Below are 121,896 nucleotides of genomic sequence, written 5' to 3'. Positions count from 1 at the left end.
GGGTTGTTTTATGGCAGGTCTTTGATGTTTTACAAGCCAGAATAATACCAGTCTGTTCAGTTGAGTAAGGAATGGGTGCCAAGCTCTGTTACACATTAGGTGATTTTGGACCTTGCACAATATTCAATATAAGAGAAAGTTCGTGCCCAGGATGAGAGGGTGGAGAAAGACCCAAGAAGGTCAGAGAGCAGATAAATGAACCCCTAGCAAAACCAACATTTCTCATCCCATTTCCACATAATTTTGTTTAGATCTGGGATTGTGAGAACAATTCTATGAATTCAGTTTGGAAAGGGTGGAATAATGGGTGTCAGAAATAAAACTTCAGTTGGTCATTCATTCATTTATTCATTCAACAACCACTTGTGGATGCCACTTTGAGTCCTGGGATACTAAGAGAATAAACTTCAATTCCTGCCAACCTACCATCCTAGTCTAGTTGGAAGAGGACATGTAGAAAAAATTTTAGAGGATGTGTTCCAGGGCTGGGCCAGCCAGACCAGAGCTTTTGGGATCTGTATTGTCCTAGGAGATCTACTGGCATCTGTGTTATTCTGCTAGGAAAGTGTTCCATTTGGAGATTAAACCCAGTTTGGTAGCTACATGGGATCAAAAAAGGCTTCTTTCCTGAAGATGTCACATAGAAGGAGATCTGCAGGAGTTAGGACAGGGAGGAATGACATCTCTGAAGGCCCTATACCAGGGAAGACCTTGGGCTAGTTGGGGTCAGAGATGCCAGGAGGTCTGATGTGCTTTAGGGTTGGGGAGAGACGTGCAGACTTGGGGAGTAGCCAGGAGCTTACATGCTTGCTTGCTAAGTCTAGAGCAAGGGGAGAGGTGAGGTAATCAGAATTCTGTTTCAAAATTTGCTTCTTTACAAAGGTTGGTTTAAAACAAAACTACCACCCTGTCTGTAGTGGAAAGAATGGATGGAGGAGGTAGGGAGGGTGGATTTGGAGAGAATGCTTGGAAACTCTTCATAGGTGAGAAAGAGGGTAGACTTTCTCTTGGACTAAGTCAGTGGTAGTGGAGATAAGCAGAGTGGATACTTAATAAATAATTTTTAGGCAGAAGGAACCAACTTCTAGGTGGATGTGTGAGACCAGGGAGAGGGAAGGAGCACAGAAGACTCAGACTTTCTTTGTTTGAACAATGGGATAGATTACAAAAGATTTACCAGATTTCAAAAGATCAGAAAAGAAGGGGTCCCTGGACGGTTCCATCAGTAGAGCATGAGACTTTTGATCTCAGGGTCATGACTTCCAACCCCACACTGGACACAGAGTTTACTAAAACAAATGAACAAAGAGAAAACAAGCTGGTTTGAAGGAGGAAGATTAACAGTTGAGTTTTGGATGGAATGATATTTAAGTGGAGATGTTCCTTCCTCTAGCAACGATCTGGTGAGATGGGTTCTCATCTTCTCAGTGTCTCAGATCCTCCCTCTGCCCTTCCTTTAGTTTGTGTGGGACTTTGGTGTGATGGTCCATTATTAAAATCCCATCTTTGCTTCCTTCCTTCCTTTTCCCTTACTCCATTGTACTTACCAGGTGCGTTGGGCTGAATATTGTCCCCTCCCCCATTCATATGTTGAAGTCCTCACCCCTAGTACTTCAGAATGTGACCAGATTTGGAGACAGGGCCTTAAAAGAGGTAATTAAGTTCCAATGAAGTCATTAGGGTGGGCCTATTCTGATAAAGCTAGTGTCCTTATAAGAAGAAGAAATTGAAATGGAGAGGGGTACCTGGGTGGCTCAGTCTGTTAAGCATCTGACTCTTGATTTCATCTCAGATCATGATCTCAGGGCTCTGCGCTGGGCGTGGACCTATTTAAGATTCTTTCTGTATCCCTTTTTCTCCACCCCTCCCCCCCCACTAAAAAAAAAATAAAAAGCATTTAAAAAAAAAAAAGAAATTGGAATGGAGATATGTGGACACACAAAGGGAAGACCATGTGAGAACACAGAGAGAAGGTAGCCATCTACAAGCCAAGGAGAGAGGACTCAGAGGATATCAGCCTCTTGGATATCTTGATGTCAGCTTCCAGAACTGGGAGACAATAAATTTCTGTTGGCTGAGCCACAACAGAATGTATGGCTTTATTATGTCGGCCCTGGCAAATCCAGCAAACCCCAACCTCCTCAAATCCCACTATCTGCCTACTTTTGCCCTTTTTCCTAGGCAGTGGGGAGTAGCCAGACAAAAGAGCAACCCCTCATTGACTGGCCTTTGTTTAAATTCCTGACTACTTCATGATACCCTGAGAACCTCTCTGGTTTCCCTGCTTTGTCCACTCTGCTGGAATTCTACCAACCCTCATCCTCTCTCAGTAGATGGATGACCTCATTTCACTGACAAGCAGTCAAAAGAGGATGCCCATATGTCACTGTCTGCCAACCCACTAACATAACGCCTGAAATTATGGTCTCCACCTTCCTTCTTTGAGGTAGCAGAGCTTCCACACACACATCCCGGTGCCTCGGTTCCCTCTTACCTACACATGAGCTCTTCACAAGTTTTAAGTTTTTTTTCCAGCAATTTCCCCCTCTTCTGCATTATCAGCTATTGCCTTTCTCTTGGGCTTTCCAGTCATCCTACAGACATAATGCTATAGGTCTCTCCTAAGAGAGAGAGAGACTATAAGTTGTCCTCTTGCTATATCCTCATTTCTCTACTCTTTTGACTGAAAACTCTTCAAAACAAGTCATCTCTCTTAAGGACACCAGTCTCTTCATATACACTCTCATGAACCTACTTCATCAGGCTTTGTCCTCCATATTCCTCCAAAAACTGTTCTTGTCAAGAGCACCAATAACTCCCTGTCTGGTCTCAGTTTCTTGTCTCAGGGGTCACTCTGGCCAGGTCCCTTTGCTAGAGCTCTTCTCAACCCTCTGACCTCTGCTACAGGCTCAAACCCCTGGTTGAGTCTCTGAAACTGTTGTTTCTGCACACACTCTCTATGTGATCTTATTTATCCTCTTGGCTTTAAAAACTATCTGCATGATAAAGTCTCCCATATTTATGTTTCCAGCACTGACCCCTTGGATTCCAGATATTTATACCCAAGTAGCTACTTGATATCTCCTCCTGGGGGTGTAATAGGCATCCTAAACTTGCCTCCCAAACCAAATTTTTGTTTGGTGACTTTTCTACCAAACCAAATCTTCATTCCCCGGTCTTTCCATCACTCTAAATGGCAATGCTGTCTTTCCTTTGGTCAGTTACTCAGACCAAAATTCTTGGAGTCCTCTTCGACTCCTCTTTCCTGCAAACCCCACATCCAACTCATCAGCAAATCTTGTTGCTTCTATTTTCAAAATGTTTTCAGAATCCAACTGCTTGTTTTCTTTGCCACTTTTGTAACTACTTCCTTTTTAAAGTCACTATAAGTGGTCTCTGCCTTTCCATCCTTGCTTTCCTACAATTTATTCTCAATGCAGAAGCCAGATGGAGCTTATAAAATGTCATGCTTGATCACCTAGTGACCTTGAATAGGTTAAAAATAAAATTTCCTGTCCAAAAAGTCCTTATCCTGTCCTACAGGGCTGTTAGTGATCTGGCCCTCTGCTACCCTCAGAACTTTCCTGTTCTGCCTCCCTTAACCCTGAATTCCAGTTCCAATGGTCTCCTTGCTACTCCTGAAACTGGCCAAGGGCTTTTCTTTCTTTCTCTTTCCGTCTTTCTTTCTTTCCTTCCTTCCTTCCTTCCTTCTTCTTTTCTTTTCCCTTCCTTCCTTCCTTCCTCCTCTCCTCTCCTTTCCTTCTCTCTCTCCCTCCCTCCTCTCTCCCTCCCTCCTCTCTCCCTCCCTCCTCCCTTCCTCCCTCCTTCCCTTTTTTCCTTTCTTCCTCCTCTTTTCTTTCTTTCTTTCTTTCTTTCTTTCTTTCTTTCTCTCTCTCTCTCTCTCTTTCTTTCTTTCTTTCATCTTCTTTCCTTCTCCTTCCTTCCTTGCTCTCACTTTCCATTTCTTTCTCCCCAGAGTTTTTTGTTTTGTTTTGTTTTGCCTCAACCATGATTTCTGCTATTCCTTCCATCTGGAAAACTTTTGCCCCAGGAAGTCCTGTGGCTTGATTTTTCACTTTCTTTAGGTCTCTGTTGAATGTCACAGAGAGTCCTAGTGCTAAGGAAACTTGAAGAGAGTGCAGGGGATGTCTGAGACTAGCCACTGGATTATTTATTGAACCATCACTTAGAGTGCTTGCTGCATGCCAGACACTTTTCCAAGCATATCCCATAGATTCTAGAAATACATCTCTAGCCTCACAGAGCAGGTAGTAGTAGCTAATATTTGTTGAATACTTAGCATGTGCCAGGCGTTGTGCTAAACACATTGTAAATATGACCTCTCTTAATCTTTATCATACCCCATAAAATAAGTAGTGCTATGATCCCTGCTTTACAGCTAAAGCACAGAGACGTCAAGTAACTTGCCCCGTATCACTCCGGTAGTGGGTAGTGGAGCTGGGCTTGAACCCAGGCTTAACTACTGATGTCACTTGAGTTAAGGGGTGAGGGGTGAGGTTTGAGTGGAGCTTTTGAAGGGGGCTGAGCAGGAATTTGTCAAGGCTAAGAAGTAGCAGTAGAGATCTTTTCCCAGGCAGCAGACACTGCTTGTAGGCAGATGCCCAGGTAGCCAGCCTTGACACTTTCCAGGATCAGCGGTGGCTAAAGTGTAAAGTACAAGGCTGATAAAGGGAGCCGGCGGAGAAGTACAAAGAAATATCGTCGGTTTTCCCAACACCTGCAGAGAACCCTTAAGGCAGCGCCTTTTCCCTGGAAATGCAAAGTATGGTCTTTGTCTGATTAGGAAGCTGGAAGTGAGCGGCTGTAGTAGTAGAGGTCTTTCAAGTTTTTTAAGTCCTTATTGGTCCGGCCGGCCAGGGAACGTTGCAGGAGCGGGTGAGGGGTGGGAAAGGAAGCCGAGAAAAGGCAAGTGCAAGATAAAGGGGAAGTGCAGTTAACGAACCCGTCTAACTCTCTTCTCTCTGCCTGAGCGGCGTCTGGCGGGTCTCTCCTCCAGCTTCGCCGGGCCGACTTCCTCAGTGGACCCCAATGGCCAACCACAGATTCAGTTCAGTGTCTGAGGAGGAACCCTGCTGCAACATTTCCAAGAAAACCAAGATCTGTCTCTGCGTCTTCTTTGGTCTCCTGATCGCGGTGATCATCGCGGTGCCGGTCGGTATCCTGATGTGGCGCCATCCGCTCAAGGAGTGGAAGGGGAAGGGCACCACTGCCCATTTTTACGAGATCCTCCTGGGACGGTGCTACACCTATACTCAAATCGTGCGACCTGAGCTGGGGTGAGTCGGCGTCCGTGGCGCGCGGCTGGGCGCGGCTGGGCACAGCTGGGCACCGCTGGGCACCGCGCGCGAAACAAAGCATCTTCTATTCCGGGTCAGCAGAGAGCCCGCTGGCCAGCGCTGAGCAGGGAGTGCTGGCCTTGCGACTCCGTGCCACTCGCCAGAGCGCCTGGCGTTGGCCCCGAGCGAGCGAGCGAGCAAGCGGATGGGGAGCGCGGGGCTCGCTGGCCCAGTCGGCTCAGCGGCAGAACCCCAGCGGAGATGCCCGCCTCTGCGCAAGGTGCACGGAGTCGGGCGGGTCCCGAGCTACCCGCGCGAAGGTAACTGGTAGGGGTGTGTGTGTGCGCGCGCGCGTGTGTGTGTGTCTGTCTTGGGGGATCGCTAGCGTTTTCTACTTTGATTGGGTTTTCTGTTCGCTGTCTCTGGCCCCAAAGTGCCCGGACAGTTACGGCTGACACCTGGTTAAGTGGCTTGCGGAGGCTGCAGGGGGTGGGGGAGCTTCAGGGGGGCCAGACCATTAAAGTGCGTTTTTTTTCGTGAGTATATAACAGTACTTCTTGCGCGCCCAGAGATATAGCGGACCAGAGAACCCAGTAACAAAACCAAAACAATAACAACTTTTTAAAATTGAGATAAAATTCACACTGTAAGGTGCATCCGTTCGATGGATCTGTACAGACCCTGAAAAGTGTGGAAACTTGCCGGACGGTTCCTCGTTCCTCCTGCCGGCTAGTTCCTAATCTCCGCCAAAGGGGACCGCTCGCTTTCTTGACTCCAGTCGCAGGGTTTGGTTTCACCCAGAGAACTCACTTTTGAAGTTGTTCATAAAGGAGAACCAGCCAGAAGTAAGACCTATTCCCCAGACTGCCCAAGGCGAGCACTGGGAGCCACCGCTCGTGCTGTGAGTTTGAAATGCACAATTAATTCCGGTTGCGAACACGGGAAATTCAGGATAAAACCGCATTCGCCCGCCCTCCCCCTCCGTCCGGCGCGTTTTCAGCCCACCGATCCTAAGGAAGATAGCGGAGGTCTCGCGTGCACATTTTTCAAGGCCAAAGATTGCCAGGGTCGCTTAAGTGCTTTGTTTCCGAGTAATTAGATAGTTAATTGAGAAACCAGAAGTTGAGCCGTTCCTTCAGGTTGCACTTAAAAGTAGCAATAAAATCGAGCGCTGTCCGATCTGACATGTAATGATAAATGCCGTCTTTTAATTTTCATCTTAGTGTAACAGTTCTACAATTTTTGTTGTTGCTCATCTTTGGTAAATTTACACTGTTGGTGAGATTATCACCACGGACTAGCAAACCAGATGCACCACAGAAGCCACATGGCTTGCTAGTGTTTGTCAGGGCACTCGCTCAGTATTAAGCACACACGCACACACAAATATATATAGATAAAAATACAGATCTCAGCATACACACACAGGTATATCGACATGTACATAAATATGTATTTGTGTGTATGTTCAAAAATAACAGGATATCTGTTGTTAATATTTCTTGAGCATCCTTCCAGATATCTCACAATACATGCACATATGCGCATTGTATAAATGGGTTAGTAGTTAATACGTCCTGCATGCCAGGCGCTTAAGAAATACCCAGTCATTGAATCCTTCCACAACTCTTTGAGGCACTTAACTAGGGCCATCCCAACTACGGCCATCCCTATTTTACATATGAACAAACTGAAGGGGAGAGTGTGAGTAAATTGCCCAGATTTGGGCTCCAGAGACTGAACTCAGCCTCTACACTATGCCTGTGCTGCTTATAGATGGTCTGTAAGTGGAGTGACCATCAAATGTATTGACCATGCATGGGACTTTTTGAAAAGAAAGGGGATGCTGTTAATTATACAGACTCAGTAGACTTAAACTAGAATATGTGATCACTTTATCCTTGGGTGGTTTAAGAGCACAAACTAGGAGTCCTGCTTGGATTTAAAACTTGGCTCTGTCAGAGTGTAATTTGGGGCAGATTATTTACTTTCTCTGTGCTGCACTGCTCTCAGCTGTAAAATGGAATGAGGGTACCCACCACATGTGGGAATTCTGAAGATCAGGAGGGACAATCCTGATAATGTAGTGAGTCATAATGCTATTGTTTTCAAAACTGCAGTATCACAGACATCTTTCAACAGTGATAAATATAGATCAAGGCCAACATCAAAATGGATAGCTAGTATTAAATTTAATGAAATCACAATCCAGTAAATCAGTCCTCCAGTGATGGAATTTATGTTGTTTCTAATTTTCTTTTAACTGATCTTTTTTTCCCTTTTTTTAAAATAATTTTTTTATTAACATATAATGTATTATTAACCACAGGGGTACAGGTCTGTGAATCACCAGGTTTACACACTTCACAGCACTCACCATAGCACACACCTTCCCCAAAGTCCATAACCCCACCACCCTTTCCCTACCCCGCCCCCAGCAACCCTGTTTGTTTTGTGAGATTAAGTGCCTCTTAAGGTTTGTCTCCCTCCTGATCCCATCTTGTTTCATTTATTCTTTTCCTACCTTTCCTAACCTCCACATTGCCTCTCAACTTCCTCATATCAGGGAGATCATATGATAATTGTCTTTCTCTGATTGACTTATTTTCTCTAAGCATAATACCCTCTAGTTGAATCCATGTTGTCGCAAATGGCAAGATTTAATTTCTTTTGATGGCTGCATGGTATTCTATTGTATATATATACTACATCTTCTTTATCCATTCAACTGATCTTGTTTTTTAATTAAGCACATGGCCTTGGAGATCTTACAGTGTTAGTACATGTAGATTTACCACATTATTTTTAACAGCTCATGGTATCCCACCAGGTAGAGGTAACTATTTGGACAGAAAATTAGTTAACAATTTTCAGGACTGTTCATTCATTCAGCAGATACTTGCTGAGTGTCTACTAAGTGCCAGGCAGCGAGCTACTACCGACAACGCGGGAGTGGAAGACAAACTTCCCACTCAGGAAACTTTCATTCCCGTTGGGAGTCACGTGCTTCAGTGAACGTCTTTGTATATATATTTTTGTGCACTTACAGGAGTGTTTTTGTAGGATAGGTTTTTGGTGGTGGAATGGCTGGATCAAAGGACGGATCGTGCATATTTTAAATTTTGATAAGAATTTCTAAATCCCTCCAAAATAACAGTACCATTTTAGGCTTCCATTACCATCTATCACAGGACATCCTTTCCATTGCTCAAAAGTATCAACTTTTTTTTTTTTTTTTTTTTTTTTTTTTTTTTTTTACTTATGAGAAAAATAGCTCCTAATTGTTCTCTGATTATCAGAGGGTCTCAGCATGTTGTATATAGTAACTGGTCACTTATATTTTTATCTGTGAATTTTCTGTTCAGACCCCTGCTAATTTCCACTGAGTTGCTTATTTATTTCTTTTTAGGGCAGTTTGTTATATATTGAAGATCCTATATATGGTATTTTCTTCTTCTCTGGTCACTGTCCTTGGAACCCTTGTGATTTCTGTTGTGCAAACCGCACCCTGCCCCAGACTTGAACTTCAAGGTTATGACTCTTTGATCAATAATCTGTTTCCTTCCATATTGTTGCAAGTCTGGCATGCTAATGTTTTCTCTTCTAGTCATACCCTCTTAACATCAGAAATCTTTTCTCTGGGGCACCTGGGTGGCTCAGTTGGTTAAGCTTTCCACTCTTGATTTTGGCTCAGGTCATGATCTCAGGGTCCTGGGATGAGCCTCCTGAGTCGGGCTCCATGCTCAGCAGGGAGTCCGCTTGAGTTGCTCTCTCTCCTGCCCCTACCCTTCCCTTTGCACTTGTGCATGCGCACACACACTCTCTCTCTCAAATAAATAAAAATCTAAAAAAAAATAATAATAACAGTAACAATGTCCTCCATGCCTGTCCAGCCTTCATGAATAGTCTCCTTGAGGTATTTCTGAGCTCAGCCTGCCACTCACTTCCAATCCTGATGCCACATTGTGGTAGCCAGGGCTCTCCAGGGAGACACAGAGAGGTGGGGAGGGGCAGAGTTGGGGGAAGAGGACAGGTTTATTTTAAGGCATTGGCTCCCATGCTTGCGGTGGTCAACAGATCCGAAATCTGAAGGGTTGGGCAGACAGGCTAGAGACCTACGGAAGAGTTGATGTTGCAGCTTGCGTCTGAAAATTATTTGCAGACAGAAGTCTCTTTTCCTTTGGAGAGGTCAGTCTTTTCTTAAAGGCATACGGCTGATGAATGGGAACCATCGTTATGGAGGGTAACATGCCTTAACTCAGAGTCCATTCATTTAAATATGACATGCACACATGTGTGTGACCAAATATGTGGGTACCTTAGGTTCTGCCAAGTTGACATGGAGAATGAACCATCGTGCAGATGTTTTAGGTTCTCCAGACAAAACATGTCACTTCCAGATACCACTTTCTGTGTTGGTTCTTGATTGCTGATAAACTACCCTAAATTGTGGTGATGGAAAACGACAGCCATTTAATATCTTTTACAATCGTGTGTTGTCTAAGATCAGTTGGAAGGTCTTTTCACTGATCTCAGCTGTATTCATTCATCTGGGGGCTTGACTTGACTGGAACCCCCCAAATGTACTTATGTAATGGGGCCTGGGTTTTGCGGGGATGGCTGGGCTGCTTTTTTCTGTGTCCTCTCAGGGCCTCTCCTCAATTTCTTCAGAGTTCATAACTCTTTAAAGTGAAGTCTGGCAGGCCTTCTTTAAAAAAAAAAAAAAATCAATGCAATTAATTAACATATAATGTATTATTTGTTTTGGAGGTAGAGTTCAGTGATTCATCAGTCATATGTAACATCCAGTGCTCATCACATCCTGTGTCCTCCTGAATGCCCATCCCCCAGTTACCCCATCCCCCACTACTCTCCCTTCCAGCAACCCTCAGTTTGTTTCCTACGATTAAGAGTCTCTTATGGTTTGTCTCGCTCTCTCTGACTTCATCTTGTTTTATTTCGTCCAGTCTTCCCCTATGATTCTCTCTTTTGTTTCTTAAATGACACATATGAGTGGGATCATATGATAATTCTCTTTCTCTGATTCTGGAGGGGACTTCTCAAAGCTAGCTAGCACCCATAGCTAACACAGCATCCCTTCTCCCACATTCTAAAGGTTAGAACAGTCATCAGGCCTGTCCAGCTTCAAGACAGAAAACAATCCCTACCCCATGATGAGAAGAGTAACAAAAATTTTGTGGGTGGCTTTAACCGTGTGTCTTTACATTAGCTTTTAAACGTTTATTTCCTTCTTGTCTCTTTTGTTCTTCTGTTACATCTATTGTTCTTTACACATTATTATCTTTTATTAACTAGATTTAATAATGATAATGATAGAAATCTGATACATGCCTTCTTGAATATAAGCTCATTGAGTGTAGAAATTTTTTGTTGAGCGATAGACGTCGAGGACCTAAAATGGTGCCTGCAATATAATAAGCAAAAATAGTTCATTGAATTAAATGAATGGTATAGAAGCCAGTATATTACAAATAATAAGAAACAAACAAAGCTATAATAAATAAACTTCTCCAACAAACTTTTCCATACCATTACTCCTGAATCCATCAATCTCTATTTTGGCTTTTAAGGTGTTGATTTTTCTTTTACGTAAATAGCTTCTCAGTATTTCTTTGTAGATCTTAGGACTCTATTTTCATATATTCCTTTTCCTTCATTTTCCTTTTCCAAAGCCTCTGACCCCCACTAGAAGTCACTTTTTGCCAGTCTTTGAGTGTGAGTTGGCGAGCATTGAAACTTGTCCCTGCTTGTTGAGCTGGGACTTAATCTTAAGTTCAGCCAGGAGCATTAAATGCAGATGACACATGGTTCTGATGTCTCAAGATCACATTCAGGAGCTGCAGTCCATCCTGAGATGGCCCTCGGCTTGTGAGACCTGAGAGACATGCAGCCAAGACTCCCCAGAGTGTTAGCAGATGCCTAGTGCTCTTGATACTGGGGGAGAGTGTTACCTGTCTGGGCAATAGTTGGGAGCCAGGGGATGTGGGAAGGTGGGGCACAGTTTGCAGGAGGAAATGGAGAGCCACCACATCCAGAGATGGACTGGGCTTAGAGAGGCCCTCGAAGGTACATTACAGTTCCAGGAAGCTTCTTGCCTTGGGGAATGCCAGCCCTCCCTGTAAATTTTGGCCATCAGTGACAGCTGCTGGCTGTTGAGGGACAGGAGTGGGCATTCCTCAGACAGCTCTCTGCTATCCCTGCTCCATACAAGTGGGGTTCCCAAAGAGAGAGACACTTTTATTCACCCCTACACTCCTGTCATTGGGACATTGCTCATCACATTATAGTCCCTTAGTATATGCTTGTTAAGCTGGACTCAGTCAGGTCCCCGTCATGCTGGTGGAAGCATAAACATATACCGTGAGACACTTCATAGAGAACATTCTTCATCCATTTTATTCTGCTTGCTATTGATCACAGACAGCTGCATCATCTACACTGGGCCTGTAATGACTGTCGTTTCTGATTCTTTTTCTTCACTTCTCAATTTCCTTTTGCTTCTCCTTCCTCTTCAAAATTTCTAGCAAGATTTTTCAGGGGCCAGTTCTTCATTTTTACTACCCCAGGCCTCCCATCTCAATGACTTTAGCATTTTATTCATGTCTACTCAGTAAAATTTGTGAGTTCAAAATGTACAAGATAGCAAATTCCTGCAAACACATAGTAGAGACTCGCTGTGTGCCTGGTGCTAGGTCCACTGTGGGATGCGGGGTGGGGCGTTTCAGAGAGGATGAAAACACCAGTCCTGCTGCCCAGGGTCCTGCCGGGAGGTCTGGGATGACTGGCCTGGAGACAGCATTGTGCAGGGCAGGTGATCTGTAATGGCACATAGCTGTGTCCATGGGCAAGAGAGGGGCCCTGTGGAGGGCAGAGTGGTTTCTGTTCTCTAAGACCTTTGCTAGATTCTGTAGGGGGGTATAAGAGGTACTCAGATACCCATCAAACAAGAAAATACATGAATTGCTGTGAGCGAAGTTCCTGCACCACACCACAGAGATTCAGAAATGAGCACTACCTGCCTGATGGAGCAGAGTCAGGAAGGACCCCACAAGAGAAGTAGCATATGAGGTCTTCCTTTGATGACGGAATTTCAGCAAAGGGTTTTCTGAACAGTGTGTGTTAACCTACTGAATGAATCTGGGAGGCAGATAAGCTGCTACTCCTGGGGAAAGACTGGCCAATGCTTGGATCAAAACTCTTTAAAGAGTATAGGACTTTGACAAGACCCTGCTGGTGAGAGGGTAAGGACCTCATGTTAGCCCACCCACAACGTGGACCTTCTCAGTGTGTGAGAGAGTATAAGCATGACCATATTTGAACAGGACAGGATTGTGTAGCATGTTTTCCCTGTGGGTGGTGGAATGACTTCCTGCTCAATATCTGTATTTCCAGTGAGACCCTGAACCTCATTAGGGCAGAGTCAAGTTGACGGCCTCATATTCACCTGTGTGTCCTAAGTGCTTAGGACTATGGTTGTCAGGCTTCCTTTAACCCCATCTTTCATGCTGGTGTTCTAAGGCACATCAGTGGCCAGAGTCTTAGATGCAACTAACTGAATGGGGAGGGTCAAATAGGGAAAGCGAAACTGGTTTTCCAAGGGTGGGACATGGGTGCAGCTGTGATTGTATATGGGGAAGTCGTACTGCAGGGCTGAGTTATCTTTGGAAGGAAGGGTGGAGTACACAGGCAAGTAAATGGCATTTGGGAACTTCAAGGCTTGAGATGCTATCAGGACACCTGAGAGAATGTAGCTGTGGGGTAGAATCTTCTAGAAGGAAAGGCTACTTCAAAGACCTGGGAGCACCCCAGATGGCTGAGTGGGGGAAAGCAGAGATGAGAAGAGACGGAAAAGGAAAGATGCTACTTCTGTGTTTCACTTCAGAAGTTCCTAGAAAGGTCAAGAGTGCTCACTGCTAATGTCACGCCCATGCTTCTGGTTCTGGTATCATTATTAATAGCTGAGGGAAGTGGTGGTGGTCTGCCTGGAGAAAACTTTTGTTCTTTATCACAACGAACACTCAGGACTTCTCTGCTTACGCCTTTCCTCTTTGGAGAGAAAGCCCTTGGAAAATTGTTGCCAAAAGTCCATTTAGAAATTTTGAAGAGAGAAAGGTTGAGAATCAATGTTTATGGGTTGTTGGCAATGTACTCGGAACCTTACAAAGTTGATTCTGTTATCAGAATCCTGTCAGAAAAGTCTCAGGACACATCCTGTGGTGGAGGAAATGAAGCTTGAGAGAGGTTAAATAATTTTGCTTCTCCTGCAGTTGGTCAGAGCAGGCTGGGTAATTTGTGGGGCCCAGTGAAAATGAAAATGTGGGACTCATTGTTCAAAAAGCAAGGAAAAAGCTTTTACTTTCCTCTGAGGTCTTGTCACCAGCTGGATGGTTTTCACTTGCTATTTAATGTTAAGTCCCCTTGGGCACCAGGAATCCTGCAGGGACACAGCTGACCCTCACAAGTGCCTGGAGCTGCTTTCCACAACTTGGGACATGGGGAAGGTGCCCCTGATCCCACCCAGCTGCACTCAGGCTCATGCTGTGGGTGGGGTGTGGCAGCCTGAGAACCCATCCCAGGGAGATGTGAGCCAAGGCCTCAAGCCCCCAGTGCAGGCTCCAGCATTCCATTGGCCTTGTCTCACAAGACATAAAACAAAGATAAAATTATTAAGAATTTCTGGACAGCAACTGCAGAACATTACACTCCTTGACCTGAGCCCAGGACCCCATGTGATTACATTGGTCAGAGACCTGTGAAGTTGGCTTTGTAGTTAGTAAGTAGCAGAAACCCATCTCTTTCCATTCTTGCCATCATCAGATCCATTAGATTGATGGGAAAACTGAGGCATGCAGTGATTTTTGTTGTTGTTTTTGTTGTTGTTCCTAAGGACCATAGCTGGTAAAGTGGTAGAGGTGGTTTTTGAACTGACTGATGACACTGCCTACAGCCCTCCCATCATAAGGCTCCAAAAGAGTGTATTCTCAGCACGTCTCATGGCCTGAGGCAACCCATTCCAAAGATAGGAGCATTTGTAAAGTCTCCAGATGGAGGTATCTGTTAACTTTCTCCGTCTCAAAGATGAGCCATAAGGCTGCATTGTGAGGTCCTTGGGCTCCTCCTTTTAGGGAAGCAAGGTCCTAGAGCCCAGAGCTTTGTCTCTGTACTCCAGAAGCTATTATGGACTGCTCAGGTAAAGCAGCAGAATGCCCAGTCCTGCCTGGTGGCCAAGCCATTTTCTTTGTGGCTTATCTCTCCGGTTGAACCATCGCCTTCCAGAGCTTGGTCAGGAAAGATGTAGGGCACACTCTGCACTCCTGATCCTGTGCCTGTAGAAGGCCTTGCTGATTGATCACACTTCACTGGGTGGGCCTGGCCCAGCCTCAACATTTTCTACACAGCAGGCTGGGTAGATGCTATCTGTTCCGTTGGTTGGAGCTGTTCTAAGAGATGACATCTGTTTGATATTCTGTGTCAGAATCATGTTGCTTGTCAGCCTAGATATGTAAGTGTAAGTACTTTTATTTTTTTTTTTTTTTAAGTAGGCTCCACATTGGGGCCTGAACTTATGATCTGAGATCAAGACCTGAGCAGACATCAAGAGTTGGGTGCTTAACTGATTGAGCCACCCGAGAGCCCCTGTAAAGTACTTTTTATCCCACCTGGGGATAGTCATCATCATCCTATCCATTTTCAGTCCTGGGTGCTTAAGTTCAAAGGTGGCTAACAAGTGAAGAGGTCGTAAGGAAGAGGCAGCAGGAGGAGAAGGTGGATCACAAAGTTCAAGGGGCTCCGGCGGCTTGGCTTGAAGGAATCTGATGGGACAGAGTATCAGTGACCAAGTGGTCTCTACTGGTCAAGGGATAGTCCTGATGCCTGGGTGTGTGTTGTGTTTCTCTCTCTGTAAGGCCAACTCAAAGCCTCAGATATCAAAAAGTCAAGAATAACGGCCAATAGTTGCACAGTTCATCACAATTTGAGTTCATTTGTTAGAGTAGAAGTTTCAAAAAGTTAAGAGCTTGACTTTCATTAACATACAAAATCAGCGCATGACAAAGATTTATTTACTCCTTTATGGAGGAATCAATGAAATGATAAAGTCAGTATAAAGAACACCTTGGGAGCACTAAGTATTTATACATATTCAAAATAGAATATTAGAATTAGGCTGATAGGTTAGATATAAAACTGGTTAATGTTGCACAAGTTAATTAAAAGCCATAACCTTTGGGGTATATCTTTTATATCAGACAAATTATTTGCATCTTTAACCAACCACATGTATATTGTTAGCATCTAACTTCATAAACTTTGATAGTAAATAGGAAAGGCAAAGACACATTCTGCTACATGATTAAATATTTCTAGGGGCAACCTGTCAATGTTTTTGTAAGATACTGAAAGGACATTCTGCCCACCTTTTTGCCTTATTTCCAGATGGTAAGTGTTTCTGTAACACATTTATTCAGTAAGTGTTTCTCAAGCTCCTTTTATGTCCCACAAACTCTTCTAGATCCTAGGCATATAACAGTGAACAAAACAGACTAGGTTCTTGTTTACATGGATCTTTTATTCTAGTGGGATTGGAGTATAGTGGATAAAACAGGAAAATACACAGTATGGCAGATGGTGGAAAGTGCTAAAAAGAGTGCTCAGCAGTAGTCTTAAGGTGTTAAGTACAATAATAAATAAGAAAGGCTTCCCTGAAAGCTGACATTTTAGCAAAGATCTGAATAAAGAGGGAGAGCAAACCCAGAAACATCTGGGAGAGCCTTCTGGGCAAAAGGAAGAACAAAGACAAAGGCAAAGAACACTATGATTGGATCTTCTGTTAGGGAAATACTTTAAAAAATGCAAAACTAGACAAAATAGTTAACCCCCTTTACCTAATCCCCATTGTCGATAATTAACATTCTGCTCTTAATTTCATCTATCTCCTCACTTTTTTCCCCTACAGAACTTCATTTATTTAAACCATTTTATTTTTAAGATTTATTTATTTATTAGAGAGAAAGAAACAATCTGGCAGGGAGGGGTAGAGAGAGAGGAAGAGAGAATCTTTTTTTTTTTAATTATTTTTATTAACATATAATGTTTGATCTGCCCCAGGGGTACAGGTCTGTGAATTATCAGGCTTACACATTTCATAGCACTTACCATAGCACATACCTCCCAATGTCTATAACCCAACCACCGTATCCCTACCCGCAACCCCCTGCCCTGCCCCCTGCAGCAGCCCTCAGTCTGTTTTGTGAGATTGAGTCTCTTATGGTTTGTCTCCCTCCCAATCCCATCTTGCTTCATTTGGAAAGAGAGGATGTTTAAGCAGATTCTGCATCCAGCTCCAGGCCAATCCCATGACCCTGAGGTCATGACTTGAGTTGAAACCAAGAGTTATATGCTTAACCAACTGTGCCACCCAGGCATCCCTATTTACTTATTTATTTTTAAAGCAGCCTCCACACACAGTATGGAGCCCAGTGTGGGTCTTGAACTCATGGCCCGAGATCAAGACCTGAGCTGAGATCAATAGTCAGGTGCTCAACCAGGTGCCCCTCCCCTAAAGTACTTTAAAGCAAATTCCTGACTTCATATCATTTTGTCTGTCAATTCTTCAGTTTGTATCTCTAACAAAAAATAACATAAAAAAACGTAGTTGACATACCATTGTCACACCTGACAAAACTGAGACTAATTCTTCAATATTACCTGTATCCACCCTGTTTATTTTTTCATGAGTTTCCTAAAAGTGCGGTTTTATGATGGATTTGTTCAAATAAAAATCCACATGTTGCATGAGGCTACTTTATTCTTTAAGTAATATCTTAAAGGATATCTTAAGCATCCTTTTTAAAAAAAAATCTTATTTTTATGTATTCTCTGCACTCAACATAGGGCTCATGTTGAACTCATGACCTCAAGAGCAGGAGTCATATGCTCCACTGACTGAGCCAGCCAGGTGCCCCTCTTAAGCATTCTTTAACTCCTAGCCATTTTTCCTTCTCCATTTTTTAATGCCTGTTACTTTTGAAGAGACTGAGGAGACGGATTGGATTTGAGGGTAAGCAGGAATGCATTAGAGAAGGAACCATGGATTTCTTTGGGCATCAGTCGCAGCAGGAGGGACATAATGTCACAGCACCCCACATTTAGGGGATTAACAGAATTGGGTATTATCTGCTTGATTCATCTATTATAAAGCTCTTCGACAACTTTTCATTTAATTAGTTTGGCACAATTCGGGGATTATTGCCAAGATCGATTATGTCCATAGGGGCTATATAATGGATATTTTATAATTTTAAGACACCTTCTGCATTTATCTACTCTGATTCATCTAAACAGAAGCCTTTCTCTCATCCACCACTTGGCTGCCTTGAAATACAGTCCGTAAAAGAAAGGCAGGATAGATGCTTGATTCTTTTTCCTTATTGATCAGTTTACAGAATAATGGGCTAATGCCCTCCCTATCAATGTCTAGAGATGACCAAGGAGTTTCTTTTTGGTTTCAGGTCTGTAACATTTTTTAAAAAAATTTTTTATTAACATATGGGCGCTTGGGTGGCTCAGTTGGTTAAGTGACTACCTTCAACGCTGGTCATGATCCTGGAGTTCCGGAATCGAGTCAGGCATAGGGCTCCCAGCTCCATGAGGAGTCTGCTTCTCCCTCTGACCTTCTCCTCGCTCATGCTCTCTCTCACTGTCTCTCTCTCAAATAAATAAATAAAATATTGGGGTGCCTGGGTGGCTCAGTGGGTTAAGCCTCTGCCTTCGGCTCAGGTCGTGATCCCAGGGTCCTGGAATCGAGCCCCGCATCGGGCTCTCTGGTCGTTGGGGAGCCTGCTTCTCCCTCTCTGCCTACTTGTGATCTCTCTCTGTCAAATAAATAAATAAAATCTTAAAAATAAATAAATAAAATATTAAAAAAATTTTTAATTAATATATAATGTATTATTAGCCCCAGGGGTACAGGTCTGTAAATCGCCAGGTTTGCACACTTCACAGCACTCACCATAGTCAGGTCTGTAACATTTAAAAAATAAATCACCTATGGTCATTTTTACCAAGCCATTCAACTTGGTATTCATAGTTTTTTTTTTTTTTTGAAAGGTTTTTCTTGTTGCACTTACCCATTTTAAGTACAATTTAATTAAATTATATAAGTAAAGCAACAGGTATAAGCATATTTACAAATAGATAAATAAACAACCAAGTTGGGTGTGGTAGACAGCAGCCTATTCATTATGCGGAGAGAATGGATACTGTTGGTGCCTACAGGGGGTCACGGAGATAAGGGTCAGGTAAGAGTTTTGCAATAAAAGTGAATTGAGATGTGGTCAAGTTTTTTTTTTCTTGCCATGAAGGAACAGAAAATTACCAAGACAAAGTTTTTTGTTTTTTGGTTTTTAAGTAGGCTCCACGCCCAAGGTGGGGCTCAAACCCACCACCCTGAGGTGAAGAGTTGGTTGCTCTACCGACTGAACCACCTGGCTGCCCCAAGACAAACAGAACAGGAAAGTGAATGAGATAAAATCAAGAGTTGATTTTGTGCACGTGCGTGTGTGTATGTGCGGCACGCGTGGGTATTTCAAAAATTCAGGGTTTGCTAGGGGAGGTAGAATTGTGTTTGTGGATTTTTGTAGTTGATGTGATTGGGGATCGTCTTTTTTCAACAAAATTTCCCCAGTAAGTGTCTACTGTGGAGCGTGGGGATGATGAGACTCTTGTTCTGGAGACAAAAACGTGAAAGCCGAGGTCAGAAATTTGACGAATAAATGGAGCGAGAGAATATCTTTTTATTTTCCCTTTGTAGGGACTCTCACTTTTTCTAATTACAAAACTAAAACAAGCCATTGGAGGACATTGAGAAAAACACAAAAATAGAAGAATACAAAATCACTTGACCCCCAAAGTGGAATTCTAAGTAGTGATGAATGCCACAATTGCCCTCCCCGCCCAAGATAGTAGATTCACAAAAGGAAGATACAGAGCTGTTTAAATGGTTTCAGTATATGTAATTAAAAAAAATATTATTTGACAGAGATTAGGTGCACATGCAGGGGGAGCAGGAGAGGGAAAAGCAGGATCCCTGGAGAGCAGGGAGCCCGATGTGGGGCTCGATCCCAGGACCCTCAGCATATACATTTTATAGATATTAATTCCAATGTCTTTTATAATAATGACATTTAGGAAAATCACTAAGCTCGGTTTTCTACTTCTTAGTAGAATGTATCAAACATGATGCGTCCACATGGTAGAAAGTTATCTAGGTCTTTGGTCCTTGGATGTTTTGAAGCAGTAAAGTCTAATTTGAAGGGACATGAGTAATTCCCCAAGACATATTTTTACTTGGCCTCCATCCGTACTTGCCTCAATACCATTCAAATGTTACTTTTATTATGACTGTCCAGCAAATATTATGGAGCCATTGCTGTGTTTGGCACCTCATAGTTTTATTGCAAAAATCATAATAAACGTACTTTCCTCATTATCTCAGTTCTTGGGCGTAAGAGTTTGTTGATGAATTAACTTAACCCAGAGCAGTGTCAAAGTTAGTAATTATACTTCCTTGGGAATTCTTCAAGAGCAAAGAAAGACTGAAAACAAACAAACTATGAGAGATTTAAAATTACAAAGGAACGTTTGAGACTTGGATCAAAGACGGTGGATCACATTTTGGGGAACTTCCTTCCTGTTTTAGCACTTCTCTCTAGATTGAATTTTTTCAAGGTGACTTTTGAACCTCTGGATGGGAACACATCAGTTTACCACTGAGAACTGTCCTCTTTGTATTTGCCATGTCTTTTTCCTTCTTCAATATTCCTTATTCTCATGTCAGTATCTCCTCTCAATTTGTCTTTTTTTTTTTAACTGAAGATGTTAAATTATGAACATTTTGAACACACTGAAATGTCTAGGGAATAATATTACAGATACCTATCTACTCATCATAAAGAGTTAACAGGTATAACATGTTTGCTTTAGATCTTTTTCCTAGGGTTTTTTTTTTTGCTTGTTTGCTTTTGAGTTTGAGTCTCGGTGAGTTTGAACTTGAAACCCTGAGATCCTGAGATCAAGACCTGAGCTGAGATCAAGGGTTGGATGCTCACCAGACTGAGCCACCTAGGTGCCCCTTTTGTAGCTTTTACAGAAATAACACATGACACTTAAAATCAAAGTCTCTATCTCCACAGTTCCCTTTTCTTCTTTCTTTGGAAAGGAGGCTTGTAAACTGAGTATTTGATATTTTGGATCAATGTGATAGGATTCATGCTTTGCCAAGAGGGAAGAAGAGCGAGGAAAGTCTATTTGGGTTGGGAACCAAGTGTCTGACACATTATGTTTGCCCAAACTGGTCTCCAAATTTGTGGTGTCTGCTTACTTTTCAGAAAAGGAATCTGAAGGTCCTTGTTTCTAGTCATCCTTACCATGGCTTGCAACAATTTTTGCCTATCTCTTTGTGGCTTTAATTTTTGTTTCCCTGATTACTAACACAATTAACCATCTTTTTATGTGTTTATTGGCCATTCTGGTTTCTTCTGTGAAGAGCCTATTTTTGGTTTTTGCTTGTTTTTTATGCTGAATTGTATGTCTTCTATATACATTCAAGATTTTAATTATTTTGGTCAGTTACACAGATGGCAAATATGTCCTCCCAGTGTGTGTCCTTTTTTTTTTTTTTTTAAGATTTTATTTATTTATTTGACAGACAGAGATTACAAGTAGGCAGAGAGGCAGGCAGAGAGAGAGCGGAAAAAAGGCTCCCTGCTCAGCAGAGAGCCCGTTGTGGGGCTCGATTCCAGGACCCTGAGATCATGATCTAAGCTGAAGGCAGAGGCTTAACCCACTGAGCCACCCAGGTGACCCCGTCTGTGTCTTGACTCTTGACTTTATTCGGATCCCTTGTATTGCTGATGATTTTAATGTGATTACATTAATGTGATTAATGTGTTTATCTTTTATGGCTGCGTGTTTTGTACCTTATTTAAGAACTTACTATTTTTTTAATCAGAGGTCACAATAAAGGTCACATATATTCCAAAATTTTTGAACTTTTGCCTTTTGCGATGAACTTTTTAAAATCCATTTGGAATTTGTCTCTGTGTGTGGTATAAGGTAGGGACCAAATTTCATTTTTTCCTCACAGATGGATAATCAGTTGAGTGAATACTATATATCAAATAATCCATCCTTTACCAGAGGCTTTATAATGCCACTTCTATTGCACTTCAAATTCATTAGTTGATTATGGGATTCCCTAATCTGCTTTATAATCTGTATATCCCTAAATAATTACCACATTGTTTAAATTACTAATGTCTTGATATCCAGCAGGGATGGTCCAATTTCTGTTGCTAGACATTAGTTTACATATTTTGGAAGTACTTAGAGAAACAGAATCATAGGGCGCCTGGCTCAGTTGGTTGAGGTCTGCCTTCGTGATCCCAGGCTCCCGCCTCTAGCTCCCTGCTGGGCGGGGAGCCGCTTCTCCCTCTTTCTCTACCCCGCACTTGTGCTTGCTTGCTCTCTCTCTCTCTCTCTCTCTAATATAAATAAATAAATAAAATCTTTCTTAGAAAAGAAACAGAATCATATGCCCTGTACTCTTTTGTGTCTGGCTTCTTTAATGGCTTTGCCTTGATGTTTTTGAAATTCATCCCTGTCGTGTGTGTCTGCTGTAAACTGTTCCCTTTTATTGCTGCATTGTAGTCCATTGTGTGGCTGTGTACCCCAGTTTGTTTCTCCATTCATCTTTTGATGGACATGTGGCTTGAATCCCCTTTTGGATATTACCAGTAAAGCTCCCATGGACAAGGTTATTGTGTGAATACTGTGTTTCATTTCTCTTCGTTGAATACCCAGAATTGAAGTAGCAGAGCCACAAGCTTAAAAAGCTAATGAAGAAACTATTAAATGGTTTTACAAGGTAATCGTGTGGTTTTACATGTTTATGGTCAGTGTACGAATATTCTAGTTGCTACACATTCTTACTGACACTTGATATCGTAAGACTTGTATACCTTAGCCATTTTAATGGGTTTGTAGTGGTATTTTTATAGTGTTTTTAATTTTTCATTTCCCTCATGACTAATGATGATGTTGAACATCATCTCACAGACTTATTGAATTAGGTTTTCACCCTACCAAGCAGGGAGACTGATGTAGGACTATCCCAGGACCCTGGGATCATGACCTGAGCTGAAGACAGATGCTTAACCGACTGAGCCCCCCAGGTGCCCTGGCTCTTTAATAAGACTTCAAGTCAGGTAATGTAAGTCTTCCAGCTTTTCTCCTTTTGATTACTTTGGTGAGGTTGTTTGTATTTTCACATAAATTTTAGAATCATTTTTTGAATCACCGTTTGCATCCACATGGATGGAACTGGAGGGGATTATTTTAAGTGAAGTAAGTCAAGCAAAGAAAGACAATTATCATATGGTTTCACTCATATGTGGAACATAAGCAATAGCACGGAGGACCACAGGGGGAGGGAGGGAAATCCAAAGGGGGAGAAATCAGAGAGGGAGCTGAACCATGAGAAACTCTGGACCCCGAGAAACAATCTGGGGGTTTTGGAGGAGAGAAAGGTGGGGGAGGGGTAACAGGGTGATGGGTATTGAGGACGGCACCTGTTGCGATGAGCACTGGGTTTTATACTTAACTAATGAATCATTGAACACTGCATTAAGGACGAATTATGTACTATACAGTGGCTGACTAAACATAATAAAAAATAAAAATGAATAAAAATAAAAAGTGGGTAAAATTATTTTAGAATTCTTTTGTCAATATTAACAAAGTGTGCTAAAATTTTGATTTGTGATCTGTGAAATCTACAGATACATTTTAGTGATAGTTAACATCTTGATAGGGAGCCTTCCAAGCCATGAATAGGGTACACTTTCGTTTCTTCAGGCATTTTAAAATTTCTCTCAGCAATATTTTGTTTTCAGACCACTAATCTTGCATATATTTTGTTAAATTTATGACTCAATAGTTTCTATTTTGGGACTGTTACAGCTTTATTGCTATTACATCAAAGTAGAATATATATGTGTGCTTATATAATAAGTATATATGTGTATATACTTGACATAAAGGCATATATAATTTGAAAAATTATATTTTGAAAAATCTTTTCTTTAAAATTTTTTTTTATTTTTAAGCCTTTGTTATACAGTTTTCACACATTCCCAAAGACAGAACAAATAATGCAACAACCTCCTTTGTGCACATCACCCAGATATGACAGGTATCACCTGATGTCCAGCTTCCCACATCCTGGGTTCTACTGACTACAACCCTGGGTGTCAGTTAACATTTTTGAAAAATGTTTTCCAGTGGTTCAAGTTTTGAATGTTGGTATTGTATCCACAATTTTTAGACAGCAGCAAGTTTGACATGTTTGAGAAATCGAACAGTTTTGGCACCTAGCAGATGCAGGGCAGAAGTGAACACTTTTAGGTCAGAGGTAGTCGGAGATGACACAGTTATGAAGGTACAGGCATTTCACCTTTTTTCTTAAATATAGTCCAGAAAGATCCAACCTTACACAAGAGCAAGTCCTAAAGTGATACATTTCCCTAGTGACCACACATTTCATTTATCGTTATCTCCTGTTTTATAACTAATTCCCTATGGACCAAAAGCTTTGGAGGTTAGGAGTGCTGTGTGTCTTGTTAGCTGCTATTTTCTAAGAGTATAACTAATACTCTGCATGGTGCTCTGTATTAACTGGTCAAAAGAATACAAAGTATAAATAATGTTTAATAGGAGTATTTTATAAGTTCATGTTTATAACATTTGGATATTACAGTAATGATAGTAGATCTTGATGAGTCCAAAAATTTAAGCTAAGGGATTACAAGAAGTGACTATCACAGAATGACTCAAACCTCAACATTAACTCTACTTTCTAATCTGTTTTGCTTTATAGTTTTAGGAAAATTGTCATTCCAACAGGTGATTGATTAGTAAGGAACTGGCTTGCTTAAAATTCTAGGAGAAGTAGCTCTTTCTGCCCACAGGTCCTACCCATGCTTTAATAAAACCACCTTTTTGCACTTAAAAAAAAAATTCTAGGAGAAGACATGCTCAGGCTTGAGATGGGCATGAAGGGTGAGCACATAGAACGATAGATTCAGGGATATTGCTTTCTTAACAATACATGTATAAAATATTTAGATATAGGCAGTATTTTCCAAGATCTTCCCCCAAGTAAAGTCACAAAATACATGATTTGACATAAAGGCAGAAAACAAAAATCAAAGCCCAAAACAAATCTAGGAAGCAAAAACAAAAAGATGAGCACTCCCAGGCCCCCATTGGTTTGGAAATTAAAACAGCCCTTCTTTGGTGATGATTCAGACAATCAGTTCTCAGTCTTCATATGCCTGGACCAGTAGAGAGCATCTGACAGAGTTTCTCACTTCCTCCAACTTAGTATACTTTCTTCTCTTGGCTTCCAGAATACCCCATTCTCCTGCTTTTTGTCCCACATTCCAGTCTGTTGGTTTTTTTTCTCCCAGCCTCTTCTGTTGGATTGCCTCAAGGATAAATCTTCTCTTCTTTGTCTCTTGGGTGCTGATCTCAGATCGGTTTATGGCTTCGATTCTCCTGAACTTTAGACTCATACATCCCTCTGATTATTCTGTAGCTCCACTGCATGTCTCTTAGAAATTTCAAATCCGGCGTATTCAGAACTGAGCTGGTCAGTGCCACCTCCACCTAAGCTTTCTCCATCCCAGTTCTGGGCAACCCCATCCCTCCAGGGGCTCAGGCTACAAACCTTGGAATTACGAATGACTCCTCCTTTTTTTTTTTAACACCACACATCTAATCCGTTAGGAAGTGTAAGGCGAATTGGAATTTATCACTATTCACCATCTTTGCTGGACCACCCTGGTGCAGATCACCGCTGGTACTTGCCCAGATTCCTGGTCTATGTGCCTCCACTCTTTCCCTCATTTGGGCTGTTCTCAATGAGGCAGGCAGAGAAATCCTTTGAAACTTAAAGTAATATCATGTGCTTCCTGTACTCCGGATCCTCAGTGGCTCCTTAGTTCTGCATGAGTGGAAGGTAAATTCTGGACAATGGTTTGGGAAACTCCCCAAGTCAGCCCTCACCTCTGTCTACTATCCACCTGGCTTTCTGCAGCCATGAGCCACACTGGCTTCTTTGCTGTGTCTTGAACATATCAGGCAATAGGGCCAGATTCATGGGATTAGTGACTTCTGAACTTTCTTGATCCTGACTCTGAGATCAAGCGTCCTATGCCCTACCCACTGAGCCAGCCAGGCACCCCAAGAATCTTCTGCCTTCAAGATCCTACTTGGAAAATCCTGACTTCCTCAGCGAATCTCGCCGGTTGCTCTCTTTGCCCACAAGGTGGCAGTGTCCACCTTCAATTACAGGTTCTCCCAGCCTTAAATTTGAGACTAAACCTACTTGTTTTCCTTGGGCCCAGACAACGTGCGCTGCAGGACTTGACAGCGGGAAAATTCATGGAATGAGTGTAATTACCACTTGTGATCCAAGTGCTTTTAGGGATGAGGATTTAGGGTGTGAGAGCTTTCCCTGGGGGAGGAACACATGAAGAAGCTGATGTTGCTTTTGCGGGGCAGGGGGACACTTTGAAATAAAACTTATTTGTGGGAAGGGTGGGAGTGCATCCTGGAAGGTGACAGCACAGACTTATGAAGCATAAAGTAGGCTGACAACATGCGGATTTCACCACCAGGTGTACCTGTTTTTCACCTTGGCATAGGACTTTAACTCTCTGCCCATCCCCTGGATCCCACTGCTGTATCCCATCACCTGGGAAACACATGCCCTGTTCTGGTCCTCAGCTTCTTGTGGGATCTAGGGAAAGGACAATCCCTCTGTGGTCTTAGGTCCTCATTTCTGTTAGAAGCAACTTTGTTTCCTGTGGGAGGCAGCATTGTTTCGGAGGAAGAGCCTCGTTTGGAACGTCAGGCAGCTCTGCTCCTCCCTCAGTGTTTGGTTTTAGTCCTTCCTACTGGAAGGAGCAGAGTGGTAGGAAGGGGGGAGGACATGCTGTTGATCTTGAATCCTGACTTTTGTGCCCAGCCTGGTTGGCACAGAGCCTCCAGATCACCAATTAAGGAGGCAAACAGAGAAATACTGTCATGGCTAAGATGCAACTCAACATGCAGACTTTATTAGCAAATTGGGTCTTCCAGAAACTGCTCCTAGAGCTGCTGCCAAGCATAAACCCTGCTTAAGGCACGCTGGTTTTCCCAGGCCTTTCAATTCTTTAATATCCCATTCAAGACTGCAGGTTCCTGTCAATGTCCCTCAGCCCAAGACCACCAGGAATACAGAGCAGTTGAACAAGATGGGTTTCATGGCTCTTTGCAAGGGTGAGCGCTCATTACAGGACCCATGGGGGCAAGGGAGCACTCAGTGTGAGGATGTTAGCAAGGATTTATAGAGCTGGAGCTTGTTTGATGACATTTAGGGTGTCAGAGAGTCTGGCTTTGCCTGGATGCTGCCCGGAATGAGGGTCATTCTTGGATGGGGTTTGTTAATCTTGTCAGCTGGAAGAATGAAGCAAAGCAGAAGCGGTCATTGTTAAAGAAGGAGCAGTCACTGGTATTTGTGACAATACAAGGATATTTGGTCTTTCTGTGTGTGTGACAGTGTATTAGCTGGAACTTCAGGTAGATGGGCTAAACGTTTGTGCTAGAATGAAGAGAACTATCTCTTAAATGCCCTTAACAGGATGTCCTTGGTTAAAGGATTACTTAGAGAAAATAACTTCATAATCTCTGAGGCATGAGTCCCTGGAAAATCATTTAAGCTGTGGAGCTCTCTGGGGAACAAGAAGGAGCTGTTTCATCATTTCAGTCCTTCCAGTTGTGTGACTGACCATACAGAACCCAAAAGGTCAGTCAGTGGCATGATCCATGATTCTGGGTGAACAAGTGTGTGTCCTATACAGGAGAGCAGGCAGGCAGGATCTGGGAGGCTATGCAGGAAGCACCATCCTCCCCTCTCTCTGTCTGAGCCTCCGGATTGCTTGTCTCCTCGGTAGTATTCATAAACTGTGACTCTTAGTATGATCTGTGATGAAGAGTGATTTGACAACCCAGTCTTGCTTAAGAAGGCAAGGAAGTCTTAAAAGTGGAAAGAAAGCTCCATTGGAGAAAGTCTGTGACCCTAACCTGTACCTCTCCTCGTATTTTCACCTCACTGGGCCTCGAGAAGTGGGGTTGGGGCACTGAGTCTTGCCTGATTATGTGCTTTTGTCTTCTATTTTATTTGAGGGCAGAGGGATAGGGTGGCTGGGTGATGGACATTGGAGAGGGTTTGTGCTATGGTGAGTGCTGTGAAGTGTGTAAGACTGATGATTCACAGACCTGTACCCCTGAAACAAATAATACATTATATGTTAATAAAATAAAATAAAATAAAGATTTATTTATTTATTTGAAAGAGAGAGAGAAAGAGTGGTGGAGAGGAGGGACAGAGGGAGAGAGAACATCTCCAGCAGACTCCTTGCTGAGTGCAGAGCCCTCCCTATTCAGGGCTCGATCGCATGACCCTGAGATCATGACCTGAGCCAAAGCCAAGAGCAGGACACCTAACTAACTAACTGAGCCACCCATGTGCCCCACATGCTATTGTCATTAACTGGAGGAGAGATGAGAAAAAAACATGGTAGCTGAGAGAAATGGGGGAGGGCACAAAAACGATGGGGGGTGACCAGGTGGCGATCCATGTTCATCTCTGCTGGACACCGGAATTCCTAAAGCTGTGTGTTTTCTTTCAACCCAGGTCCTAGGACTTTCCAAGATTCTCAAACGTTTGGTCTAATTGCTCAAGTGACTCTAAACAGAAAATGAAAGTTTTATTATGACCTCCATTGTAATACATGTTTATTCTAGGAAAATTCGAAGTATAAGGAAGGGAGGATGACAAAGCAAAGCAACACTTATACACTGAGCAACCAGACATAACTATTTTTATAGCATGGTTTAATTATTGCAAGCATTTTTCTCCCCTTCAGTTTCTAAAGATCAGTTGTGATTGTACTATATCTCTGCATAAAAAAATTGACTCCCCTCCCCTTTTTATGTCTGTCTGTCTATCTGTATGTATTTATATTTAAATTCAAGTTAGTTAACATATAGTGTGTTATCAGGTTCAGGGTAGAATTTAGTGATTGATCAGTTACATCACAAGTGCCCCATCCCCCAGTGACCCCATCCCTCCCCCACCTCCCCTCCAAGAACCCTCAGTTTGTTCCCTAGAGTTAAGAGTCTCTTATGGTTTGACTTTGTCTATTTTTACCTTGATTTTTTTTCCTTCCCTTCCCTTATGTTCATCTGTTTTGTTTCTTAAATTCAACATGAGTGAACTCGTATGGGGATTATCTTTCTCCGACAGACTTATTTTGCTTAGCATAAAGCCCTGTAGTTGCACCCAGTTTGTTGCAAATGGCAAGATTTCATCCTTTCTGATGGCTGAGGCATATTCCATTGTAGATATACACCATATCTTCTTTATCCATTTATCTGTCGATGGACATCTGGGCTCTTTCCATAGTTTGGCTGTTGTGGACATTGCTGCTGTAAACATTGGGGTGCACGTGCCTCTTCAAGTCACTGTGTTTGTATCCTTTGGATAAATACTCAGTAGTGCAATTGTTGGGTTGTAGAGTAGCTCTATTTCTAACTTTTTGAGGAAACGCTACACTGTTTTCCAGAGTGGCAGCACCATCTTGCATTCCCACCACCAGTGTAAGAGAGTTCTAACACCCTCCCATAGTTTAGGTAGCTTGGATAATACATGAATCCATTTTCACTGTAAGCCAGTAATACAGAAAATATGGGGTGAAGGTAGAAATCCGCCTTTATTTTTCTTCTGAGAGACAACCCCAGTTGCCAGTTTGACGCGCATCTTCTTTCTGTTTTCTAGAAGATGAGGTCTACTGTCATCACTTAATGTAAAATAAACATCCCCGAAGAGATTCCAAGCTCTTTATAAATACAATGTTCAAAGGCTACTTTATATTCCACGGAGCACAGACACCTTTTGAATCCATCCCCTTCCATCGGCTGCACCCCTCTAATCTCTCCAGAACCCATCAAAGGAAGCAAAGCCACAACACGGGCAGATAGAGACCCACAGTGGTTACGAATGCAGTTAGATTTCGCATGTCACAACACCTGGGAGAGCACACAAAGAAAAATCACTTTCAAAATGAGGATACTGATTCATACTTAATCAGTGAGTGAGTGGTTTTGTTTTTTTGTTCTGTTTCTGTCTTTTGTAGCAAAAAATTAGAGAACTTCATACAGTTGATTGGGTTTTTAAGTTTTAGTGCCTTTGACAAGTCACCAGCGCCCTGATTCTAATTTGTTCAGCTCTTTCTCAGCCTTGTACCATGATACGGCTCTCGGTAGGACCTAGGTAAGAATTTATGGACTGAAAGAGTGGATGGATGAACGGATAAACAGGATGAGGGTTAAACCTACAATGGAATGTTACTTGGTCTTAAAGGGGCAGGGGATTCTGACACCTGCTACAACACGGATGAGCTGTGAGGACAGCTGTGTTGGGTGAAATCAGCCAGTGAGGGAATGACAAACAGGGCGATTCTGCTAATGCAGTTTCTAATTCCCTGGTTTGGAAAGTGGGAGGGCAATTTCCAGGGACTGGGAGGGGTGGGGAATGGGAAGCTCTTGAAAAATTCTTGCTTCAGCCTTTTCCACTTTTCCCATTCTGACTTGGTCAGCCTGGAGTCAGGCACAGTAACCTTTTCCCAAACTCTGGAAGCTCTGGTTACTGCAACACTGGTCAAGGGTGGCGGGAGCTGAGAGCCATAGGGACAGATGACTTCCAACTGCCCATCTGGTTTAAGCACAGACCACCCTTGGGAACAGCCCCAGGGGTGACAATCACCACATCATATTCTCCAGCACAAGCATCAGGTCTACCTGGAAGTATCACCATTTTGGGACAGATGAGCCATTTTTAAAGAAAAAAATTTTTGAACTTCCAGAAACGACTCATATTCTTTCCATGCTGCTGCTTTGGTCAGAGCTCCACCTCTGTCTCTGCTGGACGCAGGAATTCCCAAGCCCTTCTGATTCTCTGTACCAGGTATCTGACTGAGAACAGCTTTCATTGGCTGCTGTTGGGGACAAAAGCAAAGCCTGGGGACTTTTGCAAAGAAGCTGCACTTGTGACTTTGAGGCTCTTTCCTGCAATGACCTGTACAAATGAGTTGGGCAGATGTCTCTGGACGGTGTCATCCTAATGCCTTTTTATTTCTTTGTATTTATGCCAGTAAAAATGCTGACCTGCACATTTAGGGTGAAATGTTTACTTTTGAATTCAAGGATCAAAAATAGCTTCATAAAGTCTGCCTCCAGACTTCTCTCTGCCCCTCCTCATTTTTCTCTAACTTCGGGGCACTTGGAGGCTGTGGTCACAGAGACAGAGAAAGAGAAGGCAGCTGAGTCATAAACTCTTCCAAGGTCTATTTCAACTCTAATGTTCTGTCACTCTGCCCTTTCTAAACAAGGATCTCTGTGAAATTTTTAGCCTGGAATTCTTGAGCCCAGAAAGTAGTGTTCTTGAATTGGATCTTTATGCCTAAGAAATGTAAAAATAATTTTGGAGGTTTGTGAGTTCTGTAGGAAACTCCACCGAGTCTTTGGTGATTACGTAAGAATACATTCATGAAAGCATCTGGCATATAGTGGGGACTCAGTACACATCCCTTTCACTTTCCTGCCAGATTTTTTGTAGTGGAAAATTCTCTTGCTTTTCATCTTAGGAAGACATCTCTCCTCCTTCAGCCTTTGTCTCAAGTCCCACAGATGCTGCTAGGGTCAAAAGTAGAAGAATTATATGAGAGAGTTGGAATCTGGAACAGCACATTTCTGAGAAGGCCACTGCATTAGATTAATGGAACTAAAGCATGATTCCCATGAACACCATCAGGTGCCCCATAAATTTTGATTGACATTGAAGTACATAATGCAATAAACTTTTTTCCTTTAAATGTATGATGCATGGAGAAAACCTGGTGGAAAATAGTTTCCTGGCACAGCTTTTGAAGGGCAGCTGAAATGCAGTTAAAATGTCCTGTGCAGATTGGGGAACGGAGGGACCTCGGCATGAGAGACCCTCGTCCCCAACTCCGGAAGCCAGACACATGTGGTGTGGTAGCTCATGGAATCCTCACAGACCTTTATGAGTGAGGTGTTACTACTTCCCTTTTACAGATGGGGAATCTGAGGCTGGAGCACTTTGCTGTGGTAGTGAGGTAGGAGCCTGACCTTCAGGACCCATCCTGCTTTCCCGTGACCTCTATGCTTTGCTTAAGTACACAGCCATCAAAAGTCCTCATCTGTAAAATGGGACAATGGTGGTATCTCCCTGTGACAGAGACTCTTTCTTCTCTAGAATTGAAACAATGATTTTAGATGGGCAAAGGCCATCGCGGTGAAAAGTTGCATTTCTCACCTTCACTTGCAGCCAGGTGTGGTCTGTGACATTTTAGCAAACGAAATGAGAGCAAATAGAAAGAACGTCTTCTAAGTACCTGTCCTTAGGAGGCAGCCCACATGCCCATCACTGTTGTTGTTTTCCTCTCTTCTTCCTTCTTCTTTTTCTTCCTCTTTCTTTCCCCTACTGTTTTGTGCTGGCTGGAATGTAGTTATGATGGCTGGAACTGAAGCAGCCATTTTGGACCGAGCAGATGAGTCTCTGGTATGTGGAATGTCATAGAAATCCCAGATACTGGCCTTGAGATTGAGATATGTAAGAGAAATAAAGCTTTCTCTTCAGTCCCTGCAATTTTAGATCTTATTAACCCAAGTCAAATCCTGATACATTTGCTAATTGAAATGTTTTGAGGTTAAATGAGGTACATTTGTAAAATATTTATTAAGCCCCCAGTAAGTGCTATGTTTTATTGTTATTGTTTTATTATTGTTATTATTACTGTTACTACTATTATTATTATCTCAGCCCACCTAGGGTGGGCTGGGTGACTGATCTGGAATTCCGTCCTTTGGTTGTTTTATATCAAAACTATTTTTTTTTTATAGGCTGATTCTTACTAAGGTGAGGGTGAATGCCATGCCCATCCAAAGCTGAGAGAGAAAGGAGACATCATATTGCCTGTGGCCAAGGGGATGGGCTGTGCTGTTACCCTCTGGGTTGTGTTTGTACCCTAGATCTGACTCCTAGTAGCTGGTGGTGTTCTCACCACCCCAGGTGTGGACATACTGACTCTCTGTGCCCCTCCACAACCTGTGAGCATGAGCTCCAGTCCTAAATTAGCTGGGGAAGTATGGGCCACACCTGCTTCTGTTAGCTGCAGATGACTGCTTATAGCCAGGAAGGTCTGAGCAAGGGGCAGGAAAAGAAAGATAAGAAATAGAATGCTGATGTTGAATGAGTTTTACTCTGTGCTGGGCACTGTTCTGAAAGGATTTACCATGTGCTTTATTTAAGCCCAGAACATCTGTATTAGGTAGATACTTTACAGATGAGGAAACAGAGGCAGAGGGAGGCTGAGTGACTTTCCCAAGGAACACAGCACAGGTAGGCAGCCCAACTTAAGGGCTTTCCTCCTTGTCCTAAACAAAGGGGTTTTCCGATGTTTCCTTTTCCAGAAAGAACTGGTGGGAAGGGTGGCTTCTGTGTCAAAAGGCCACTGCCTCACTAATGTTTTCTGATTCCTTGGCTTATTAGGGGAAAGCCAGTCTGAGCTGGGAAAGCAGAAGATCCTCTGGAGTGGAAAAGAAGCTCAGAAGGGAATGGGAAACTGGGGTTCTTTATTTTCCCCAGGGGCAAGTTGCCTGACTTGGTACTGTCCCTAAGATCCCCACTGCAAAGGCAAGAGTTTATCCAGATAATGATAACTGAGTGCTCCCAGGGGAGTGCTCCCACTTCTTTGTCCCAAGGAAATGATGGATTTCCATGTACCTATTACCAGAAACACAAGAAGAGTTCTAGTTTCTGTCTTTTCCAGCACCCTTAGGTCCCCTTATTCCTCCAGCCCCTCTTCCCTGCCAGCATTCTCCCTGCCAGGGATTGTCTGGGAGGAAAATGGACTTGGAAATCTGTTTCAGAGACTTTTCTCCTTCTTTGGGCGAGCTTAGAATTTTCCAGTGATGGCTCGAAAAGAAAAAAAATCCGATGAGACCACATTAAAAAAAAAATTTTATTTATCTATTTGAGAAAGAGAGAGAGAGCATGGGTGGGGAGCGGGGCGGGGAGAAGCAGGCTCCCAACTGAGTAGGGAGCTCAATGTGGGGCTCAATCCCAGGACCCAGGATCATGACCTGAGTGAAGGCAGATGCTTAACTGACTAAGCCACCCAGGCGCCCCAAGATGAGACAACTTTCATGCTTAAAACCATCCAATGGCTTTCCACTGGAATTAGAACAAAATCTGAAATCGTTCCTTTGGTCCAAAGGGACTAAATGTTTTACCGCTTGATTACTGTTTCTGACTTGATTTCTTAACCCTTCTCTTGTTTGTTCCTTTCTGCTGCAGCTGTGCTGTGTGCCACAGGCCCTTTGTATCTGCAGTACCCTCTGTCTGGAATGCTCTCTTCATCATTCAGTCTCAACTTAAATGACCTCTTAGCTCTCCTGGCCAGCCTCCCCAATTAGTCATTGCTTCAGTAAGCAATGCTGCCCGTCCCCATTGATTTTTCTGAATACTTAGAATAATTTGTACTTATTTTGTTAGCTGATTTGCTTGTTTGTGTACTGTCTCTCTAACTAGAGTGATCTCCAGGAGAGGCAGGGCCCTCGCAGTATAGGGAGGGTAATGCTCATCTCCTAAAAAATACTACACGATTGGATGAGACAATGCTTCTGAAACTACTTGGCATACAGCCAGGGGTTCCCAAGTGACAGTGGGAATTGTCAGTGACATTGGAAGTGACAGTGTTCCCAAGTGACACTGGGTAATTATGCTCCAGAAATATGTTTGAGATCTAACCTTCCGTGCTTTGTTTTATTTTCCGTGTTTTATCTCGCAGACATAAAGACTGCCAAAAGATAGGGAAGGCGTTCACAACTGCGTTTCTTTCTAAGGACCCTTGCAGCAGCACGGAGCAGGACTACCAGCCCCTCCTGGAGCTGACCGCTCAAACCGTCCCTTGCAACAAGGTAACAGGAGCAGACTCTTGGTTTTTAAAACAGAGGATAAAAGCCAAAGGAAGGGGCCATAGGACCACATTTTGACCAGAACGAGGGAAGAGGAACATCTGGAGATTCGAATGTATGAGAGGTTGGCCGAGATGGAGTTTGTGGGGTTTTTGGGGGGCCAGGATCTCATCAGGATTTAGGATGTCTGGGGAAGGATGGTCAGAGAGAGAAATGGGAATGGGGAAAGAGGAGGGAGATGTGGCCAAAAATCAGGCAAAAACGAGCCTTCCTGAAACCCAACCCAACCAAACCCAAGCAAAAATGACCCAACCTTACATAATTGCCAACTCTCCCCTGACTCTGTTTCTGACTTGATTTCTTAACCCTTAACTCTGATGATGATGATGTTAATGACAACTCACAGTCACCCTGCAAAACAAACAGGTCAAGAATCAAGACCCCCATTTTACCAGTGAGAAAACCTAGGCTTGGTGAGGTCAGGGGTCAGTGAGGTCTCAAGTCTGAAGACCTCTAGAGTGACCAGCTGAAATGTTAATAGTGTAGGATTAGGAGCTGGAGTGGCCTGGGTTTTATACATTGATTGTTCCAGAGATTGTTCAAAGATGGGTACATCTTTCCTGAAGTCTGCATTTAAGATGAGAATTCAGTGTACACCCATCATCTTTGTGAAGCCCCCGAGCCAGCCCAATGTTACAGCTGCTCATCCCAGCGTGGAGAGCCGGGGACAGGAAAGAGCTCCTGCCTGAGCAGGGAGGGTCTGCTTGGTAAATGAGCCCCCGGTGTCAAGCATTGAGGCCACAGATGTGAGACTAAGCACTTTATTTGCAATTGTCTCATTGTATCTCCTCATGCCCCTGAGTTCCTTATGTTTATTACCCATACCATTTTATAGTCAGGGAAAGTGAGGCGTAGCAAGGTTTTGGGGGCCTGGGGTCAGACAGCTGTAAGGGCTGGGTAGGAGGGACTTCCTGGGGCGGCAGGCCTCTGGGCCCCACACTTCCAGCCATACCCTCCACTGCCTCCTGTCAAGAAGGAGTAGACCCATGGGCTCAAGATTGTTCTGAAATTTGACCTTTTGCACTTTTACAAGGGACTCCCCCCCACAACCAAAATTCACAGTATTTGTCTTTTTATTTTCCTTTCTTTTCTCTTTGTGGGGGTAGGAAAGAGTTTGGGAAAGCAGCAGAGATTATGGAGCACGTGAAGAATCAAAGAGCACTTTTCCCAGAAAATAGCATGGAGACAAAATGGTTTTGCAGATGACTTTAGGAATTTCCTAATGCCTGCTCCAGATGTGTTCTGGTTCTGTGTTCGTTGTTAAGATTGTGATCAGTGGTTTTCAGACTTTTGTTTACTGTCACCAAAAATAACAAGGCATTTGTTAATGCAATAACAATACAAATAACATTTTGTATTATGACCTAGAACACACACACACACACACACACACACATATATATACACACTCACACACACACACTCTCCCAATGCTCTCAGGATCACACACAGAAAGCAGTGATTACTCTATGTGATTTTCTCTGATACTCTGTTTTTCTTTCATTTAAAAAGATGTGGAGGTTTTTTTTTTTTTTTTGGTTTTTTTTTTTGTGACTTACTGAATTGCTCTTGATGACAGGTTGTGTTTTCCTTTCCTAGACCCTCTTTTGGAGCAAATCCAGCGAGCTGGCCCATGACTACACGCGGGTCCAGGGAGACCTGTTCACCCTGGAGGACACGCTGCTGGGCTACATGGCAGATGGCCTCAAGTGGTGTGGAGACCCACGCTCTTCAGGTGAGGATCAGGGCCTTTTGGGATTGCCCAGGGAAGTGTTGGGTAAAGGAGCCCCCGGGCTCTGCAAGGGGTCTTAGCAGGTACCTGCCTTGATGCCATTCCAGCCTTAATGATGATCCAGGCTCATGTAAAAGACTGTTCTTTCTTTTCTTTTTCTTTCTTTCTTTCTTTCTTTCTTTCTCTTTCTTTCTTTCTTTCTTTCTTTCTTTCTTTCTTTCTTTCTTTCTTTCTTTATTCGACAGAGAGAGATCACAAGTAGGCAGAGAGGCAGGCAGAGAGTGAGGGGGAAGCAGGCCTTTTAGGGGCCCCCAGGTGCCCTGAAAAGACCGTTCTTTACATCAACTCAGTTTTCTGGAAAAACTGACTTCTGAGTTTGGGGTTGTCTGTGTTCCCTGATTCCTTCCTTTCTTTCTTTTTTTGAAAATATTTTATTTATTTATTTGACAGAGAGAGAGATCACAAGCAGGCAGAGAGGAAGGCAGAGAGAGAGGAGGAAGCAGGCTCCCTGCTGACCAGAGAGCCCAATTTGGGGCTCGATCCAGGACCCTGAGATCATGACCTGAGACAAGGGCAGAGGCTTTAACCCACTGAGCCACCCAGGTGCCCCCGATTCCCTCCTTTCTGAGAGCAAGTGTAGCTGCTTCTAGATTGGCGGTGTTTTGCTCTCTATCAGGTCAGTATTCAGGACTAAAGAGTGCTAGAGCTGGATGTAGCCTGAGAGGGAGCCAGGCCAAAGCCCTTCCTCCCCAGAGCCACCACAGCCACGGCCATAGCCATGGCAGCAGAAGGCTGGGCTCCTCTGTGTCTCAAGCCAGTGTAGGACTTTGCTGTTATTTTTCAGAGGCCGCCTTATCTTGCCCAGAAAGACCCAGAACACCGCACTGAGGGAAGATGATTTCTAATCAGAAAATCCTATTGAGCCTGTTTTCACTTCTTTTCTTTCTCTTTTTATTTATACTGAGCATATTTTTACTTTATGTTGTTTTATTATTTCTTTAAGAATAAAAATTAAAAATTAAAAAAATTTTTTAAAAAGATTTATTTATTTATTTGCAATAGAGAGAGGGAGAGCATGAGGTGAGGAGGAGCAGAGAGAGAGAGAGAGAGAGAGAACTCTCAGGCCGACTCCTTGCTAAGGGTTGGAGCCCAGCACGGGTTTTGATCCCAGGACCCCGAGATATGACCTGAGCTGAAATCAACAGTCAGACGCTTACCCAACTGAGCCATCTTGGTGCCCTGCTTTTGACTATTTTAAAAAGTAAGCACTTAAAGACTTACTATAAAACTTCTTCATTGCAGGTTTACATTGTTTCTTATTACAACAATGATGCATGCTTATTTGCAAAGTACTTGCATATTACAGAAATGTATAAAAGTAAAAAATGAGGGCTTCTGGGTGGCTCAGTGTGTTAAGCCTCTGCCCTCAGCTCGGGTCATGATCTCAGGGTCTTGGGATCAAGTCCCACATCAGGCTCTCTGCTTAGTGGGGAGACTGCTTCCCCCCGCCACCCCTCCCCCTGCCCTGCCTGCCTCTCAGCCTACTTGTGATCTCTCTGTCAAATAAACAAAATCTTTAAAAAAAAAAAAAGTAAAAATAATGAAGGTCACCCTGTACCTTCCCCACTCCTAGGTTTATATCATTTCTCAGAAGGGGATTGTTGTCAATAGTTTAGTACAAAGCCTTCCCACACATGGCCCCTCACTCACATAAACATATATATTAAAATGTACACACTGTTTTGCAACTTTGCTTTATTCATCTAGAATTAGTAGATAGAAATACAGCCATATTGGGGAGACTGGGTGTCCCAGTCGGTGGAGCACCGGACTCTTGGTTTTGGCGCAGGTCGTGATCTCAGAGTTGGGAGATGGAGGCCCTGGTCAGGCTCCGTGCTCAGTGCAGAGTCAGCTTGGGTTTCTCTCTGCCTCTCCCTCTGCCCCTCCCTTCTCTGCTCTCTCTCTCTCTCTCTCAAATACATAAATAAAAATCTTTCTAAAAAAGATTTTGTTTATGTATTTGACAGAGAGATACAGTGAGAGTAGGAACATGAGCAGGGGAACTGGCAAAGAGAGAGCAGGCCTCCCGCCAAGCAGGGAGCCTGATGTGGGGCTTGATTCCAGGACCCTCATGACCTGAGCTGAAGGCAGATGCCTCATGACAGAGCCACCCAGGCACCCCTGAATCAATAAAATCTTAAGAAAAAAAAGAGATACAGCCATATTTTTTTAAAAAGCCCTCATTTGTCTCCTTTATGGATGTTAGCATAACTTATCTAATGAATTTCTGGCTGATGGACATTTAGGTGGAGATAATTGCTATTGCCAGTGTTGCAAGGATCACTGTGTACAACACACACAGACACACGCACAGATACCATGGGCACATGCACATCTAGCTGTTTGGGGAAGTGCTTTGGAAAGATAAATTTCTACAAATGAAATTTCAGTGCTGAACAAATTGCAGTAGGAGCTGATACTGTCATTCAAAAGGTGGTAATCACTTAGACACTCATCAGAATCTGGGAGGTCACTTGTTTGCTCATTCCTCCCGCCAGTACTGGTTCATACTTAGAAAAATGTCTTGGCCAATTTGATAAGGAAATAATACCTTGACTTGTTTTGCTTTGCTCTGATTGTGAAGCTGATCTTATTTATGTCATTTAATGGTAGATATTTCTATTTCTTTTATAAACTGGCAGTTCATGTATCTCAGCTGTTTTTATTGGGATGCCTGTTATTTTCTTACTTACAGATGTTCTTTATAAATTCAGAATATTAGCTAATACTTACTGCTCAGTTATAAAAATCCCAGCCATTAGGGGCACCTGGGTAGCTGTCGATTAAGCGACCTACCCTCAATTTTGGCTCAGGTCATGATCTCAGGATTGAACCCTGGGATCAAGCCCTTTGACTGAGCTCTGCACCAGGCTCCATGCTCAACGCAGAGTCTGCTTGTCCCTCTCCGTCTGCTCTTCCCCCCATTCATGATCTCTCTCAAACATATAAAATCTTAAAAAAAAAAAAAAAAAAAAAAAGAGAGAGAGAAGTGCCTGGGTGGTTCTGTCAGTTAAGCATCTGCTTTTGGCTCAGGTCATGATCCCAAGGTTTGTGGGATGGAGCCCTGCTTCAGGTTCCCTGCTTGGTGCAAAGCCTACTTCTCCTTCTCCCTCTGCTCCCTCCTCTACCCCCACTTGTGTGCTCTCTCTCTCAAATAAATAAATAAAATCTTAAAAAAAAAAAAAAGTCACATGTTCTACCAACTGAGCCAGCCAGGAGGCCCTAAATTTTATAGTTTTTGCCATGTTTCTTGCTTTCTATTTTAAATTTCCCATTTTGCAGATCAGCTTTTCTTAGTCATTCATTTATTTCTTTTAGGTTTTAAATTTGTTTGCTGTAAAACCTTCTCCCTTTGGCTTTACTTTTCAATTCTGGATCATGTAGTTTCTGAAAACAGGGCTTCTGTCTGATTCATTTCTTTCTCCTCAGGACCTAACACTCAATTAATGTTTGTGTAGTCAAGTGGGTGAAAGAAGCAAAAGTAGGTACACATATACACATATGATAGACTGTTATTCATTCTTTTTTCAAAAAGAAAATCCTGCCATTTGCAATAATAGATAAATCTGAGGGCATTGTGCAAAGTGAAATAAGCCAGACAGAGAAAGACAAGTGGTGCATGAAATTGCTTACATGTGGAATCTTAAAAGAAGAAAAACTCCTCAAACTCCTAGAAACAGAGAGAAAAGTGGTTGCCAGGGGCTGGGAGGTAGGGGAATGAGGGAGAGGTTGGTAAAAGGGCATAAACTTTCAGTTATAAGATGAATAAGGTTTGAGGTTTTAATGTACAGCATGATGATTATATTTGCTAACATTATTATATAATTGAAATTTGCTAAGAGAGCAGAACTTAAATGTTCTCTCATACACATAAAAAGATCAATACGGGAGATGATAAATGTGTTAAATTAACTCCATATGTGGGGGAATCTTTGCACAATCTCTCTCTCTCTCATGTATATATATGTGTATGTATATATATCCTCACATTGTACACTTTAAATATCTTACAGTTTTGTCAATTATATCTCAAAAGATAATTTAAACCATTTTTGTGCACTAGATGGATATGCCTGGGAGAAGTACAGTAGAAATGATGTATTTGTGCTCTTTATCTGCTGAATCTCACTGACTCCTGAGCCTGTCTTCTTGGGGGAGAGTGAGCATAGAAGGACTCAGAGGCTCTCTGAACCCAGGGATGTGGGGACCGAGGCAGGTCAGGGAGAAAGACTGTCAGCAAGAGAGAATTGGCAGGAAGTAGAGGAGTAGTTGGCAAGAGTGGCCCCTGAGGGTCCAATTTTATCCCTGGTTTTTCCTGGAAGAGGGGATCTTGGAAGAAGGCTTGTTTCTGCCAGATGAACTTTTGCTGTAATTTCCCAGAATGATGACTCAGAGCTGGTCACTGTGTTCCTGTCTGGAATTTGGAGGATAAGGTAAGGACTTGGAAGGGACTCAGGGGCATTTAGTTAAATTGGGTCCAGATGAGTCCATTCTCCCTCCTCCATCTTGGCAGTGGTGGCCATTGGAATAGGGCCCACTGTGATCGAATAGCCCGGGAAAAACAGAGCTTCATTACACCCTTACTTTTCAACTTTAATTATTTTCTAAAACCTATGTCTTTAGAAATGAACTATCAATCTTGTCCAGACCGGAGGGAAGACTGCAGCAACAACTCTTTTTCTGTATTCTGGAATGCAGTGTCCAAAAGGGTAAGTACTAAAAAGAAATCTTAGAATTTTAGAGACCAGAGAACTTTAGAGATCATCCAGTCAGGGGTTGGTTTTAATCCTTTTTTACACCACAAATCCTTTAGGAAAAAAAGTTTAGGATTCTTTCTTGAGAATAACGTATCTAAGCACATAACAGTAGATTTTCACATACAATTTTAGGGCTTTCATGGATGGTCTGTGGGCTCTAGTTGGTGAATCCCTGCTCCTACCCAGGTTTTGGCTTTGGTTGCCAGGAACCTCCAGCTTGGTTTAATCCTCTGATCTAGGCATTGGCCTAACTTAGATCCCTGATCAGTCTGAATGATCAACGTTTGGAGACCATTTACTATGTGCCAGGTGAGGCCTCATGAGTATGTTGAGTCCCTACTAAACACTGTATAATCATACAGAGGCACTATATAACTTGTTTTTGTTTGCTTGCTTGCGGTTTCTGAGAAAGGTTCCTGCTTATTTTCTCACTCTCTGATACGTCTTGGGAACAGTGCTGTTGTGAACAACTCTTAAAGACAAGCCATATTTCATATGTGTCAAGCACGAGCTTGGAGCTAGGAGCACATTGAAAGTGATGTAAGGTGCTCTACCGTGGTGAGCTACCCTGGGGCTGCAGCTTTATTTTGGCTAAATGTTCATAGATGTACCAAGACAAGTTTGTTTTGATCAGATGAGATCCTTTCTTTTTCTGACAAGAGAGGCAGAGCTCTTTGGGGTTTGAATCCCCCTTGCACTTCCTTGCTTCCAAGTGATGTGACCTTGGGGCAAATTGACCCAGTGCTTATTTCCTGGGGGCTCTTGAGAATCATAGATGGCAGGCTCAGTACTTGGCCCCAGAAGCACTCTACTGACTTAGCCCTTGTGATGGGTAGAAATTGGGCCCCTGTCCTCTGTTTGTCACACCCAGCCAAAAGACAGAAGCTGCGCTGGACTCTTACAATTTGGTTTCAGATGGTTCAGTGGTGTTTTATCACCTGCAGAATAAAGGCCAGATGCCTTGGCCAAGCATTCACGGCCCTCTGTGAACTCACTTTTCTACCCAACTTCTGCATCTACTAAGGTTTTCACCAAAACCACCGTTTTCTCAAACCCCTAGGCCTTTCTGTTTGCACCTGCCTCAGCCCTTCCTGGGTGAGATCCTGCCTGTCCTGTAGGACCTAGCTTTCGTTGCACTCTGCCATGCCTTTTCTATTTCTTTCCTAATCACCATCACTGACTATTTAGACTTCTTCTCTTTCCTTCTCTTCCTCCTTCCCTCTTTTCCCTCCATAGATTTTCTCTGGGTGCCCACTCTGTGCTATAAACCAGCTCCAGGCTTCAGGGCTGTGGTGCATAGAATAGCCAGGCTCTCAAAGAACACTCAGTACTGGCAGCTAACCCCACAAGGATCTCATCTTTACAGTACGACATAGTAGTGAACCTGAGCTGAACCTGAGCTGGTCCCAGGGGTCTGGGGGCCTCTTGGAGGGAACATGTAGATTGCTTTGCTTTGTTCATTTTGTTTTTCCCAGTGCCTAGCAAAGATTCTAGCTGAGTATTCATTGCACGAAGAAATAAAACTCCTTGCTCAGTGATTCCTTCCTTCCTTTGTTCCTTCCTTCCCTATTTGTGCCCGTGCAAACCTGTGTCCCCTTCTCTCCTCAGTTTCCCCTTTCTTCCTGTCCCTTTTCCCTTGCCCTTGAATTGTCCACCCTGCTCCCACTAAATGAAACGTGCAGTGTCTACAGCACATGACACCAAAAAAGTGCTTTTATCTTCCTCCTCCAGCAATGTTTTTCTTAATCCCTGGACTTTCAGCTTCTGAACCATCAATTTAGCAACCTTGTGAACAGTGATGTTGACCTCCGTTGTTCAAACACAGATTGGAGCAACCACTTCCAGAATTCTTATTTGAGGCATAATCCTGCCAATGTCTTAGGATGCAAATTACATACACCTGGCAATACTGAGGAGCCCTATCCAGGCTCTTCCCTCTTTAACCTGCTAATGCTGAGTTATTTCAGAAGGAGCTGCTGGGGTGTGGCAATTAAGTTTGCATGCTGAGGAATGGTGGGCTTTTTTTTTTTTTTTTCTTTTAAGTTTGCAGAAGACGCCTGTGGTGTGGTCCATGTGGTGCTCAATGGGTCCATCAGTAACACCTTTGATGAAAGAAGGTACTGGTTTCTTTGCAACCTATTTGCAAGTGTTAGTGCAGCCTCCTGTTATGTATTTCATCCCTAGAAGAGTATGCTTTTTGTGGTTAGGTCAGAACTGAAGATTTGGGCTAAAGAGGTGGAATGTTTTCCCCGGAGAGATTTATCTAAGTCAGAGTATTTGTCTGGTGTCTCCTTTGTTTAAAAATACTTTAAATGTCCCATTGGCCCTTGCTCTGTGGCCAGCTCCTCCCCTTGGCTTTTCAGGGCCTGGTGTCATTTTCTGAGCTCTCCCAACTTCCTGCCTTTATTCATGCTGTTCCCCCTGCCCAGCCACCCTTCCCACACCCACCTGTTTAATCCTCACCATCCATGAAGATCTGGCCTGGCTCCTCTGTCCTCCATGAAGAGTGTACATCTCAGTCTAGATGTCAAACCACTACTGTGCTGGGCTCTTGGCCTTCACTATCTCATTCTAGGCATTACCCGTCATTAATTGTAGTAGTTGAAAGCAGGGGCTCCCGTCATTTCATATTACCTGTATGACCATCGGCTGGGCACCTAACCTCAGGGGACCCTGAAGTATGTACTAGGAGAGGTGGTGGTGGTGACTTGAAGGCTAACTGAGCTCTGTGCCCCACAACAGAGAAAGGGCTCAGTGGGTATCAGCTGTTGTTCCTCATTTAACCCACAGCGCTGAATCTGACCACACCAACGCCCTTCTTCTCTGACCTCCTTCTATACTTACTTTTTAGCACGTTGGATGCTTTCTCAGCCTTTGTTCTCTAGTCTTTCCCTGGAAAAGGCTGGATTGAGAAGAGAGGCAGATACTGGTGGGCTGCTCCAGGCTCTCTGGATGCCCCAAATGAATTTTCCTTCTCTCCTGTTTTAATATTTAATTCTGCAAAGAAGCATTTGACCCTAAGCTTGCAGGGTTTCGGGTGAAAGTGTTAACACTCCATAATTTTATAATCTGATACTCCGCGTCCAACCTCGTGCAACAGGAGTGGTGGCTGTCAGAGATCAACAGGGAAGAGTTGAGGGCTGGCGTCCGAGCAGGGCCCCGGGGGCTCTCAGAGCAGCGCCTCTCCAGCCTCACTGAGTGTGGGTCATCTGGAGGTGGTTCGGCTGCTGGTGGGCTGAGATTCTGCAGGTCCAACTATCTCTCAGGCAGTGCTCATTATGGCGGTGCAAGGCCCCCTCTTTGAATAGCAAATATTTAAAGAATCACCATCAAGTTACCAAGTAAGAATCTTATTTTGAGAATCGTATTCAATGAGGGTCACAATGCATGAGATTGGCTGTTTCTAGTGCAATTCACCGGTCAATCCCAAAGGGCAGGTTCTAACCAGTGGTTCCCTGCCTGCTTGCTCTTGACAAGGCCTGGGGATGGCTGAACAATTCAGTTTGGGCTTAACAGTATTCACTGCCTCTTCTATCGTAGCACTTTTGGACGTGTGGAAGTCTTTAATTTGCGCCCAGAGAAGGTTCATCAACTACAGGCCTGGGTGATGCATGACATTGGAAGTGTTCACAGGTATATGTTCCCACTTTGTGCATATGTATTCTCAGGGTAATTTTTGGAATTGGTCCCTGCAATCACAGGAACGCATCGAGAACAGAGTGACTGAGGAAATGACTGGGGCCTCCCTAGACATTCAGCCCATCCCCCAAACCTCTGAGTTTCATATCCACAATAAGTATCTATGCAGTTCACACCTTCAGTCCCCCTGCTGCCCTGCGAGCTCTTAAAAACAGCGTCTGCTCCATTTCATCCCAAGCTCTGGCCCAGAGCTTGCTACCTAGAAGAAACCAAGATCGGGAAGTGTTTGCAAGAAACTTATCACTTAACTCTTTTTTCTTTCTTTCTTTCTTTCCCAGTGACTCATGCTCGAGTTCCTCCGTAAATAATCTGAAACGGATTCTAAAGGAAAGGAGTATTGCATTTTCTTGCCAGAATAATTACGGGTAATTGACTTCTTAAAAAAGCAATGGCTGTCTTGCCGACTATAGGTATTTTCCTCTCCTTGGCCTCCTCTGAGCCAGGAGGGCTGTGGAAATCCCTCGGGCCTTGTTGGTGATCCGGGGTGGTGACCAGTGGTGTGCGTCCCTTCCCCCTGGCCCACCCTACGAGCTATTTCCAGCCAGGGTCCTTCTGTTGACCACCTTTCCCCCATCTTCCTCTTCTTTCTTCTCCACCTGTCCCTGATCATTGATTTGCCTCTGAAGTGGACCCAGCCTTTGAGAACGTATTTTCTGGTTTCCCACATGAGACGCCTGACCCAGGGCTTGCAAACCTGTTGGCTTTCAGGGGAGAGGAAGCATGTTTTGTCCAATGCAAAGGATTTGTAAAATCCTTGTGACACAGTGGTGTTTTGCATGTGAGGTTTCTTTAGTTGGATCTCGGTGTAGATCCCTAACACTTGATAAGTTGCTACATGGATGTCTACCAAACCTTATCTTTTATAAATTAGGCAATGTAAGTAAGATCTAATTTCTTTTTTTGCCAGTAGTACACGTTCATTGGGGAAAAGTTTAAATTTACAGGTGGTATATATTTTTAAAGTCATCTGCAACTCTGTTATCCAAGCTGGGACCCTCACTCACTTTTAAGTAGTTGTAGCAGGGACTCCTTGCTAGAAGCATCTTTGGAGATTTACCCGTAAATGATGGCTTAGAAGAAGGATATGGACAGAAAAAATTTTCTCAAAGAACACAGAGCCTGAAATTCAAGAATCCTTTTCCTGTCTCTTTCTGTCACCACCTTCTCCCACCAACCCTATCGGAAAGGCAGAAGGACAGAGTCCAGGAACATTCACTGAGGGCTTTTGTCTCAAAATGACCTGAATTCCCCCTCAGTCAGCTGGCTCCTCTCTGGAAACTGCCAGAGAAATAACACAAGCTTTCTACCGCAGTTAGATGGGAAAACAAGCCGAACAAAGGAGCAAGAATAACTAGAAAGGAAGCATTGCAGACTGCAGACATCTGACCAGTCTGAGTTATTCAAAGATACCTCGTGTTGGGAAAAGAGAACACTAAACACCTAGGAGAAGACTGGGGAATGTACATGGGTCTTATCCTCAAACCGCCCCCCCCCGCCCCGCTTTTTTTTTCTCATTTTCATCATTCTCCTTTCTTTCATTAATGGCAGTCAGTCAGCCTCATTCATGCTGACCACAGGTTCCAGATGAGCTCACTTCTTCTCTACCTGGGAAGACTGTGAAAGCATACCTTCCATCTGGACTTGAACAGTGGTCCATTATGAAGGAAGTGATTTGTAAGACAATAACACCTGTCATTCTGAGCCTCAGCTCATGTAACCTTAAATTTGGGGATCATACTTGAAATCACTAGGCCTTTTCCCCAACCATGAGGTTGTAATATATTCAACATGATTCTTTAAATTACCAGCTTTTCAGGGCCCCTTGTTGTATCTTTAAGAGTTCTGTGGCTTTGTAAGAAAGCTGCTTGTCCCCACAGGAGGCTAAAGTGAATGTCAGGGATATCGATGGAGAATAAAGGTGAAATCACTCCATGCCAAACACACTTTCCAATTTAGCAAACTTTTGTCCCGCCGTTTTGGTGTGATTGTTTAATAGGCAAACAGAAGTGTAAATACATTTATATAGGTTAGACTTCCTGCTGATTCTGAGGTTAACCCCTTAGAAATCCCCACCTGGAGACAAATGCTATTAACATTTGGCTGTATATCCTTCAAGTTTTCCTTTTTCCCATATACATGCTCATACTCCCGAAGAAATATATACAGAATCTCTTCACATGTGTTCTAACCAGTGGAATGAACAGAGAGTAACAGCCCTCTTTTCCATGACCTTAAAAATGTAGCATTTTTTTTCTCATTAGTGCCCCCTTGTGACATATTTATTAAAAACCTAAAGGGTGCACTTCCTCTATGTTACTTCGAAATACACTTCCTCTCTCTCTGTGTGTTATCCAACATACCCAAAGTGTGTCCATTTTATTGTAACATTGGATGTTAATATTTACATATCTGTGGAGAGAGATCATCTTAACAGCATAATTGATGTTAATAATTGCTTTCCCCTGGAAAGTGTTCATGTGGGGGATCCCAGGCTACCATATTGGTGTGGATGGAGTGAGTCCACATTTAGAACCATTGTGCGCAGCTGGTCATGATAGTTGGCTAGAAATGAGCCTGAGATAGCCCATTCCAGAAGCCCAGGGGTGCAGGTAGCTGCTTCTAAGTATTTCTCTCTTTCTTGACTCAACATAGCAAAACCAGATTCAGCTACAATTTAATGAACCACATTCCTTACTATCCATCCTTTTCTACAGACCAGCCACTCCCATTGGACCCTGTGGCTTTCTTATCTCATTTTTACTCAGTAGGGAGTCATTTACTGGCTAGATTCTTATCTAGGATTTGTTCTGTGCAAAGGACTTCTGGTCTTCCTGCTGATGGCCACCAGCCTTCCCCCAGAGAGTCTCCACCCTCTCTCAACCCTCTCTCGGGAAGCTTCTAAAGAGAAGAGAGCAAATCACCAGCAGAAAATACGGAGGTCCCTCCTCTCAGGTTGCTGCCTCTGCAGGTCTTGATCACCAGCTGACATTCTTAGCATGTATTTGTGACATGTTTGAGCCAGACATTTGTTTAATCTCCACACATTATCATCAAACATCCCTTCTCACTATTTATTTCAATGGCTTTTTTTTTTTTAAAGATTTTATTTATATATTTGAGAGAGAGCCCATGCTGGGTAAGGAGCAGAGGGAGAAGCAGACTTGAGTGGGGTGAGGGGCAGAGAGACAGAGAGGGAGAAGCAGACTCTCCACTGAGTAGGGAGCCCACTGATACTGGGACTCTGGGATCATGACCTGAGCTGAAGGCAGATGCTTAACCTACGGAGCAACCCAAGTGCCCATATTTCTGTGGCTGTACAAGTGAAATGAAACCAAACCAGCCATACTTTAAGTTGTTCATTCCTGGAGTTGACCTTCCTCTGTGTTGTCACTGCAGGAAAAGAAGCTGAGTGCCCCATGCATACTTTTGTTGCTAATGAAGGAGCTACTTGCATTGGGCAGTTGAACCATAGATGTATTGTACTGCCAACTGATCTCTCTCTTTCTCTTTTTTTCTTCCTTGTCATAGGCCTATCAGGCTTCTCCAGTGTGTGAAAAGTCCTGAGCCTTCATCTTGCAGATTTTATGTATGAGCCAATTAGCATGGTTGTTTTGGATCTCTGAGCCTTATATACCCATCGCACGTGTGACTCGGGAGACACGCTGTTGGGAAGCTGAGGACTTGGGGGGATCTTCTGTCATAATGCCAACACTTGAGTTGGAAGCCTTTCCCCCAAAGTTTTAAAATAACATGTTGTTGCCATAGTGTTTATTTTGATTTCCTATTAATCAAAAATTATGGTATAAAATTAGAATGAAAATTTTATATTAAGTTATTTCATTTTAATTTTCATAGGTGCTTTTATGTGGTTTATATGTTAGTAGTATCCTTTCTATTGAAAATGACTATACCAAACCTCTCTTACTGGTGCAGATAATTAAGGGATGGTAAATGCTCATGAATGACCTTGTCTCAGGATCTATTTTTGTACCCTTTCTACAAATAAAGTATAAATGCTATAGTTATGGGTCATGCTGGATAAAGAATTCTGTAGGATATAAGCTACCCACCCACTTTATCTCCCCCTCTTCCAACAGCCCTGTGAGGTTGGTACTGTTATCTCCCATTTGTTAGATGAGAAATGGAAGTTCGGAGAGGTTATATAATTTGCCTAAAGTCATACATTTAGTTCAAGGTAGAGGCTGGATTTCAACTCAGCTCTCTCTAACTCCAGAGTATATATGCTCTCTTTCTAGGCCTATAATACCAGCTGAAATGCTTTATGTTCCCTTCTAATAAATGCATGTTGGATTAAATTGAATGTAATAGAATATAATAGAATCCGAACTGGGTAGCTTTTCTGGATAGCTTCAAAAACAGATACACTTTTTTTCCCCTCTTCATTCTCTTCCTCTTCTTCATGCTCAGTGTCTTACATATATCATAGGCCGTTAAAATACATATTTGTTCCCGATACTAGCAATTTTTCTCCTTTTTTTCTTGATTAGTCTTGCTTGGGGATTTGTCACTTTTATTACTCTTTCAAAGAACTAACCTTTGTTTTCTCTTTCTATTTAATTGGTTTGCACTCTTCTCTTTATTTTTAGGGATATAAAAATTCCTTTTAATTTCCTTGAGTTTCCTTAATCAGCTTCTTAAGATCGAAGCTTAGATCATTGATTTTTGAGCACACTTTCTTTTTTTTAATATATCACTTAGTACTATCAATTTTCCTCTCAGTGCTGCTTTAGCTACAGATCTTAAGTTTGGTGTGTCTCTTTTTATAACCATTCAGTTAGAAATATTTTCTAATTGTTATTTAGAAATGTGTTGCCTAGAGCAACCCCCTCAGGTCCCCTCCCTCCTTGGGAGCTTCCTACTATCATTTTGCTATCACTCAATAAACCTTGCTTTGCTGTGGAAAGAAAGAAAGAAATGTGTTGCCTAATTTTCAAACATCTGGAGATTTTTTAGATTTTTTTTTCTAAATGTAGATTTGTTGAAGAATAAACTAATTTGAGGATCTTTTAGGGAACCCATTAGGTTTGTTGAAAACAGCATAAATTTGGGAGTCACCTGTTTCTGGGTTCATATTTTGGCACTGCTCTGTAATAGTGAATGAAATAGTTAATCTCTTTGAACTTTGATTTCCTTGCCACTCAAATAAGGATCATCATTTACTCCCCCGAAGGTGTGGTGGGACTAAAAGATGACAACAATGAACAGTATAGCTTTGTGCCTTGTAGGTAAGCAAGCATTCCACCAAGGCACCAAGGTTGGACCCTTTCTCCTGGCCCCTGGGTGGCAATCCAGTTTCCCTTTTTTTTGACAGAGAGAGCCAGAGGGCACAAGTAGAGGGAATGGCAGAGGAAGAAGGAGAAGCAGGCAGGCTCTGCCCTGAGCAGGGAGCCTGATGCGGGGCTTGATCCCTGGACCCTGGAATTGTGACCTGAGCTGAAGGAAGATGCTTAACCATCTAAGCCACCCGGGCATCCCAGCAATCCAGTTTCCTCCAGGAGCCATGGCAGCTGTAGCCAGTGTGGCCAGTCCACAGATTCTTCACTGGCCCCCATGTCCACCTAGGCACATCTTCACAGGCTTTTAGTTTGGGCTGGACAGGAAAATGGATGCTCAGTACTAGTTCTGATTCAAATTCGGGATTGCCCCAGGGTTCAGTGAAATCCACCTGCAGAACGTCTTCAGTGATAGGTCCTTGCTGACCCCCTGGATGACCTGGGTGTTTTCCTGTCAGGACACTTTCTGCCTTATGGTTGAGCTTGCTTGCTGATTTCTGGATTCTCTAATGTATCTTTCTTCTTGCCCAGGATACCCCTTGAAGTGTCAGAAAAATTTGGTTCTTTACATCCCCTTCCACAGATGAAACAGATAGAGTTAGCAGTCAGTTTGCAAGAGGCTTTCCCTAAGAAGACTCATTTGAGTGTTCAAGTTAAAGCTGGTGGAGACTAAAAGGAGGCTGGTCCCAAGGTTTTCACACTGTGCACAGAGCAATCCTGTGAGCTCTGGGGGTGTCAGGGGGCAGGGGCACTCTTTCCTTGGATGTCATCTCTGTATCTTCATTCCTATGATGTCCATCCCTGCCTGTCTCTCTGCAACTTTGGGTATCTGTGCATGACCATGACCATGCAGCCATCTTTAGTCCTAAGGACTTTTCTGCCCTACATACATGAATACATCCTTCATAGCCCTGTTCTTATAAGTGACATCCTCGCTGAATTACTGACTGCTCACAGCGTCATATTTTGCTCACCAACCTGCTGCTCCCTGTCTCCCCACTCCATTCATGCTTGCTCTAGAATATGCTCTTACCATCCCAACTTGTACCACCACCATCATACGTAACCCGAAGGCTGTGACCCAGGACCCAAGATCCCCCTTCTCACTTCCGAAGGCCCACTGTTTTCCTTCTACAGTGTTTCTTGACCTTTCAATATTTGAGACACTCTTTCAAATACAGTTCTGAAATTTTAGCTTGAATACTTGAAAGAAGACACACACACCTAAACACATGCATATATATAAAACTCTTGCTGGAAACAAGCTCAACCCGTGTCTGCACACTCCTTGATAACCAGCAGCAACAGTGTTTGATTTACTTCCTGGCATCTCATTTCTCCTTAAAACAATTCCCAAGACTGTCACTTGAGTTTCTCAGGTAGGATCCATACTACTCAGAAGGTTGATTTTTTTAAAGCCAAGGATAAATGTTACGCATGGCAAATGAAAATTGTATGACATTTATAGAATGTTAAAGTCAACCTAGAGTATGCTCTAACTTTGAAAGGCATTATGTGAATGCAGTGCTAACCCAGGCATTTTCCCACAGGTTTTTTTTTTTTTAAATAATAAAGCAGTTATTTTATTTATCCTAGTAAGAGTTGTCATTTTTAACATACATCTTTTGAAACAACTTATTCAGGAACTCAGTAGCTGGGTGTGCTGCCCCGAGAGGCAGCGGTTGGCTGGCTTTCAGCTCACATGCACAAAACATAGAAGACTTTGAACTGGTATCTGACAAGGCATTTATCCTTAAACTTGATTCGCATAGATGCACAGTGCCATTCATCTTCTGATCGAAGGGCAGACAGCCCAAGGTAGTGGAAATGATGGAATTAACACACAGTGACCCACTGGGCATATTCATGGCTTCTGTGAATCTCAGGTTCAAAATATACCTAAAATAGACATAAATTACACAAACAATAAAAGAATAATGAAAGACTTTGTGGAATCATTTTTTAAAAAAGTTACCTCTGCAAATACCAGATGATTGCATGTATGTATGAAATCTAAAATAAAGTCAGACTCACAATAACGGAGAACAGAGCGGTGGTTTCCCGGGGCTGGAGGTAGGAGAAAAAGGGAGACAAACTTGGTCAGGGGTCTCAACTTTTGGTTATAGAAGAAATATGTTTTGGAGACCTAATGTACAGCATGGTGACTACAGTTAATAATGCTGTATTGTGTACTTGAAATTTGCTAAGAGAGTAGATCTCCAGTGTTCATATCACACACATCCACATGACTATGTGAGGTGATATGTTAATTAGCTTAATTGTAATTGTTTCACAGTGCATATTTATATCAAAATATCAGTTGTATACCTTAAGTGCATATAATTTTTTTAAAGATAGTATTTATTCATTTAGGGGGAAGAGAGCACAAGGAGGGAGGAGGGGCAGAAGGAGAGGGAGAAGCAGCCTCCTGCTGAGCAAGGAACCTGATATGGGGCTTGATCCTAGGACCCTGAGATCATGACCTGAGCTGAAGGCAATTGCTTAACTGACTGAGCCACACAGGCACCCCTACATACAATTTTTTTTTCTTTTGCTAATCATACCTCAATAAAGCTGGACAAAACCTCACAGTCACTTCTGGGTTTGAAGAGAATCAAGTAAGTGATGCACCGCCAAAGGCATTAAGTGCTCTTATGCACCCCATCCCACGACCAGAGGAGCTGGGCAGCTGGAAACAGGATGTATCATCATCCTGAGTGTGTCTTTTTTTTTTTTAAAGGATTATATTTATTTATTTGACATACAGAGATCACAAGTAGACAGAGAGGCAGGCAGAGAGAGAGGAGGAAGCAGGCTCCCTGCTGAGCAGAGAGCCGGATGTGGGGCTCTATCCCAGGATCCTGGGATCATGACCTGAGCCGAAGGCAGAGGCTTTAACCCACTGAGGCACCCAGACACCCTTTTTTTTTTTTTTTTAAGATTTTGTTTACTGAGTGTGTCCTGTAGGAGAGGTAAGAGACCTGCCAGAGAGTCCTGTAAGAGACCTGCCAGGAGTTTAATGTGATAACATAGTGCACTGTGTGATTCTTAATGAGGTACACAGATATGAAACACCATTTAAAGGCTTGATGCACAATGCAGACCTGCAGAGAAGAGAAAATTAATGTGTTGTATCAGGCACTTCTTCAGCCAGTGATCTCAGCCACAAAAACAGAATGCAACTCTGGCTGGAAATAAATTTCTAGACAATATCAGCAGCTTATAGGTTCTTCATGAGGGCAAGAAAACTGGAAGCTGCTTAGCCAAGAACAACACCCAGAATTACTGCACAGACTGGTCAGATAGAGGAGGAGTTCTTGCCCTGAGGACACTTCACTGTTACTTTGTCAGTGCCAGTTCTGCTTTTGGGAATAGCAGTACAGTAGGCTCTCCACCCTTCTCTGTGAGGGATATGTTCCAAGACCCCCAGTGGATGCCTGATATTGTGGATAATACTGAGCCCTATGTCCATTAATGTTTTTCCTACATGTACCTATGGTACAGTTTATAAATTCAGGGCAGTAAGAGATTAACAACAATAACTATGAATAAAATAGAATAATTATAAATATACTGTAATGAAAGTTACGTGAATATGGTCTCTCTCTCAAAATACCTTATTATATTGTACTTGCACCTGTCGCGATGATGTGAGATGACAAAATGCCTGTGTAATGAGATGAAGTGAGGTCTATTATTGACCTTCTGACAATAGGTCAGGAAGAGGATCACTTGCTTCAGGACTGTGGTCAACTAGAGTGACTGAAACCATGGATAAGGGGGTTCTGCTGTAACCAGAGGGTGTGATGGATAGCATACGGTGGATGACATGGTGGGTGGCTCATGGTGGATGGCTCATGGTGGGTGGCATGTCAAGTGCAGCACCTGCCTCCTTGGCTCACTAGACTTAGGTTCATGGCTGTGCAGATCCCTCTGTGGTATGGTCTGATCCATGTAAAATGCTTAGAACAAAGCTCAGTTTCTCTACCTATAAAGTGAGGGGATAATAGTGCCTATCTCTTTGGGTTGTTTTGAGCATTGAACAAGATGATAGGTATACAACTCTCAGAATAGTGCTTAACATATAGTAAGAGCTCTCTATTAAGGTTAGGTTTTTTTTTTTAAAGATTTTATTTATTTATTTGACAGAGATCACAAGTAGGCAGAGAGAGAGGGGGAAGCAGGCTCGTTGCTGAGCAGAGAGCCCGACTCGGGGCTCAATCCCAGGACCCTGGGATTATGACCTGAGCTGAAGGCAGAGGATTTAACCCACTAACCACCCAGGCCTCTGTAGTTTTTTTTGTTTTTTTGTTTTTGTTTTTTTTTTAATTAAGAAAGAAAAGGCTGGAACTGCTTTTATTCCGGAGGAAATTCCTTGACAAGCCTACTTGGTTTAGAAGCTGAGATGCCAGGGGCAATGGAGAAGAGGGTAGGGATGGCCCTCTTTCCAACCAGCAGGGTTCTCCCATCCCAAGCTGGATGTTGACTAACAATATCAACAGGAACCCCCCAACCTCCACACAACCCCAAGTCTAAGAATTTGACATTCGTAACTTTCATTTTTCAAGCTGACCAGAAGTTCACCAGGCTCCTCTGGTGTTGCCAACCCAACCTTTGCTTTCTGGTGATAATAAAGGTGTGCAGCTCTTTTTGGTAAGTGAAACCAGAGGAAAAAGGTGCTGGAAGTAGATGCTGTCTCCTGTGTAACGAGCAAACAGAAAGAACACTGGAAAGGGTAAGACTGAGAAGAAACGGGATAGCCAACCCAAGACTTCACTTGGAATGAAATAAATCTCCCTTTGTGGATGACACAATAATCCGTCCAGTTTCCTCAGAGTTGCCTTCCAGGAATTTCCCTGAATGGGTAGAATAAGATCCACATTGGCTGTTGGAGGGAGAAAAGCCCCTTCGGGAGCCACTAAGTCTCAGATTACTCTGTGTTGCCCAGTGTCCTGACTTTGTCTGGCTCATGGCCATGGAAGTTGGAAACTTCTTCAGGCACTGTTTGGTTGGACTGGTGAGGGGGGAAGAAGGAAGCTCTGTGTGGTGGTGTGTTAGGTGTCCCTTCTGTTGTCAGCTTTCTGGAACACGGGGATGAGTCATTGAGTCTGTGCTGTCAGAATAGTAATTGTAAAGATGGGTTATTTTTTCAGTGTCACCCATGACCATTATTATGTCAAATGCTTCCACAATGAAAGTAACAAAGTAGACGTTTCTGTAATAACTTACTACAGAATCATGAAAGAATTATGGAACATTATTGCTGCAGAGCAGTGAGTCTGCGCCTTTGCTTAATAAGTGAGGAAACAGTCCTTCCCCTGGGAGTCATGGCGGGTGGGTGTTGAGTTGTAGGCAGTAGCCTAGGAGTCGAGGTGGTCCTCCCTTGTTGTCTCCTTTTCTTCTCACAAAGCCGAAGAACCCACAAAGGGGAATGGCGGAGATTGCTGACTGTCGTCTAGTGCCCATTATTTCCTCTTCTTTTAAATAGTATTCTCCCACCCCCATTCTTAACTGGGAACATGGTTTCTCGACCACAAAATACATTGCCAGCTGGGTCTGGGTCTGACCACTGGGATATAAATAGACATGATTAATATAATTGCCTGATCATCTTAGAGACAAAGCCATTTGCCCCAGATTTTCCATTTTACCTCCTTCCCTTTGCTGAAAGACATTGAAACTCCAGGAGTAGCCTCAGACCCAGAGATGGAAGTCACAGGCAAAGGACAACAAATCCCTTTCCCCATCCCCGACCATGTTCACCATGAATCTCATGCCAGGTTGCAAAACTTGGTCTGCTTTATCCTCAACCCTGGCTTGTCATAGAAGTTCAGAAAGTGTTGGCTCCCCTCTCCCTGTATTTGCACCTGTTTGATTCTTGCTTCTGTGTCTCAGTTTCCTCTTTCAGACTTGGCTTTGCTGGCTGCTTCACCTTCACTATTAAATAATCGATTTACTCTTTATTCATTCAGTCACCACTATTTTTAAAGTAACTATATTAGAAGAGTCTGTCTGCAGTGGGAGGCTGTGCATGTTTGGAGGTAAATATGTTTGGATAACAGATGTCTGTTATCATGCTTATTGTCCATCTAACTGCACTTTGCTCATCTGAGAACTCAGGAGAAAGACCATCAGCTCTGACATTCCTGGCACTCCGCTGTTCTGATCCCTGGTAGTCAGGAGCAATCTTGTTACTGAAAACCCAGATATATTCTTCAAGGTGTCCTCCAAAGCCTTCACCCATGTGTTTGAAATTATCAGACGAGATCAATAAAATTGTGTTATTTCTATAAACTGGGATGTATTGGGGTAGAGAGGTCTCTGGTCATTGTGGTTTAAAATAGAATCTAATCTTTGAATTGAATAGAAATGTCAATATGTAGTTTAAAAATAGTTTATAGGAATATATTTTATTTGAATTATGTATGGAAGAAAAAAAAGTTGGTAGAAGTAGATGGAACTCTTCATAAATGACAAAGTGTTTGAAAATGTAGATATCAACATGGGGTTTTCCTCTTGAGTTAATTTAAGCCAAGTGAGACATTAAATTCATGCAATGTTACCCAACTGGACATGCACACCTTTATTTTCAATCAGAAACTTAAAAATGAATAAGACACTGGGAGCCAGGTAAAGAGTTATCCATGTCTGTTCTACTTGGCAGAGTCAGGATGAGGCTGAAGTAAAAAGTCACTGAGGGCACAAAATTCAGGGAGGTGTCACTCTCTGGACCTTGCAATTCCCTGGGTATCACATTTGCCCCACCTAGTCCTGTCCCCTGCCATTCAATGTGTAGCTTATCAATGGACAGTGTAAAAAAAAAAAAAGTTTTGTTGTTGTTGTTGTTGTTGTTGATTTAAGAGGTGGTCTTTAAGGATTCTGCCCTGAAAATTTCAAAAATGTATAAAGGTTTTTGGAATATACTGATTAATATTTAAAGGAACCATAGAGAAGATTCACTGGAAATAGTCTCAACAAATGAGAAAATTCAGTTAATATCACTGAAATCCTCCTAACATAATTCCAGGAAACAGGATTCAGTTTGTGATAATACTGCTTAGACACTGTCAAATAAGAAAACTGACTACTTCTTACTCTTTGAAGTGGTGTAATAATTAACAGTGTTCAATTACGCCTGTTCTTTTCATGAATTCATGACTATAAAAATTAATAGAACATTTCATAAAGCAATATATCTTCTCTTTAAATGTTTTTTAAAGAAGTGTTTTGTTTTGTTGTTAAAGGCTTTTTGTTCATAAGTCAAACAACAATCCCCCCAAAGGGAACAGATAGCCTATCAGCTCAGACCAAAGAGTGAGTTCAGGATGGTGGCCACTGGTATTTCTAGTGATAAAATTGTTAGAAGGTATATGCAGAAAGCTCTACTATGCAGATGGCCACAGAACACGACCATCTGACAGTTTTACTGGTGAGGGGGCAATGGGACTCCAGATGTTACCAATCTCTACCACCCGACCTGAGCTCTATATTTAGGCTTATTATTTGGCTTTTCCAGTTTTGCTAATGACACAAACATGATTTAAATCCTTGATGTTTTAATTGTAGTCAAGGACACATTCTCCAACAAATCAGCCTGGAATTTCATACCCAACACAGTGCAGTCTATATCCAATAGTTTTGGGGAGCTTTTTCATCAGCAAACTGGCAATGCTGACCATCTTTGAATTATATGGCTTGACTCAGGAAAGCAAGATTTGCATTGTTTTGCCAATGCCAGTTGTGTCTATAGCAACCAAGACATTCCTTCCAGTTGAAGTTGCAAAATCGTCTCCATAAATTTATTTTATTGCCCCAACTGAATGGTCATTACCATAGCTCTTCCGTCTCATAAAATCTGCAGTCAGGGGATGGATATATTACTATTTCTGTTCAGTGCTTTGTCATAATCCAGCAAGTCAGTAGAGAATTTATAGCTCCCCTGGGGCATGCGGATACCCCATCTGGGCTGCCATGTGATAGCCTCCTATCTTCACAGATTTTCAAGTATAAGCCATTTTGTTCTGTCCATGATTAGTCCTTTAGGAATAAGCACCTTTTCTAAATCCCCAGTGTAATGATTAGATATACAAAATAAATCTAGGTCATAGCCTGGTTCAGTATCACCAGTTGTGATGCAGTGCTGTGGGCCACCATAATGGGACTAGCTGAGGAGGAGGGGCACACAAGATTGCTTTTTTTTTTTTTTTACTTTTTAATTTTTATTTTAATTTAATTTTATTATTATTATTATTATTTTTTTTTTACAAGATTGCTTTTTAACCAGCCATTTGAAATTCTCATATTGTTAACACAACTTGGAGGACCAGGCCACCTCATAGCAGTCCCTTTTAGCAGGAGGAGCACTGGACTTGTATACAGGCTGGCCAGTTTGCCTTAGTTTGCCCAGGACTGTTTCAACATTAGCACTGACAGCCCCTCATCTCGAGAACCCCTTCAGTCCCAGGCGAATGGGACAGGTGGTCATCCTAACTTGGCATCATGTCCTAGCTCTGTTATTAAAGTTGTATAACTTTGAGCACAAGGATACATTTCCTCATGGAATGTTTCCTCATCAGTATAATACAGAGAGAGCTGGTCTCTTTCAGGCTTGTTGTGAAGATGCTGGGTGAAAACAGTGCCTCATCCTTGAATTCTGGTATCAAAGCCCTGCTCGCTCCCAGGGACTCAGTGTGATGGTGAGATGGGGTTCTGTGAGATGGGGTCTTCCGTACCATCAAGCACTGGCTGACTTGTATATGTAAGGTGTTTGTAACTCAGCTACTTGTAACCTGAGGACTCTTTCCCCCTATTTACCAAAAGATAATTCTGAGCCTTGGTAGTTTGAGATATTACCCACCTAAAGCCTGACATCTGATTATGGTGATAAATGTATCTTGTGTTTGGTTATGGGGCTGTAGTATATCCTTGAGTAGTTAATGTATTCAATGTCACATCAGGGGGATTTGTAAGAAACACTATTGATGTTTAAATGGATTTGTAGAAAACCATTTTGAGTTCTTGAGTTATAACATGGCTATCATCTGATTTTCAAGAAAGTCAGGAGAAGCAAGGCTGAGTGTCAGAGATTTGGGCTCTTCCATTTTCTGAGTCATTAAAGGCACCTTGCTGGGAGCTGTTTACTGGATCTACTGCAAATATTGGGGTTGATTGGAAGGGCAGGTGGTCAGGTTTTCTGTGTGCTTTGTTTTTTTAAATGTCTTTTCTTTACTGAAGACTAATGGCTATTTTTCAGTAAGGGCCAGTGGATGAAAACCCAGAAAAGAGGAGGATGAGTATTGGCTGAGTTTGTGACCCAAGTGTATGGAAGTTGGATATAAGAATATTCTGGAAAGTTAAAATGCAAACAAAGATAAGCTCTTACCCATTTCTTCAAATCCAAGAAGCTCATTCATTTTTCATTTTTCACATTTCAGAAGTTCAGAGTATTTTAAATTTGGTGTCTTTTCTGAAAAGCTGTTATTTAATGATGATACATTTAACAATTAATGGCCACTTATAGCAGAGAAAATCTGTTATTCCAAAATCCAATATTTTACAGTTTCCCACTGTTATTCAAGTCCAGAAAGGCTCAGTGGTTGATTAAAATTCATCATCTCCACATAAAATGAAAAAGAAAACAAAAACAGAACAAAACTTAATGTAGCTTGGTAGAAAAAATAAATAAAAAATTAAAAAATATGTATATATGTGGGGCGCCCGGGTGGCTCAGTGGGTTGGGCCTCTGCCTTCGGCTCAGGTCATGATCCCAGGGTCCTGGGATTGAGTCCCGCATTGGGCTCTCTGCTCAGCAAGGAGCCTGCTTCCTCCTCTCTCTCTGCCTGTCTCTCTGCCTACTTGTGATCTCTGTCAAATAAATAAATAAAATCTTTAAAAAAATATGTATATATGTAACAGGTAGTATACAGATTTAAGGGAGATGAATATTGAAGCTGGAAATTGGTACCAGTCCTAGAGCTCAGAAGAACACTTTTTCCCTTGGTCTTGCTCTGTCTCCAGAATCTGTGTCTGTGTGACACAGATTAAATTCAGTCACCTATCTGCAGCATAGACTCCCCCATTCAAAGGTGACTCTCCCAGACCTGGTAGCTCTCTGAGCCAGACTCTTGCTGACAGCACAGTCCCCAAAAAACTTCTTTGGATGACTTAGAAATCTCTTTAATGGCCAATGGAAATGTTTACTTTCAAAACTTAGCAGTTAATCTAAGTTTTCTTATCCATATATTCTGATGAATAATGCAGTTGAGAGCACGTGGTAAAGGAATGACACAGAGTGCGTTCTTAGGAATCAGCTCCCTTCCCTTTCTTCCTCCCTGTCCAGCCACCTCTCCAGGGATTCTGTCTTTTCCTGTAGTCCAACACAGGACCTTGAAGAATATCCAAATCATGAGGATAATAGCCAAACAGCAAGGACCGCCCAGTGTTGACTCCTCAATAGTCTTATTATCTCCCTTCATCCTTGCCACAATCCTGCAGTGTCCGGTATTGTGATTCCTTCTAAAAAGGAAAAAGGGAGGAACAAAGCTTAGAAAGGTTAAATAAAGGGGTGCCTGGTTGGTTTAGCTGGGTAAGCGTCTGACTCTTGGCTTTGGCTCAGGTCATGATCTCAGGGTAGTGAGATCAAGCCCCCTGTGGGGCTCCACACTCAGTAGAGAGTTTGCTTGAGATTCTCCCTCTCCCTCTGCCCCTCCCCACTAAAATACACAAATAAATATTTAAAAAAAAAAGATTAAATAAAGTACCCAAGGACACCAACACCAACACAGGAGCTTGGACGTGAACCCAAAAAGTCAGACTCCAAAGCCCAATGCTTAATCATATTTGAGTCTGTAGGAAGGTATTAATAAATGGGCACAGAAGAGGTCTATCATGCAGCACTTTCTAGTTGCCAGTAGCTTTTACATGCATTTGGTCCTCGGAAGCACTCTGTGACTAGAATGAGTATTCCTGTTTTGTGATGAGAAACAGAAAGCCCAGAGAGGTAGAAAGACCTGTCCAAGGTCAGACAGATCATTAACAAAGTTTAGATCTTAAATGTGAGTCTTCTGATGCTTAGTTAAGAGAGATTTCCCAGAAATATCCCAGAAATTACGTGAGGTTCAGATCACTTACCTTGAGGACTGTACTTACCCACCTACCTGCTTGCCTGACAGCTATAACAAGTCTCAGAACACACTGTAGGCACCCAAACTAAATAGTCCCATGAGTGAACACAAGGTCATTGATTTGTTTGTTTATTAAGTAGGCTCTATGCCCACGTGGGGCTTGAGCTCACAACTCTGAGACCAAGATCTGAGCTGAGATCAAGAGTCAGGTGCTTAATGGACTGAGCCACCCAGGGGCTCCACGGTCACATTTAATTAACACTCAAAGTTCTCTGAGTTGAAGACCATACGGAGGGAGGAGGTGCAACACTTCCTGAGAGGGGGGAAAGAGAAGGAAATGCCCCGAGTCATGCTCTATATAGGACAAGGTGGTTGTAGTCTCAGATGTCCAGACAGGAGGAGAAAGCTGGGGTGGCGGTGACAGGGAGAAAATGGTAGAAACTCTGGAACTAGGTTCAAATCTCAGCTCTGACATTTAGTGAACAGCTCAGGCACCATGGGCAAGTCAATTCCTGTCTGCTCTTCAGAATGCATGTGTAAAACGGAGTTTGTAAAGACAGCTACTTCATAGGGATGTGGAGGGTATGAAATGGCCTAGTGTACCTCCTATGGTTAGTGCTGTGCCTGGTGTGGCTTTAGAAGGCAATAAATAGTCCCTATCATTAGGGAGATGAGGAAAACATTAAATAAGATCTTAAGAAGTGTTATGATGGTGTCTGTCTATGGTTTTCATGTTATCCAAGGTCTCCAGTCATATGGAGCACATTGTCCAGTGACAAGAAGATTGGATTCATGGCAAAACATTCCTTAGTCCTGAAGCAGAAAGTCCCACCTTTCCAAGCCTCACGTTTTTCTTGTAAAAAATGGGAATAACATCTTACCTACCGCACGGAGAGGATATGAGATCCAATGAGATAATGCAGGAGAAAATGCAGAGAAAATCACAGGACAGAAGTAGATGATGGGTGTGGTGGTGGTGGTGATGATGGCGTTGAAATTGACATCATGATTTTTCCAATTAACATCTTGCAATTTAAGGCAAAAATAGAATTTTTATAAACCTGAATCTATCTAAAATGCTCTTATAAAAACTGAATATGTAAAGGAAAGTTATGGCAAATATTCAAGGTAAGCATAGCATCAGAATACCCAGCAAATAACAGCCAGCAGGTAAGCTGAAATACAAGGAAGGCCAGCAGGGGGAGACAGACAATCACGTTAGTGCAATAACCCATTTTTCCTAGAGACCATATGTCATCCACAGGCTTGCTTTGGCTGTTGTTCCATATATTCTGGGAAGTCAAGGGATTAAGCATTAGAGCAATAACTGACTTGAGGAGGCTGATGTTTAAATGGAATGGTCATCTCAGACCCCACATTTCAGGGCTCTTCCTTACGAATTCCTGCCCCGGGGCCTTTCTCCGTGTCTGTTTTCTCTAGTCCTCTCCCAGAACTCCTTTGTGCTTTCATAGTACCTGGTACTTCTCCTTTATTACATTCCCTGACTCTTCTCTCAAACTTACACCCAAAACTACAGAACATCGACCTGCAAAATATATCTGGATCCTAACCACACCTCACCATCCTACTCGAGCCCCTTATTTCCTTGGGTTCTTGCAAAAGCCTCTTTGACTAGTGTCCTGATTCTGCCCCCTTGAAGTTAGTCTCTCCCCAGAGCAGCTACAGTGGTGCTTCTGAAACACAAAACAGATCCCATCCCTCCCCAGGTGAACGCTCTCCCAAGACTCCTTGGTGCACTAGCATAAAAGCCAAAATGGACTCCAAGCCCCATGGGGTTCTCCAGCTCCCCCATTCCATGCCTGTCTGCCTTCCTTTTCTCCTTGCTTTGCCTGGTTCATCTGCTCTCACCACACTGGTCTCCTCGCTGCTGGGGCCTTGTGCTGGCTCCTCCCTCCTCCTGCAACACTCGCTAGTTGTCTGCATGGTGCGTTCTCTTCCCTTCTTTGGTCTTGGTCTCTCTTACTGTGCAGTCTTCCTCAACCACCCTCTATACACTGTCTTCCTCCAGGCATCTCAGAGCCCTCTGCCCGTTCTTTGTACACTTACGTAAAATGTTGTAGTGCATCCTGTGTGCTGGAGACTGTCCAAAGCACTTCCGAAGTATCTTGCTTACTTCTCACAACATTCCCTGTGATGTGGGCCTTATTATGCTTTGCCTTTTGTAGATGAGGGAAGCGAGGTACAGAAAAGTTATGTAGCTTGACCACAGTTCTGGAGCTTGTGCAGGGGGCAGCGAGGCAGCGCGTGCCTCCTGCTGCACTCAGCACCATGTGACAGAGAATTTATGAATATACTTAACGTCTTTTCTGTCTCCCTTCACTAGAATGGAAGCTTCAAGAGGTCAGGGACTTCTGTCAGTTTTATTCATTGCTGTATTCCTTGGAAAGAGCCAGCACATTGTAGGTGCTCAGGAAGTGCTTGTTGAAAGGATTAATAAACTTACCATGAGTACAATACACAATCAAGAGTGCACAAGGTTCCTGAGGGCTGGGGATGTCTGTCTTGTTTGCTCCTAAACCCCAGTGCCTAGAGAGCGGTTGGCCTGGAGATGGCCCTCGATAGGTATTCTCAGATGAAACAGTGAATAGGTTCCAGCTTTCTTATCAGTAAAGAAGGTAGATGGCCTCTAAGTTCCCTCCAGCTGGCAAGCGGGCATCATCTTTCATTTGTGTTTTCTTTCATTTAATGTTCAGGAAGACGATCACGGATGATTTAATACAGCCAAGTTGGGTAATCTCCAGAGGCTGGTACGGTGCCTGGCGTGGCAGTTCTCTATAAATCATTCCTGATCAATCAATGATCAAGGGAATGTTTTCCATAGAGCATTTTGCAAGGTCATGTGTGTTGTGCTGTCAACTGGAAAGGACACCCGGAGGGCGGGAGGGGACCCACGAAGGTGCTGCCATGAGATCCAAGCAAGAGGCAGTGAAAGCAGAAAGGGTTACCAGCCAGTCATGGGCAGAGGGGTGGCAGAGTGAAGAGAGCTAGCCCTTGGAGGAGAGAAGGAAGAGACTGGTTTTGGATGTGATAGGTGCGGACAAGATGAAAAACATGCATTTGGAGAGGCCCACTCAGGACCAGAGCCCAGGGTCAGAGCTCTAATGAAGCAAGCACCCATGAGATCATCAGAGAACAGAGTGCAGCGAGAGCACAGCCAGAAACGGAGCCTGGCAGGACTGCCCAGTTCCAGAAGATGGGAGGAAGAAGGGCAGGAGAGGGACAGCCAGGGAGGGAGGAGCTGGGTGGCAGGATGTAGTGTTGTGCCAATTGATGTGGTGATATTTCCACAAGGAGAAGGAGGCAGCAGTGCCAAAACCTGCTGAGAGATCAGGAGGATGGGCTTCAAAGACCCAAGCCACTGATCCGCTCAGCAGGGGAGAGTGGCGCTGGGGGGCACCACGTTGCAGGGGTGGAGGTGGAGAGTAGAGGCAGCGGAAACACTTGTCCTTTGCTGTTTGCTGGCTGTGGGCTTGGGGCAGTTTCGTTCTCTGGGCTTCAGCTTTTTCACCTATGAAACACTTACAGCAAATTATGCCTCCACCAAAGGGTGAGAAAGGGAGACAGGATGAAACAAAGTCCTTACTGCCCACTAAGTTTTTCTTATACCTAAACTGCATTTAGTGAGTGGCAATTTGGCAATTTGTGAGAAGTAAATAAAAAGCAGTGAGGTAAGTTTAGAACTGAAGAGGAGAATGATTATCTCAGACCTTGAAGAGTAGGTGGGACAAGGAGAGTCTTTGGTGCAAGGTCATTGGGCTTTGCCCTCATTCACAGGTTACTCCATGCCTGAGGCAGAGATTCTGCAGAAGAAAGAGTCCAGGAGGCCAGAGAGTGTTAGTCCGACCTTGGCCTGAGGGAGGTTGGGAGGGTGGGTCCTGGGAGGAGGTAGGGACGCTACTTCCTCATAAGGGACACTGCTTCCTCATAGATGGGAGCAAAGGGCAGAACAGAGGGGCGTGGCAGAAAGTGGTGGGTTCAGAAAGAGTGGGAAAAGGACAAGTACTCCAGCAACTGAAAAATTTGGCACTCGGAATTAATTTGGGCCTAGTGCTGCATGCGAGACCCTTAGATAACTGCTTTCCACTCTAAAAACACAGATGGGGCCCAGCTCTGGCCAAACCTGGGTTAGAGAGATGAATTAGGTCGAGTCTTTACCTTGAAGAATTCAGAGTCTAAAGGGGACAAACAATCACAAATTCACTCATTCACTCATTCATTCATTCATTCGGCAAGACCTGCTTCAGCTCTCCGTGCACACATCCAAGACACTGCTTATAATAATGGTCTCTTTACATGCCTGGTCCTCTGCCCTGGCTAAGCTTTTAGAAGACATCTGTCCTTTTCATTGTTCTAATTCCAGTAACACAGTGCTGTACAGTAACATAGTTCAACGTATTAATTGAAACTCAAGTATAACATTTTAGAAAAACCAACAGGAAGCCATTAAGGATGAAATAAAACAGATCCTAAAATCAAAATGAACAGAAATTAACCCAATTGTGTATTACCTTGATAACTCAGCCACCCGGAAAATGGGAATTAATTCAAGACTTGTCTTTTTTGAACATAATGGCTTGACTGTGTATTATTAGTGAAGAATATTCTGAGGGCAAAAATAACCCCAAATAAATCTTGAACTTTAACCAATGGTTTGCATGGACCTACTTCATATTTGCAGGTTAGGCCAAGTGAGTCCATGAACATGTGTAAAAGGGGAGAAGCTGAGGAAAATACCAGGGTGTTGGATTTGAATTTCTTGGGGGGGGGGTCACTGTGAACTCATACATGCTTGCAGATGCAAAAATCACTTAGCTACATTGCTAATTTGGCCATATTTATTTTAATTCCTCGGAGGTCTTAATTCAACAACATTTGTAGAATACTTACTATATTCCAGACATCGTACTGGGCACTTAACATGAAATATTTCATTTAATCCTCACCACTGACACTGTGTGATAGGTATAACTTATTAGAAAAGTGAGAAACTTGCCCAAGGTAATGGCAAAGCCAAGTTTGGTCTGACCCCAGGATTGTGCTTTTAATTACAGGGATAAATAAGAGAATTTGTATTTTAGCCCCATCTTAAAACACTGCATTCATTTGTGACACTAAGCTTGATCTCACTGCTAAAATAAGTAAGTCTTACAGGGGAACAAAAGACCCTTAGGAATCTCTTCATTTGCCAATAAAAGCATTTGTGCTCCGTTGTAATACAGTGTATTTTAAGGGGCTGGAGAGGCAAGAATGTGGAGTTTTAAGACTTCGCTTTGCCAGTCTGGCACATGGCCTTGTGCAAGTTCATTAGACTTCCCTGAGTCTATGCTTCCTCGCTTCTGAATTGAAGGAGCTGGAGGACACAAGGAGTCACAGACTCAAATGTCTGTAGGGATTGACACAAATGAGTAAAATGACCCCATGACCTGTGACCTATCTATGGTGCCTGTGATCTTTCAGCTCCAGGTGTGCACACCTGAGGTCTTCAGATCTTCATACTTATCAAAGAAGCCAGGAATCCAGAATTTTATGTGACACCTCTCAAATATTAAATTAAAAAATTAAAATTAAAAAATAAAAAATTTTAAATTTTAAAAAATTTAAAAAAAATAAAAAATAAATAAAAAGCTTGCATGAATAAAAAAATAAGCAAAGAAAACAAAACAAAAAAACCCCAAAAAACAAAACCAACTATACCAGTATGTGGTCCTTAGGCCAATATCTTTTTCGAATCAGATGAACTCTGAAATCCTTTTAAGCATACTTAATTGAAAATGAAATGATCCCCTTAGGCATGGAGATGTTTTGTGTCTTAAATTGATGAAATCTGATTATCTAGTTCATCTTCACAAACTCTTCAAGGTTACATTGGGAGAGTGGACAAGTCTTGGTTCCTCTTTGGATAGTCATCTGCTTACCTAAGGAATGAAGAGGCTGGGAAAGGAAAATAAAACTATTATCAATTGAGAACATGTTGTATGTCAGGGACTTTTCATGAACCACACCATTTGTATTTCTGGATTCTTCAGAGAAAACAAAACCAACGTTATGTGTGTGTGTGTGTGTGTGTACATATGTATATATACACATATATGTACATATACACACACACATTTATATAGATAGAGTTTTTTTTTAACTTTTTTTTTTTTTTTTTAAGTAGTCTCTACACCCAACGTGGGGCTCAAACTCAGGAACCTGAGATCAAGAGTTGCATGCTGTACCAACTGAGCCAACAAGAGTGCCGCCAGAGAGATATTTATTTTAAGAAACTAGCTAATGCAATTGTGGAGGCTGGTAAGTTTAAAGCCTGCACAATGTGTTAGCAGGGTATAGAGACCCAGGAGTGGTAATGGTGCAGTTCAAGATTGAAAGTTGTCTGCTGGCAGAATTCCTTCTTGTTCAGGGGAGATCTTCTTTTGTTTTATTCAGGCCTTCAACTGATTGGATGAGGCCCACCCACATTAAGGACAATCTCCTTTACTTAAAGTCTGCAGATTTATTTATTTTTTAAAAATAATTTTTTATTTTTTTATAAACATATAATGTATTATTAGCCCCAGGGGTACAGGTCTGTGAATCACCAGGTTTACACACTTCATAGCACTCACCATAGCACATATCCTCCCCAATGTCCATAACCCAACCACCCTCTCCCTACCCTCCTCCCCCCCGGCAACCCTCAGTTTGTTTTGTGAGATTAAGAGTCTCTTATGGTTTGTCTCCCTCCCGAGTCCATCTTGTTTCATTTATTCTTTTCCTACCCCCCAAACCCTCCATGTTGCATCTCCACTTCCTCATATGATATAGTATGATATGATAGGGAGATCATATGATAGTTGTCTTTGTCTGATTGTAAAGTCTGCAGATTTAAACACTAATTTTGTCTACAAAAAACATACTTTCAGAAACACCAAGAGTAATATTTGACCAAATAACTGGGTACTGTGGCCCAACCAGGTTCACACATAAAATTAACTATTATACCTCTTAATCCTCACAATGATCCAACTAAGTAGACTACTGTTCCCATTTTACAGATGAGGAAACTGAAGGTATAAGAAATTAAATGACTTCTAGAAAACACAGGAGCAGACTGGCATTCAAACTCAAGTCTGTCTGACTCCAAAACTCATTTCTTTACCCAGTTCTATTGTGATTCTAGATATTAATGCTACTATTCGATACAATTAGATTTGGCAAGGTCCAAGTTTGTGATAGATACCAGGATCAAGGGAGCTAACTGCAGAACCCAGAGCTCCAATCTGGACATCCAGGGAGACTGCTACAAGTAGATATTGTCAGCCAAGTTGTGTTTACATGGACCATATCATGGATTCTTCCTTGGATCAGGCGAGACAGTAGCTTAATGAACCAGGGAATTGTTTTCCTACACCTGGGCCTTTTCCAAGCTCTGTTTATGTTCTATCCAACAAATATTTGCTGGATATGCAAATATGCAGATATTTCCTGCATGCCAGGCATGGTGCTTGGAGGCTGTGGATACAGAGGTGCCTGAGATACATTTTTGGCATCAAGTCACTGTGGATCTAGTTAGGCAGTAAGACAAACAAACACAGTGCTGTAAAGAGACCCTTGTAGGGAACCAGAGAAAGGAGAACTGGTCCCCTGTCTCTCTGACTCTGGGGTCCAGGACCTCTCAGAACCTCCCTGGATCCTTGGAGCCTAAATGCTCACTGAATGTCTCTATGGGTGAAAGAGTAAATGGAAATTACTTATTCCCATGTGTGCATGGCTCATAACTTCGATGATCTGACTCTAAAGCCCAGCTACCCCCCTTATTGGCTGTGGAATATTATCTTCCCATGGCTCAGTACCTTTGACTGTGAAATAGTCTGAATCATAGCACATGCCATGGAGCCACTGTGAGGATCACAGGAGTTAATGAATTGAAGGTACTCACTGGAGCACAGAGCACAGAGGATTACTTGTTTCATTGGCATGGTCACCATGGATTTTTGTCTTAGGATACAGCCTGACTCTGTAAGTAATGGTGGGTGATCAATGGGTGATGAACTAACTGATCTTGGGCTACTGGGGAAAGGTGGCAGGTAGACCCTTGCTTTCTTTTTCTCTCTGGTTGCTTCATCTCATCTTACTGCTGCATCTCCCTTGAAGCCTCACAAGTCTTTGAAACGTTGGAGACCAGGACAGTCTAGTCCTTAAATTATTTACGTCTCAAGCTGAATCACCCATCCTTGAGTGAATGAGGAAATTAGGGCCTTCTTCAAAGCTTGAAGGGAAGAAGAGCAGGGCAGATTTCTTCCCTGCTACTCAGGCAGTCATTGTGTCACTAGTTGTTCACTGGAAACACATTCCATTCGTCATCAGCCAAGTTGGCCCTTCTTGGAAAAGGCCAACTCCATTTAATTGGTTCCTAGCCCTGCCAGTGGAGCCTTCAGGACCCTTCTGTGTCTCTAGCTTCCCTCACTTTCCCACATACTATCTCTTCAGCAGTAGGAATATTTTCAATCCTTAAGGAGAATGTTTCTGATGGTTTGAGCATCTCTGCGTTGAGGCAGATAATGGGAGATTGCCTTGAGGATTGAGTTAGCATGGAAATAACTTGCTGTGTGGCCTTGGGCAAATTACTTCACTTCTCTGGGCTTCAATTTTCTCATGTATGTAAGTGAGAGAGCTGGACAAGGTTATTGCTAAGATCATTCTTGCTCTAAAATTCTATGTCGAATTATGGAGTCAATAAATGGCCACCAGCAAACGTGTAGAAAGGAATGCTGTTTTGGGGAGATCAGTCTAGCAATATTTTATAGAACAGACTGGGGACCTAGCAGACCCTGCAAAGGAAGGAATCATAGAGTTGTCCCATTAGATTCAAGGAAGGTGACCACTCCTTGTGTTCACAATTAGAGGGACCAAAGTTCTCAGTGCCTTCCCTTCCCCACCATATGCCATCTGATACCCAGCTAGCTTCCAGTGATTCATAGTAATGATTTCCATCCTTCCTAATGAGGGCAGTCTAACATAAGCCATTTTCTAATGAGTACTCTGTGATTTCCTTGAAAATAATGAACATGATTAATTCTCAGAAGTTCTTGCGATACTTTGTTTATTCCAGCCCAGAGAAGGTCTGGGACACTGCTTAGAGGGATCAACTCTCTTGGCTTCTCACTTAGTTGCACCATGTTCAATTAGATCCCGTGCCACCCTGGATGTGACTTGGTGTTGAGTCACCATAATGGCCAGACTTAAAATTTGGAAGATGACAACTTATCTTTATATCTCACCCTTTATCTTGGCTTGGTAGAAGTTCATTAACAATGGGAAAAGATTACATAAAAATGTTCACATTTCAATTAACCTTCAGGAACCCTTGTTTGAAAAGTTTAAGCCAGAGAGAGGTAACAAAATATATTTATTTGAGCCAAGGGGAAAAAAGGCAAAACAAATATATTTTGGAAGAAGGAAAAATATTCTAAAATATTCTGCTCATGTTTTGTCCTTTCAGCTTTAGAGTGGCAATATATTGAATTTTCTCTTTGAATTGAAGAACAATTGTAGTCAGGTAAGAATTTATTCTAAATAGACATGTAACAAATCAATGGAAATAATTTTTGGATGACAGATTCCAGATTAGACTGATAAAAAATATCAGAACACTTAGGTTTTGGTCCTAAACTCTCAAGTGCAGGCTCTGCCTTCCTTGATGTCTATGGTGTCTTTGTCAAAGATTCAATGCTAGGAAAACTTTATGGTGCTTTTGTTATATAATCTGTCTGAGGTTAATGGGATATACATAACAGTCCCCTTTTCCTTTCAGCTTCAAAATGAAAATGATTCAGAAACACTCAGGTTATTTATTTCTATACTAGAGAATGGCAACCTTCCATATCCCAAATCTTGATATTCAAACTTGCTCTTCAGCTTTTGTCGGGTTGATAAATCTTATTTTTGTAGGTCTTGGGCTTTTGGAGGGTGGAGAGGAGAATTTCGGTTACATGTAATATAAAGATTATAACAAATGTTTATTGAAATACTTGCTATCATAAAAATTTATTTGTATAAGTTTGAATTATAAAGTAATTTTTATAATGTTGTATGTAATTACAAAACAAATTTTGGGAAATATTCTAAAAGGAGGGAGAAGAAAATAAAAACCACTTCTAATTCCATCATACAGAGATAATCACCATTTTCACATTTTTGGTATAATGCCAAACTTAATGCTGGCAAAATGTAGGTACTCAAAAAGTATTAGTCTATTGTGACACAAAAATGTAAAGACAATCCATGCTCATGGAGTGGAAGAAAAAATATTGTTAAATGTCTATACCAACTAAAGCAATCTACGCTTTTAATGAAATCCTATCAAAATACCAACAGCATTTTTCACAGAACTAGAACAAAAAATCCTAAAATTTATATAGAACCATAAAAGACTTGGAATAGCCAAAGCATTTTGAAAAAGCAAAGCAAAGCTAGAGGTATTACAATTTTAGACTTCAAGTTATATTGCAAAGCTGTCATAATCAAAACAATATGGTACTAGTTAGAGAAAAGCAAATACCATATGATTTCATTCCTATGTGGGCTTTGAGAAGCAAAATAAATAGTCATTGTGGGATAAAAGAGGAAAACCAAGAAGCAGACTCTAACTATAGAGAACAAACTGATGGTTACCAGAGGGGAGGTGGGTTGGGGGATGAGTGAAATAGGTGATGGGGATTAAGAAGTGCACTCCTTGCAGTGAAGTGTGTAAACCTGGCGATTCACAGACCTGTACCCCTGGGGGAAAAAAATATATGTTTATAAAAAATAAAATTAAAAAAAAAAAAAAAAAAAAAGAAGTGCACTCCTCCGGACGCCTGGGTGGCTCAGTCAGTTAAGTGGCTGCCTTCGGCTCAGGTCATGATCCTAGAGTCTTGGGATCGTGTCCCACGTCGGGCTCCTTGCTCTGCAGGGAGCCTGCTTCTCCTCTGCCTCTGCCTGCCACTCTGCCTGCCTGTGGCCCGCCCCCCTCTCTGACAAATAAATAAATAAAATCTTTAAAAAAAAAAAAAGTGCCCTCCTCATGATGAGCACTGGGTGATGTATGAAGTGTTGAATCACTGTATCGTACACCTGAATCTAATATAACACTGTATGTTAACTGTACTGGAATTAAAATTAAAATAAAAAGAACATTAACTATTACCTCGAGTATTTGCTATTATGAAATGTATGTATTTATATATTGCAACCATATAATATATGCAAATATAATTTGCAATCATAGCATGTGAACTGTTTTGTAACTTGCTTATTAACATATTTTTCAAAACTGCAAGTCAAAATGAGTTTTCTATTTCAAAACAGTGTTCTTGGAAATACTTTCATGACTTGGAACAAGTTGGTAGATGATGTCCTTTGAGCCAGTCTAAGACATACGGTGTTGTAGGTCAGGTTCCCTAGGGTATAGACTCTGAGAAGGAAGAGATTTGAGAGTAGGGAGTTTATTGGGGTGCTCTTGGGATCAGTACTTTGGGAGTAAAAAAAAAGTCAGCTTTGGGCAAAGGAGAAATGAGGCTGCTCTGTAGTCACAGCAAAGGTTTCACTCAGTTGATCCTAAAAGGAGCTGGGATGTCCCTTCAGGTGGTCTCTCCCCGAGGCAAAGAGATTTCTCTATTTCTCCAGCAGAGTATTCTTTCTTAGGCCCTGAAGTCCACAAACACATCTATTAGAGGTAATTTAGAAACTTTGGAGAAGCACAAAAAAGAAATAACATCTACAATTTTACCACGCAAGGACAACAGTTTGGTGCACTTCCTTCTGCTCATTTTTCTTTTTAGAATAAAGGAATAAAAAGCAAAACTTTTTCTTCTGCTTTAGAAACTACTCACTTTAATTTTGAAAAATCCAGAAATAACAATCAAAACAAAACTCACTCTTAAACTTACCTTGTGAATCCTTAATAGTTTTTCTATGATTTTTTTTTTTTTTTTGGTTTTTAAATAATGAGGTCATGGGGCGCCTGGGTGTCTCAGTCGGTTAAGCCTCTGCCTTTGGCTCAGGTCATGATCTCAGGTCCTGGGATCGAGCCCTGCATCAGGCTCTTTGCTCAGTGGGGAGTCTGCTTCTCTCTCTCTCTCTCTGTCTGCCTCGCTGCCTACTTGTGATCTTTCTCTGTCAAATAAATAAATAAAATCTTTAAAAAAAATAAGTAATGAGGTCACAGTGTAGACATAATTTTCTTTTTTCTTTTTGACTGATTGATTTATTTTAAAGAAAGAGAGAGCACAGTGTGGAGAGGGATACAGGAAGAGAGAGAGAGAGAGAGAATACCAAGCAGACTCCCCACTGAGCATGGAGCCAGATGTGGGGTTTGATCCTACGACCCTAGATCATGACCTGAGCTGAAATCAAGAGTCTGATGCTTAATGGACTGAGCCACCCAGGCACCCTTGTAGACATAATTTTCTGGCTTGATTTTTCCCTTCAGTTTTTATTTTTATCAGATTTCATAGATACACATAGAGTCAAAATTTTTTGAAAGACATAAAAACTACCCTCTTGACTTTACCAACTTGCCTTTCCTCCTCTCCAGAAGTGAAGTCATTCACCTCTTTCACTGTATCTTATAATTGATGGTATCTTATTAGAGTTGATGAATTGATGTTTGCAGCAAGAAAGACTTAAAGGGTTAAGAGTCTTTTTGTTTTGTTTTTGTTTTTAAAGATATTTCATTTATTTATTTATTTGACAGACGGAGATCACAAGTAGGCAGAGAAGCAGGCAGAGAGAGAGGAAGCAGGCTCCCCCTGAACAGAGAGCCCAATGCAAGGTTTGATCCCAGGACCCTGGGATCATGACCTGAGCCGGAGGCAGAGGCTTTAACCCGCTGAGCCACCCAGGTGCCCCAAGAGTTAATAGTCTTGACCCAGATATTTATTGTAGTGTTAGTTCTATCAAAAACTTGGATACACAGCCATAGATCAAACAGATAAATAGAACATGATACCCTCCCTTCCAGTTGGAAGATTCAATATGTGGCCATAAAAATAAGCTTTGGGGAGACTTTACAATGATTTAGAAAATTCTTACGTTGCCATGTTAAGAGGTATAAAGTGGGCTAGAGACATCTGATGAGAGATGATGAATGAAACACAAACATTTCCTTTTTCTGACTTTCAAAACCACGTCAAATGGGAACAAGTGAGACATATAAAGAAAAGTAGAAATCTCTCAGGATAAAGATTTTGAGAGAAAGGTTAATGACAACTACATTTAGTAAGGTAGAAAGCAGCTGCAATTGAGTGGACTTAGCAAATCCAAAAAAGCTAAATTTAAGCTAGCACAGGGGGAGGCCAAAGCAATTCAGTTTTATCCAGCTTGTTATGAGTTGACTTATGTCCCCCCACAAGATCATATATTAAAGTCCTAATGTCCATACTTTGAAGCCCTAATGACCTCAGAATGAGACTGTATTTGGAGATAGGTCCTCTAAAGAGATGATTAAGTTAAAATAAGCTCCTTAGAGTGGTTCTTAATCCAATACGATTGGTGTCCTTATAGGAAGAGATTAGGGCTCACATTGCATGGAGAGGTGACCATGAGAAGACACAGGGAAAAGATGCCATCGATAAGCCAAGGAGAGAGGCTTCAGAAGGAACCAATCCTGCTGACACTTTGATCTTACCCTCTTAGCCTCCTGAATTGTGAGAACATACATTTCTGTCGTTTAAGCCTCCCTGTCTGTGGTGGTTGTTGTGGCAACCCAAGCAAATTACATACTGCCAATTCCTCAGGAGGAATTCATAAAACAGGATATCCCTGGAAGCTAAGGGAGAGTGGTGTGTCAGACCAGAGGATTCCTTCACAGTCTGTATAAGAAGTATTTAAAATCCCCATATTCCCTCCTTGAATTTACCTGTCTCCACCCTGGATGATGACTGGAGGTTTATTTTCTAAAGAAGATAAAACAGAGAGGATCTTAGACAGGTGGCAATTGTCACACATGAGAGCAGCGGTAAATACAGTAACAAATGAAGTGTCAGAATTCTGAATGCGGAGACATTGCTCCCATGTTTCTTTTTCCACTCAGTCTTTATAAATTGAAAGTGTGGCTTTGGCATTCAGAAGAGGTTTGACGAATCTCTTCTAGTAAATTTGACCAGCCCATGACATCAGAGGTTTCCTCAGTGAAATAGACTAGTCAGAACACCCTATACATAGAGACTAGTTAGAACACCCTATAATAGGGTCAGAATACCCTATTTTGATTGTGAAGCCCACACTCTAAAGGACCCCTGTTTCTCTCCTCTATGCTCAGAACTTCTAAGGACCGAAGTCATTATCTTCCCTGGGTACCCATGAGGTCCTTCCTGTGACTTCCCAATTCAGCTCTCTCAAAGGAAGTCCTCTTCACATACCCTCTCTTTAATTTCCAACTCCTGATCCTTGTAAGCCCTGTATAAATCACCTTGTTGGCAGAAAACAGATGGCACACTTAGAGGGCAATTAAAGAGAGTTGGAAGGGGGCTCATCTTCCAAAGGTCTGGGCAGGGTTAATGGAACCAACAAGAAATGGGAAGCATCCAGCAGACACCAACACAGAGGAGCTATTATTACTCCTAGGTATGAATGTTACAGAGAAGCTGGGGGAATCTATAATCATTGGAGAGGGACTGCCTGCCAAGAACAGTAGCCATAGGTGAGGAAAGCAGTTACTGCTAAAATCTCAGACTGGAAGAGAGGAGGAGTGACAGCTGATTCCGGCTGGTGTAGCTCCACAACGGAGCCCTCCCCTGACCCCACCATGGGGCACCATGATTATGCTTTGGGAAACTTGTTTAAGTGCCCTTTCTTTCTTCCTACTGCACCCCCATCTCCAACCAGTGTCTTCTACTGGCCGAACCCAACTAGAAGCCAGAAGGTATGGGAGTCTGGGGTATATACAAGACAGAGATCAATCCTCAGTGTCTGTCAGGGGTTTATGACACTTCTTAGTCTCCTGCTCTTTTATAAATTCTCAGGACTGTGGCATCTGACTCCCAACTTTCCTTTGGTAGCTGAAATCTACTTTATCTGTATATCTCTGTCGAAAGATCCAATTTACCCTTTTGTGACAATTGACAAATCAGTTGTATCATCAAGTTCTGATCAGAAAAAAAGAAAGCATTCTAGGTATTTATAACAAAGAAAACTTATTGCAAGGAATTTATTATATCAGTAAATGAAAAAGGCCAAGAAGCCAAACTAGAGCTAGAGATGAGTACTATCAAGAAGCCATCAGTGCCCCCAGCCTGGAAAATCAAAGGGAGGAGAATTTGTCACCAGAACCTAGTGACCAGATGATGTGGCTGGCGATGGGACCATGATGGGTCTGAAGGGCAGAAGTGACAAACTTGCTGACTTAGGCAGAAAGGGTGGGAGCGTAGCACCCACTTCTTTCCTCTTGCCCTCTAGGCTCCCACAAACTCCTCCACTGATTGAACTCAGCCCCTTCTTGATACAGAGTAGAACAGGGCAGAATGATAAACCTGAGGGTGTTAAGACTCAGTGTAGTCCATCCAGAGCAGGACGAAGAACTTTGATGGAGCAAATCTTCTCCCCATCAATCCTCCAAGAATCTCAGCAGTCTTCTCAGTGCAAGGGACTCAGTTCAGCTTTCAAATGTCTTAAGCACAGAGTCTGTTTTCCGGCCACACTGTGCCACTGCAGAACATAAGTGTGACCTCATTGGTAAAGATGCAGTAATTCTTCAAAGAGGGCTTACTTTTTGACCATCACACTTGGACAACTGGGTGCATGCTTATGCTTCCATGGTAGGAACCATTTGTTGAAATTCAAATGCTTAGCAAGACCCCAGATGCATGATCATCAAGCTGCATGGTAGGGATGTGTGGGGATTCCAGTCGTAGGTACATGCCAGACAGAATCAGCCTTTCTATCATGGGAACTTGGCTTGGAGCCTGACTTTCCATTTCCTCACATGGAATTCCCCACTGGAAGCTTAACCTCAGCCAAGATCATTCCAACTACCAAATATATTCTACTAGTGTTGAGCTGCAAAGGGAAGGTTTTCTCTCAAGAAGCTCTTTGGTCCCTAAGAAAATTTCCACCAGTAACCAACTGGATATCAAAGGAGGATTAGGAGAGTCAACTTTGTCAAGCCAGAGATGTTCTGCAACCAGTATCCCTGGTTAATAGATGTACATCGAGTGAGTTGAAGACCTTGTCAAAATACAAGTTGTTAGTTTCTGCTTTAGGATATCTGTGATGAGGCCTGGGAACTTTCATTGATAACAAATTCCCAAGTGATGCTGTTGCAGCTGGGCTGAGATTGCACTTTATGAAGCACTCTTTTAAAATGTGTATGGTTAATAATTAGAAACAATGTCAAGTTGGGTGAATTCTCTGTAAGACACCATGTCACAAGCATGTTATCCTCCAAAAATGCCAACCCAGAATGTGGAACTCTGCAAATACTCTCTCTCTAAACTTTGGAGCCTAAATTTGGGGACTGATGCACTGTGCTGATCTGAGCAGAGAATTTCATGTTTGGGTAGAAAAAGCTAATGAGTTTTAATGGTTGAAGACTGTTGCATATTTGTAGATTGGGACAATAAATTGTGTTGCTTTCTGTCACCATCTGGCATTCAATTATTTGTGTTACCAGTAAGGCTAGCATGGGCTGTTCAAAACCATCTGCTGTACCAGAGATAGGGAACTGTATATAACTGCTTTTTAAAATAAATTTATTTATTTATTTATTTATTTATTTATTTATTTATTTATTTATCTCAGAGAGAGAGAGGGAACGCACAAGCAGGCAGAGGTGGAGAGAGAAGTAGGCTCAGGCAGAGAGAGAAGTAGACTTCCTACTGAGGGAGGAACCTGATGTGGGACTTGATCCCAGGAGCCTGGGATCATGACCTGAGCTGAAGGCAGTGGCTTAACTGACTGAGCTACCCAGGCATCCCTGTATATAGCTCCTTATAGAAGAAGAAATCCATCCAGAACCCAGTCTTCAAACTTCCTAGTTACACCAGGCTTCTTTGCTTCCCCATACTTTATTGATCCCCAAGTGCTAACTTAATACCCATATTTGCAGTATTTTTCGTCACTCTCCTGGTTTTTCCATCCCTCTCTGTTTTTCTTCTCTTTATATATTACCTCTGGTCTGAACTATCATCATAGCATCTCCCATCAATTAGGAATGTGTCCAGTATAACAGAAAATCCAACATGTAAGGGCTTTAACAAATAGGAGTTTATTTTTCTCATGTAACTCAAGTCTAGAGATAAGTGTTGGTTAGAATTGGTTCTGTGGCTCTGCAGTGTCTATGGCTTTGCACAATGATTCTCTTGGTCTTTCTCTCTTGCCTGCTACCTATTTGTTGCAGGGTGACTGCTCTAACCCAAGATAGTAACTGGAATTGAAGGAGGGAGGACAAGAAAGACTAGCCCAGCTAAGCCTTGATCTTTTGTCAAACAAACAGTGGCTATTTCATTGACTGGAAATGTGTCACACGAGCAGTTCTAGCTGCATCAGAGCTTCAGAAAGTATTTAATTTTTTTTTTTTTTCCTACTGTCAGTGGCATGGGAGACAGGGGTTGGGAATATCTACCGATCTGACTAAAAAATAGTCCTCTGTTCTGTTTCCTCATATATCTTCCTCCCTCTAATATTTCCTTCTAAGTCAAAGAAAATGATGTACACGTTATTAGTTTCTTAGAGATGCCATAACACATTACTATTAAACAATTAAAAACAACAGAAATCTGTTCTCTTACAGTTCTGAAGGCTAGAAGTCCAAAACCAAGGTGTCAGCCCGACCATGCTTCCTCTGAGGCTCTGGGTGGAAACTTCCCTGGCGTCTTCCTAGCTTCTTGTGATGCCTCTTAATACTTGGTGTCCCCTGGCTGACAGCTTCATCTTTCCAATCGCTATCTCTGTCATAACATGGCGTTTTCCTCTTCTTCTAGGGCCAACAGTCATATTGGATTCGGGCTCACACTAATGATTTCATCTTCATTTGATTATATCTTCAAAGACCCTATTTCTAAATAAGGTCACATTCATAGATATTGAGAGTTAGGACTTTAACATTTTTGCGGGGACACGATTCAGCCACAACAGGAATGCAATTGTTAGCGTTTTTCCCCTCTCGCACTTACTTTGGGCCAAGGACTATTATGCTCTGTACGTTTCTCATCTTTTAAAGCTGTGCCCAGGTTTAAGAAAATCTAACATAAAAATCTCAGCTTCGGGGAGCCTGGGTGGCTCAGTGGGTTAAAGCCTCTGCCTTCGGCTCAGGTCATGATCTCAGGGTCCTGGGATGGAGCCCTGCATCGAGCTCTCTGCTCAGTGGGGAGCCTGCTTTCCTCTCACTCTTCCCGCCTCTCTGCCTACTTGTGATCTGTCTCTCTGTCAAATAAATAGATAAAATCTTAAAAAAAAAAAAAATCTCAGCTTCTAGGACAGAAAATGACCTTAAGTGATTCATCATCTTAAAAACGTTTTAAAAGCATTATTAAAATGTTCACTGATGATTTCGTTTAAATGGAAACTTCTATTTCATTAAAATATAGTTAAATTTACAGCAGCTTTATTTACAAAAAGCTTTTTAAAAAATTCTCATAATGCTTTCAAAAGATTGATTTTATTGTGGAAAGTGAGTCTTATCTATAATAAATCTAATGAATATTCTTCAAAATACTGTCAGGAAACACATTCCCTTTTGCTGACTTCTGAGCAATTACAAACCGAAGTATGTCTGATCAAGTAATTAGAGAGCAGGGTAAGTCAGTATATAATTGAGAGCTGAATTTTCAGGTACCAGCTAAACATGTTTGTCCTTTGAAGCCCACATTCTGTAATTAAAATTGTGTAATTCAAGGGGCACCTGGGTGGCTCAGTGGGTTAAAGCCTAAGCCTTCGGCTCAGGTCGTGATCCCAGGGTCCTGGGATCGAGCCCCATGTCGAGCTCTCTGCTCAGCAGAGAGGGAGGCTGCTTCCACCTCTCTCTCTGCCTGTCAAATAATTAAATAAAATCTTAAAAAAAATTGTGAAGTTCAAGTTCTTTATGCAGCTAGAATGGAACGTGAGGAGAAAGAATAAGAGTTTCATCATTAGTTTGGGGAAGCCTGGGCTTGTGTTCTAATCTCAGTTCTGCTATTTAGTCTTTTTGTGACTTTGGGTAAGGTAATTAACTCATCTGAGCTTCGGCGTTCTCAAAATTACTGGCTCAGAACAATAACCATTTTATTGTGCACAAATCTGTGGGCTGGGAATAGGTGTGCGTGTGTGTGTGTGTGTGTGTGTGTGTGTGTGTGTCCTTGTCCAGCTGGAATAGCTCAAGTCTGCCCCCATGTGGTCTTAGCTGGCATGGCTCTCAGGGTACTAGAGGATTCAAGATGGCCTGACTCACCTGTCTGTTGCCCTAGATGGACAGGTTTGAACGGCTGGGGACCCACTAGGATGACTGGGAATCACTCTTTTGGTGTTGGCTGGAATCACTCATATGTCCAGAACCTAGCTTGTCCTCTATGTGTTCTTGTCTATCCACATGGATAGTCTGGACTTCTCTCTATGGTTGGCTGGATTTCCCTCTAAATAAAAGAAGAATCTATTAGATTCTTAAAGAGTAGGCCTAGAAATCCCAAGGCCAGAATCCCATTAGCTACATTCTGTTGGTCAAAGCAAATCACAAGGCCAGCTCAGTTTTGGGGCTGGGGAAAGTGAGTCTCTCCTGATGTGAGGAGGGACATAGTGATCACCTTCGCAGACAATGCACCACAAAGACCAATAAGGAAAGTCAGCTTTTGCCACACTTCTTCACAAACTCAACTTCTCTCAGGGTTGGTCAAAGTTAAAAACTGAAGAACACTCAAAGCCTACCTATGGAGATGACATGGTCTTGAAGGGAGAGGAAGGGTATAGTGAATGAAACAGAACTGAAAAATCATTCTGAAAAACTTGCACCCATCGAAACCTGGGATTGCAAGCAGAGAGCCACAGCTACGTCTCACCACTCCTGTATCCACTGCAGACAGCAGTAATCAACAAGTCCATTTGTGTCCTTAACATTCGTCCCAGGTGAAGGCTCTATGCCATCATTACAAATCTACCAGTTTGAAAAAGAGAAGACACCTCTCTACCACATTGGTCACCTTCTGAGGCATAGGGGAGATGTGACTCTTTGATTATACACCACAGGTTGATCTTGGCAAACCCTGCCCTCTTCTGGTTGAGGCCACTGCTTTAGCCCCTTAGCTTGGAATAGCAGAGTACCCTTAATAAAGTGGCTTTTGAACAAGATTGTGTTTGGTTCTCACACTTCAGGTGAGAAAGGAGGAAACTGAGACTCAAAGAAGTTGAACAGTCAGTCTGTCCAGATTCTGCTGTGGGATAGCAGTGTCCCCAAACAATCTCTTCCTGCTGTCCATAAAGCCTCATGTCATCTCAAGCTCTCAGAATCACAGACTGTGGGAGCTGAAGTGATGGCATCAGACCAAGCCCTTTGTTTTTCAGGTTAAGAAACGGAGACCCAGAATGGTCAAGTCTAACAGGGCAAGTTAACCTCAGGGCTAGGGCTCAGAGTTTGTGACATCTAGTGAATTGCCCTTAACCTCAACTATAGCAGTTAATCAGTGCAACTTGGCTGACTGTGTTGTGAAATAAAGTAGGGAGGGAAGTGGTTTCTCACAGAGTCTGATCCCCAGCTCAAAGCAGCTCCAGTACCTTCATTTTCTTATAAAGGCTGTGGAACATTTAAATAAATCTTTGTGTTTAAAATTAATCTATGCAAACAGGTTGCCAAAGACATGAAATACGCTGCTTCGCCAGATTTTGTTTTTGCCTTTGATTTAATATTTTTTTTAAAGATTTTATTTATTTATTTAACAGAGAGAGATCACAAGCAGGCAGAGAGGCAGGCAGAGAGAGAGAGGGGGGAAGCAGGCTCCCCGCAGAGCAGAGAGCCCGATGCGGGGCTTGATCCCAGGACCCTGAGATCATGACCTGAGCTAAAGGCAGAGGCTTAACCCACTGAGCCACCCAGGAGCCCTGATTTAATATTTTAATAGGGAGGCATTTCATGCAGTAGTCTGAGGCATTTTATTAAGAGTGAAAAAGTTTTAAAAAATTTTGATGAGTTATTTATGGATAAACATAATCTCACTAGCTTCTTGTGTTTACTTAATAGATGTACAACTTCTCAATAGAGAGATTTCCAGACCTGAAAATTGTGATTTAAGGATAATGAGACAAATCACTGTGGTTGTCATATTTTGAGTGCTCCTGGGAACCAGGAACTCACCTATATTAAGTCATTTAGCCTTTATAAAATCTAGGTGAGATAAGCATTATAGGCCCCAGTTAAGGATAAGGAAACTGAGACCCAGAGAGGTTTTTCTATTGACCAGCATCTGTACTCACACAATGTACCACCAAAGATAATAGTTGTTTATGGATCTTATTCTCTTGACTATTCAAGAACCTCTCTCCCCATATTTCCCTGTTTTCTATAACATTGTTTGCTTTTTGCTAGCCTATTCTTATCAGCACACAAACATGCAGTTAATTTTCCCACGTAACAAAATACAGACACACAAACAGAAGGATGTTTTTCTGGACCCCTGGATTGGTGATGTTTCTTCTTACCTCCCTTTTGCAGCAAAGTTCTATGAAAGAGTTAACTAAACTCACTGATTCCTATTCTTTTATTCCCATTGTCTCCTGAACTCACCCTGTGTGCCTTTTGCCCCATTATACTATCAAGAGAGTTCTGACCAAGGTCATAAAGACTTCTTGTTGTTAAATCCACCGACCCTTCAACAGGGTTCACCTTCCTTAACACCTGACACAGTAGACCACTGCATCCTCAGAAACACACCTGCTTCCCTTGTCTTCCAGGATACCATACGCTCTTGGTTTTGTCCGATCTTATTGACCACTCCTCTTTTGTCTCCTTTGTTGCTTCCTATTTTTCCCTGCAGACCTCTTTATGTTGGAAGTCCAAGTTTCAGTCTTTGGACTCCAACTACTCCCTTGCTTGCCTCTCATCTCATGGCTTTAAATACCACCATAAATTATATTATGGGATATATTATATTATATATTATATTATGGGATAAATTATATCCCACAATTATATCTCCTTTCCAGATCTCTTTCCTGAACCCCAGAATCAAATATTCAACTATCTCTTGAAATCTGCACTTGCTTATTTAAAAGCTGTCTCAAATTTAACATATTCCGAACAGACTACTCCCATCCATGCCCCTTAAACTCCTACTCAGTTCTCAGGCTTCTCTTATCTCAGTGATGGACAACTATCTCCCCTCAGTTGGTCACGCCAAAACTTCCAGAGTTCCCTTTGGCTTTCATCCAATGAGTTGTGCTTTCAAAATATGTCTAGAATTTGAACATTTACTCACATTTTTCCTGTTATCCAAGATACGCTCACCCCTTATCTGGATTCTGGCAACAGCCTCTTACCTGGTCTCCACTTTTGCTTTTGCTGTTTCTAGTATATTTTCTACAAAGCAGCCAAAGATTTCTTCTAAAACTGTAAACTAGAGCAGTGTTGTTAGATCTTTGCTGTTTTTTAGAGAAGCAAATAGCAAAAGGCATTTTGATTTTTATATAAAAATTTCAGAATGTTAGTGACTATAGTTGACCCTTAAACATGATGGGGGCAAGAAGCATCAACCTCCTCACATAGCTGAAAATCCATATACAACTTCTGACTCCCCTACAATAGCCTCCTGTTGGCCAGAGCCTTACCAATAATATAAACAGTTGATTAACACACGTTCTGTATATAATAGATATTATATACTGTATTTTTACTATAAAATAACCTAGAGAAAAGGAAACGTTATTCAGGAAATCATAATGAAGAGAAAATACATTTACAGTATTGTACTATATTTATTTTAAAAAGTCTACATGTTAAGTGGACCCATACAGTTCAAACTCATGTTGTTCAAGGGTCAACTTAATTACAAGTGTTGGGAATACTGTGAAGGACACCAAAAATTGCATGTCAGTTGGCCACCTTTTGTTATTTTTGCACTAAGCTCAACTCCCTGCTGAAAAGACTTTTCTGGTCTCTCACTAACTCGAGTCCCAGAGCAATGTGTTGGTAGCTTTGGTATTCTATTTGTTTTCCTGTGTGTGTGTGTGTGTGTGTGTGTGTGTGTGTGTGTGTGTGTGTGTTTTGGGGGAAGGTAGCACCTTTTTATTGCAGTGTAACATGCATATAGAAAAAGCACAAATTGTAAAAACTTGGATGAGTTTTTCACAAGATGAACACACCCAGATAACAAGTCCTCAGGTCAAGAAACCACATTTTTACCACCCCAGAAGCTTCTTTCATGCCCATTCCAGTAACTACCCACCATGAGTAACCACATCTTGTCTTCCTACACCAGAGAGCATTTTTGTCTCTTTTTAACTTTATCTAAAGGGAATCACAGAATATATACTCTTTTGTGTTTGCTGTCTTCAACTGAGCATTGCGTTCGTGAAATTCATTCCTGTTGTATGTTATAATTTTCTCATTCTTATTACTGTACAGTATTTCATTGTGTAGATATATAATAATTCATGTCCCCATTCTATTCTTGGTGAGCATTTGGGAAATTTCCAGTTTGTGTTATTAGGAACAATGCTGCTACAATCTTGTACTCATGTACATGCAGACCTACGTACACATTTCTATTGGGTGTATGTTTACGGAGTGGATTGCTGAGTCATGGGTTATGCATTAGTGGTTGCTACCAATGAAGTTTTCCAAAGTGATTGTTATAATATACACTATCTCAGTGGATGAGGGTTCCCATCCTTGCCAATACTTGGCATTATTTATCATTTCCATTTTAGTCATTCTGGTAGGTGTGAGGAGATATTGCATCTGCTTTTTCTTTAAATTTGTGCAAGAGATGGCTCTTACTGCGAGCGGTACTACTACCAACTACTTAACCCATGTAATACTTGAAGAATTAACTTAATGTAAATTCCTTAAAATGGCTCTCCACTGCTTTCAGGATAGGGCTAAAACTCTATCAACTCCCCCCCCCCATTATTTTCCCCCAAGTGCCTTCACTCAAGTCACATGGGACATCTGCTTTTCTTGTTTTTTTTTTTTTCCTTATGTTTTTCCTCTTTCATGCCTAGGTTCTAAGATTAGTCTTCCTATGTGCTCTTTTCTCTACCTGGAACCCTATTCTCTGACAACACTGCCTGACTGACATGTATTCTGTCCTCAGGAACAAGCCAAAACCTTTGCTTCTTCCAGGAAGCCTGTCCTGACCCTCATGCGTTAGCTGCTTAATACTGTGCCCAAATGATCAGTTTGCTTTTTCACATCCATCAGATCTGCAAGGGCAAAGGCAGTTTGTGTTTGTCATAGTGAAAAAGCAGCAAATGTTTGTTGAGTGAATGAATGAGTGAACAAATGAATGCATTAATATAGGACATTTGAAAATGGGAGCATGCAGAGATTTGACTGTATTATTTATCTAAGAATTTTTAAAAAACAATACTACTACTACTACTACTATTACTGTCTGGTGCTTCCTTTGTTCAACTGGCTTAAGCAAACGGTTGGTCCTGGAAAGCGTAACACTTTCTTCCTTCAGTTCAATTCCAGTACTGAAAGGATATTGAGAGATGCTCTAGGCTTATGCAAAAATAAATACCTTTAATCACAACAGTTTCTCAGTAGACCATGGGGGAACTAATTAAAGCAGGAAACTAACATAACACTATGTTATATGTATTGAGTGTGAACTATACTGGAATTAAGATAAAAAAACTTAATAAAAGAGTGAAAGAATCCCCCAAATCAGAAACAAAAATTCCCAAAACCAAACCAAACCAAAACAATTCCCCACTTTGCGTGCCTGGGATGTGGCCTTCATCCTCATGCTACATGATGGCAAATAGTGTTACAGGATGTTCCAAGCAGCAGGATGAAGGAAGGAACCAGAGTATCTTCTTCTTTTTTTTTTTTTTAACCAGATTTCTCTCTACATTCCATTGGCAAGAGAGTAATCCCATAGCCACACATATAAGGGAAGACAGAGAGGGAAGGGGCATATAGTTGTTATATCCTCTTATATAAAGTAAATTTCAATAGCAAATCTTTTGTCCATAAGAGAGACATAGTATTAAGCAGTTGCAAGTCCCTCAATTTCAAACAAAAATGAGGCAGAGAATGGTTACCGAGTTACTGAATGGCCAAATAAAAATGAGAAATTCTAGTCTTTTTCACTATACTATGTTGTTTCTCAGTCTCTTATTTAACAAAGAAAATATATGATTTTTCTACCAATAGATTTAAAAATATGAATTTTAAATGTAACAGTGGAACTGGAAACATACTATTTTCCCAAGAGAGAAAGAAACTAGAAATGTTTCAAGAGGGAAAAAAAATTCCCCAAACAAAATCAAACCAAGCAGTTTCTCCACTCTGCATAGAATTTTTACATATAACTATATGAAAATGCTTTTGTTCTGTGGGAGACCACCCACTCCACCATGTCCCTCCTCCTAGCATGAGCACCATAAAAACAGGGGCCATGTTTTCTTTGTCTCTATATTCCGAAGGCTTGGGCCAGTGCCTGGGTCTAATACATGTCCAATAATCATTTGAATGAGATGGCATTTATCACCCACATGTTGGCTGTCTCTGTGGATTTTGGTTTTCTGTGCGGCAACTTTGGAAGCAGAGCTCAGCACTTTCTTACATCTGTAATGAATGAATCGCATTAGCATCCAATGTCGATTTTACTGAGAGATTTTGAGCGAAAACAGAGAAAAAGGCTTACCTTACAGAATATGAAGCATTTTGTCCCCCATCAAACATACACTTCAAGTCTCTTTCACTCTCTCTTGGCATTAGCACTGGATTCCTGCTCTTTAACAGCAGAGCATCTCCCTTAGGAATCTGTGTTTCCCAGGAGTAAGATACGTATCCATGAGAAATACTTTTTGTTGTACATGCAATGATTTTAGATCATTCCTAAAAATAATGTAATAACCAAATTTGTGGTTAAAAAAAAAACTATTCTTTAAATTTTTTTTCTTACTCCTTTAGAATATATCAAGATTGAGTTCAGTTTGCTATTATGTCTCCTTTCTTTTTTTATTTTTCTGTACCTTTTTGTTGTTTTTTTCTCTTCTTTTCTTTTCTCTTCTCTCCTCTCCTCTTGTCTTCTTTTCCCTTCCCTTCCCTTCTTTTCTTTTCTCTTTTACAAAGATTGAGCAGGACTCAGGCCAGAACCTAGATGAGGCAGTGGTTTCTAGCTAGACTTTATATCTTAAATTTCTTCACATTGTATTTATTTATTTAATTATTTTATTTATTTATTTTAAAAGTTTTTATTTATTTGAGAGAGAGAGCATAAGAGGGAGAAGGGTCAGAGGGAGAAACAGACTCCCTGTTGAGTGGGGAGACCATGGAGTGGGGAGGGCTTGATCTTGGGACTCTGGGATCATGACCTGAGCCAAAGACAGATGCTTAACTGACTGAGCCACCCAGGTGCTCCTGTATATATTTTTATAATTACTTTGTGCATATGTAAAATTGTACTAGCTTTTAGTTAATGTAGTAAAATAAACCTTTCTTTTAAAATAAATTTAAATTAAAAAAATCAGTCAATTCAAAGAAAAATCATAATTGATGATTGACAGCTTTAGGAAAGTAGAGATGGTAATATTGCGGTTTGGAGAAATGACATTAGATCGAGTTGGATTTTTTTGTTATTGTTGTTAAAAACAGAGAGTCTGGTAGGGTGTAATGGCTAATTTTATATGTCAACTTGACCAAGCTAGCTAGATAGCTTACCTAGCTAAATAGTTGGTCAAACATTATTCTAGATGTTTTTAAAGATATTGGTAGACTATCTTCCCTGCTGTGTGGGCCTCATCCAATCAGCTGAAGGCCTTGATAGAAAAAGATTGACTTCACCCATGTAAGAAGGAATTCTGTCAGCAGACTGGACTCAAACTGCCACTCCTCCCAGGGTCTCCCACTGGCTATCCTACCCTGAAGATTCTAAACCGGCCAAGCCTCCACAATCATGTGAGTCAACTCCTTAAAATAAATCTTTCTCACTCTGTCTCTGTGTCTCTCTTCCTCTTTCTCTCTCTCTTTACCCACATACACCCTCAAACAAACCCTGTTGGTTCTGGTTCTCTGGAGAACTTTGATTAATACATAGCACTACTTGCATTTTAAGTAAGGCTCAAAATCAAGTGACTTCCCTTAAACAATAGTATTTAGTAAGTGGCAGGGCAAGGACTCAACTATGGTTCCAATTCTGTCTATAATATCATATGGCCTTTGCAATTATGGAAACTGTTACAAAAGAAAAAGAAGACAAGAATGTCTTCAAACTTTAGTGATGACTGTAGAGATCCATGAGGATAACATGTCCTGAGAAAGCACTTAAAATAGATGTGAAACCCATGTAGCCAAAGAAAGACTCCACTTGGATATCATTCTTGAGAAAGTCCTTAGTGCATGTGTGGTGCACACACACCCTAAACTCATACTCACAGAGCTTAGGTCTAGGGTTAGTTACTTGAATTCTTTTTCTTTTTTAAAGATTTTATTTTTAAGTAACCTCTACACCCAACATAGGGCTCGAACTTAGAACCCCAGATCAAAAGTTGCATGCTCTACCAAATGAGGCAGCCAGGCACCCCATCATTCTTAAAAGCTTGTTCATGAGGATACTGCTGGAACAACTGCTGGTAGATCACCAGCCAATCTGAACTTATTGCCACCTTGACAGTGTAACAAAGTATCAGAATGGGAGGACAAAGTCAGGGTATCTTGATATTTTGAGGTTTTGGAGGCTGGTTTAAGACCGGTCTTTTGGGGGCCTGGGTGGCTCAGTCTTTTAAATGTCTGCCTTCAGCTTAGGTCATGATCCCAGGGTCCTGGATTTGAGCCCTGCTCCCCCTTCTCCCTCTCCTGCTCCCCCTGCTTGTGCTATCTCTCTCTTTCTTTCTCTCTGTCAAATAAATAAGATTAAAAAAAAAAAGACAGGTCTTCCAATGAAGGGGCCTGATTAGGATTGGTGGACACAGTGAAGCAAGGATTCCCAGGGGGAAGGTTTAGAAGCCTCCAGAGGTATTAACAATCTCTTGATAACTGTCTATTGAAATACTGAGCAGTCCGATGTCCACTTAAATTGGTTTGATTTCAGAAAACTCCTAACCGAACAATAAAGTCATTTGCGACTTTTTGTCTCCCTAGACAAGAGTTTCCTGGAGTATTTGAGTCATGTTGTTAAAGACAGTGATGGCACAATTAGTTTTTGGCACTCAACCACTTTGAAGTATGACTTAGCAGTTTTTACATTCACAAAAAACTCATATTGCTGTATAATGTTGATTTTACGGAGAGATATTTTTTTTTCCTTTCAGAGAGGGGGATAGAGGGAGGTAGGGGAAGAGGGAGAGAGAGAATCCCAAGGAGACTCCCTGCTGAGTGAAGAGCCTGATGTGGGGCTTGATCTCAAGACCCTGAGATCATGACCTGAGCCAAAATCAATAGTCAAATGCTTAACTGACTGAGCCACCCACGAACCGTTATTGAGAGTTTTTAGGGGACATCAGAAAAAAAGGCTTACCTTAGAGAATAAAGTCATGTTGATGAAGACAGAATACTAAAGTCATGTCAAGGTAGATAGCATGCGGGTGTACATGGGTTTGGTTCTTAGGACCAAGACTCTTGGTTACAAGTGGCAGAAGACAAAACCGAAACGGGATTTTCAGACAAAGATTCTGGTGGGTCATGATAAAGCAAAGAACCCAAGAGCAGGCATGCTTAGAACCAGGGCTCACACTATTAGACCTTCTGTATATGGTATATGATTATAGAAAGATATATCATTATTGTGTTTCAATTTCTCAACTCTGCTGTCTTCTATATCAGGTTCATTCTCAAGCCAACCCTCTCTACTCTTGGGAAACATGGGAAATGATGGAGGGATGCTATTTTAGGGAGGGAGACAGATATAGATCAAGAATGTCTCTAGGAAGAGGAGAGTTAAATCAGCCATGTGAATGCCTAGGGAAGGCCTCCTGGACAGAGGAAAAGGCAAGGGGCAAAGATTTCAAGTCAAAAGTAAGTTTGAGGTATGTAAAACTGGGAGCAGGCCAGTGTGATTGGACCAGGGTAAGCAAAGCAGAGAAATGAGATGAAGATGGCACTACAGGCCACAAAAAGGAGGTTGGACTTTATTCCATATATGGTAAGAAGACTTTGGAGGTCTGGGCAGGGAAGTGACAGGGCTGCCTTATGTTTTAAACCATTCTCTCAGGCTGCCAGGTGCAGAATTCCCTATAGGGGAATGGAAACAGGAAGCTTGCTTAATATACAAGATGAGAGATGAGGGTGGTTTGATGGTAGAACAGCGGGAGTTGCTAATGGACCAGATGTAGGGCATAAAGGAAATAAAGGAATCAAGGATGGGTTCTAGGTTTATAGCCTGGAAACAGGGATAACCATGTCATTTATAAAGGTGGGGGCACCTGGGGAGGGAACAAGTTGGGAGTCAGAGTTCTGAACATGCTTACTTTGAAATACCTGCTGGACATCCATGCAATATGTCATCCATGCAATATGACTTTGAAATACCTATTAGTCATCCAGATTCACTTGGACAAATGAGTCTGAACCCAGAGGACAGACTGATCCTGGGATACTTTGGGAGTCAGGAATGTAGATGACAAAAGCATGACTCCAAGAACCAATCCTTGGGGAACTCCAACATATAGAGGTTGGAAGGAGGAGATGAAGCTGCCAAAGGCAACTGAGAAATAGTGACCTGTAAGGTGAAGCAAACCAGAAGTATGGTATCTGGCAGCCAGGTCAAGAGAGCATTTCCAGAAAAACTGAGTGATCCAAATGTCAAGGGTGCTCAGAGTTTGAGTAAGGCAAGCTCTCAGAGTCCACAAGTGGAAATGAATACACTACATTTCAGATCTGTGAAACACACATTTTCTGTGGACCACGGGCATTGTGCTCTGAAGTCTTCATTCCTGCTAATAATGGCAGAAGTGGGGGTTAGTGAGGTGATCAAAGATTGCTTCTTTTTTTTTTTTTATTTTAGTTATTGTCTCAATCTCTTCAGGATCAGTATTAAGTTCAAAGATAGAAGTGATCATCAGGGTTATTTTTCCCTCCCAAGGGGTTGCTCCTTCACAACCTTACTCTCAGAAAAGCTTCTGGGGATGGGACGGAGTATATGGGGCAGGGGTGGGGTTCACTGTTTTTTGATCTTTGGTGGTGTGTGTGTCTCCTGCTGGGTGGTTCTTTAGTCTTGGTTCAGCTTCAAAACACTTGTTTGGCCCTTGTCAGCATCCCAGGCCTCTTCCGGTCCATCTTTGAGGTGTCTCTTCTCAGGATGGGGAGCACAGCAGCTCTGGATGTTTTTCACTACCCTCTCAAAACCCCTCAGCCATGGCCACCTTAATATGGGTGCCATGCTCAATGAAGGCATTCTCTCAGGATCTTGCCATTTGCCTTAGCAATGACGGGTGAGCAAGAATGAAGCTGTCCCCTTACATTAACTCCAAATCCATGTTGTTCATTTTCACTTATGTTTCCTTTGCCTTTGGAGATGTGTCTTGAAAGAAATTGCTGTGGCTGATGTTGAAGAGGTTACTGCGTATGTTCTTGTCTAGGATTTTTGATGGATTCCTATCTCACATTGAGGTCTTTCATCCATTTTGAGTTTATCTTTGTATATGGTGTAAGAGAATGGTTGAGTTTCATAGTACATATATACAATGGAATACTACTCAGCCATCAGAAAGGATGAATACCTAGCTTTTGCATCAACTTGGATGGGACTGGAGGAGATTATACTGAGTGAAGTAAGTCAAGCAGAGAAATTCAATTATCGTATGGTTTCACTTACTTGTGGAACATAAGAATAATATGGAGGACGTTAGGAGAAGGGAGGAAAAAAATGAAGGAAGGGAAATCGGAGGGTGAGACAAGCCACAAGAAGACTGCTTTGAGAAGCAAACTGAGGGTTTAGAAGTGAGGTGGTGAGGGGGTGAGGGGGTGAGGGGGTGGGTGAGCCTGGTGGTGGGTATTAAGGAGAGCACATATTGCATGGAGCTCTGGGTATTATATGTAAACAATGAATCTTGGAACACTGCATCAAAAACTAACGATGTATTGTATGGTGACTAACATTACACAATTGAAAAAAAAAAGGAAGTCTTTAGGAACTAGCAATATTTCTAGAATTGGAATATGCATTCTCCAAAATCTAGATAAACCAACCAAATGCAGGGCTCCTTGTTTGGTTGTGGCACGGGTAGGGGGAGGGTGAAGAGGAAGAGAGGCAGTAATAAATAACAGCAGTATTTTCCGTCACTTGTGAAAGGTCCTGGGTGGCTTCTATCCAGATTGTTCTTAAGAATGTCACTGGTCCTTCAACCTTTTTTTTAAAATTATTTTTTTAATGATTTTATTTATTTATTTGAGAGAGAGAGAGAGCATGAGAGGAAAGAGATCAGCGAAAGAAGCAGACTCCCTGCCAAACAGGGAGTCCGATGTGGGACTCGATCCCAGGACTCCAGGATCATGTCCTGAGCTGAAGGCAGTTGCTTAACCAACTGAGCCACCCAGGCCCCCCTGGTGCTTCAATCTTTATTGGATTTATTAACTTCCCTCGGTTGTTCACGTGAGCCACTATAGCATTCAAGTCAGTCCTATATTGCTCTTAGGTTTCCAATATTATCATAAGGTCATCAATATAGTATATTATTACACTTGGGACCTGCATCAAATCTAAACACTTTCTGACCAAATTACGACAGGAAACTAACTGGTCGACCACCCTGTGGCAGTGAAGCGGATGTAAATTCTGATCCTTTCCACATGAGGGCGAAGTTCCATGGGTTCTCTTTTGAGCCTGAAACAGGAGAAAGCGTTTGCAAGGTCATTCACAGAGTATTCTACGATATGGATCTGTTTTTACTCACAACACTTCTGACACCAGATGTGTGTTTTTTTCTTCCCTCCACATCAATAGATTCTCCTACTTTCTGGACACCAACTAGCTGTCCTACAGTTCAGTTCAGTTCTGATGCTAACTACTCAGAGTTAGTCTCAGACTCCATAGCTTTTAAAGGCTCAACCATCACTTCAGATGCTGGTCAAAAATATCCGGTCCCCAGGTCACCCACATTGTGTTCAACTTGGCTACAAAGTCAAGGATTCCCCAAACCCCACCCTCAGATTTGTTTATTAGAATAACTGACAGAAATCAGAAAAATGCAATGCCTACTAATAGACTTTATTACAAAGGACATGATGGGGTTCAGGACATACTAGTCCAAAATACGGCATGTTGGTATCCTGAATATCTTAAACCGAAGGAGTGTGGGAAAGCAGAAACAGGAAAGTCACTCTGCCCAGCCACACCACCTTGCTTTTCCTCTCTGAAAGCAGAAGAGATCACATGTGAAAGGAATTCTTCTTCTACAAGGAGGAAGGGAGACATCCTTATTATCAGAGACTAGGAATTTTGGGGAATTCAATACACTTTGTTGATTCTCAGTATTTACTACATCTGGTCCAAACTTCTCTGCCTTGCCAATTCTTCACAGCTGTATTATTTCTTAGTCTAAAAGGTGTAGAAGTTTCTGCTTGGGTCACTTCTTTGAGTCCTCATTCTCTTGTGAAGGTTCCCATACACATGTAAAAACTTAACATAACTTGCCTACTTTTCTTCCATTAATCTGTCTTTGTCAGTTTAATTTTCAGACCCAACCAGGGACTCTAAGTGGGGCAGGGGAAATTTTTCCTCCCCTACAGATGCAATGAACAGCCAGATGAAGAGGTACATGGGGTGAGGTCTGAAAGTGTCCCCAGCTCAGGAGCCCCTGTTCCATGAAATTGGGATGTGTTACCCTCCTAGCATATAGATGTGTTTGCAGACTTGGAGCCTCCCTAAATCCCATTGTTTAGGGGTTTTTATAGAGATTCATCATGTAGACATGACTGATTAAACCACCAGACATTAGTCATTAAACTCAGTATCCAGTCCCTCTCTCCTCCAGGGTTTTGGGAGTGGGGTTCCTCTGGTAATCAGCCCCTATCCTGAAACTCCCTAGGAACCCTCCAAGAATCACCTCATTAGCATAAACAGTTGTGGTAGAAAGGGGCTTGTTCTGAATAATAGAATACATGCCTGTCACCTCTATCACTCAGGAAATCCCAAGGACTTCAGGAGATCTGTGCCAGCAGTCAAGGGTAAAGACCAAATATATAATTATTGTTGTTGTTGTTGTTATCTATCATTATTATTATTATGTTGTTATCTATCATTATTATTATTATAACTATCATTTTATTATTATCATTCTACAGATTCTTTTCTACCACCTCCCACTCCAGCCACACTGTCTCTTGTTGAATACACCAAGAATATTTGCTACCAAGGGCTCAGCTCATGCTCTTTCCTCTTTCCTAGAAGGCATATGACCAAGTTCCCTCATTTCTCTGTGGTCTTTGCTCAAAGGTCAACTTTTCAGGAGACCATTCCAGCCATCCAGACTCCCTATCCCCTCACTGTGTTTGTCCTTGTCACACTTACCATTGCCTGACATTGTTATATTTATGTTTCGATTCGTTCTTTTTTTCTCATCCTCACTCTCGAAAAGAATACAAACTTCGTAAGGGTAGGAACTTTGTTTTCTCCACTGTGAATCCACAGCATCTTGATTAGCTCTTGATACATGGTAATGATTCAAGAAACGTTAGTTGAATGGAACAAAGAATGATTTTTGCCTAGCTCAGAGAGATGGATGGTCTTTGGGTCAAGTGCCCTGCTTGATGAGTACTGAGATTGAGGCAAAGTACAACTTTCCAAACTTGTACTTCACAGTTGTGGGGATGCAAGGAGAGAAGGTCCTTCCCATTCCTTTCCCTTCTCTTTTATCAGGGGAGGCAGAGCTGAAATGGGTCTTTCTCACTCTAGGTTAGCCAACTGCCCAGAACTCAGCAGAAAATCTCAACCTGAGCACTGCCTTCCCCAGGGACGCGTTCTCTCCCTGCGATGTCTGTGAATTAGAACCTAGAAAGAAGAGACATTGCGTATTTGATAAGTATGCAAATAGAAAAATGAATGAATGAATGGATGGATGGATGGATGGATGGATGGATGAGACATCGTTGGAAGACACCACAAAACCCAATACACAAGGATTAATCCATCTGTAGTATTTGCCAGAACAGGTGATTCAGGATCCATTCTTCTATCTTCAAATTTTCCACTGTTCAGGTTTCTCCATACCTTGCTTTATTATGAACATTTTCAAATAGATGAGCAATTTAAAGAATATACAATGAACTCATTGTACACAGAAAACCTCCCCCCAGATTGAACAGAAGTTAACATTCCATCATATTTACATTCTTTCTTTCGCTTTCCTTACTTTCTATTTTTTTCTCTCCCTTCCATTACTCCTTCCCTTCCTTCTACTTAAAAAATTAAAAAAAAAATTAATCTGTAGATACTATGATACTCTGCCCCTAAATATAAGTATTTTCTGGGAATAATAACATTTTCCTACTAGCCACAGTTCCATTATCACACCTCAGAATATTAACAATAATTCTATAAGCTGATCTAAAATATGGAGTATCTTAAAACTTCTCCATGTGTCTCAAGAACATCTTTTATAGTTTCTTTTTCTCTCTCTGTCTTTTTGAAGCAGAATCTCATCAGGTACCATACATTGCCTTTTAGTCATATCTCTTCTGCCTATTTTAATCCAAGCAGTCCTTCCCAGATTTCTTATTCTTAATCATTTTAAAAAATATAACCTAGGCCAGCTGTCTTTAATAATATGCTACATTCTTGGTTTGTCTGGTGTCATTTAAGCTGTTCCTTTAGTCCCTGTACTTCCTGCAGTCCTGATGAAGTACAGACACCAGATTAGATTCACATTAAAGACTTTTGCCCAGAATACTTATGTTTTCTATAGCTGCTATAACAAATAAATCTAGTGGCTTAAAACAATACAAATTCATTATCCTATAGTTCTGTAGGTTAGAAGTGCTACATAGGTCTCACTGGCTAAAATTAAGGTGTTGGAAGGGATGCGTTCCTTTCCAGAAGCTCTAGGAGATAATCTGATTCTTGGCCTTTTTCATCTCCTAGAGGTTGCCCCCCTTCCTAGATTATGGACCCCTTTGCCACCTTCAAAGTTAGCAACACTGCATCCCCCTCCTTGGTCATTCTTCTGTAGTCACACCTTCCTCAGAAAGTTCTCCTCTTTTAAGGAGCCACGTGATTAGATTAGGGTTACCTGGATATTCAGAGTAATAATTTAATCTGCAAAACTCCTTTTGCCATATGAGGTAACACATGCACAGATTCCAGGAATTAGAACATAGACATCTTTTGTGGGAAGCAGTATCATACCTACCACAACTCCATAGGTGATACTTTTTGTGTCATCATATCAACAGTCCCAGTATGAAACTGTCCTTCTACTAGTGAAACTAGGTTTCACGGGGCTCAAAAGTGAATTGAAGAGGGGAGCAGTTAGCAAAGATGTGTGCCTCAGAAGTATCTGGGTGGGCAGGGGAGGGGATAAAAAAATGTAGCTGCCAGAATCTCACCTCAAAGATTTTGATTCATTAGGTCAGGGCTGCTGACTGCCATATAGGTCTTATTTCCTCTTGCAGAAATGGGTGAATCACAGTTGCCCAAGCGTGGGGCCCAGCCTTGGAGGAAACAGGTGAGAGATAACAGGTGGAAACTCATTATCTTGATCTCCTTCTGCCGTCTGGCCTCTGAAGGACACGTAGTTAATGGAGTCATTTATTTCCCAATTCATCAATAGTCACCAGCAAGAATGAACATGCAAATATTTGACAGTCAAAATCAGTGATTTTCTCAGGGAAATGGTTACTGACAGTTTTCCTTCCTTGGGAGACAGCATAATTATTCATCCACGTTATCTAAAAAAAAAAGCTGGGGGGGGTGGGTCAAGGCCTTCTTGAAAAATTTTTTTGCAATATTTAGCATTTTGTAAATGATATGAATGTATTTTAACTAATTATATTAATTTTTTAAAAAGGGTTGTAGAAAAGTTGAAAAAAAATTAAATGTATATAAAGATAAGCCTCCTTCCCTAGTTCTCCTTGTCAGAAATAGTTGCTGTTATCAATTTGTTGTGTATCCATCCAGAAATACATGATGTTTACACAGGATATTTGTATAGACATGCTTCTATCTTTCTTATACAAATGAGACCATCTTGTACACACACCGGTCCATATTTTGCCTGGACCCAGCTTCGTTTCAGCACATAGAATCTACTGGATTCTTTTTTTATTTTATCTATCTATCTATCTATCTATCTATGTAGTATTATTTTTTTTAAGGGCCCCAATGTGGGGTCAGAACCCCTGACCCTGAGATCAAGACCTGAGCCAAGACCAGTCACACACGCAACCAACTGAGCTACCCAGGAGTTCCTACTACATTTCTTTTTAAACTGCTTACCTTGCATGGGTGACTAGGATTTATCGTGCCACCTCTCTACTAATGTTCTTTTAGGTTCTTTACAGATTTTGCTACCACAACCCTGATGTAATGACTAATCTTGCATAAATGGCACTTCCCACACATTTGAGCCTATTTTAAGACAAATATTTAGAAAAGAATTTCCTAAGGAAAGGGCTTGTTTATTTATAAAGTTTAATTATTTATTGCCAAAGAGGTTGCGGCAATTATACTACCACCAACAGAGGCTGAGAATATCTATTTCAAAACACCCTCTTCTGTACCCACTCTTAAGCAACCAGAGTCTCAGACTGGAGTCTATTTTAGGAGATGCCAGTTGCTTAAGGCCCAGGTTTATGGGGGTGGGGTAAGAGTACCAGTCTAATAATCAGAGCAAATAGGTCCTAGTCCTGGCTCTCTAATTCCCTAAAATACCTTAGACCAGTTACTTACCCTCTCCGGGACCCAGGTCTCTCATCTGACAACAAGATATTTGAACTACAGAAATGCTGACTCCATGATCCCAAATCTGGGGCTCCCATCTGATATGGTAACGGTCATTCACCACAATGTATGTATAAAGCAGCTCAGTTAGTACACCCTGATCAACTCCCGTTATGAGCCATTTTCATGGGTTAGGTGACCTGTGAGATACAAAAGATAAAGCGTCAGTCTTGACCTTTTAAGAATCATAACTAACAAACCTTATGGAAGTAGTGAACGACATATGAGAGCATACAACCCAGTGTCATATTGGGTGGCAGGGACTATAGGGCTGAGATTGTTCAGAGGAGGGAGGCACTTGGAATCAGCATGGGTTTCATAGAAAGGTGCCATTTCCCTAAGGTAAAAATTTACCAGGCAAGGATGGTAGAAAGGAACTGGGGACATACGGGGTTATGAAAGCCCAATTCACATAATTAAACAGCACACTGGAGCACAGGGAAAGCCCCCACACCAAATGCAGTTGTGCCTTATCACTTGTTTGCACAATCACTGAGAAACGAAAGTGAACTCTAACCCCCCACTACTGACATTCCTTCCATAATATTTCCTGTCTCAGGTGACAGCAACTCTATTCTTTCAGTTTGGTCAAATCTTCAAATCACCTTTGACTCCTCCTGTTTGTGACCCCTGTCCAGGCAATCACCACATGCTATTCAACAACTGTATTTTAAAAGAAGATCCCAAATCCAAGTCTTTGTCTCTACCTTCATCGCTCCCACCTTTTGTCTGGCACCACCAACATCCTGAGCTGGATTCCTGGGAATGCTTCTTACCTGGTTTTCTGCTTCCCCCCATGGCTCCCTACATGCTACTCTCAACATAGAGGTAGAATGATCTTGTTAAAATGAAAGTCAGATCATGTCACTCTGATGGCCTCCCATGGCACCCAGAGTGAAAGTTGGTGTTTATAATGACCTACAAGGTCCTAGAAGATGTGAGCTGCCCCTCCTGTCTCTTCCCAGACTTCGTATCTATGATTATTTCCCCTTCATTTACCCCTTCCCTTCTAGTGAGCCCTATTAACTTTCTAGATGCTGGGGGCACACTCTAGCCTCAGATCTATGGCACTGGCCCCCTCCTTCTGCCTGGAAAACTCTTCCCTAAGATAGCAGCAAGCTCATACTCTTACTACCTCCTCAAGCAGTCCTACTCTACACTCCTAACCCTCTTTATTATGTTCTGCTTTTTCTCACAGCACTTATTGTACTATATAATAAAATTACTATTTTCTTACATTTATTGTTTATTGCCTGGTTCCTTCCAGCCCCTGCCTCACTGAAATGTCAGTTCCACAAGAGCAGGGATTTATTTATGTCTGATTGCCGCACTGCCTTAATATGGTGCCTGGCTCATAGAAGGACTCAACATATATTTGTTGAAGGAATGAATAAATAAATCATGGGGTTTTCTGATGAATTCCCATGAAGACAAAATGGGCTGGTCAGTCACCATCAAAATGGGTATTTTTCTCTTGGCCTGTTTCTGTCCTCTGATAAGAAAATTAGTGTATCCTATTTTGATTCTGGAGGGGATGTCAACCTACCCATTATGGAGTTAGAGAGGGGGAAAGGAGGCGTGGTTACCCTAAAAGCTTCGCTTCCTGGCTCTGTCACTTACTACTTGTGTAAATCACTCTTCCTGGACCTCATTTTCCTGTCTGCAAATTGGGGGCAATGATACAAACCACCTAAGGGGAGATTAAATAAGATAATGTGAAAAGCATTTTAGTAGGATGCAGCCATTTTGTAAGTACTCAAGAGATCTTTAATCAATTAGTGATATATAACAGAGACATCATGTCCTGCTCTAGAATCATCTTCAAGAAGGGAGTCAAAGATGAAGCTTCTGGCTCCAGAGAAATTCACGGTTGAAGTGGGTGGAAATGACGGAGGCAGCCACGCCTCGGGGGCCCTAACCCATGACATCGTCTTCCCACTGTCAACTCATTGAACTCGTTAATTTCCTCTTCTGTGAAGTCGCCTCCCCGTGACAATTTTTGCCAGTGAAAAGGAAAACAAACAAACAAACCAGTTTGGGTTTTAGGGGGAAAAGAAAAAAGGCTATTTCACAGCCAACCTTGTGAGCAACGCCCTACCTGCGGGAGGTTCCCTGCCTTTCCCTCTCCCCCACCCCTCCCGCAGGAATTAACCCGCCTTTTAAGGAAAAGACGCCGTGAAAAGGCTTGGGATGGGCAAGAGGACTGCAGGGGTGGACACACTGAAGCTAAGGACGGCTTGCGAGCGAGTACGCGAGCGCAGGTAGTGGAGGCGCCGCCAGAAGAGCGCTAGCATCCCGCCCAGCCCGCCCCCGCAGGCGCAGGTGCGAGCCAGGGAGCAGGTGAGGGCGGCGCGCGCGCTGATAGGCCGAGGCGCGTGGGGCGACATCAGGCGGTGGGGCGGAAGCCCGGCGCGGGAGGGGTGGGTTGGGAGGGCCTGCGGAGCCTACTTGGCAGGTCTGGTCCCCCTGCCCGGTTTTCCTTATTGTCCAGGTGAGATGTGGCAGGCGTGTGAGCCATCAAGCCCCGCCGCTGCCAAGTGGGTGACTAAGTCCGCTTGGTGGGAAAGGAAAGTGAATTTAGAAAGAATGACAAAGACCTCCTGAGGGAACCCGCCCCACCTCCTTCCGCCCTCCCCCATCCTCCATAAAAAGGGCATTTTATTGGCCACCGTGTTATTTTACATGCTCGCCTATTGGATTCTCACAACAATCCTAAAAAGTAGGGATGATTTTAAATTCCCATTCTATAGATGAGGAAACCGAAGCCCGAAGAGGCTAAGAATTGCCCACCCGCTGGAGTCAGCAAGTGGTGGAGTCAGGCTTCCAACCCTCAGCTCTTTGCTTCCAAACGGACTGAATCGCTGTTCTTTTTTTTTTTTTTTTTTTAAAGGACTATAAGTTGCCATTAATAGAGCATCTTCTTTTAAAAATAGAAATATAGGGGCGCCTGGGTGGCTCAGTGGGTTAAAGCCTTTGCCTTCGGCTTGGGTCATGGGTCCTAGGATTGAGCCCCACATCCGGCTCTCTGCTGGGCAGGGAGCCTGCTTCCTCCTCTCTCTCTGCCTGCCTCTCTGCCTGCTTGTGATCTCTGTCTGTGAAATAAATAAATAAAATCTTAAAAAAAAGTTTTTAAAAATAGAAATACAATTGACATGTAGTACTATATTAGTTTCGTATGCACAAGGTAGCGATTCCATATATATTACAATGATATACTACAAATAATGATCACAAGTCTAGTTAACATCTATCATCATACATAGTTCAATTTTTTTTCTTGTGATGAGAACTTTTTTTTTTTTTAAGATTTTATTTGTTTATATGACAGAGAGAGAGCACAAGTAAGCAGAACAGCAGTCGGAGGGAGAGAGAGAGAAGCAGGCTCTCTGCTGAGCAGGGAGCCTGATGCGGGGCTCGATCCCAGGAGCCTGATGCGGGGCTCGATCCCAGGACCCTGGAATCGTGACCTGAGCCGAAGGCAGCCGCTTAACCCACTGAGCCACCCAGGCGCCCCCCTCCCTTTTTTTTTTTTTTTAAAGGAGAACTTTTAACATATATTCTGTAAAGCATCTTCTCATTTGTCCTAGATTTGCTTAGGGACTTGAAACTGATTTCCCATATTGTGGGTGGTGACAAGAAGCCCACACAGACCTCAGCTTCCACCCACAGAAAACCACACTCTGCATGCTTCTATCCAGATCCCCTTCTCTAGAGTTCCTTATGTCATTGACTTAGCAAGTCAGAAATTTAGAAGGGGGTCCTCATTGCTCACCTCCTTCAGATTCTTCTAGGGGCTGAGAGTGTGCTCTCTAAAATGGCCATGTCAGCCAGCTCACCCTTTCTTAATACCTTCGGGGGCTTTCTTAGCCTGGAAAGACCCTCCTGCCCTCCTTTCCCACTTGTCACCCACTTCCCTGAGCCTGGACTCCATTCCTGCTGAACAAATCAGGCCCGTCTAGTCCTTACCAGGTCCTTCAGGGCGGGATGTCACCCTACCCTCCGGACTGCCAGGCATAGTGGTCTCAAATATTCTGGCCTCAGGACCCCTTTATACCCTTAACAATGATTGAGAACCTCCAAAACGTTTGTTTCTGTGGTAATAGCTTTTAATAATTCTGTATTAGAAATTAAAACTGAGAAAACTTAAAACCATTATTTTAAAACAATAATAAGCTCATGACATAACAGAAGCATATTTGTAAAAAATAACTGTAGTTTTCAAAACAAAAAAAATTATTAGAAGAGTGGCATTGTTTTACATTTTTTCCGATCTTAATGGAAGCCAGCTGGTGCGTCCTATCTGTTGCTTCATTCCATATGTTCTGATATTACCATAGGCTCTGGAAACTTCCACTGTCCCTTTTTCAGGAAGTGAGTGAAAAAGACAAATAACGTCTTAATATATTGGGGCAATAGTTTTGACTTTGTGAACTCTTAGAAGGGTTTTAGGGACTTCCCAGACGCTCTAAGCTATAGTGAAACAGACATTTTTAGAACGTGTGATCTTGTTTTTTTTTTTTAAAGTTTTTATTTTAATTCCAGTTAGTTAACATACTCTATTAGTTTCAGGTATACAATACAGTGATTCAACACTTCCATACATCACCTGTTGCCTTCCTTAATCCCCATCACCTATTTCATCCATCCCTCCACCCACTTCCCTTCTGGTAACCATTAGTTTATTCTCTATAGTTAAGAGTCATTTTCTTGATTTCTTCCCTGTCTCTCTTTTCCCTCTTTGCTCATTTTTTTGTTTCTTAAATTCCACATATGGTTGAAATGGTATGATATTTGTTTTTCTCTGATTGACTTATTTCACTTAGCATGATACTCCATCCATGTCATTGTTGCAAATGGCAAGATTTCATTTTTTTTTTTTTTTTTTGCTGGCTGAATAAAATGCCAACAGAAAGATTCCAGCAGAATAGAAGATAGAAAATAAAAACAGAAGGCATTTTTTTTTCTCTTTCCTATGGTTTCCCCACAGGGAAACACTATGAACAGTTTCATGGGCTTCCTGCCCACCTGATTTATATGCCTAGATTAGCAAATCCACCTCTTCCCCCATTAAAATAGATATAGTTTTATATTTTATATGTATTAATGGACATGATTCATTTATATGGGCAGTTGTTTGACACTTGGGCTGCTTCCATATCTTGGCTATTGTAGATCATGTTGCCATAAATATCAGGGTGCACATATCCCTTTGAATTAGTGTTTTTGTATTCTTTGGGTAAATACCAGTAGTGCGATTGCTGGAACATAGGGTAGGTACAAGTGCCTCTGCCATCGGGCCACCTATCACCCCTCACCTGTCTTCTCTGAAACTTTAATGCTCTTTTCTTCCTCTCTCCTTTTCCCTCCTCTGCCTCTCCCTCCCTTCTTTCTCTTCTTCCCTCTGTCCTCCAACTTCCGTCCTCACTTTTCCCCAGTCTCTCTTCTCCCCTTTCTCACCTGCCTATCTCTTTTCCCCTTCCCCCTACCTTACCTCTCCTCTCTCCCTCCTCTTCTCCCCCCTTTTCTTTCTCCCTCTCTGACTCCCTCAAGGGGCACAGGGTCCAGCTGTAGAAACAGGCAGAGTTAGCTCATCACGATTGATCTGGTTTCTTGGCAACTTGTTCCATTCCAGAATCTTTTTCTTGAATCCCTTACCCATGTCCTCTGACCCAGGTGCTACTTTCAGGGCTAGAGAAACAGAGGTAAAAATCCACTATCCCAACCTAGACTCACAGGACTGTAAGGAGTCAGCTATTCAAAAAAAAAAAAAAAACTAATGGGCACCTACTATAGTCTAGGCACCAGGTGGTTATAGGGATGAAATGGGCTTTCCTCTGCCCTTAGGGAATTAGGTAGACAGCTGCCTTTGATGGCAGCATAACAAAGATGGAGGGGCACTGGGGGGACCTGCTGCTCAACTCACCTGGAGGGGTCAGGAGTCAACAGAGGAGTTACAAAGAGCTTGGAACTATGTGTTCAAGAGGAGTTCACGCCATTGAGTAGGTTCCACCATCCACTCCCAGTGGAAGCATAAATTGGAATGCTATTCAGAAGCAGAGAGTTGGCACAATCCACCAAAGGTCACTGCAAGTATCCTCTGACTGAGGTCTCTGCTGTATAGGATTTTAGTTTATGGATTTCTTCCTAAATGCCTACCCAGAGACTTGTGTAGCTGTATTCACCGTAGCTTTGTTTGTTGCAGAGAAAGCACAGGAAACAATCCACAGGGCTGGATTTGAGGAAAGAATGTGCTGGAATGATGGCAATGCATAAAGAAGCAGGTTTGTCTATGTTGCTATGGAAAAATAACCAAGATATATTCAGTGGAAACAAGAAGATGCAAAACTGTGTAAATCATCATCTTGTTTCTCTAAGTGATTTTAATGGGGGAGGAGATGGATTTGCTGGTCTGTGCATGTAAATCAGGTGGGGAGGGAAGCCCCAGAGACCGTTCATAGAGGTTCCCTGTGGGGAAAGCCATAGGAAAGAGAAAAAAAAGGTGCTTTTCATTTTATTTTGCATCTTCTATTCTGCTGGAATTGGTCTGACCATGTGTGATTGTGTCCCTCCCAATTTCATATGTTGAAGTCCTAGCCCCTCAGTACCTGAAAAAGTGACTGGGTTTAGGTGGGATCTTGAAAGAGGTGATTTAATGAAAATGAGGTCATATGGGTGGGCCATGATCCAATATGAATGTCCTCTTTATAAAAAGAGGAGACTAGGGGATGCCTGGCTGGCTTAGTCAGTGGAGCTGCTACTCTTGATCTTGGGGTTGTGGGTTCAAGCCCTGTGTTAGGTGTAGAGATTACTTGAAAATAAAATCTTTCAAAAGAAGAAGAAAAAGAGGAGAGTGGGACGCAGAAATGCATAGCAGACACAGAAAGAGGGTGGCCATCAAAAGCCAAGGAGAGAGGCCTTAGAAGAAAACAACCCTGCCGGTAGGGTTGATCAATCCTTGATCTTGGACTTCCAGCCTCTAGAATGTGAGACAATGAAATTCTGTTGTTTAAGTCCCTTAGTCTGTGGTACTTTGTATGGAAGCCTGAGCAGACTCGACTCATCTACCATGTGAATGTACTACTTTTGATATACATTTTTGGTATATATTTACTTTTGAGATATATATATGTGTGTGTGTAATTTTTTTTTTTTAGAAAGTCAGTGGAGTTTTTTTTTTTTTTTTTAACATTTCTGCATGACAAGAAATCCTAGTGTTACATTGGAAAATGAACTGTGCATAGCCTGGTTTGGGGATGGGGAGGAAGGAAGGGGAGCAGAGGGATGGTGATAAGCAAAAGCACATAAGTTCAAAATCCTGGGGTTCTGGTGTGGTGGGAGTGTGCAGGGGGTGGGGGAGTTATGTCTTAGTGAGTTCTGAGCCTATGGAAGTTGCTCAGGAACAGGACTGGTGGGACTTTGGGCTCTAGGGGAGTTTGGTCTTGATCCTGAAGGTGGTGGGGACTGCTGGAGGATATTGTGCAGGGAACAACGGTATAAGCTCACTATTGCATGGAAGGAGCATGGAAAGGCACGAGAGTGGTAGCAAAAACCAGACAGTAATCTGTTGCAGAAGTTCCAAGAGGTCATAGCAAGCCAGAACTTTCGCAGTTTAATGGGCAGGGACTCTGGAGCCAGACGGCTGGGTTTTAATCCAGCTCTGCCACTTAGTGGGTGTGTGATCTTAGACCAGTTGTTTAATTTCTCTGTGCCCCAAATCCTAGCTGCAGGGCAGGGATAATGAGAGTGGTGGGCTGTTGTGAGGATTGACTGGGTTTAATGTATGCCAACAGCTTGTAAGAGTGTCTGGGTGTGGTAAGCACTCTCCTGTGTCTGGGTTTGCTTTGTTGTTGTCACCTTACCCAGGGCTGAGCACATGATGCATGATATATGCCTGCTCCATTCTCGTAGGGTGATGGGGAAAGCATGTAGTCCCAGGTTGCTGGCTCATGTTAGATAAGTGAAGTGGCTGTCCCAAAGCCACACACAATTAGAAAGGTGATGGGCTGAAATGTGAATCCGTATCTGTCTTCAAAATCTGCACTTTTAACGTCTACATTATGTAACCCAGCCCAGGGCCTGGTACTTGGTAGGACCTCAATGAGATGTTTCTAGGTGAGTTGACTAAAATGAAGTGCATGAGGTAAATGACTTCCTCAGGGTCACACAGCTCATCAGTAGCAGCTGGGGATAGAACCTGATCTTCTAGTCCCACAACCAAATCTAAATATGCTAGAAAGTAGGGAGGTCAAGGTGCACCTGGGTGACTCAGCCAGTTAAGCATCCGCCTCTTGATTTCAACTCAGGTCATTATCTCAGGGTCCTGGGCTTGAGCCCCCTGTGGGCTCTGCGCTCAGTGGGAAGTTTGCTTGAGATTCTGTCTCTCTCCCTCTGCGCCCCAGTCTTGGTCTCTCTCTCCCTCTTAAATCAATCAATAAATCTAAAAAAAAAAAAAAAATAGCAGGGAGGTCTTACTAGTTGAGTGGATATAGAACAGAGTCCAAGATCAATCACTTGGAAAAAACTTTGTTGAAGGTACGAGTGCTGAGGCAAAAGCTTGCACAGCTTGGGGTCATCAAACTTCAAAACTGCAACAAGGGCAGGTCCTAGACTCTTAACTAAGACAAGCTCTTAGAAGGATACTGGTGAAAAACTGATGTTCATGACATTTGGGAAGATAAAACAAACTGACACATAATAGGGATAAACCCTGAGGTTCATGCTCAGAGCTGTCTGTGGAGTAAATACTCCCTAAATGGACAATGCATGATGTTGTACTGCATCCCAAGTGTGTTGTAGGATCTGCTGGCTGGAGCTTGATTCTCTGCTATCCTGCGAGTTTTGTGACATTTCATTTCATTCCAGCAGCATTACTGATGAGCTGCGCTCTCGATAAAACTTAGTGATATACTAGTCACCACAAGTCACTAAACTGACAATGTTAACCGTTCAGCCCAGACATGAGTGAGGTTAAGAAATCAGGTTTCAGGAGCCTGACAGATCTAGTTTCAGAGCCCAGCTCCATTATTTTCAAGCCATTGTTCTCAGGGCACTTAGCTTCTTTATACCTTGTTTGCCCCTTCTGTAAATGGGAATGGGAAAGAATTAGTAAAGACATCTGATTCTCAATTATACTAATAGAAATTAGGATTACTTTAACTTTCCAGAAAGCTAGAAAAAAATGAAACACCTGTCTCTTATGCCATTGAAATAGGTATTGTCTGGATGCTAGAACTTATATGTCCCACTGACAGGTGAGTACAAGAGCTTAAGTATTCTTTTTTTTTTTTTTTTTTGGTTGCCTGTTTTATAGCCAGCCAAACCTCCTTTGAATTAACTTAAGAAAGTAGAGATATATGTAATCTATTTTCAAGCACATTTATTCACAAGGATTCCAACTTCATAAGTTGGACCTCACGAGATGATAGAAAATACATAAGTTTTTCTGTCCCAGTTCCTGGCACAGAACTCTCAAGACCCTTATAATTTCCTAAGGGATTAGAGTACTAGGAGCATCTTCTATTCCTTTGTCTTTGACTCAGTTCCTGACACAGAGTTCCTAAACCTCTTGGGATTTCCTGGGTGATGGGAGTGTTTTTTGTTCTAATGAGTTGACTCTTGGTGGGCTCCTGGTTGGGGCTGGTCACCAGAAAGACCAAATCGTGATTAGAAGCCCCACCCCCATTCTCCAGTGAGGGGAGAGGGTAGAAGTGGGGGTGATGGTGAATTACGCCCTTGTGATGAAGCTTCCATAAAAATCCCCAAAATATGGGGCTCCCAGAGCTTTCAGGACAGTGACACACCACAGCTCCACTGGGACAGAAGCTCCTGCACTTGAGACCCTCCTAGACCTCACCCTATGTGAAGTTTCTTCATCTGGTGTTTCATCTGAGTCCTTTATCATATCCTTTAAGAAACTAGTAAACTATTTTTCCGAGTTCTATGAGCTACTCTAGCAAATAAATGGAACACAAGGGGAGGCTTATTTGCAGCCAAATGGGACAGAAGTTGTGAGTACCCTGTAAGCTACTCCTTGTGATTGGTGTGAAGGGGGAGGGGGCTGTCTTTTGGCATTGAGCCCTTGCTTGTGGGATCAGATGCTATCTCTTAGTAGTGTCAGAGTGGAGTGAAGCTGTAGGGCACACAGCTGGTGTGGCAGAATTGCTTGGTGGGGAGAATCCCCACATTGTTGTGAGTGTGGTATTGGTTTCAGAAGAAGGGAGAAACATGGTGGGTAGGTGGTGATGGGGGAGAGAATGGGTTTTCTGACACAGACCTTTATGCTCCTTGATTTGTGTTAATTGGAGAAGACTGTAAGATTTTATGGATAGAATATGCTTTGGCTTTGGATTCTGACAAGCTGCACTGCAAAATACAGGTACATGAGAAACGCTTACTAATGCTATTTCTGTTTTAGGACCTGTCAAATTGTCAGTGAGTCACATTTGTGCCCCAGGCCTTGTCTTTATGGTGTTAATCCCAACAGAAGTTTCGGGACACCCAAAGACTGAGAGTAGTCAAACACTCTTTGTCCCCATCCAAGGCAGAGCTAAGCAATGTTCAAATGTTGCCCACACCACCTCCAGCTTTCAGCCCAAGGCAGGTGTTTTAAAATGTAGGTTTCCTTTTTATGTGGGTACAGTGAGGCCCACAGATCAGAAGATGACTGCCATGGAAAAATAGCTTTTTACTCGCAGTTCCCAAGAGAAGGGGGCACATCACACCATTTGAGGTGACTCAGGGAAGCACCAGGGTGGGTCAGGAGGCAGAGAAAGCGAAAGGAGCACATTGCAAGAATCTGTATTAAAATATAATAATTAACATAACGTAATTAAAGAAAAATCTCTATTGAGGTTTCTGCAGAAGCAATGGGCAAGGCAGGTTAAGCACGCTTAGGGTTGTCTAGTCTGAATAATTTTGGCAGACTTTGGGGTATAGAGTCTGTCCTGAGTTGTCTGGTGGTGGCCGGGAGGTGACTAGAGCACAGGAATATTGGCCTGGAGTGTAACAGCCCTGTGAGAAAGCTAATAGGGGTGTCTGGGGGTGTGGGCTTTGGAATGGTTGGTTGGCATGTGAACGGAACACTTGCTGGTGGGTCCTTTAACGTTTCTAGAAATTGGCTAGCCATGGGAGGGGGAGCCAGCAAGGCTCCAAGATGTCAAAACATCAGAAAATGTAGAAAATAAGGAACATGATTAATACAGTAGGGCAGTGACCTTGGCCCTGTGATGCCCCCAGAGCAGCTGGTCTGCAAAGCACAGCCAAGCTCTGCAACCTTGAGCAGCTGACCAACAGTGCAAGATGTCCTGAGTCCAGTTATGTTCTCCTTGGGTCGGAGTCCCAGCTCTCCTACTTCCTTTGCAGTACAGAGCAGCAAGGGTGGGTGTTTCCTCTCTATTCTGTAGCAGAAACAGAGTACTCAGCCAGAATGTCCTCCCCAACGGGAAGGCTTGATGCAAGAACTTCTGCAGGCAGTGCATCTTCTCCTACCTCTTAGCCGTTTGGTTCTTGTTTGTTCCTAGGAAAAGTACATACCAAGGTTAGGTGGACTTGTTCCAAGTTTATTAATTCTATTTGTTGTCTCTCCTGTGCACCCCTCCCTATCACCACTGCCCTGTTCTAAACTGAGCCCTGACCCTGTCTGGAGCTAGGGGAGACAGAAACGTGTTCATACTTACCTCTTTTTGATGGGAAGGGCTTTATCATGGGCCCTTCTTTAGGGCCTGGGGAGAATTTAGAAGGCCTGACTGAAGTGAGAACATGAGCCCTATTCAAGACATTAGACATGTGGACCTTCTCCTTCCCTAGGAGGTGCTAGGGATGAGACAGAGTCCAGCCAGCAGTTTAGCATCTAGGACAAGTGGTAGAAAAAGGATCCCAACATCGTTTGGTGAATGGACACTATTCACTAGTATGGTATGTTGCTCATTCAGCATTGTTTTGTTTATTTATATATTTTAAAATGTGGACAATACATAATAATTGCTTTAGCATTTCTAGAAAGAACATTTATAAATATTCATCATTTAGTTTTTATTTGGAACATTAATTCTACCTATGTAGTTGTGGCGTCATGACCTGAGTTTTTTCAGAGCATCTGTGAAGGAGAAAGGTCAGTAAGATTTCCAGGTAGGAGTTTCTGTATCCTTCTCCAAGCCCCTTGGAATTCTAGCACCTGTGTACAGAAGTAGAGAAAATCACAAATCCCCAAGTTCCCTGGGGAGGCCCATGGACCTTCCAGAGGCCAGGCTGGCCCGCTGGGAGAGTTGTAAGTGACAGGGCAGAGCCAACAGGAAGAGGGGAGGGTGGGATGAGGAGTGAGATGAGGCCAGGTACAACTAAATGACCAGCTTTGTCTTCTCAGGGTCCCCTGAGAGAGGGTTAGGTAACAAATTGGCTGAAGCCACTACTATCCTGGCCATGAAGAGGGTCAGGGAAGGCAACTAGGAAGACAGAAAGCTGACAAAGATTTTTACCACCTGTTTCCTCTTCTAAAGATGGTGAGTTCTAAGGAGGGCTGATCACTTGCCTGGAACTATGGTGTGTGCCAGACTGCAAACTCTGAGAGGCTCAGAGAGAGTTAAATCACTTTGGAAAAGAAAAGGAAGAGTTTAGTTGTGGGGGGGAAGGAAGGGGTTGGAGCCCTGGAACAAAGAAGTAATGCCACTGTGGCCAAAGCACGAGGTAGGGGAAGAAGAATGTCATTGGATGGGGACTGGGATATGTTCTGCTGTGTGGCATGTGATGGATCACTCTTTTCAGACTCTTCATGACATCTTTAGTAAAATGTAGATCCCTCATTCACGGCATGTCTTAGGTTTACTTTTCTGGGGATACATCTAAGTGTTAAGTCTTACTAATAGTGAGGCAGACACAAGGGTGAGGACAGAAGACTCCCAGTGACATGCTTATTTCTACTTCTTTGACCAAAGCAAGTCCAGTGGCCACATCCAAGCTCAAGGTTTATTAATTCTATGGGTTTCCTATGAGGAAATGTCTGTCCTTCCCACCAAGACTGGAAGGGCCTCTACAGTTAGGTCATCCTTACCTGTCCCTGCCTCTGGTGCCTAGCACAGTGCTTGGTACAGAGTAGGTACTCAATTAGTGTATATTGCATGAAAATATCTCTCAGGATTTTCCTTTTCTTTCCATTGCCCCCATCCTAAGTCTAGGTTGGACCTGGACTATCTAGTGTCCTTTTATAGCTCCCATCTTTCCAGGTTCTCCCACTGCAAGCATACCCTGCATGCCATCACCACTGGTCTCCAACACTACCTTGACTGTAGTTTTCACTAATTTATCAAACTTTAGCACTTCTATCCATCCCTCCTCGGAAATCTTGAAGGGCTTCCCATGGCCTAGAATCACAAGTACATAACTTAGGTGTGTCAAAAACTCTTGCAAAACATTCCAAGTGGTACAGTTGTGAGTTACTGTGGTACTTAGTCATGACTCTATCCAGTTTTCTCTCACCCAGACACTCAACAAGAGGGCATTTTCCTGCCTCTCAAGCTTGGGTGTGGCTACTGAATTTGCATTGACTCAAGAAGTGAAAATGAGTGTGTCACTGGGTGCAAGCTTTAAAAAGCCGTGACTGATTTGCTACACTCTTCTTTTCCAGGAGTAAAATGACCCTGGCGCAGCCTCCGCCCATCCCCTGGAGTGAGAACTTCACAGAGGAAACCCCTGGGGCTGATCTGAGACAGGCATATGGCAGGAATTGCTGTTCCTATTTACAAAACAGGAACAATTACTACCTCATATTACAGGAGGGAAGTGGGAGGGAGGCTACATCATTTGCCCAGGTCACTCTGCTATTCAGGGGTAGAACCAAGATCTTCCCACTTTCAGTGGGAGATCTCATCACCAAGGTGGCCCCACCTGGTCTGTCCAGGAAGACATGTGGGTAGAGTGAAAGGCACAGAAGCTTTGTCTTTAGACTGACCTCGTTCAAATACCAACTTTGGTGTTTACCAAGGAGTCTCGGTTGGCAACAACAACAGTCTGTCTTGTAAGTTTATGGAGAGGGTGATATAAGCTAGGGTGGGGAGCCCTGGCAGGCTTATGTAGGGGCTTGGTGTAGGTCAGTTAGCCTTGTCTCTTTCCCAGTCTGGCTATCCTCTTGAACCCTGGATTGACCACACTGTCACCTTGAGGTCTTGCTCACGGTGTGCTCTCTGATTATAAAAGCCCCCCAGCTTCTCCCCACACCCCTCTCAGAGCCTCACTGAAGTCCCCACTTCTCTACACTGCCTCCTCCTGCATTCCTACTCACATATTCCCACCTCCAGCACGTGACATTTAATCAACCAAGATGGATTTAACTGTTACAGTGGTGAGAAACTGATCTCCCTAATTACACCAGACATACTTTGAGGGCATTGGCTAGCCTCAGATTCCTGCATCCCTCCTGGAGCTTGACCTGGCTCCAGCCCTGTCTTTTATTGAGTGAGAGTCTCTGGGCACCTCCCGGTGCACTGCTGTGCCTAGTTCCTCCCTTATACAGGTGGGGAGTCCCTGGAGGGGTTCTGAAGACTCTCCCACCCATGATGACCAAGGAAGTAAATTCAACTGGGCTGAGTCTACAAATAGGAAGTGACCCCCAAGAATGGGTTGGCTTTCCTGAGTACATCTATGAACCAGGCACTTTATCCAGTGCCTTGCATTATCTCTAGTTGTCAGAAGGACCCTAGGGGTGTTTATAGATGAATACAAATTTTGGAGATATTTGGTAACTTAATTGGCAATAATCAGTTGAGAATGATTTCTTATTAATAATCTGACATGTATGTGTCAAGGACTACATTAGCGATTCAGAGACGTGAATAAGTTAGACATGATCCCTGGTTTCATGGAACTCACAGAACAGTTGACAAGACATCGAATGTTTCTGTCAACCCTTCCCCACTGGCACATTCTTGTGTCATTATATTCCGCATATGAGAAGCACCAGAGAAATTGCAGTTACCTCTAATTCAGCCTTTTAATAAATTATCATTTATAGACATTATGTCATTTCCTTCTTAAAACATCCAGAAGAAGGGGTATACTTATTTTTCACTGATATTCTCTAAATGCCTAGCTCGTGTGTGGCACACTGCAGGGGACAATTTTAATTGAATGAATTTCCATTTTATAGATGAAGTTCATGGGGGCTTTGCACATACCAATGGGGAACATGAAGCTGGGACCCAAGGAGTGAGTGCATTTTGTTCCCTCATGTTACTTCTCAAAAGATATACTAGCTCTTTGCTTTCCTTTTTTACCTTCACCCTCTTCCCAAAATGACCACATTTCTTGCTTTGTCTTTCAGGGTGTTCTCAGCCAGTCACCATACATGTGACTTTCTTGTATAATGTGGGCAGCAGGGGTGGGGGGGTGGCCCAAAGTATTCCTATTCCCAGACAGGAGGCATGAGCTCTGGAGGCCACGGTCTTGGAGACCTGGTTCACATGGAACCCCTTCCTCAGCTCTCTTTGCAAGTGGCCAAACCTTTAGTTGTTCTGGGAGAGAACTTCAACTGAAAACTTGAAAAAATGCCTTGAGAAAGAAACTGACTCCCCACCCCCCAAGGTAAAAAGTGAAAGAACACAATCAGAGTAGCCTCTTATAAGCCAAATTAAATGAGCTAATAAGAATCAGTGCTCTTCAAATGTTCAGTTCATTTAAACACAAAGATTATTGGTTTCCGGCCTTTCTGATTTTAATCCAACAACTCTCACCAGAGGTCATCCAACTTGATATGGTTGGCAGTTTTGTTTATAGGTGTGTGTATGTAAAGTAAATCTTCAAGATTTCCTCCCTATATACTGTTATCTTGCTCAACGTGTCTAGAGTTCTACTGGATGATTTTATATTTGAACCTTAGCCTCCTCATGTGAGTTGTAGAGAGAAGGATCTTTTCTTCTACTCTGATCTTATAGTGTGAATAATGATCTAGCCATGCACTCAGTCAATAATTCACTCAACAGTCATTGACTGAGTACAACCATGTGCCAGATGTTGTGCCTGGCACAGCAGATATAGAGCTCCCAGACTAGCAGTGGGGTTTAAGGGTCTGGGCAAATAACTAGGCAAGGACTGTAGAAGGTGATTGGCTCTGGTCCCTCCAGGGCTGGGCTCCATCAGTGATCTTCCCTCTTTTGAAGTATGATCAGTTTCTCCCTCTTCTGTGTCTTTCTTCTCTACCAGCTCTTTTTCAAAGCTGATTTTGTACCATAAAACTCTGCTGACCTGGTGGTCCTCCTGGATATCATTCTACTTTTCTCTCTCCTCATCCAGACTTGTAAGCAGAAGAATCTGTATTCTACTGTCTACTGCTTCATCTTCACTTCATTCCTTAACCCATGGCAATCCATCTACCAACTTTAGTCATTATTGTTCTTTCTAAAGACACCCAAAACTTACTTCCAACCCGCACTGCTTTTATCTTTTTCTTTCTAGTGTATTTAATTGTGTTGATCCTCTAGCCTCTGCTCTTGGAAGCTTCATTCTCCTACCTCTCCTTGTCTCCTCTGGTCTTTCTCTTTGTCTGTCTCCCTTGAAGTGGTTCTCCTCCTCCTGCCTTTCAATGTTGATGCTCCCAGACAGCTTGGCCTTCTTCTCTGGACATGCCCTCTCCCAGGGACATCTTATCCATTCTCATGGTGTGGAGGCTGAGAAAAATTAAGGCGATCCCACCTCAGGTTTAGCTTTAGCATAAGTACAGTCATCTTAGCTCTGGCAGCCATCTCAGACCCCTGTGCCCAAGTGCTGAACTTTCCCCTACTTTACTTTAGTTCTAAGAACACCCACCCTGCTTTAGTAACAGGAATACCCACCCTGCTTTAGTAACAAGAACCCATAAATACCCCTGCCTTAACTAAGCTTGGGGTCCAAGTCCCTACTCTGCTGTGTCAGGTGTACTTGGGCCCAAGCTTAAGCTTGTCGAATAAACCCTCATGTGATTGCATCGGTGTTGGCTCCTTGGTGGTCTCTTGGGCGTGAAAACTCAGGTAAAATAATGGTTTTAAAGTAGAATTTACCTACTGACAGCTTTGATATCTAAATTTCTGGACAGAGACCAATCAATATCTGAATTCAAATCAGAGCATATGCTAGGTATCTACCTTTTAATGTCCCCACATCAACTTAAATTCAACTTGTCCCAAATGAAATTTAGTTGGTCATCCAAGAGAATCTTAGCTTTCGTCTTCACTAAGAACCATCAGTTTCTGTATTTTTCTTTTTAAAATCAAAGCTTGACCTCCTTCTTTCCTTTCTGTCTATGCCCTTTTCCAGTTCCTTATCATCTCTCACCTGGATATATTCCATCTCATTCTATCTCTATCCATCTCCTTTTATCTCTAGCTCTTATTCCTTACCATCTCTCACTTTGGCCTTTCTTTTACCTGATCCAGCAGATCTCCTTAGCTCATGCCTAACTGCCTGCAGCTCTGTCTACTGAATCACTGCCATAGAGGTCTTTGTGAAAACCCATATCTGACCAAAGTTGCCTCCCTACCTCAAACCCTTCAATGGCACCCATCAGTAATGGAATTAAAAATTAAACTTCTTAACCTGGAAGTTCTGGGTGGTCTCCATTTGCCCTTCCAGATCCACTTGCTACCTTTCTCTAACTTTCTCTGACCTAGGAGACTGACCTTATAGATTGGTTCAGTTGGGCTCATATGCCCTCTGTCCTCTGCTTGGGTTTGGCCATTGGGAGGTACCAGAAGGATGTAAGGAGACAGGAGGGGAAAGAAGCTGGGATATTCTCCTGCATCCCTCTGGACCCAGCCAGGATTTCCTACGAAAGGCTCCAGGTCCACCACTGTGGGTGGGGTCTCTAGGGTTGAAGCCAAAGCTACCATTTTCTCTTGGCTTCTAGTAACAGCCTTTCCTTTTGCTCCTTTTGGTCTAGGGAAAGTGGGGCTGCTTGGCTCAGAGTTGCTAGTCCAGGTGTCCCACCACCCCTTGATGGTTTCCCTCACACTGCCCATATCCTTGTAATAGTCCCTTCATTAAATTTTCTTTAGTTATCCTGCATCTTATACCTATTTCCTGCAGCCTTCACTCAACTGATGACAAATGAGGCTTTCTGCAGCCCAGCTACTGCTTCATCTTCCCAGTTCCATCCTCATGCATTGCACCTCAGGAGCATTCTCTTGCCTGGGGTTCTCTGTGGAGCCAAGCATTCCCTTCCACCACACCCTTGCCCATGTTAATCCTCTAAGTCCTAGGGAATCACCTCTTCCTAGAAAGCTTCTGTCTTTCCCAAGCTGGGTTTAGGCTTCTGTATGTTTCCCTTGTATTTATCACCTTCTTATTAAACTCCTCTTTTATTTTGGCATTTAAGAGTATTGAATTAAATGACAGATGGCTTGGGTTCAAACCCTGATCCTACTTTGATTTTCCCTTTTAAAAGCAGAAGTCACTACCTTGTAGGACTGCAGTACTGGTTAAGTGAAGTAAAGGCATGCCGAATGCATAATGCAGTGCTGCATCTGTAGAAACATTCAGTAACTGTGCAGTTTTAGTCACCGTCTGCCTCTTGCTCTTGACAATAAGCTCCAGGAAGAAAAGGACCCTTTTTTAAAATTCAGCTTTCATCACCCAAATGCAATTAACAACTGTTATAGAGTGGCTGCTCAATGAAAAAGTGTTGAAAGAAAGAAGAAATAAAAGATGGAAAGAAGAAGGAAAGAAGTAAGGAGAGAGAAAGGGAAGGAGGCCAGGCTCGAAGGAAGCAGGGTGTGGTAGAAGACAATAAAACAAGTCCTTCGTTGGCAGGGGATGAGAAGGGAGTGAAGGGCAGGAGGGAGCATTAGAAAAAGACTCTTACAGTTGGTCACAAGTGCAGTGTGGGGGAAGGGCACTCCAGGCAGAAACAAGCATGTGCAATAGGCAAAGACCGTTGGCTTGTGAGGGCACAGAGTACCCGGAAAAGGGAAAGTGGTTGGATTCTGCTGGACAAGAGCATCTAGCAAGAGCTGAAGGTCATGGGAGGAGGAGAGACTGGCAAAGCAGGTGGAGTCTGGAGCACTCCTGCTTGCTGCACTAAATTTGGATTGCACTCTGAAGGCTATGGGGAACCACTGAGGAGTTTGAAGCAAGGGAATGACCTGACCCGATGTGCTGCCCACCACCCTTTACCATCTCTGAACAGCCCATGCCCAGCAAACAACATTTGCCCAGCATCATCTCTTCCAGCTGGCATCATCATCACCAGCTGACATCTTTGACACTTGTCACGTCCAGGGTGACTATTGGGAGAAAGAGCTTTAGAGTTAGGCAGATCTGGTTCTAGGTTATTGGACTTACTGAAACCTCACTTTTCTTCCCTGTAAAATGGGCACAAGATACTGTGCCTTTCTGAGGGAGATGTTACAAGGTAATGTGTGTAAGGCTCTTTATGCTCCACCAATGGCCCCTGCTTTTCCTGATGTTAATGTTCCAGCCACGGGGTTTGTTGTCTTAGCTATAGCACCAGCCCCTGTGAGATGCTCCTGGTGAATCAGAGCAACTTTAGTCATCCAAGTCCCTGTCAGGCTCTGGAACGTGGAGAGCTTCAGGCTGTTTTTTCATCAGAAGCGGTCAAAATTGCTTAAGTTTCTTTTGATCTGTCTGAGTGAAAAAAATTGTACTTAAGCTCTGGGAATAGACATCTACCAATATCCTCCAACAGTAGCAGAGGGATGATTGGCTTCCTTAGTTTGAGTTTGTTTTGTGCCTTTGGCAGCATGTAGAATGGACGGAGAGCATGCATAGCTCCAGCTTGCCTCTCAACTGTCCGTTTCTTTTTAATATTTTAAGAGACAGAGAAAAAGCACATGAGTCTGGGGAGAGGGAGGATCAGAGGAAGAGAGAGAAGCAGGCTCCCCACTGAGAACAGAGCCTGACTCTGGGTTCAATCCCAGGATCTTGGGAACATGACTAAGCCGAAGGCAGATGCTTAACCAACTAAGCCACCCAGTCACCTGCCAACTGTCCTTCATTTTAAACAGATTTAAAAGTCCCTATACTCTTGATAATCAAGAAACCATTCACGTATACTCTTCTGAAAGAATCGAGCTCATGGGATGTCTTCTGGCTTTTTAACTTAATTCCTAAGGAGACAATGGGTGGGGTAACATATCACCTGTCATCTTCTTATCCTACTGAAAATACCAACTTCAAATTCACATTCCAATGTAACAGCTCTTCCTGGTCTTAATTAGAAGTTAATTACTTCTTTTATGGACAAAGAATAGTACTATAAACCATATGACATTATTGTTTTGTGGGTCAAAAATGACGGAATGTTGGCAATTTCATATGGTTTAGATTAATACAAAGTAGAGTGGAAACATTTTAAAAGTACAAAGGGTAAATATACCTCTCTCCTATTCTAATTGCCTGCTTCCTCTCCCCAAAGGCAACAACTATCACTAGTGACTTGAGAAAAAATTGTATACAATTTGAGAAATATTTTACATGCATATTAATTTATAAAAATACTGAAGAGTGATATACATTTTTTTTTTAATCTTCATTTCTCTAGCTGCGTCTCTTAGAAATCCTTCCAGCTAACTCATGGATGTTTTTAACCAGTGCCTATGGATATGAAGGTTGTTTTCAGTGTTTTACTGTTATAAAACAATGCTATAACACACATATCCTTGGTTTGTACAAGTATACGTGGCATAAATCTCTGAAAAAGAAACTATTAAGCTAAAGGGCTTGTGATTTAAAATTTTGAGAAATACTGACAAATTCCCCTCAAAGTGGGTTATACAATTTACATTCTTTCTTTCTTGCTCTATAGTTTACACTTTATACTCGTCAATTTCATGTCTTCCTTCATTATTGCAGATATTTTTTGGCCCATAAATAGCTTTTTAAAAAAGATTTATTTATTATTTATTTATTTACTTGAGACAGAGCAGGCACAACTTAGGGAGGGACAGAGGGAGAAGGAGAAGCAGACCCCCACTGACTAGGGAGCCCAATGTGGAGCTCAATCCCGGGATCCTGAAATCATGACCTGAGCTAAAGGCAGATGCCTGACCAACTGAGCCACCCAGCGCCCCCGTAAATAGCTTATTTTAATTAATAAAGCTAAACTAAAGCTGCAATGCTTAAAGAGCTGGTCATTGGCCTGTTGGCTTTGAGACCTATCCCTATTATTTCCCATGGTGCTTGGTATGGGGGTGAAAGGGTGGGGGGGCCGAGGCAAACTCATTTCCCAGACTCCCCTGCCCACTGGCTTCTGTTAGGATTGGGTAGTGGAGTAGGAGGGAAAAAACCAGGACCCTGTTCCATTTCTCTATTTCTGCTGGCATTCCCAGTAGCCACTGACTCTAGTCCCCTCAAGAAATCCCCCCTCAGGGTCTCAGCTCCAGCTCTGTGACCTGGCTCCTGGGATCACAATGCCTTGTTTGCCCTTTTAGCTTTTCCAATATCTTTGTAACTGGTTCCCCATCTAAATCCCCTCTATTGAATTATCTTCTTCAGTCTTATATGTTTGATTCCTACCCCCACTCACCCTTAACCAGTCTTTGAACTGGGATACCCAGAGTTGACAGGAGTGAGGAGAAATGGCCATGTTTTTATCCTCTTGGTGGGAATGGAAATTGTTGCAAAATTTTTTTGGCAGGCAGTTTGGCAATGTGTTCCAAGAGCTTTAAAAATGAGTGTGCTCTTGCCCTATCTTTTAGAGATAGGTGTTGAAATATTTATGAGTAAAATGTTATATGTCTGTGATTTACTCCTAAACAATTGGGGGGGAGGATAATTGGGACATTTATAGATCAAATGAGATTGGCCACAAGTTGATAGTTGTTTAAACTGGGTGAAGGATACTGAGACATTCATTACACTAGTCTGTTTACTTACAAATGTATGCATTTTTCAGTAATAAAAAGTCTCTTTCAAAAGCCAAATCTTAGACCTTATTATCTACCCTCTAGGAATTTATCCTAAAGAGAACAAATTCCTAAATGTGAAAAGAAATGATTTATCTTTAAGAATAGTTTTCAACAGCATTCTTATAATAAACAATTGGCAACAATCTAATTTTGCAACAGTGGGAAGGTCTTACCATAATTTCAACATATCACATATTGCAAGATGTTTAAACTTAAAAAGGTGTTGCAGAAACAAGTGTATTGCCAAAGATGTTCATGGTATTTTTTGTTTGTAATGATTTAAGTTAAAAAAAAGTTATAAAAGCACAAGATACTATAATCCAATTAAAAATATTTTTACCTGTGTCTAAGGGAGAATGTGAGGGACCCACACCCAGGCACAATTAGTGTTGTCTCTTCATGGATGGGTCTGTGTTCTTTCTTACTTGTGTGCACTTTCTGGTTCATTTGCTGCTCTTCTTACTATGTACTAGTTTTGAATTACCAAAAGTGACTAGCACTTTCTTTCTGTCTGACCCCCTCTTTTCCTTCTTTTAACGGTCCTTTTTGAATGAACACTACCCTTGGTTGAGGGTGCATGTACTGGGTTAAGGAACTGAAGGGGGTCACACCTTAGAGTCTTCCTAGCAAATGACAGTTATCTCTTAACTTCTGCCCAGAGGGCTTAGAAGAAAATGAGCAGTTTGGGGATGGGGATGCGGGGTAAATAGCAAAGTGGGTATGAAGGGAGAGGGTAGTGGCCATATTGCTTTCCACACTTGGCTGACACCTGTGATGAGGAATGTGGGGGTGGGAGGTTGTGGATGACAGAGAGAAGCACTGCCTGGCATGGCCCCTTCCCATGCCCCCAGCTATCCTGGTCTTGTCCCCTCCTACATGCCTCTGTCTATTGGACTACTTGTCCCTCCTCCTGGGATTGGCCTCCAGTTTTACCTCCGCTTGCTCTTTAGAACATGATGCCTCATTTTGAGGGATGTTCCCTTCTTGATAACTACCATCCCATCTGCGGACTCATTTTTGGGCATGTGGTCTAATAATAAGGTTAAAGAACCAAGAACTAAACTGTGTGCCAGAAAGACTACAGGTTGCTTCATAAACACCATTTCCTTAAATCACCAATACTGCAAAGGTGATAACATCCCCCTGTTCAGCAGACAAGAAGCTGAAAGAATCAGAGGAATAAACTGACTTGCCCAAGGCTCCCTAGGCACTGGTTTGGGGATGGGGGGCAGAAGGGGTTCAAACCCAGGTTCTTGCTCTTTCTGCTACATGGTAGTTGCCTTCATGCCTGTATTTACACCTGGGAGCGTGGCTCTGGAGGCAGGCACCTGGGGAGACTCCAGGCTCTCACCCTGGCAAATGATGAACTTCCTTGCACCCCTGGTTCTCCTGATAATAGGATGGTCATGAAATGAGACCATGCAGGGAAAGCATGGTAAACAGTGCCCAGCTGAGCAGATTGCAACCTTAATTGCACATCACAGTTAACTGCAGAGCTTAAAAAATCCCTGAGCTGTTCAGCCCCATGATTCTGATATCATTGGTGTAGGAGCAGCCTGGGCAGTGAGCTTCTCTAAAGCTCCCCCTGTGTTTCTTATTTCTAGGTAAGGTTGGAATCAATGCCCGTAGCATGCAGGAAGCACCCAATAAAGGTTCTGTCTGGTCCTCACACCTGCTTGGTTTGGCCCTACCTGGTTCCCAGAGTCTGAGGGTTCCAGCCTCAAGATTCCTGGACAACAGTAGTTCTGTTCTGGGGTGGC

At 42.5% G+C, this 121,896-nt stretch overlaps 1 protein-coding gene and 1 pseudogene across 2 annotated transcripts; one reads left to right on the top strand and one right to left on the bottom strand.

Moving 5' to 3' along the window:
• The first annotated feature begins 5,003 nt into the window (after window positions 1–5,003).
• On the top strand, window positions 5,004–49,260 carry CD38 (CD38 molecule). 2 transcript variants are annotated; one of them, XM_032854665.1, is made up of 8 exons: window positions 5,006–5,297; window positions 34,355–34,484; window positions 36,141–36,276; window positions 40,957–41,042; window positions 43,134–43,207; window positions 44,631–44,723; window positions 45,068–45,154; window positions 48,318–49,260. In XM_032854665.1, exons 1-8 carry the CDS (start codon window positions 5,050–5,052, stop codon window positions 48,379–48,381), a joined length of 918 nt encoding a protein of 305 aa, XP_032710556.1. In that variant the 5' UTR covers window positions 5,006–5,049; the 3' UTR covers window positions 48,382–49,260. The 2 variants fall into 2 exon arrangements, with proteins under 2 accessions (XP_032710567.1, XP_032710556.1); XM_032854676.1 differs by lacking the exon at window positions 45,068–45,154 and having other exon boundaries at window positions 5,004–5,297.
• An 8,322-nt stretch (window positions 49,261–57,582) lies between these two features.
• On the bottom strand, window positions 57,583–63,150 carry LOC116864321 (annotated as a pseudogene).
• Window positions 63,151–121,896: the final 58,746 nt, after the last annotated feature.

This window comes from Lontra canadensis, unplaced genomic scaffold (genome assembly GCF_010015895.1).
Source record: "Lontra canadensis isolate GAN:19392208 unplaced genomic scaffold, GSC_riverotter_1.0 scaffold1, whole genome shotgun sequence".
NCBI classification, from domain to species: domain Eukaryota; kingdom Metazoa; phylum Chordata; class Mammalia; order Carnivora; family Mustelidae; genus Lontra; species Lontra canadensis.
The sequence above is the reverse complement of the archived record's forward strand: the minus strand, read 5'-3'. Positions and strand labels throughout refer to the sequence as shown.

Excerpts from the sequence above, each read along its gene's own strand:
- CD38 (XM_032854665.1), top strand. The coding sequence starts at position 5,050 with ATGGCCAACCACAGATTCAGTTCAGTGTCTGAGGAGGAACCCTGCTGC. Across the intron at positions 41,043-43,133 it reads GGAATGCAGTGTCCAAAAGG|TTTGCAGAAGACGCCTGTGG; the intron begins GTAAGTACTAAA and ends TTTTCTTTTAAG. Across the intron at positions 44,724-45,067 it reads GACATTGGAAGTGTTCACAG|TGACTCATGCTCGAGTTCCT; the intron begins GTATATGTTCCC and ends TTTCTTTCCCAG.